Here is a 144,179-nt window from a genome sequence, read left to right as displayed (position 1 = left end):
TTGCACAGATCTGGCACATCACCAAAATTTTGACAAACTTCTGTAGATGCACAGCGAAAAGTATCCCAACTTGTTCTATCACAGCCAGGTATAGAAACACCAATGCCCAGAACTGGGAAAGATTACAGAAAGTGTTAGATACAGCCCAGTTTGTCACGGCCAACCTGTTCCCATCATTGGGAATATTATACTCACATGGAGCATTGCCACAAGAAAGCAACATTCTTCATCCAAGCCGTGCTCTCTTCTCACTCCTGCCATTGGGAAAGAAGCAGAGAAATCTTAGGTCCCACCTCACCAGGTTCAGGAACAGTTATAATCCTTCAACCAACAGGCTCCTGAACCAGTGTGGATAGCTTCATCACCACAACTCTAACTGATTCTACAACCTACTTTCAAGGACTCTTTACAACTACTGCTCTTATTTTTTCATTTTTGCAATTTGTTTGCTTTTGCACTTTGGTTATTAGTTTTAGTTTATGCAGTTTTTCTTAAATTCCACTGTATTTCTTTATTTTCCTGTAAATGCCTACAAGAAAATGAATCTCAGTATAGTATATGGTTACATGTATGTACTTTGATAATAAATTTTAGTTTGACTTTGATTTTCTTGCTCCATGTATTTGAAATTTAATCTCTCCTTATAAAGTGTTGAAATCAATAAGTTTGTCACATAATCACTCCTGACTTCCATTCAATCACAGAGCTCCTTTTTGCTCTTTCCTTACCTTCCCAAATTCACTTCTCCTGTCCCCATTCTTACTTAAAACTTGTCACATCTTCAATCCTTAGTATTTCTGATACAAGGTAATTGATCAGAAACTTTAACTTTTAACTTATTTTGATAGATGCTGCTTGAGTTAATGAATGCTTACAGTACTTTCTTTCCAAATGGATTTCAATTCTGTACACAATGTAAAATAGGTAGTTCCACTATTTTTAAAACCCTGTGCTCTTACTTTAGAGAATCAGAATTAGGTTTATTATCACCGGCATGTGACATGAAATTTGTTAACTAAGCAGCAGCGGTTCAATGCAATACATAATCTAACAGAGAGAAATAAATTAATAAATAAAATAAAACATAATAATAAATAAACAAGTAAATCAATTACATATATTGAATAGATTTTTTTTAAATGTGCAAAAACAGACATACTGCACATCTGAACTAATGTTATATTGATTATAATTTCATGACAATAAGCTTTTACACATGGAAATTAACAGTGGATTCCGGCTAATTGGGACACACAGGGACCAGTGCATTTTGGCCCAATTAAGCTGCTGCCCCAAAGAGCTGAAGTTTCATGGAAACAGTTAAAAAGGAATAAAAAAGACAATCTGAGTAACAAATTATGTATTTAAATGAAATACAAAACATATTAGAACACTACCACTGGTACTACAGGACTATAAAATTGTGGTTCCTTAAGGTTATGTTCAGGGGTTGGAGTGGGAATAAGTCCCCACTGCCTATTAAATGCTCCTAATAGCATGCATCTCAGATAGACTCTGACATCCACGTCCAGTTCCTGGCCATGTGTGGCTCATCTACTAATCCCAGCTGACAGTTTCTGCTGACAGAAGGAACAAATGTGGCGCCTTAAAACCAGCCGCTTCGGGTAGATGGAGCTCGTCAGCCGTGGTTGGCAGCTCAACTAGGAGAAGGAAAACTCTGATCTCAACTCTCCGCTGCCTATACCCACTCATGGGAAAGGATTGGGGAGTAAGCCCCGAGGAAACATCCGGAGTTGGAGTCCCTAAGGCAGTCCTACGTTTAGATCAGTGCTGACTGGTAACTCCTGCAGCGCTGCTGATGCCGAACTATATCACTGCCTGCCATTCCTTTGGATTCATCAGCTGCGTGGAAAGGGGAAGCCTGCTACAAGGGCAACAGGTGGCTCTTCATACCGCACTGCCCTGGTGAGGGGACTAGCTTGCTTATCACATAGACAGCTGGGACTCAACATCCATGGTTGACCCTGACCAACGGAGGGCTTTACTCACCCTCATTATAAAACTTTGTATTCAATCCTAATAGTTATCGACAGAGGAATTCATCCAGCACACACAATGAACAAGATCAGTGCTGACACCTAATGTAGATAATGGATTGGCTTCATATAATGCTTTCGGTCATTGATTCCTCCAAATCTTCATTTTCATTGTAACATTCAAGATGATTGTCAATACCTTCATAATTCCTAACTTGTTGAGGTAGTGAAATCGTTTCACTTTCACTCCCAGCTATTTCTGGCATCTCCAGGCCTGAACGTTTGAAACTGCAGTGAGAAAAACAGTTCTGAATTGCCTTACTGCTCATTTCTCACCAGCTAACACTACTTTTTGAACTCAAATGCATGCAGCTGATGCTATTTAAAAAACTGCTTGGTCTAAGCAGAATCTAACAGCAAATGGTGCTAACAAGAACCAGCTTGGCAACAGCCTCCTGCCCCAGTTAAGTGGCATTGTATCCCAACTAAACAAAGGGAATCCCAGCAACTTTTTTGTTTAGTTTTTGTTCTTTAAGAGTTTGCCCAAATAAAGCAGCTTCCCCGATTAATCAGTGGCCCAATTAACTGGAATCCACTAGAATAAAGTGCATGCAATCAATAAATAAAAAAATACCCAATATTGATCTTTGCATTAAATTACAGGTAAATATAATAATTTGGACTAATGTCCAGATACATCACAGGATTTCCTAAATGGGGTTACCATAACGTGCTTTCTACAGAATATTGATTGTATTGTTTGTGTAGATCCTGGAGTCAATCATAAAGATTTACCTGTAACAAAACTACATCAAATAAGAGCAAAAGGACACACATCATTCACAAATCCCTATGTGGAAACCTCAGATACAGCAAAGTGTCGCTCTCAGTTTTGTTGTCAAAAGGTGACTAGAGAACACATCATTTCCGCTGTGGACATGACTGAAGAGGCACCTCCTGTGCTGTAAACTATTTCCATGAAAACCTATGAGGATCTTATATTTCAATGGTGCACTTGTTCATATAAATGATTCTAATGTAGCTATTTCGAACCAGTAACACAATTCCTATGCAATTGTGGTTGCATTGGCTTTTGTTTCTCAGGCACATAATGAAAGGAATCAGTTATGTTTTATCTGCAGATTGTCATCTTTGCAAAATTAAACTAAACTGAAAGAGAATAATGAAATCTTTCACATTGCAGAGCATGTCAAATCCCATTTCAATATGCTGAAAGCTCTGAATATTCAACTCCAGCATTATGTTCTGCCCTCACTAAATATTCTGAATAAAGTATATTAGATGTAGTATCTTCCTGCATATTTTATTAATCTGCAAATCTAAAATGATGTGATCAGCAATCCACAGCATTATCCTTTTAGGAGTTTGATGTGACTGCATTGGTGAAGCGCACATTGATTCAGAAGGTTGACTTTACAAATATCTTGACTTACATTCTAGTGCAGGGCTGAGGGAATACTGATTCAAATAAAAACTTAAACTAAGGCTCAGTCTGCTCTCCCAGGTGAGCATAAAAGAAAACATTGTTTGCATTGAGGAAAAGTAAGACAGTTATGCTTCAAGTCCTGCCAATTCTAATACATCAGGCAGCATCACTAAAGCAGATTCTGGGACATCTCGCTTTGATTGAGAATGACTCAGATCAGTTCATTTCATTCCATCTCCACAGATGCTGCCTCACATGTTGGGCATGTCCAAACTATTTTATTTTCCAAACAAGATTATCCACTTGCAGTCACATTTCAAGGTAAATCCAATAGGATAAGTTAACATCAGGGGTTCCCAATAAAGTTTATGCTATGGACCCCTACCATTAACTGGGGGATCTGTGGACCCCAAGTTGGGAACCCGTGTTTTATAATGCACTCACGTTTTATGATGGCCTCTGAAGAGTATCATCCTAAACACAATGTAAACCTTCTATTGCTGATGGCGTTGGGGGGGGGTGGGGTGGAATCCAGTGAACCAACTGTGCATTCATTACTTGGCCAAAACCCACAAAGTCATCATCAGCAATTATCTTATATATAGTATATCTCATCATGCAGTTTAGCAATAGCTCCCGTTATGTTCATGAATAGCCAACATACAATATTGTCTTTAGGGGAGATCTATTGTGATCTACTGACAAAGATCAAACAGGCTAAGAAAAAAATATATTCCTCTCAATTTACCAAAACTCATCAAATCTAACTTAACCCCTTCCATTCAAAGTAAGGACACATGATACGCCAAAAAATTATATTGCAGCTGGTGTCCATGAAGCATACAAGATACACCATTAAAGTGATATACTCAACCACAGAATAAACCACAGTAAACACGAAATACTCTGCTGATGCTGGGGTCAAAGCAACACTCAAAACATGCTGGAGGAACTCAGCAGGTCGGGCAGTATTCGTGGAAACGATCAGTCAACATTTCAAGCCAGAATCCTTCGTCAGGACTGAAGAGGGAAGGGGCAGAGGCCCTATAAAGAAGGTGGGGGGAGGGTGGGAAGGAGAAGGCTGGTAGGTTCCAGGTAAAAAACCAGTAAGGGGAAAGATAAAGTGGTGAGGGAGGGGAAGCAGGGAGGGTATAGGCAGGAAAGGTGAAGAAGGAATAGGGGAAAGCACAATGGGTAGTAGAAGGAGGTGGAACCATGAGGGAGGTAGTAGGCAGCTGGGGGAGGGGGCAGAGTGAAATTGGGATAGGGGAAGGGAGGGGGGAGGGAATTACCAGAAGTTGGAGAATTCAATGTTCATACCAAGGGGCTGGAGACTACCTAGACGGTATACCAATGCTGCCCAACCTGCTGAGATCCTCCAGCGTGTTTTGGGTGTTGAATAAAACAGTAATTTTCAACATACTACTTCTTAGTAGATTTGGGTCACTTTCAATCACTGTTCAAATTACTGCAAGCTTACACAAGAAGGCAAATTAGAGGAGAAGAACAAATGGCCCCCAGGCCTCCCCTATCATTCAACTTAATTGTGGCTGATTATCCTGGGCCTCATCCCTTCCGTGCAAGTTCTCTGATATTTCAATAATTTTTATACTTCCACTTTAAACACCTCTATTGATCTAGCTTCTGAAATCTTCTGGGGGTAATATTTTCAGAAGTTCACCACTCTCTTCAACTTCTGCAAGAACTTCCTATGCAGCTCAATTTTAAACAACTCCACCACCCCTAATCCTGTAACTGTATCTCCTTGTCAAGATTCTTTAGATGAAGTTTCACTTCATGTATACAAATTAGCACTAAAAAGAGCTAATCTATTCTCTAATCCTCTTCTTCAATTTCCCACTCTGACCTCTTACCTCTTCTCACCTCCCTATCACTTCCCCCTGGTGCCCCTCCTTCTTCCCTTTCCCCATGGTCCATTCTCCTCTTCAATCAGATTCCTTCATCTCCAGCCCTTTACCTTTCCCACCCACCTGAGCTATCACCTTCCAGCTATCCTCTTCCCCACCTCCCCAAACTTTTTATTTCAGCATCTTCCTTCTTCCTTCCCTATCCTGAAGAGCCTCGGCCCAAAACATCAAGTGTTTATTCATTTCCATAGATGCTGCCTGACCTGCTGAGTTCCAATAGCATTTTGTGTGTGTTGCTCAGTACTTTAATACCAAGTGCTATTAAACTACAGATTTTCAGAGCTTGCAAATTTGGGGAACTTCAGGAATTCAATGTTTTAAGATCACAATATCACAAGATCACAAGACAAAGGAGCAGAAGTAGGCCATTCGGCCCATCGAGTCTGCTCCGCAGCTCCCCCATGAGCTAAACTATTCACCCATCTAGTTCCAATTTCCGGCTTTTTCCCCATATCCCTTGATACCCTGACTAATTAGATACCTGTCAATCTCCTCCTTAAACACCCTCAATGATTGGGCCTCCACAGCCATATGTGGCAATGAATTCCACAAATCCACGACCCTCTGGCTAAAAAAAATTCTCCTCATCTCTGTTTTAACTGGGTACCCTCTAATTCTAAGACTATGGCCTCTTGTCCTGGACTCACCCACCAAGGGAAACAACCTTTCCACATCTACTCTGCCAAACCCTTTCAACATTCGAAATGTTTCTAAGAGATCCCCTCTCATTCTTCCATACTCTAATGAATACAATCCAAGGGCCGACAGACGCTCCTCATATGTTAGCCCCTGCATTCCAGGAATCATCCTCGTAAATCTTCTCTGAACTCTCTCCAACATCAGTATATCCTTTCTAAGATAGAGGGCCCAAAACTGCACACAGTATTCCAAATGAGGTCTCACTAATGCCCCATAGAGCCTCATCAACACCTCCTTACTCTTATACACTATTCCTTTTGAAATGAATGCCAACATAGCATTCACTTTCCTTACCGCCAATCCAACTTGGTGGTTAACCTTTAGGGTATCCTGCACAAGGACCCCCAAGTCCCTTTGCACTTCCGATTTTTGAGTTTTCTCCCCATCTAAATAATAATCTGCCCGATTATTTCTTCTTCCGAAATATACAACTGTACATTTGTCAAAGTTATATCTCATCTGCCATTTCTTTGTCCACTCTCCTAAACTGACTAAGTCTCTCTGCAACCTTTCCGTTTCTTCAACATTTCCTGCTCCTCCACCTATCTTGGTGCCATTTGCAAACTTGGCCACAAAGCCATTTAATCCATAATCCAAATCATCGATATACATCGTAAAAAGAAGCGGCCCCAACACCGACCCCTGCAGAACACCACTAGTAACCGGCAACCAATCAGAATAGGATCCCTTTATTCCCACCCTTTGCTTTCTGCCTATCAGCCAATGCTCCACCCAGTTCAATATCTTTCCTATAATTCCATGGGCTCTCATCTTATTAAGCAGCCTCATATGCGGCACCTTATTGAAGGCCTTTTGAAAATCCAAATACACGACATCCACAGCCTCTCCCTTGTCAATCTTATTCGAGATTACCTCAAAAAATTCCAATGAGTTGGTAAGGCAGGATCTTCCCTTCATGAAACCATGCTGGCTTCGGCCTATCTTGTCATACACCTCGAGATACTTCATAACCTCATCCTTGAGGATTGACTCCAATATCTTTCCAACAACCGATGTCAGACTAATAGGTCTGTAATTTTCTTTTTGCTGCCTCCTTCCTTTCTTAAATAGCGGAACTACATTTGCGACCTTCCAGTCCTCCGGAACCATGCCAGAGTCTATTGATTCCTGAAAAATCATTTCCAAAGCTTCCACAATCTCCAAAGCCACCTCCTTCAGAACCCTTGGGTGCACCTCATCCGGGCTGGGAGACTTATCTATTCTTAGTCCACTTAGCTTCCCAAGCACTTTCTCTCTAGTCATCTTGACTGTACCTAATTCTATTCCCTGATACCTCTGGCTATCAGGTATATTGCTCATGTCTTCCACTGTGAAGACTGATGCAAAATACTCATTCAGTTCCTCCACCATCTCTTTCTTATCCATTATAATTACTCCAGCATCATTTTCAATCGGTCCCATATCTACCTTTGTCACTCTTTTACTCTTCATATATTTAAAAAAACTCTTAGTATCCTTTTTTATGTTAATCGCCAACTTCCTTTCATAATTCATCTTTTCTTTCCTAATGACTTTCTTAGTTTCTTTCTGTAAGTTTTTAAAGGTCTTCCAGTCCTCATTTTTCCCACTAATTTTTGCTTCCTTGTACGCCATTTCTTTTGCTTTTATTTTTGCCTTAACCTCTCTCGTTAGACACATTTGTGCCATTTTTCCATTCATGATTTTCTTTTTTCTTGGAATATATTTTTCCTGCATTTTCCTTATTTCTTGTAGGAATTTCATCCAATTCTGCTCTGCCATCCCTCCATTTAGTTTACTTTTCCAATCGACTTGGGCCAGTTCCTCTCTCATACCACTGTAATTTCCCCTGTTCCACTGAAATATTGATACACCTGATACCAGCTTCTCCTTTTCAAATTTGAAACTGAACTCAATCATATTATGATCACTACTTCCAAGAGGTTCCTTTACCTCCAGCTCCCTAATCGCCTCAGGTTCGTTACACAGCACCCAATCCAAAACAGCTGGTCCCCTGGTGGGCTTCTGGACAAGTTGCTCCAAAAAGCCATCCTGTAGGCATTCTACAAAAATAGTTCATTATACTTGCAAATATACTATTACAATTTTGCATAACCAACCCGACAATTGTTAGAACTTGTTGTGTTATGCAAATTAGCACTTAAAACGTAGCTGGTCAACATAAAAAATAAACCTAAAAAACAAAACAAACTAAATCGTGTCAATTTCCTATTTTGTTTCATTGGAATTCCAGAAAAAAAATCAGAACTTTCACTTGTACAGAGTGTCACGTGACCAGCAACAATGAATTATCAATTGAGTCAGGTTTTATAAAAACAAACAAACATTTATTAAACTTTGCTCAACAATAGAGAAAAGTTTTCCAACAACTAACTTAACCGAAAGTTAACTGCTATACGGCCACTCTGGAACAGTTCTTAAAAGGGTAAATTCAAAAACAGTTCTTAAAATGGTAAATTTGAAAGTCTAAGTGATTTACACAGTCAATAAGGAGAGACTTCTCTGGAAACGGATTTCTTCGAAGACGTGATGTTACTGTTGATTCTCCAAAGGATTCACGACGAAGGAAATAAAACGGCTTAAAGGAACTGACCTTTTCCTGGCAAGTGAAAACTCCGCAAACTTCCCTGCTCTTGCAGGAGTTATCTCAGATACAGGTCACTATTTCTGAATGAATACTAATAAGGTCGATCCTTTATTAAACTGCCAAAAGACTCCAACTTTATTCGATCCTTCAAGGTTCCTGTACTTTAGTAAGGTCTTCGCTCTCCACTACTATTGTAAAGGTAAATCCTAGGTACACTGAACAAAGCTGGCAGCGATAGGTGAAACTGCCAGCACAACGATTTTACCTTACAATGGAAAGTAGAACTCCACTTTAAAACGAAGCTGCGTCATGAGACGAATACGCAGCATAACGGAGTAACTGACGAACTAAACTGAAAACCAAACTGAAAACTAACTGCATCATAACAGGGTTCCCCTTTATACCTGTTGGGAACATGTCATCACGTGACCTCACACTGGTGGGAAAATTACATCATGTGATCTCCACAAGACTATTACATCATGCTCATAAGACAGTCAATTACATCATGGTCATAAGACAGTCACAAGATACCCACAAAGTATGTAGCAAGAGCTTTGCATAACAATGGTTCATAGGAATTTCCTAAATGAAATACAAACGCAAAAAATTCTGCAGGTGCTGGAAATCCAGTGTAACACACACAAAATGCTGGTGGAACTCAGCTGGTCAGGCGGCATCTATGGAGAGGAATAAGCAGTTGACCTTTCAGGCCGGGACCCTTCATCAGAACTGGAAAAGATGAGCGAAGCAGTCGGAATAAAATATGATACTTTGGCAGAAAAGCTTGGTCGGAGGTGAAAATTTTTTTTAAATTGCTGGAAAAGCTCCAGTTAGACGAGATCTACAAAAGAGGTAAACAAGATTAATATTTCAGATCAACATTCTTTCATCAAAACCATGCAGTACCAGAAATCAAAGATGATTAAAATGCAAGAAGGGGGAAGGGTACAGAGAACAAAAGGCAATATTTGTGGTAGAGTGGATCGCAAGAGCATCTACTTGTCAGCCAGGAGAGGATAAATGTTTGTAGATTATCCAGGTTCAATAGCAATGGCGTACTTTTATTACACCCATAGTATTCCATCAGTATGAACTTTTATTTATTAGTCCAAAAAGAATCTGTCAGAAATTTAGGTGGTCCTCTGTAACACAGGAGCCCTGTCCATCCTTGGAGATCCTTGAAATATTGTTATTAAAATTGATAAAGACTGCTTACATTTTCCTGCTCACACCTTAGAACAACATCAACAAGAGATCAAATGTTTCATTTGCTACCCTGTGACCAGATGCTGAAGACACCACACCTCTACATCTCAGGTGTTATCAGCCCAAGGCCTTTTCACCTGACAGATTCTGACTATTTGAAATCGAAATGCAGAAAGAGCTAATTCTGTAACCCTGGACTTGTAAAGCAACACCTGTGGAATTCAGCCAGCATCACTGACACAGTGCATTGATTCATTTCAAACATATGCCAAGATCTGCAAATATTACATTTATCAAAACATGCTGCCTGAGACATATTACACAAATTGATATAATCTTTAAAACCTAACATTAGCCCTGTGGGCTAAAGCCTACATACAGAAAGTTATTGTGCCAAGTTATCTTCGCTGAAGATCACTGTTATCAATTAAAGCATGCTGCTCAAACTTCCATTTCTTTCTATATGGACAAGTATTTTTTAGATTAATTCTGCCTATTCATTAGGTCTAAAATTACAATGTGCAGAAGATTAGATTTCTTAAGACTGTCTTGTCTAACGTCTCAGGATAAATTGACTGCATTTTACTTGATAAGCAAGATCATAACATAATAAATTGTTTGCTAAGCAAAGTGCTTTCAAATAATTGAAAATAATTTGATTTACAGTTTATATATTGTTGCTTTAATGCTCCACTCTCCTTTCCAATGTTATCTGCCTCTCTTGCTTTGAAGTACAATAATGTTCAATGGAAAGTGGAGATTATTAATTTTAAGTCAGAGATCCTGTGATATGGACTGAAATTTCTCGTTGATTTTTCCCATTATTAAATTACATGTTCTTCAAATAAATGGGCATTGAATCAAGATAAATAACCTTCCCCTGGATACAAGGATGATAGACTACAGCTTCATTTAGGAAAAAAAACAATTCACTGAGGTTAAATTGAGAACTTTATATTCCAGGAAGAGCATAAGTGATAAAAACATATTGCTTTGGTCATATTCTATTTATCAGGAATTAATAGCAACTGGGGTGAAAATATTTTAGTGGTTGTCATAGGGAACGTTGAAGAGGAGATGTGAGAACTGAAGCGATACTTCAGAGTAATATGACAAGACTATGACATCTGCAATAAGCCTAGGAACCTTCTTGACCAAGCTCCCATGTGGGGCCTTATCAAGTGCCTTTCCAAAGTCCCCGTAGACATCAGCACTGCCTTACTTTCATCAATTTTCCTGGTGGCTTCCTTGGAATACTCTATAAAATTAGTTAGACACAACCTACCATGCACAAAACTATACAGACTATCCCTAATCAGTCCATGTCTATCCAAATACTCATATATGCCCCTTAGAATACCTTCCAATAACTTTTCCAATACTGATGTCAGGCTAACTCGCCTATAATTTCCTGGTTTATTTTTAGAGCCTTTCTTAAACAGTGGAAAAACGTTAGCTATCCTCCAATCCTCCAATACCACCCATTTTGCTAAGGATAATTTAAATATCTCTGCTAGGGCCCCTGCAATTTCTGCATTAGCCTCCTACAGGGTCTGAAAGAACACCTTGTCAGGCCTGTGAGTAGCAAACACCTCCTCCACTATCATCTGTACAGGGTCCATGAAGTTGATGCCACTTTGCCTCACTTCTATAAACTCTTGTTTCCATCGTCTGAGTAAATACAGATGCAAAACATTCATTTACGATCTCCCCCAAGTCTTCTGGCTCCACACATGGATTACCATTCTGATCTTGCGGAGAACCAATTCTGTCCCTTAGAAATCTGTAGAACCCCTTAAGGTTCTCCTTTACCTTGTCTGCTAGGGGAACCTCATGCCTTCTTTTAGCCCTCCTGATTTCTTTCTCTTGAATCTCTCATACTCCATAAGCATCCCATTTGTTCCTACCTGCCTGCTATGTACTTTTTTTTTCTTAACCAGGGCTTCAACATCTCTTGAGAACCAAGGCTCCCTGAACCTGATATCCTTACCTTTCATTCTGACAGGCACATATAAGCTTTGTACTCTCAAAATTTCACTTTTGAAGGCCTCCCACTTACCAAGTACACTTTTGCTCGAGAACAACCTATACCAATCCACTTTTGCCAAATCCTTGTTGATACTATTAAAATTGGCATTTCTCTAATTTTGAATCTCAACCCGTGGACCAAACCTATCTTGTTCCATGTTTATTTTGAAACTAAAGTTGCAGTAGGTGCTACAGGACAACGTAATTCAAGGGAATAGCAGCTTCTGTATAACAATGGCATTGGCGTTAAAGATACAATTAAATGTATCTCGAAGTTAGAGGATTGACTGAGGAACTAGAAGGGAAGCAGCACACACAAGATGCTGGAGGAGCTCAGCAGGTTGGGCAGCACTTATGGAGGGGAATAAACAGTCAGTGTTTCAAGCCAAGACCCTTCATCAAGACTGGGAAGGAAAGGGGAAGAAGCCAGAATAAAAAGGTGGAGGGAGGGAAGGGAGTACAAACTGGCAGGTGATAATTGAAGGCAGGTCAGGTGGAAGGTGGGTGGGTGGGGAAGGGGGGGGTGAGGAGTTGGGAAGTGTTAGATGGAAAAGGTAAAGGGCTGAAGAAGAAGGAATCTGATAGGAGAGGGTGGTGATCAATGAGAGAAAGCGAAGGAGGAGGGGTGCCAGAGGGAGGTGATGAGCATGTGAGGAGAAGAAAAGGGGTAAGAGGGGAGCCAGAATATGTAATTAAAAAAAGAGAAAGGCAAAGGGGGAGAAATTGTCAGGTTGAAGGCAGACTGGAAGATATTTGTATTAACATGGATTACAGATGATAAATTGAAGACTCCAAAGAATACAATGCTAAAAATGCAAAATAATCAGGTTCCACCCTGGCAAAGGAAGGACAAAATCGTCATAGCCAACAAATAATGGGAGGCATATGCAGAGAAAGTAACTTCCCTTCAGTGTAATCTAAAAACAAATTTAGTGCCTGTGGAAACACGAAGATAAAGATCATGAGGAAGATAAACCAGTGGCTATATACTTCATTAAGAACCTGAGGAGACTTAGTACATCACCAGAGACTCCAGCAAATTTCTGCAGAGAACATAAAGAACCTTCTGCCTGGTTGCATCATCACCTGGTATGGAGGCTCCAGTGCACAGAATCAAAAGAGGCTGGAAGAGGTTTGTAAGCTCAGCCAACTCCATCAAGGACATCTTCAAAGGTCTGTGCCTCAAGAAGTTAGCTTCCATCATAAAGCACCCTCACCACCTTCACCATCTAGGACATGCCCTCTTCTCATAACAACCATCAACCATTGTTCTTCCATGGAGAAGTTACAGGAGCCTGAAGACCCATACTCAATGTTTTAGGAACAGTCCATGAAAACTACCTTGCTACTTCTCTTTTGCATTATTTATTTATTCTATTTATTTTTGCAACTGATGGTCATCTTCTACATCTTGCTGCCACAAATAAACAAATTTTACTACATACATCTGTGATAATAAACCTGATTCTGAATTCATTAGAACGAATGCAAAGAATGCTAAGAATGTTAAGGCAGAATGCAAATGATTTCCAGCAAATGTATCTACTCCTATAATTCAAAACTGTGTATTCCATAAAAAGAGTTGGAAAGGTGTGATTGCAGAAATAAACAATATTTAATAGAACAGAGAAAGGTACTTTTTACAACCACTTGATGGTTTAATTATCGCAAGGTCCAATGAATAGGTCCCACAGCAAGTGATAATAGAAGTCCAAAGCCACAATTTCTACAATTTTTATGTGCTACTTTTCCATTACTGCAATGATTTTCCCAGAAATCTGCAAGAAAATATTGAAATATAATAGAAATTGAAGTCAGCAACTCACTAGAGACATATTCAGCCCCAATCCCTGCTGCAGCATATGTGAAGACTGCCCATTCTCCATGACCGCAAGAGCTTCCTTCCTCCCATATACCAAATGCATCCTCCAAAAATCAACAAGCTCCAAAACCTCGGCCTCTGTACCTCCCTCTGCAAATGGATCTCATCGGAAAACCACAATCGGAGCAGATCACAAATAACATCGTTGCCTCATTGAAAATCAACACTAGCACACCTCAAGGATGTGTGCTTAGCCCACTGCACTGTTTTCTCTACACTCACGATTCTGTGGCTAGGCACAGCTCAAATGCCATCTATAAATTTACTGATAACATAATTATTGTTGGCAGAATTTCAGATGGTGACAGGGAGGTGTACAGGAGTGAGATAGATCAGCTGGTTGAGTGGTGATGCAACAATCTTGTATTCAACGTCAGTAAGACCAAGGGATTGATTGTAGAGTTCAGGAAGGGGAAGTCAAGAGAACATTCATCAGTCCTCATCGAGGGATCAGCAGTGGAAAGGGTGAGCAGTTTCAAGTTCCTGATTTTAGATCTCTGTTTATTTTCTGATCCTTAGGGTTCTTCCATGAGTCAAGAATAATGACCAGTCGTAATTCTAATGATCATTTATTTGAAAGTATAAAAAACATAAAAATACAAAGCAAACTCAATAAAAAGCTGAGAAATGATGTTACGAAATAAATGAACGGCAAAGAATATGAAGACAAAAAGATGGTGCCTCTGAAAAATCCATCACTTTTATATTTAAGATAAGGAAAACTCCTTAGATAGAAATAAACTAGTTAAAAGGATACATAATTAAAAAAATTACATCACATGTGTAATGTGCAAATACTTAACCAATGAAAAATGAGCAAAGTGATAAATGGTTAGTTTAACTGCTATACTATATTCTGCCAGTAGTTGGGAATGAACCATCACATACTGTGAAGCATATTGATGCAATCACAAAGAAGTCATGATGGCAGCTAGGAGTTTGAGGAGACTTAGTATGACACCAAAGTCTCTCGTAAATTTCTACAGATGTATCATGCAGAGCATTCTAACTGATTGCATCACCATCTGGAATAGAGGGGCAACTGTACAGAATCAGAAAAAGCTGCAAAAAGTTGTGAACTCAGCCAGTTCCATCATAGGCACTCGCCTCTCCAGCATGGAGGACATCTTCAAAAGATGATACCTCAGAATTGTGGCATCCATCATTAAGGACCCCCCATCACACAGCACTTGCCCTCTTCTTATTGCTACCATCAAGGAAGAAGTGCAAGAGCCTGAAGACAAGCACTCAACGTTTTAGGAATAGCTTCTTTCCCTCTGCCATCAGATTACTGAATGAACAATGAACCAAATCAAGATATTACTTGTCTTTATTTTGCTTTCTTGTTGCACAACTTGTTTAATTTAATGTTTTAAATATATTTCTTAATGTAATTTATAGTTTTTAAATAAAATTAGGTATTGCAATGTACTGCTGCTACAAAAAAACTAATTTCACAACATATGTAAGTGATATTAAATCTGATTCTAACTCTAAATGCATCTTTGGTACATCTTATGTCCAGCAATTTTACTTGAATCCTGCCACTTGAACATCCAGAGAAGAGTGGAAGGTTAAGAATACTGACAATAATTCAGCATTTCAGACAACATATTCCTCTCCTTTATAAGCAAGATTGCTCAAGAAAAATATGCCGTGCTAAACCCTCAGCCACCACATACATGAACTGTTATGGTTTGTAACTCCAGAAATTAATCGGAAGAAAAACACTGCAGCAGGGATACTTGTCTACCTAGTTTTCTTTCAGTGAGACACTCATATATGTTGCAGTGGCATAATGATGCATGCTATTCACATGGTTCTTACATATAACCCATTCTGAATTATCTGAATGAACAAAGAATGTTTAATCAAACAATATATTTACAATATTACTCAAATACAGTATTACTGAAATATTAACACACTCCTCTCTGCTTAGCTATAAACTCAACTCAATATAGAATCCATCTCAACTCAAACATGTATTGTATTGCTCTCTAGTCATTCTATATATGCACAGTATACTATATTACACAACTACTATATATTGCAGGTATCCACAGCACAGTAAATTTTAAATTGTCCCATTCAGGCCTAAGATTTAATAGCCCTGGAGGATTTCTTACTTTGTGGGATGATGCCTTTCTTGAGGAGGAGAAATCACTCTGCTTGGCAGGTGAGATTGTGGCTGTAAAGCAATCTCAGGCTCTGAGGCCTCCTCCATGTTAGTTGTAGGAGTTGACTCTGGGACTGCAGGAACTGGTTCCGAGAGCTCTCGACACCTTTCTTCTCTAACGGCTGACTCTGCTCTCAATTGATCGATGTCTCGTCTCCAGACGATATCAGACGCAATCTCCACTGTGTAGGAGAGTGGTCCAGTTCTGTCCTTAATCTTTCCAAGTGCTCACTTTTGATCACCTGCCTTGCCAGGACTGCTTGTCCAGGAGTGAATCATCGAATCTCCTTTGTTTGATGAGCCCTCTATTTGTGTTAGCTGTTTCTTCTGCATATTCTTTCTGAGATTGGGTGGTGGAGATCCAAGCATGAGCACAAGAGATGACCCAGGGACAGCATAGCTGGGGTGAATTGTTTGTTATGAATGTGCTGCATTGCAATAAGCAAAGAGAATGTTGGTGAACTTCTGATTTAGTGTAGTGTGTTCTACCGACGGTGCTTGCAGTGTATTCTGTACACTCTGGACAAACTTTTCAGCTAAGCTGTTGGTAGCTGTGTGATTGGGTGCAGGTGTACTATGTCATATTCCATTCATTTTCAAGAATGACTGAAAATGTTCCACAACAAAATAATTCCATTATAACTGTACCAGTCTTTGAGAAGAGGCTTCTCAACACATCAAGTGTGTGAAGCTCAAATCAAGGCTCTTGGGAAAACTTCTGGTAACTTTGTAGCTGCAATCCACTACTACCATGAATTTGTGGCCATGAATGTTCCAGCAAAATCCACATGAATCCTCTGCCGGGGCAACACAGGCCATTCCCTTGGTTGGAGAGGTGCTGCTTTAGGAATCTTCTGAATGTGTTGTCATCTTGAAAAGTGAATAGCAAGCTTCTCAATCTAGTGATCTATCCCAGGCCACACAAAAGAGCTTTGAGCCAACATTTTCATTTTGACTGTGCCTAGATGACCTCTGCCAACATTCTAGCTCTCAGCTTGGATGGTACAACTCTCAATCCCCACATAAGGCAACTTCTGTCAAGGGCAAATTCATCCCGTCACTGGTAAAGATGGTGGAACTTGAATTTCTGCTGCACATTCCAGCTATTTTAGTTTGTCATGTAGACCTGAGATAGTGTTTTCTCTTGTTTTCCTTTGGAGCATCTCTGCCATAATAGGAGGACTTGATTTGCATTAGGGAGAATACATCAAAGGAGTGTCCTCTTTTATAAATTTTTCATGTATTTCTTTTTCCAAGTGCAAATAGGACAATCCATAAGCATTTCCATTGGTTGCCCTCCTGACTTCGATCTTGTAATTGTATCCTCCAAGAAACAAAGCCCATCTCTGCATTTATGCTGCTGCTGTTACTTGGCAAAATCTTCTGTGGATTGATAATGGACACTGGTGGTTGATAAATCAGTAATGAGGGCAAACTCTCTCCAATACAGGTACTGGCTAAAATGTTTACACCCTAAGTTAGATACAATTGTGTCAATCTGTGCACAATTTTTCTCTGCAGCAAAAAGGCAACATGATTCAAAGGCTATGAGGCATTCACTTCCATCATTCATAATATACGACATGACTGTACCTAAAATGAGGTGTCGCAGGCAATCTTCACTGACGATGTGGATTATAATGTGTGCATACAGTGTCTGTTGTTACAATTTCTTTTGCTTTCTTGAAAACCACTTCACTCTACTTTGTCCATTGCAATTTCTTACTGATCTGCACTAACGAGTTCAAAGGATGAAGCATAGTAGCCAGGTTTGGCAGGAAGCTATTATAGTAATTAACAAATCCTATAAAGAACTACAACTGTGGCACATCCTTTGGCCTTGGATATCCACGACTGCTTGAACCTCAGCGCACTTGTGTAATCCTATGCATCAATGATGTGACCACAGTAAGTGATGGATGGTTTAAAGATTTCACACTTATGGCGTCATGCTCTGAGCCCATAATCTTATAATCTTTTTAACACTGTCATGAGATTTTGGAGATGATCCTTGTCATTCTCAACAGTAACAGTGATATCATCCAGGTAACACTGAGTACCTGGATAACCTTGCAGCACCTGGTCCATAGCTTTCTGCCAGAGTGCAGATGCTACTCTAAAATAAGCCTATTATAGCAATAAAGCCCTTTGTGACTGTTTATGATGAGATGCACTTTGGACTCTTCTTCCATCTCCGCTAAATGTAGGCCTCAGCTAAGTCTACTTTGCTAAAGTGTTTTTCTCCAGAAAGGTTTGCAAAGATATCTTTTATGCTGGGCAGAGGGTATTGATCTACTTTCAGTACTAGGTTGGTGGTGACCTTAAGATTACCACAGATCCAGGCAGACCCATTTTTCTTGGTGACTGGGACCACTGAGCTGCCCGTGAGCTCCACTCAACCATGGAAAGATGCTTTAAGCCTCCATGCGGTCTAGCTCACAGCCTTTTTTATGGATGGTATAAGGAACCAACCAGACAGGCTTTGTAAATCTTGGGTATGGAATTTTCAGTTAACACTACTTTATCCTTGATATGTTTAAGTCATCCTTGACCATTGCTGTGGTTTTCTTAATTCACTTTCGGTTGACACTGTTGCAGGGGATGTGAGTTACAAGTGTAGAATGGATCTCCAATCAAGTTGCAGTTGCCTCAGCCAATCACAGCCCCACATGCTGGCCCTCCTGTTTTTACCACAGACAAGTCCAATGTGGCTTGTTGGTTGTTGTATTTCATTGTTATGAATGTCAGTCCCACAGGAGTTATCTTTTCTCCAGTATAGGTTCTTAGTTGGCTATCTACAGGCTTCAATTCAGTATCTTTGAATTGCCATTCAAACTCATTTTATGGAATGACTGAAACAGTTGAAGCGGTGTCCAATTCCATTTTTCATTAATTAATTTTATGATGTAAGCCATATTGTTTGTCTCTTGTTACTTTTCACATTGTAAATCTCATGCTTATGCTGTTGTGTGTCATGATTATCAGCATCATTAGATTAGATTAGATTCAACTTTATTATCATTGTGCCGAATACAGATACAAAACCAATGAAATGCAGTTAGCATCTGACCAGAGGTGCAAAAGAATAGTGTTGCTTACAAAATAACTGTGAATAAAAAGTAAGTGCTACAGCATACAAATATAAAAGTACTGAGACAGTCCAATATGGGTGCAATACTGCTTAGTGCTGTGATGTGAGGTTCAGCAGAATCACAGCCTCAGGGAAGAAGCTCTTCCTGAGCCTGCTGGTGCAGGAGCAGAGGCTCCTGTAGCACCTACCAGATGGGAGGAGAGTAAAAAGTCCATGGCTGGGGTGAGATGCATCCTTGATAATGCTTTTTGCCCTGCCCAGGCAGCGTTTATGGTAGATGTTCTCAATGGTGAGCAATTGGGTGCCGATAATCCGCTGGGCAGTTTTCACCACACGCTGGAGTGCTTTGCGGTCCGATACAGGACAATTGCCATACCGCACTGAGGTGCAGTTGGTGAGTATGCTGTCAATGGTACAGTGGTAAAAGTCCGTCAGTATCCTGGGACAGAGGTGAGCTTTCTTGATGCTCCGCAGGAAATAAAGGCACTGTTGTGCCTTTTTGATCAGGATGGAGGAGTTTAAGGACCAGGTGAGATCCTCAGAAATGTGGACACCAAGGAATTTGAAGCTTGATTCACACTCCACTACAGCTCCGTTGATGTAGATGGGTACATGAGTGTGGCTCCTAGCATACCTGAAGTCCACAATGATCTCCTTGGTCTTCTGGATTTTAAGTAGCATGCAGTTTAGTGCTCTTTTTGAAAATGCAACTTGACTTTTTATCTTTTTCTCTTCCCTGTGAGTCCATTTATTTATGTCTGCCCAACATTTTCTTTGTAGTGTCCTACATTGTTGCATTTTCTGCAAGTTTTGCCTTTAAACATGCATTGGTCTTCTGTATGTGAGCCTCTGCCACAGGGGTAACACAATTTATTTGGCCAAGCAGGTTACTGTTTAGACATTGCTATTTTGTTCAAGCTTGCCTTCATTCCTGAATGCAACTCAATTGTGTCTCCTGCTGGCTGTTCCCATTCATACAGCAATTTCAACTGCTCTTTTAAATGTGTGTTGTACTTCAGTTAGGAGCCATTTTTGAATGCCTTCTTGTAAGATTTCACAAACTAAATGATCTCTCAGTGCATTATTATTCTCATCACTGAACTGATAATGCTCAGATAATTTCTTCAATTCAGCCACGTAAGCCCCTTCCTTTTCATTCTGCTCATGAAACCTAAAGCATTCCGCAATCAACAATGGCTTTGGTCTAAATGTTCCTGTATTACATTCACAATATCGCCAAAGCTCATTACTTCTGGCTTGGTTGGAGTAATTAAACTTCTAAACAAGCTTTATGTTTTTCCACCCATTGTACTCAGCAACATGGGCACTTGTTTTCATCGACAATTTCATTTGCTTCAAAATACTACTTAATTTGTTCAGTACACATCATCTACACATGCAATCGAATGTGTCTATTCTTCTGATGTAGTCAAGCATTTCTGCTTTTTATTTTACTTATTATTCTTATTATCACCCAGTACTCACTATTTATGAACCTGTGGCCATACTCATTGTTTGTTACTTTCATCCGTTTTCTACCTTTATCTTTTAACTCGAACACCTCTCAACCCTCCTGAAGAAAAGCATGCTGCACTTCAACTGGTAGGTAGTCATCTCAGGTTTATTTTAAATCTTCCTATTGCCACTGTTAAGTTTTGTAACTCCAAAAACTAATCAAAAGAAAAAAACACAGGAGCCGGGATACATGTCTACTCTGTTTTTTTCTTACTGATGTGCTCACATATGATGTGGTGTTGTAATAACGTATGCCATTCACATAGTTCTTACATATGACTCAGAATGAATGATGTAAACAAAGAAAGGATGCTTAATCAAACAATATATTTACAATATTATTGAAATATTAAATACACAACATGAACCACACTAATTTTCCTGGGAGTGTTGGAGGAAGCTCATTATGCCTCTGCTTTAAAAGAGAGGCAGTCATGGGACTTCAGCATTTACTTCATGATAACTTACAAATAGCTGGAACAACGACAGCTTCTCATATCAAAGGAGTACCAAACACAACATGTAGCTTTCATGCTGAAGCTAGATAAGGTGCACAGCTTTCATTTAGCAAAGGTTTGCTCGAGAGCCATGGATATTAAATTCAGCCTCCAAACAGACATTAGCACTCATGTTATATGACCAAACAATATTCAATGCATGATAAAAAAAAAATGTTATCCATGTACTTTACTGAGATGTTGAGAAAGCTCATAGCTTGATCTACCCCTTGCTGGTTGCTAACAACTCCCACCACAGAAACAGGCCCTTCAGCCCAACTAAAGCATGCCGATCAAGATTCCCACCTAAGCTAGTCTCATTTGCCTGAGTTCCCATATCCCTTCCAACCTTTCCTAGCTGTTTACCCATCCAAGTGCCTTTTAAATGCTGTTTATGTATTGTGTCTGCTTCAACCAGTTCCTCTGGCAAGTCATTCAATATACTGACCACTGTCAGAGTGGTGCCCCCCCCCCACACCACCCCCCAAGTTCCTAGAAAAGATCTCCCTTTTCACTTTAAATTATGCCCTCTAGTGATTCACTTACCCTGGGGAAAAGACTGTGTGCATTCATCCTATCTATATTATTCATAATTTTATATACCTCTGGAAGATCGCCTCTCAGTCTCCTACACTCCAATGAAAAAAATTCCCGACCTGCTCAACCTCTCCGTAACTCGATCCTTTGAGTCCCAGCAACATCCTTATAAATCTCCTCTGCATTTTTTCCAGTTTAAGGGCATCTTTCCTATAGCATGGCGATTAAAACTGAGCACAATATTCCAGATGAACTGGGAGTCGACGTGCCTGATCCACTTTGTTCGGTTTTTGAGCTGGAGGAGGGATATGGGGGCTGGTGTGCCTGATCCTTTTTGCTCGATTTTTGTGGGGGAGGAGGGATTTGGGGGGGGTTGATGTACCTGCTCTGTTTTTGTTCTTTTTTTTTGCGGGAATGTGGGATTTGGAGGTTAATGATCATGCTGCCTTTCTTATCTTTCTTGGTTTCATGGCTACCCAGAGAACTGAAGAATTTCAGAGTTGTATACTTTGAAAATAAATGAATTTTTGAACCTTCGAAATTCAACTTCACCAACGTCTTGTACAGCTACAGCATAACATCCTAACTTTACACAATAACACGTTCAACTAGAAATGCCAATGAAGTCTGTACACGATAGTTGGACACAGATAAGCTGAAACTGTATTTTGTTTCTCAAATTCTCTATTGATTGCATCTGTTATCTACAAGTGTTTTACTTTATGCAGGAATGTAAGTCAACAATTTGATTTTACATCAAAATTTGATTGCACCAGGGAATACATGGTGAGAGATCTAATATATTCATCATTCCAACTAATTTATTATAATTGATCTAGAGACAATTACCTCACAAGTTTCAGAAAGTAAGCAAAGAATAAATAATAGAGCAAGTAAATACCAGGGTGAAAGGAGATACCAGCGTAGACTAACCAGTCCATGGAGCCCAGGTAAACAATGAACGCAAAAATAAGACAGATACAAACTTGTGAAGCCTGCTCAAATAAGAGTCAAATCCGAGTATTGCTGCTGTGACTGTTAATAAAATGCATCATCACCAAGTCAAAGTAAAGTTTATAAACAAAGTACATGCATGTGACCATATACTACCTTAAAATTCATTTTCTTGCAGATATTTCCAGGAAAATAAAGAAATACAATATAATATTTACCAACTATACATAAACAAAGACTGCCTAACAACCAATGGGCAAAAGACTACTAATTGGGCAAATAAAGACAAAATATCCAGAGCATAAGCTGTAAAGTTCTTGAAAGTGAGGTGGTAGGTTGTAGAATCAGTTCAAGTTGTGGTGATTGAAGTTATCCATGGCGGTTCAGGAGCCTGGTGGTTGTAGGGTAGTAACAGTTCCTGAATCCGGTGGTGTGGAACCCAAGTCTTCAGTGCCTCCTACCTAATGGTAGTAATGAAAAGAAAGCATGGCTTGGATGATGTGTGTTATTGATGAGAAATGCTATTTCCCCAGTTAAACATGACTTACTTCCAGAAATACACAGAATGCTGGAGAAACTCAGCAGGTCAGGCACTAGCTATGGAGGGGAATAAACAGTCAAAGCTGCTTTTGTGTGGCAGTGCTCCACTGTAAACATACCAAATGGTGGGGAGACCTTGTAAAATATTGAAGTGCATCAGGAGGGTCTGCACATAGGTTAAATTTTAATATGCTAACCATGGGTGGACCATTGTAAAAATTTCATTTAATTAAATACTTCACCTTTCTCATTTGCTCTCATTTCTATGTGACTCAATTACAGAGGAAGCAATCAAGAACCATTAATACATCCAAAGAAAATTAAACAGTATAAAGAAAAATAAATCAAAATGTACAGTACTGTGTAAATGTCTTGGACACATATACTGTATATAGCTAGGGTGCCTGAGAATTTTGCACAGTACTGTATTTGTCAATGTGGAGCGGAGAGTGAGGTTGTAAATCTGGCGGGAACAAAGGATGCTGGGAATGAGGAGCGCGGAGCACCGCAGGAAAGCTGTGGAACAAGTGGCAGAGAAGGAGTGTTGGGGGGGTGGGGGAGTGGCACAGGTGCAGGCACACCCAGCCCTGAGTCACCAGGGGGCAAGGTCATTTAATTCCAAGCAATTAATTTGTCAATCATAACAGATCTCTCTGGTGCTTCCCACTCCCTCTCCTTTAACATACTCTTTACCAACCATAATTCCCCTCTTCCTGCCCCCTTCCCATTCTCTGTCTACCTGTATCAGAATCAGATTTATCATCACTCACGTACGTCATGGATTTTTTTTTTGCGGCAGGAGTACAATGCAGTATGTAAAATTACTACAGTACTGTGCAAATATTTTAGGCACTCTAGCTAATAGAATCGAAAATACACTTGGACTAAGATGTTAGCTGTCCTGTGCTATCACTAGTGGGATCATGTCTTCAGGAGTTTCGGCCCACTTATGATCAAGACTCCCTCGAGGTGGTGGGCCAGCAGTGCTAAAGCACCACCTCCCACTGGTGAGCTTAAAAACTTGGCATCTGCCGCTGTCAGAGTTGTTGGTCACTTCCATCCAACAGATAGTCTACTCTTCAGGTGTCTATGCAACTACTGAAGATTTTGCAAAAGATGGATACACTGTCCAACTATCTGCCCCTCTGGACGTACTTGGTCCACACCCATGATGATCCTGTCTCTGCTGCCTCAGCTACAGCCCTGCTGGTTAACTTGACCTCTCTTCTAGTGAAGCCAAGGTCATGCAGCCACTTCTGGAAAGTGAACGCAATAAAGCCACGGCAACCTACTTCGACTGGATAGCATGAGACCTTCCACCCTCTGTCTCTGCACTCCGATCTTAATTCTGCATCCTTGGTTAACTTGCGCTCATGGGCTTCATTGATGTTGTCTTCCCAGGGGACTGTGAGTTCACCAATAACCACTTCTCTACTGGTGTCAGACCATACGATTATATCTGGACGCAATGTGGTGAAAGCTAATTGCTCTGGGAAACTGCCTTTCCCATCCAGATCGGCCTTGACACACCAATCATTGGCTGAAGAAAGTATGCTTGATTGTGAGCCTGCACTGTACACCCTTGACTTGGAGCCTTCTTTCACAAATGATATGTGATGTTCTGTTCAGCATGGGGCATGAGATAAGTTGTGCTGCAGTACTCTCTGCTCAACCGCTTCTGTTACAATTTTGAGAACATTGTTATGTCTCCAAGTGTACATGCTGCTGGGAAGATCGACTCTGCATGCACTCAAGATATGTTGAAGTGTTCCCTTCTCGCCACAAGCAGCACACCTGTCTGTCTTATCTTCATACCAGGTGCTGAGGTTGGCAGGGGTTGGGAGCAGGTCGTACGCTGCTCTGCATAGAAAAGAAATGCGGGCGGTTCCACCTGCCACAGAACATTCCAAGATAGATGTTGTTGTTCAACACTTTCCCACGAGGTCCAAGCCCCTTACTTGGCCAGGCTAGCTGTTTTAGCTAACCTCTTCTCCTTTTCTATACCTCGTATTTCTTGCGTTACAAGCTCACGGCGCTCCTTACCTGTAGAAGATGTGGGTTGTCCATCCAAGTCCCTGGTGGCCTAGCTGGGTAGCCCCAACCTCCTTGTGCTTCAATCTAGACTCTGCCTCATCAACATGGGCTGACCACTTCCTGCCTGATCTCACATCCGGCTGCCTGTGCTTGATGACAGGGCCTTTTGAGTCTCAAAGCATCAAGAATGATCTTACCTTGGCTACCTTGACCTCTTCAACAAGGGATTGCACAGGGATGGTAAGCTTCGTCTGGCTACTGTGGATTGCAACATTGGTGAGGCTGCTCGGTACTCCAAGCCACTTCTTCACATACTTGTTGGTTTTCCGTTCCATTGTCTCAACATGGGACATTGACACTTCATAGACAGTTAGTGGCCACATTATCCGTGGTATCAGTCCGTACTTCAAGCACCACAACCACACTTGTTGACAGACATCAGACCTCTGCTGATCTGTTCTCCTGTCTCTTGAACCCTCTTGGTGTCTCTCAGCTACTCTGTGTACCATCGCCCGAGGCTCTTAACCGGTTGGCCCTGAATGGATGGAATCTCCTCTCCACAAAGGGTGAAATGAAAGTCAACCAGCTTTCCTCTCCTAAGAACAAGGCTCCTTGACTTCTTGGTCTTGAACTTCATTCTTCCCCAATCCATTAGCTCCTCGAGTCTAGATAGTACACTTTCCACTGCCTCCGTGCTCGGACCCAAAAGGGTGAAATCGTCCATGAACGCTTGTATTGGTTGTAACTCCCCTCCGCCATCCAGTGCAACACCTGGTCCCACTGATTCTGCAGCCCTCACAATGACCTCCATGGCTAACCCAAAAAGGTTGGGTGAAATCGCACATCCCATTGGGATTCTAACATCCAACCTCTGCCACCTAGTTGTAAACTGCTGAGTGGAAAACCTCATCCAGAAATCATTGTAGTACTGCATAACAAAGCTCCTCACCTTAGCAGGAATCCATAGGAATTCCATCACAAACTCAATCAGGACATGGGGAGCAGAACCATACGCATTTGCAATATGAAGCCAAACTACAGCCAAATTTCTTCTCAGCCTTTTCGACTCCTGGATAGTATGCCATATCATACTAGTATGTTCAAGGCATCCCGGGAAGCCTGGTATTCCTGCCTTCTGCACAGATGTATTTACCAATCCATTCTCTATCACAAATGAAGATATTCTTTCTGCTAGAATCTTCCCCTCTTCATTCAGGAGTGAAATTGGTCAGAACTGATACAATGTAGTAGAATTCTCTTCCTTCGGGATGTATACTCTTCAGCCTCACTCCATGACAAAAGAACAACACCTTGTCTCCACACCACCTTTAACAATCCCCACAAGTATTTCCTCAGCTCTTTACACTTCTTGAATGCCTTATATGGCACTTAATTAGGTCCTGGCACTGAACCTGACCTTGCCTTTCTGATGAACCATTCGACTTCTGCCAGTTTGGGTTCTGACAGATCGAACTTCACGTCTGGCTCGGTAGGCTTCACAAGTCCTGAAATCTCAAGCAAAGGAGCCTCCCGCTGTTCGTTAGAGTAAGTGCTTGCCAGGTGATCCTCAAGTTCTTGTTGCCCGCTCTTACTTTGTTCAATTTCTTTGTGAACTGGTGAGGGTTCTCAAAGAACAACTTTCTTGCCTTCTCTCTCTTCTTTCTCTTTTTACATTTTGACTCTGTACAAGAGTGATGCTAACTTTAATTGAAAATGCTCTTGGAGATCAGCAAGCCCTGGCTTGTCACCCTCACTTGCTACCTTCCATCTCTGTCTGAACAATCTAAGCTCTCTCCCCAATCTACTAATCTCCTTCTGGCGCCTGCTTGGTGTCTGCGTAGGCTTTGCTTTCTTCAACTCAACCAAACCAAACTGGTACTTTTCAACATTGTAAATCATATCGCCCATCACTTTCAACTTTCTCTTTGATATTCCCATGAAAGTGTTCTCCAACATCATATTGATATCCTCATCAAACACACGCCAAGCCTTCTCATCTCCCATTGCTGGCCACTTGACCTTCCTCTTCTTCTCTACCTCACCACCACCACCATCATGTGAAGGATCTACCTGGGTACTGTGGTCTGAAACCCGACCTGGAGTATGATGACACTCTCCCGAGCGAATCGCTGTGGCTTGTGAATCAGTGGTTGAAAAGACCACATCATCTGTGCTTCGTGAAGTAATTTCATCTTCATCCACTGGGATGGAATAGCACTTCAACTTATATTTGTGTCGAAGACTTTTGCGCAGTAATTAATCTAAATGTGAAAAGTTTATCATCCCTTGCTCATTTTCCCCACAAGGGGAAAGCTATAGCAATAATCCATTTAAGGTAATACTTCCAGTGCACAATGAATTCAAAAGTACAAGTCTGCTAGACTACAAATCAATTTCTGATTAATGCTGTGTGCCAAATTTGCAGTCTCAGCCAGGATTACAGATGGATGCTCAAATTGGTCAAAATGAATAATGCAGAAGAGATAATGTGATTCAATTGTTTAGAAAGAACTTCCAAAGCTGAGATCCAAATTACCAGTACTACTAGAAAGTAAGTGGCTATATCATAGCTGTAAACACCTCCTAGTGATATTGCCATCGATGGAAGGTGAAATGTTTGAAAAATTCTTTGCACCAAGAATAAAACTGGATGGAAAAAGCTGACTCAATTTTGAGAAGCCAAGGGACAAATTTTTGAAGTGAATCTAATTGATGATTTCAATTATGAACCTTTCAAAATAAACAAAAATTCCATTAAATATATCAATGTGATTAGAGACTTAAATGTACTAGACTCAAGAAAATGTTAATTGAATTAGAGAGGGACAATACTGAAAAAGACAGATGGAAATGTTCCCGTTAATCACTGAAGAATAATACGATAGCTAATATAATTTAAAATAATCCAGATGGGTAATAAAACTTAATATAAGATAGATAATATAATTTAAATAATCCACACAGTATTTGTTGGTGCTTTGTCATTACTTATGGAGAATCAGCTCAAGTGTCAATTAACTTATTGGAAAAGAATGCAAAGCTCAGAAGTTTGGACTGGTGTGCTTTGTTTAAAGGAAGAACAATCTTTAGTATTCATCACAAGTGATCCATTACTGGAACTCAAAATTAGTTCCAGGTTTCAGATTTGATTTGTTTGTAGTGAAAAACAATTTTATGCTGAGTTAGCATAAATGCTGGAAAATGAAAATGTTACTTAAAGTAATCAAAGTAAATACTGCTGAAAAAAGAAAGGTTGATACTTGAAGACAAAAGACATTTACAAGAGACCCCAAAAAGAGAATTTAATATAGATAAAATAATGAAAGATGGGTAAATTCAAATGTGGGAAAAAGTTAAATTTTTTTCACTACACATTATGATGGCACAGTAGTGTAGTGGTTAGCACAATGTCTTACAGTACAGGCGTTCCGGGTTCAATTCCCGCCACTGCCTGCAAGGAGGTGGTACATTCTCCCTGACTGCATGGGTTTCCTTTCCTCCTGTTTCCTCCCACAGTTCAAAGACATACCAGTTTGTAGGTTAATCAATCATTGTAAATTGTCCAGTGATTAGGCTAGGATTAAAACGGAAGATTGCTGGGTAACATGACTTGGAGGGCTGGAAAAGCCTATTCCTCATTGTATCTCAGTAAATATAGATTTTGATCATCGCTTACAGGCCACAATATACAAGAAAAATCAAAATCATAAAACAATTTACTTGGACTGATTACAAGCCATATCATGGAGATAAATTAATTACCTACTTTAATTACAATCTTGCCATATCCCATCTATCTCTGTTGAAATAGATTGCACTTCTGACCCAAGTGTATTTTGAAAATCTATGGTATTGTCATTCTCAAATTGTCCACATGGAGAGCAGCACCAAGTAGAAACATATGGAAGGTACAAAATCTTACACCTGCAAATTCATGTTGCAAGTAAAATTGTTTGAAAAACACCTTAAGGATCAGATAGTGTGATTAATAGCGTGCCAAATGTTCCACCAGCAGGATGACAGAGTCTGGAGAAGGCAGCTGAAAAAGGAAGCATTTCTTCTTGGGCAGGTCAGTGGAATCGTATGACTTCCAGCAACACACCCAAAATGCTGGAAGAACTCAGCAGGTCAGGCAGCATCAGACAGTTTGGGCTCAGGATTGGAAAGGAAGGGGGCAGAAACCAAAATAAAATGGTGAGGGGAGGAGAAGTGGTACAAGCTGAAAGGTGATAGGTGAAACTAGGTGAGGAAAGGTGGTTGGGTAGTGGAGAGGGAAATGAAGTAAGAAGCTGGAAGGTGAAAAGGGGAAGATATCTTGATAGACATGGACTGATTAAGCAGTCAGCATGGCTTCGTGCGTGGTAGGTCATGCCTAACCAATCTTATAGAGTTTTTTCATGAAGTTACCAGGAAAGTTGATGAATACAAGGTATCGAATGTTGTCTACATGGACTTCAGTAAGGCACTTTAGTATTGGCTTTATGAGGAAAGCCAGAGAGTGAGAGTAGATGGTTGCCTCTCTGACTAGAGGCTTGTGACCAGTGGAGTGCTGGGTCCAAATGATGTTTGTCATCTATATCAATGACTGGATGATAATGTAGTTAACTGGATCATCAACTTTGCGGATGACACCAAGATTGGGGTTGTAGTAGAGAGGCTATCATGGTTTTCAGTAGCATCTGGTCAAGCTGGAAAAATGGGCTGAAAATGGCAGATGGAATTTAATGCAGACAAGTGTGAGGTGTTGCACTTCGGTAGGGTCACCCAAGGTAGGTCTTAGCTAGTGAACAGTAGGGCATTTTCAAGTGTGGTAGAACAAAATGATCTGGGAATACAGGTCCATAATTCATTGAAAGTGGCATCACAGATAGACAGAGTCGTAAAGAAAGCTTTTGGCACATTGGCCTTCATAAATTAAAGTACAGAGTACAGGAGATGGGATGTTATGTTGAAATTGTATAGAACATTGGTAAGGTCTGATTTGGAGTATTGTATGCAGTTTTGGTCACCTACCAAAGATGTAAATAAGTTGAAAAACTACAGAGAAAATTTACAAGAATGTTGCTGGGTCTGGAGGACCTCCGTTATGAGGAAGGATTGAATAGGCTAGGACTTTATTCCTTGGAATGTAGAAGATTGATTGCGAGGAGATTTGATAGAGGTATACATAATTATGAGGGGGTATAGATGGGTAAATGCAAGCAGGCTTTTTCCACTAAGGTTGTGTCGAATTACAACCAGAGGTCATCGTTTAAGGGTGAAAGGTGAAAAGTTTAAGGGGAACATGAGGGAAAATTTCTGGACTTAGAGTGTGGAATGAACTACCAGCATAGGTGATGTGTGCAAGCTCAATTTCAATGCTTAAGGGAAGTTTGGATAGGTACATGGATGGTAGGGGTATGGAGGGTTCTTGCCTGCGGGTTAGGTCGATGGGAGTAGGCAGTTGAAATGGTTTGGCACAGACTAGATGACCTATTTCTGAAAGAGCTATTCCTATGAAAGACCTATTTCTGTGCTGTGCTTTTCTTTTCTTTGACTATGACTCTATTGGGAACTGAGGTCTTAAAACACAAGTAACCAATGAAAGTAGATTCAAAATCTTCAAGGTATAAAGATACATTTATTTACTAGCTTTTTGTATAGTCAAGTTTTATTTCAACAATTCCACATTTGAAGCAAATTTTGCAATTCACCTATACGTGAAATTCAAATACACTTGAAATTAAATCAGGGCTAAAAGTAAATGACAATCTTGGTATCTTTGATATAATAATCATATTTGGTACTGATTTTCAGTGACCCAAATGTAATAATTTTATTATTCCTTAAAACTATCCCCCTGAATTGATTTCCAGATATGAATACTCACTTGGTTATGTTCCCATTGAACAACACATTTAATGCACCATAAACATTGTTCTCAAGTAGAAATGTATAAACACTGTCCACAGCAAACCAAAACAGTTTTAAAATACTTCCACGCCCATTCCAGGCTTCGGAATAGAATTTTGCAAACACCAAGAGGTCTCTTCACGATTACCAATATTTGAAATACATAACATTTTAGCTGTAAGAATTCATGTAAAAGTTTAATACTGGGGAAAAAAAATCCATGTATGTAGATTAAGAGATTTCATTCAGGAACCTTTGCTTATAAAGTTATACATCAGTACTGATGATTCCTTATCATAGTTCAGAATGTACACTTCCAGCCTTTGGCCCCTCCATAGGCTTCATGAAGATTCCTTCCATCACTTTCCAAGAATTATATTGGTTTGAATACTGCATGCCATGAACTTCACGTTGGCCATTTATTGGTCGCCCATACTGTTCCCCTGTAATGGACAGCAGGACTTCTGTAACAGTATGCTTAAACCTTACTGAACTTTTTCTTTCCCAGTACGTTCCACTACACATGACAGTCCAATTATCCAGGTTATCTCCTTCGCCATCTTCGCCAAATGCACTGACCTCCTTTTTCAAAACATAAGGAAACATTCATGAGTTTACCTTTAACCAAGTGCAAAAAAACCTCAAATACGTAAAGGCTTAAATTACAATGTAATCTGAATACCATTCACTGTTTTCATATTCAAGGCAGTTTCAAATAAGTTGAGCAATAAACAAGTTTACACTTTCAATAATTTTCACAACTAAAGGAAGGCATAAAGTTCTTTTGTGCCAGTGAAATACATCTGAGGTGTAATCATTATTAAAGTCTCAAAAATAAAACAGCCAATATACACTGCAAATTCCCAGTTACGTGATAATGCATTAAGAATATGCATTAATAACACTAAGTTAGTACTTGCGACTTAACAACCCATTATTTAACACCATAAACCTTGAAGAATTTTTTTTAGATATTAAACTTGTTTTTGTTAGACAAAGTTGGCACCATTTTCAGATTTCACTAATTAGCTTTTTTTTAAGCAATATTTCACTAAAACTCATTCAGCACCCAAATTTACTGCATTGCAGTGCACAATTCATCAGCTCTATGGAATCATGCAACTCTCAAATTTAATTTGAGGGGTCACAGCCTCAAAGGGTAGATCATTTTAAATTGAAACATGGTGGAGCATCTTCATCAAGAGCAGTGAATCTTTAGAAATCAGTACCCTATTGAGCTGTGAAGATGCAGTAATTCAGAATGGATCAACGGGTTTCTGGATATAACAGAATCTATGGGACACAAAGTATGTCAGAATCAGAATCAGGTTTGTTATCATCGGCACGTGACATGAAATTTCTTAACTTAGCAGCAGCAGTTCAATGCAATACATAATATAGAAGAGAGACAAAAAATAAAACTTAAAAAATAATAAATAAATACGTAAATCAATTACAGTATACGTATATTGACTAGATTATAAAATGTACAAAAAACAGAAATACTGTATATTAAAAAAAGTGAGGTTGTGTGCAAGGGTTCAATGTCCATTTAGGAATCGGATGGCAGAGGGGAAGAAGCTGTTCCTGAATCGCTGAGTGTGAGCCTTCAGGCTTCTGTCCCTCCTACCTGATGGTAGCAGTGAGAAAAGGGCAGGCCCTGGGTGCTGGGGGTCCTTAACAATGGATGCTGCCTTTCTGAGACACCGCTCCTTGAAGATGTCCTGGGTACATTGTAGGCTAGTACCCAAGATGGAGCTGACTAGATTTACAAACCTCTGCAGCTTCTTTCGGTCCTGTGCAGTAGCCCCCCCACCCCCCATACCAGACAGTGATGCAACCTGTCAGAATGCTCTCCACGGTATATCTATAGAAGTTTTTGATTGTATTTGTTGACATGCCAAATCTCTTCAAACTCCGAATGAAGTATAGCCGTTGTATTGCCTTCTTTGTAACTACATTGATATGTTGGGACCAGGTTAGATCCTCAGAGATCTTGACACCCAGGAACTTGAAACTGCTCACTCTCTCCACTTCTGATCTCTCTATGAGGATCGGTATGTGCTGCTTCGTCTTACCCTTCCTGAAGTCCACAGTCAGCTCTTTCTTCTTACTGATGTTGAGTGCCAAGACTGATGTAAGGTCTAAGACCTGTCTTGATCTTGTTGAATAATGAAACAAATCAAAGTGACCAAATGGCCTACTTCTGCACCTGTTTATCATATCTCATTCCTGTATTTCGTTTCCAAAATATTCTCACAGCAGCCAAGCAGATGATCTGGCAATCAATTAATCATGCATGCTTGCATTTGTCATTTTCTTAAATAACAAGCCAAACTTAAACCAAATTAGTTTACTTGCCAGATTCTTCTGGAAAAAATTAATAGCAGCTTTTAGGTGGACACCCCTGCTGTGGAACATAGAATAATACAGCACAAGAATAGGCCCTTCAGCTCATGTCTACACTGACTATGATACCAATTTAAACCCAACATCATCTGCCTGCCCCTCACACTCCATTCCCTTCCTGTTCATGTACTTGCTTAAATACTTTTCTTTTGCATCTACTTCTACCTCCCCTGAAATCACCCTGGGGAGTTATCCACCTTTATGTTTTTCAAAGAACCAATACCTTCTCCATCTTGACATCAAGATGCCCTAGAATACCTCTCCCTGATCTCACTATCCTCCATATCCTAACATATCTGGGTTTCTGCATTTTTGCGCAGATGAAGTTACTATTATAGCTACTGTTTTATACATTTTCTGAGGATATCCACAGGAAAATGAATCTTAGGGTTGTATATAGTAACATACAGTCGGCCCTCCTTATCTGCGGGTTCAACCAACCGCGGATTGGGAAAACCCGGAAGTTCTCTCTCCAGCACTCGTTTGAGCATGTACAGACCTTTTTTTTCTTGTCATTATTCCCAAAATAATACAGTATCGCAACTATTTACATCGCATTTACATTGTATTAGGTATTATAAGTAATCTAGAGATGATTTAAAGTATACAGGAGGTGGTGCGTAGGTTACTGCGGACCGGGATCGGAAAAAAACCCGAAGTTCTCTCTCCAGCACTCGTTTGAGCATGTACAGACTTTTTTTACATAGCATTTACATTGTATTAGGTAGTATAAGTAATCTAGAGATGATTTAAAGTACAGGCAGTCTTTAAGTCAGATTTGTACGTAAGTCAGAACAGGTACATTCGGTATTATTTAGTGTCAGTTAGTCAAACGTTTGTCTTTGTATATAGTATATAGTCTACCTTTCCATGCATGTAAAACACTTAAGAAATGTATGTATTTCAATAATTAAACCACTGCATTGCTTAGTAATAATTGTAGTTTTCATCAGGGCAGGGCCTTTCACATGCTCCATTATTCTCACTTTATCCTTTAAAATTGTTCCAATCGTTGACCGACTGTAGCCTAACGCTTTTCCAATGACCGATGGCGTTTCACCTCTTTCCAATCGCTTTATTATTTCCACTTTATTTTCAACTGTGATCGTTTTCCATCAACAGAACAGAAACTGCGGATACAGCAGCAGCCGCGGGCGGCGGGTCTGAGCTCCCCCGGGTCCTACCCGCACTGAAACAGGTTAAATAGGGTCCGGAGCTCCCCAGGTCCTAAAGTCCACCTGCACTGAGACAGGTTAAATAAAGGATTTGAGCATCCACACTTTTTTAGTATCCGCGGGGGGTCCCAGAACCAATCCCCCGCAGATAAGGAGGGCCGACTGTATACGTTCTTTGATAATAACATTTCCTTTGAACTTTACTTAATGATTAGCTCTTGGTTTCTTGACTAGTATTCTACATCATTTGCACATCTTTTATCGATGTAGGTTGAGATTAACTTTCAATGTAAGTTAGTTGCATATTTGTCAGCTCGTTGTGTAACTCAATTTCCCTTACATTTATGTTCAGAAAATTTAAACAGCTGTTTCTCCAGCAGTTGCTGGAGACGCCATATTAATTAACAGTGACATAAATAATACAAAGGCCCCCATAAGCAACATTATTCACAGGAAAAATTCTCAGGCCTTCATCGAGTGCTGGATCTCAGCTAGATATCGAGAGGGCAGGAAGTCAGAAGATATTTATGATTAATACTGAACAAGTTCAGAATTGTACATGCATCTTGGCAAGAGATAAAAGTATAACATTAGCTCTGACTAAACAACCCCTTTGATAAAATAGCAGTGCCATCAACCTCTGAAAATTTAGAGCTGCTCTCTCAATAGGTGTTGGTTTGATGAACGTAGATTCCTGACAGGGAATTGTGCACTGATTATGAGAAACTGTGATCACACATCCACACTCAGCAGATCAACACAGCAAGTGAGCAAAGTCCATGCTACTATACAAGGGTATGAAAGGGTAATGAAGATGTGTATCAGAAAAGATATCCAAAATGATTTGCTCTGCAAAAAGTGCAATGGTTTAAAAATATTTTGCTGCTTTTAATAGTTTAAAAGTAACTGGTTTATGAGTTTGATCTTAAAAGTCAAATCAACTTGTGATGTATTTTCAAAATGTATCCAAGTAGACCTGAACCATAACATTAGAATTTCCCTCTATTCCCAAAGAACAAATCCTATACCAAACTAAGAAAGATCACTCCAATTGTGGGGCTTAGGGTAAACAAAAAAAAAGTCGTCAGTTAATTCTTTAAATAAGTTAAAAGAAAGCAGTTGAAGTACCTACTATCTTTAACAGCTGTCAGTCAGTTTACCTTCCCCAGACCACTACTGAACTGATGCTGACACATAAAGAGCTAAAATCTCTCAATAGGTTTTCTGTCAGTCAAGTCACAGATAAAGACCATCTAAACAATTCACATCCTATTGTCTTAGTTTGCAAGTTTACAAATACTAATCGTTGACTTTTGCCAATTGTCCCTCGGTAGCAGGAAGCATATATGATTGAATACTACACCAGTTTGAGGAAGAGGATATGACAAGGGTATAATCATGAGACCCTGCATTGGTTGGGATTGACCATGGATGTTGTATCGCATAAACAGCTGGGATACACAAGCCATGGCAGTACGATATGGAGAGCAAGCTGTCGTCCATGTAGCAGGCTCCCCCTCTCTACACAGCTGATTAATTCAAAGGAATGGCAGAGACCAGTAAAGTTTGGCAACAGCGGCATCGCAGAAGTTGCCTATCAATGCTAAACTCAGCATAGGACTGTCTTAAGGACTCCAGCTCCAGAATTTTCTTTGAGGTTTACTCCCAAAACCCTCCCTGTGAGTGGATATAGCCGCAAGGCAGCAGACAGTTGAGATCAGTTATTCTTCTCCTAGATGAGCTGCCAATCATAGCTGATGAGCTCCATTTGCCCAAAGCGACTTGCTTTAAGGTGCCCGTAACCCCCCCTCTCCTTTGCCCCTTCTCCCGTCAGTAGACGCGGTTCTGCCTGGCTTAATAGCTATGCCACACATGAAGGCCCGGAGCTGGACTTGAGATGCACGCCATTGGGAGCATCTGATAGGTAGCGGGAATTTATCCCCACTACCACTACCAGCTATATTTAACAACCTTAAGGAACCAAGGGTAGAATACTCAACTTGAAAATCAATTATGAGGGCATGAAAGTAGTCTGCTGAAGCAGGCTAGCAAGATTAAGAGATCAGCTCATCAAGAACAGCGGCAGATAAAATTTAAGTTCTTTCAAAATACAAAATAACAGGCCAACATAAAAGAAAAATTTCAAGGGGTAGATAGATCTATCAACTGAGTTGAAGATTGTACCAGACATAATGAAAAGCAAGTGTACAATGGGTGACAGAATTATTAAAAAGCAAAGCCAAAACTGTAAATAAAAATAAGTATACAAGATAAAATTTACCATGAACGTAAAACAATTTCTATAGATAATCAAGACAATAAGCAAAGTGAACACAAGGAAATGGCAAATGAATTTTGTGCACCACACATCACTAAGAGATGTTGGAGTGCATATAATTAGGCACTTACCAAGGTCCAATAAACATGGTAGTTTTAAGCAGAGTGACCATTGTTGGGAGTGGGCCAGCGTTGGATTACAGAGTGCAGGCTTTGGTTCAAATGGTAGGAAGAGTGACAAGGTCCTGTAAAGTGAGTTTAGGGACTTAGGTGCTATGTTAAAGGACAGGACCTTCGGGGTTGTGATCTCAGGATTATTACCTGTACCACGTACCAGTGAGGCCAAAAATAGGAAGATGTGCCTAAGGAGATGGTGCAGGAGGGAATACTCCACACTTTTGGACCATTGTGCTTTCTTCCAGGGAAGATGAGACCTATACGGGTGGTTCAGTTTGCACCTGAACTGGAGGGGAATTAGCAGGAAAGTTTGCTAGTGTTGCACAGGTGAGGGTTAAACTAGAGCTGCAGACAGATGGGGACCAGAGACCCAGAGGAGTTAGTGGAGTGGTTGGGTGGGGGGGGTGGGGTGAAAGGGGGGCAGATATTGTTAAGTCTATACAGAAAATCAAGAATCAAAAGTTTCAGCATGGTGGGATTCAAGTTTTGAATTATATATATTTCAATCCACGGAATATTGTAGGAAAGGTAGATCAGCTTGGGGCATGGATCAGCACGTGGAACTATGACATTGTAGCCATTAGTGAGATTTGATTGCAGGAGGGGCAGGACAGGCAACTCAGAGTTCTAGTGTTCTGTTGTTTAGAGCAGGATGGATTATCGGGGGAAGGGCAGCATTATTAGGCTGGGGAAAATAACACAGCAGTGCTCAGACAAGACAGACAGGAGAGTTCACCCATTGAGGCTATACTGGTGGAACAAAGGAAGAAGAAAAGGATGACCACATTAATGGGATTATATTATAGACCACCCATTTAGCGGAGCAAATTAGTAGAGATTGCAGACTGTTGCAAGAACCACAAGGTTGTGATAGTAGGTGATCTTAACCTTCCATATAGGGGAGGAAGGTGGCATTACTGGTCAGGGATACTATTACAGCCACAGAAAGGGTGGGTAATGTAGCAGGATCCTCTTTTGAGTCAGTATGGGTGGAAGTCAGGAACAGGAAGGGAGCAGTTACTCTATTGGGAGTATTTTATAGGCCCCCTGGTAGCAGCAGAGATAAAGAGGAGCAGATTGGGAGGCAGATTTTGGAAAGGTGCAAAAATAACAGGGTTGTTATCATGGCTGACTTTAACTTCCCTAATATTGATTGGCACCTGATTAGTTCCAAGGGTTTAGATGGGGCAGAGTTTGTTAAGTGTGTCCAGGGCAGATTCCTGTCACAGTATGTGGATAGGCCGATTAGGGGGAATGCCATACTAGATCTAGTACTAGGTAATGAACCGGGTCAGGTCACAGATGTCTCAGTGGGTGAGTATCTGGGGGACAGTGACCACCGCTCCCTGGCCTTTAGCATTATCATGGAAAAGGGCAGAATCAGAGAGGACAGGAGAATTTTTAATTGGGGAAGGGCAAATTATGAGGCAAAAAGTCTAGAACCTGCGGGTGTGAATTGGGATGATGCTTTTGCAGGGAAATGTACTATGGACATGTGGTCGATGTTTAGGGATCTCTTGCAGGATGATAGGGATAAATTTGTCCCGGTGAGGAAGATAAAGAATGGTAGGGTGAAGGAACCATGGGTGACAAGTGAAGTGGAAAATCTAGTCAGGTGGAAGAAGGCAGCATATATGAGGTTTAGGAAGCAAGGATCAAATGGGTCTATTGAGGAATATAGGGAAGCAAGAAAGGAGCTTAAGAAGGGGCTGAGAAGAGCAAGAAGGGGGCATGAGAAGACCTTGGCGAGTAGGGTAAAGGAAAACCCCAAGGCATTCTTCAATTATGTGAAGAAAAAAAGGATGACAGGAGTGAAGGTAGGACCGATTAGAGATAAAGGTGGGAAGATGTGCCTGGAGGCTGTGGAAGTGAGCGAGGTCCTCAATGAATACTTCTCTTCGGTATTCACCAATAAGAGGGAACTTGATGATGGTGAGGACAATATGAGTGAGGTTGATGTTCTGGAGCATATTGATATTAAAGGAGAGAAGGTGTTGGAGTTGTTAAAATACATTAGGACGGATAAGTCCCCAGGGCCTGATGGAATATTCCCCAGGCTGCTCCACGAGGCGAGGGAAGAGATTGCTGAGCCTCTGGCTAGGACCTTTATGTCCTCGTTGTCCACGGGAATGGTACCAGAGGATTGGAGGGAGGCGAATGTTGTCCCCTTGTTCAAAAAAGGTAGTAGGGATAGTCCAGGTAATTATAGACCAGGGAGCCTTACGTCTATGGTGGGAAAGCTGTTGGAAAAGATTCTTAAGAGATAGGGTCTGTGGGCATTTAGAGAATCATGGTCTGATCAGGGACAGTCAGCATGGCTTTGTGAAGGGCAGATCGTGTCTAACAAGCCTGATAGAGTTCTTTGAGGAGGTGACCAGGCATATAGATGAGGGTAGTGCAGTGGATGTGATCTATATGGATTTTAATAAGGCATTTGACAAGGTTCCACATGGTAAGCTTATTCAGAAAGTCAGAAGGCATGGGATCCAGGGAAGTTTGGCCAGGTGGATTCAGAATTGGCTTGCCTGCAGAAGGCAGAGGGTCGTGGTGGAGGGAGTACATTCAGATTGGAGGATTGTGACTAGTGGTGTCCCACAAGGATCTGTTCTGGGACCTCGACTTTTCGTGATTTTTATTAATAACCAGGACGTGGGGGTAGAAGGGTGGGTTGGCAAGTTTGCAGACGACACAAAGGTTAGTGGTGTTGTAGACAGTGTAGAGGATTGTTGAAGATTGCAGAGAGACATTGATAGGATGCAGAAGTGGGCTGAGAAGTGGCAGATGGAGTTCCACCCGGAGAAGTGTGAGGTGGTACACTTTGGAAGGACTAAGTCCAAGGCAGAGTACAAAGTAAATGGCAGGATACTTGGTAGTGTGGCAGAGCAGAGGGATCTGCGGGTACATGTCCATAGATCCCTGAAAGTTGCCTCACAGGTAGATAGGGTAGTTAAGAAAGCTTATGGGATGTTAGCTTTCATAAATCGAAGGATAGAGTTTAAATGTCGCGATGTAATGGTGCAGCTCTATAAAACTTTGGTTAGGCCACACTTGGAGTACTGTGTCCAGTTCTGGTCGCCTCACTATAGGAAGGATGTGGAGGCATTGGAAAGGGTACAGAGGAGATTTACCAGGATGCTGCCTGGTTTAGAGAGTATGCATTATGATCAGAGATTAAAGGAGCTAGGGCTTTACTCTTTGGAGAGAAGGAGGATGAGAGGAGACATGATAGAGGTGTACAAGATAATAAGAGGAATAGATAGAGTGAATAGCCAGTGCCTCTTCCCCTGGGCACCACTGCTCAATACAAGAGGACGTGGCTTTAAGGTCAGGGGTGGGAAGTTCAAGGGGGATATTAGAGGAAGGTTTTTTACTCAGAGAGTGGTTGGTGCGTGGAATGCACTGCCTGAGTCAGTGGTGGAGGCAGATACACTAGTGAAGTTTAAGAGACCACTAGACAGGTATATGGAGGAATTTAAGGTGGGGGGTTATATGGGAGGCAGGATTTGAGGGTCGGCACAACATTGTGGGCCGAAGGGCCTGTAATGTGCTGTACTATTCTATATATGGATTGGGACTCCCATATTGTAAAAGGGCTGGATGGGACAGAGTTTGTTAAATGTGTTCAGGAAAGTTTCCTTAATAAGTACATGGAAGTCCAAACCTGAGGGAGTGTGAAACAAGATCTCTTATTCGGGAATGAGATAGGCTAGATGACAGAAGTTTGTATAGGGGAATACTTTGTATCTAATGATCATAATGCCATTAGTTTCAATATAATTATGGAGAAGGATAGATTCTCAGGTTGAGATTCTAAACTGGACCAATTCTAATTTTGCTGGTATCAGAAATTATCTGACAAATGTGGATTGAGACAGGTTGCTTTCAGACAAAGGTGCGCTTGGTAAGTGGGAGGCCTTCAAAAATGAAATTTTGAGAGTGCAGAGTTCATATGTTCCTGTCAGAGTGAAATGCAAGGATAACAGGTTTAGGGAATCCTGGTTTTTGAGAGATAATGAGGCCCTGGTTAAGGAGAAGGAGGACATAGCAAGTATAGGCAGAAAGGAACATATGAGGTAATTGAGTATAAGAAATGCAAGAGAATAGTTAAGGAGGAAATCAGGAGGGTTAAAAGAAGTTATGAGGTTGCTCTAGCAGATAAGGTGAAGGAGAAGCCTAAGGGATGCTACAGATATGTTAAGAGCAAAAGAATAACAAAGGACAAAATTGACCCTCTTGAAGATCAAAGTGGTCATCTGTACATGGTGCCAAAAGAGATAAGAGGAGGTCTTAAATAGATTTTTCTGCATCTGTATATACTTGGAAGAGGGACACAGAGTCTACAAAAGTGAAGCAAAACAGCAGTGAGGTTGTGGACCATATACAAAATTGAGGAGGAGGTGTTTGCTGTCTTGAGGCAAATCAGGGTGGATAAATCCGCAGGGTCTGACAAGGTGTTCGCTTGGACCCTGTGGGAGGATAGTGAAGAAAGTACAGGGGCCCTAGCAGAGATATTTAAAATATCTTTAGTCATGGGTGAGGTGCCAGTGGATTGGAGGACAGCTAATGCTGTTCCATTGTTTAAAAAAGCTCTAAGAATAAGCCAGGAAATTATAGGCCAGTGAGTCTCACATCAATAGTAGATAAGCTATTAGAAGGTAGTGTAAGGGACTGCATATATAAGTACTTGGATAGACTGGAACTGATTTGGGATACGGGTATCCCCCGCTTTTCAAACGCTCGCTTTACGACACCTCGCTGTTACGAAAGACGTACATTAGTTACCTGTTTTCACTAACAGAAGGTGTTTTCACTGTTACGAAAAAAGGCAGCACGCCCTGAGCAGCCAAGCTCCTCCCTCAGAACTGCATTCTAGCAGGCATTGCTTAAACACGTGCCTGTGAGCATCTGTGCTTTATGTCGATTTATTTTGAGCATCTATTAGCAAGATGAGTTCTAAGGTATCGGAAAAGCCTAAAAGAGCTCATAAGGGTGTTACACTTAGCGTAAAACTAGACATAATTAAGCGTTTCGATCGTGGTGAATGAAGTAAGGACAAAGTGAGTTTGGCTAGTGGAAGTTGACAAAGATGATGTTGAAGAGATTTTGGCATCCCATGACCAAGAACTGATAGATGAAGAGCTGATGCAATTGGAAGAGGAAAGGACAACAATCGAAACCGAATGCAGTAGAGAACGGACCAAAAGTGAAGTCGTCCAGGAACTGAACGTGAAGCAACTGCAAGAGATTTTCGCTGCAAATGACAACACTGCAATGATTGTAGAAAAGTACGACTTTAATTTTGAAAGGGTACGTAGCTTTAGGGCATACTTGCAGTATGGTTTGAGTGCTTACAAAGAACCGTATGATAGAAAAATGCGCGAGGCTAAGCAGTCAAGCATACTGTCGTTTTACAAGCCTTCCACATCAGCCACAGCAGATGACAAACCTCGACCTTCGATATCGAGGCAGGCAGACATAGAAGATTACCTGCCTGCCCTGATGGAAACAGACTACGGTGAGATGATACCCCAGTTTCCCACCACACCAGCCTCCGACGACTCAGCCTAACAGACCTTCATCAGTGTGCTCACTGTCTTCCCGATTCCGGTAAGTGATACTACACTGTACATACATTATTTCTACTTTATGTAGGCTGTGTATTTTTATGTGTTATTTGGTATGATTTGGCAGCTTCATAGCTTAAAGGTTACTGGAGAGAGTGTTCCTGCCGAGAGGCTTGCGCCGAGTGTTCCTGCCGGGGGCGCCTGCGCCGAGTGTTCCTGCCGGGAGCGCTTGCGTGAGATTTTCGCTGCACTAGACAGTGCTCCAATGATTGCAGAAAAGTATTTCTACTTCATATAGACTGTGTATTTATCATATCATTCCCGCTTTTACTATATGTTACTGTTATTTTAGGTTTTATGTCTTATTTGGCATGATTTTGTAGGTTATTTTTTGGGTCTGGGAATGCTCAAAAACTTTTCCCATATGAATAAATGGTAATTGCTTCTTCACTTTACAACATTCCGACTTATGAACCGTTTCACAGGAACACTCTATCTTCAGATAGCGGGGGAAACCTGTAGTTTACATGACTTTATGCATGGTAGGTTATGTCCAAGAAAGTTGAGGCCAGGCATGGACTTTAGCAAGGTCTTTGACAAAGTCCCGCATGGAAGGCTGGTCAGGAAGGTTCGGTCCCTTAGCATTCCGGTGAGGTAGTAAATTGGATTAGAAATTAGCTTCACTGGAGAAGCCATAGGATGGTAATAGATGATTGCCTCTGACTGAAGGCCGGTGACAAGTGGAATGTCACAGGGATTAGTGCTGGGTCCATTATTGTTTGTCATCTACTGTACATCAACGATCTGGATGATAATGTTGCAAACTGGATCAGCAAATTTGCAGGTGGCACCAAAATTGGAGGCATAGTGGACAGCGAGCAATGCTATCAAAGCTTGCAATGGGATCCTGTAAGTTTCTGCAGATTTGGATCCCAATAATGTATTTCCCATTAATGTATTTCGATTTGTTGGTTGTGAGATGAATAGTATCCAGGATACTACAGAACTTCCTGATCCACTTCAACAATTTTATATCTTAACCAAGAGATAAAAAGGCAAAATCCACTTCACTCAAGCCCTGGATTGAGGCTAAACACAAAGTACTCAGAAAGAAAAATGTTACAAATTTTATCTCAATTAATTTGTGTTCATGTGGATTGCTTTGCAGAATAGGTACAAATTAATCCCAATTAATTCACAAGAAATTTACAAGAAAGCAACATAAAAGTGATAATAAAAGAGTTTTACAATAAAGCAGCCACATTAAGGAATAACCGGGCGTCACTTCTCTACTAACGTGGGTTCTGATTGCTTTCATTGATGGGTAATCAAGTCCATGTAACAACATATGCAAAATACTCCACTGGAATAAAAGATACAACTGTCTGAATTCAATATATAACACTGCGCAAAACTATGCTTTTTGCCACATACAGTACTCACAAATTAACAGCTAATATGGTCCTGATGAGTTTCTTATATAGTAAGTAACGCTGTAACAATATGTGAGAAAGTACAACGTCCGAACAAGTTGAGGGAAAAAAGCAGACTTAAACACAAGGCTTGAGTGTTAACCTTACTGAACCCATTATTTCAGATGCAGTAAACTGAAGCAAATTCAAGCATTTGCCAAAAGAACAAAGCTTTAAAACATATACTCCAAATTCCAATGAATTCCAAAACTTGTCTACAAATTGCAAATCCAACGGAACACCAGCATCTAATTTACATAATGTGATACCAAATCTAGTCCCTCAGGAACAAGATTTAAATTCACAGAAGGTACAATGACCTGAAGCTTGTAGGACTTTGTTGTTTCAACTAACAATAGGAAACTACAGCAACAGACAAAATGCTAGAAGAAGTCAGCAGGTCAGGCAGCATCTATGGAAGGAAATGAACAGTCAATATTTCAGGCCGAAATCCTTCAGCAGGACTTGAAAGGAAGAGTGGAAAGCATGCAATTGAGCTGGTCTTCCACTGAATGAACACTGAATGAATGGGCAGCACTAACAGAAGGGGAGATCTCCCAATCCAGCATGGTTGCCGCGCTGCACTGCTTCTGGCGTTTGCTCTCCTGGACTGCTGTAACAGTCAAGCCCGCAGCTTGAGGCCTAGTCCTCACTACAACCGAGGCCACAGAGCTCTGTCACCTGTCTTGCCAATAAACAAGGGAAATGGACTTGCAGTATTTTACATTACCAAAGTCCAACATGGTCTTGTGATCGCAAAAGAAATGTTGAAGACAATCACTCGCTATTAGACTGCACACCACCTTCACACACTGACAAAAGTACATCTGTTGGCCTTGAAGAGGAAAGTAGAGGAAGATAGTTAGGATTGGGGGTAGGGGGAAAGAGGAGTGGTAAGAATGGGAATAATGTGAGAAGCTGGAAGAGTGACAAGTGGAAGAGGAAAAGAATGAACAAGATGGGATCCAATTAGACAACAGACCATGGAATAAATGGAAGAAAATGGGGAACCAAAGGAAGGAAGGTGTGGGTGAAAGGCAGATCATGAGGGTGAGGGAGGGAAGGGGTAATGTAGCTGGAGGGATAAGGGGAAAAAGGGGGGCAGAGCAGAGTGGTTACAGGAAGTTACAGAAATCAATGTTGCTGCCATCAGGTTGGAGACAAGCAATCTGAAATATAAGGTGTTATTCCTTTAATCTGCATCTACCCTGAACTTGGCAGTAAAGGAAGCTTCTTACATCATTCCCACACCCCCATCACCAGGATACATTTATCACCCTTCCCCTTCTCCTCACCCTTTTATTCTGGCTTCTGCCCTTTTTTTTTTCTAGTCCTGATAAAGGGTCATGGCCTGAAACAACCACTGTACATTTCCATCCACAGATGCTGTCTGACCTGCTGAGTTCCTCCAGTATTTTGGGTGCTACTCCAGATTTCCAGTGTCTACAGTCTTTATATTTATATGAAACTACAGAAAATTTAGTACAGTTGCCTTCATCAGATCTCATCAAGGGTCTCAGCCCAAAACATCGACTATTTATTCCTTTCCATAAATACTGCCTTACCTGCTAATAAATAACACACATATACATACAGTAAATTCCAGTTAATTGGGCCATCGGTTAATCAGGGTAGCTGTTTATTTGGAACAACACTTGAAGAATAAAAACTAAATGGAGAAAATAACTGGGACTCCCTTTGTTTATTTAGGACACTATGTCACTTAATTGGGACAGAAAACCGTTGCCAGTTTCAAACTAGTGTTGGTTGCATGCACTTGCATGGTCATTAAATATTACACCATGCTTAGAGCAGTTAGTTTTTAAATAGCGTCAGTTGTGTGTGTTTGTGCTCAAAAAGCACAGGTTTTTGTTACTGATAGTTGGTGATAATTAAGTAGTGTGACAACTTGGAATGGTTTTACTCACTGCAGTTTCAAGCATTCAGGCTTGGAGACGCCAGAAAGAGCTGGGAGTGAAAATGAAATGTTTTCACTACTTCAAAAAGTTATGAATTACAAAGTTATCTTGAGTTATTACCATACAAATCAAGATCTGGAGGATGTAGCCATCTAAAAAATTGCATGAAGGCAGGCTATTATCTGCACTAGGTGTCCGAGCTGATTTTGTTCACTCACAGTCAATCAAAAGTACACGGCAGTTGAGTTCCTCTGTCAATAACTATTAGGAACTAATACAGTTTCACAGTACATTAGAGGTATTGGTAGTGTTCTAATTTGTTCTATATTTCATTTAAATACATAACTGGTTATTCAATTAAACTGTAGTTTGTCTATACCTTTTAACTATTTCCATGAAACTTTGGCTAATTGGGCAGCTGCATAGTTTGGCCAAAACGTACTGCTTCTGATGTGTCCCAATAAACCAAAATCCACTTTATATTATCACAGATTCAAATTCAAATCATCAAGCATGAAAAATTCTCAAGTAAATTCAGATGGTAAACTATTAACCTGAATTACCAAAGAAAAAGGTGGATAGAAGTTTAAAGATAAGTCAGTAGATGAAAAAAATAATGTTATTATAAAACAACAATCTGACACCCTTGGGACTATGGTTCAAGTTCAAGTTTATCATCACTTGACTGTAGATATAGAAGCAAGCAAAACAATGTTCCTCTGGACCATGGTGCACTAACAAAAACATACACCACACACAGAACAAAACATTACCACAAATAAGTTGGTAAAATATAATTCGAAGGTGCATGTAGTCCACAGCACATGTAAACAGTAAATAACTCACTGTCCTAGTATCAAGATCTTGGTGGTGGCAGGATATTCATTAGTCTCATGGCCTGGGGGAAGATGTTATCCAGTCTGGCAGTCTAGTCCTATGCTCTTATACCTCCTTCCTGATGGCAGTGGGTCAAAGAGATTGTGGGATGAGCAGTCTCAACAATGCTTCTGGCCATTCACATACAATGCTCCCAGTAAATGTCACAAATAAGGGGAGATCCCCGTGATCCTCTCAGTAGTTTTTAGGGTTTTGCGGTCCAATACCGTGCAGCTTCCATACCACAAAATGATTCAGCCAGACAGGACATTCTAGATGGTCCTCCTACAGAAAGTTGTATGAATGGGCGGGGGGAGGTCACAAACACCTCACACTCCACAGAAAATGCTGTGCCTTCTTGACTATTGAGGTGGTGTTGTGGGCCCAGGTTAGATCATCCGTTACGTGCACACCAAGAAACTCTGTCCTCTTCTCTCTCTCTACTACAGCAGGGCCAGTGATATGCAATAGAGAGCGGTTGACCTCACCTTCCTGAAGTCCAAAATCATCTCTTTTGTCTTGTCCATTCACTTGAGACTCAGTTTGTTTTTCTCACACCACTTGACAAGTCCACCTACCTCCTCTCTCTATGCCAACTTATCCTTCCTGTCTAAGATGGACTGGTGAAGCACAGCGATGACTTGCTAGCAGCAAACACAACAAACAAAACTATTAATTACAGTATTAATCACACTTTTTCTTGGAAACGATCACTGCAATTAATAGCCTGTAACTTCCCTTTCAGAGCTGAGCTTTTGAACTACCTGTACGACCTGGCATTTTTGCAGTGTGAGTTGAAGTCTCGAAGGTGCAGGATGGTTGCGACGGGGTGGGTACGAGCCGAATTAAGGTGACAGTGCCCAAGCCCAAGACTGGGAAATGAGCCAAAGTTTGGCCATTCACGAAGCAGACTCCAAGGCAATTTGATGTAACCAAATCGAGGCAAAGCAGAGTAGAGACAGCGGGGCCAGGCCTGAGAGCGAAGAACGACCCACTGTTTGGCTGATTTAAGTGTCAAGCCAGATTGGAAAGGTCAGGTATGGGCCGAAATGAGGAGCGGGGCCAGGCCCAAGTGCATATCAAAGCAGCAGGGCCCAGGTTCGAAAGCAAGGAATGACCTAAGGTTTGGCCAATTTAAGTGCCGGGCCAGATTGAAAAAGTCAGGGTGTCGGGACCAAAAGAGAGGTACGGGCCAGTGTTCAGCTTGCTGTTTTTGCGAGGTTTACTCATCTCTGCGTGGAACTGAGGCTGTGGCCTGTAGCTAATGGGTTGAACTGAGGTTGTGGCCTGGATCAGCTGTAATGGTGAATGGCTCCAAGGCTGTGGACTTAACTTTCATGAACTTTAGTTCTGATTGTTATTTGCTTACTTTTATTGCTTGCATGATTTGTTTTTTCCCCTGCAGATTGGGTGTTTGACAGTCTTTTTTTTAAATGGGTTCTATTGGGTTTCTTTGTTTTGTGGCTAGCCGAAAGAGACAAACCTCAAGGTTGTATATTATATATGTAGTCTGATAATAAACGTACTTTGAACATTATTGTTGATGAGGCTAACCACTGTTGAACAATGATGTGGTTTGAACTGGATCTGGCAGTGCAGCTGTGAGTCAGCAGTGTGAACAACAGCAGGCTGAGCACACAGCCTTGGGGGGTGGGGGGGGGGACATGACAGAGCTTGAGATGTTGCTGCCAACTCAGACTGACTGGGGTCTTTCCATCAAGAAAGCCAAAATCCAGTCAGAGAAGGATGTTGAGGCCCAACAAGGACAGTTTACCCACAGCCTCTGAGAGATGATCATGTTAAACACCAAGATGAAGTCGACTAACAACAACCTGGCATATAATGCTTCGTTCTTTATGTGGAACAGAATGGAGTGGCAGGCCAAGGCTATGGCATCATCAGTACACCTAGTATGAGCGGTAGGTGAACTGGAAAAGGTCAAATGATGCAGAAAGTGGGATTTTGTGTGATCCATTACCAGCTATGGTTGTATTACATAAGCATTGACTGACCCAGTGCTGAAGAAGGGTCTCATCCCGAAACAACAACAGTTTATACATTTCCATTGATGCTGCCTGACCTGCTGAGTTCCTCCAGAATGTTGTGTGTTGCTATGATTTTATTACATTTGGTTTTCCAGACTATTCTGTTACTCTTGCTACCCTTCCACACATCAAATCAAAATGAAATGCACGCTACACAATAGTATAATAAATTTTGCAGTGAGCCCAATGAACTTCAACTTGTCAAAACATGCTGAAACAATGAGTATTCCAGACCCTAGCCTGACCCTCATTATCAAACACTGGCATTCCCAACTCTGGCAACATTCCTATTGCACACACTTTGAATAACAAGGACTTGGTGTACCGACTGCTGGGATTTCCAAACACACCGATATGGGGTTAGAGTTTTATTGCATATAGAAGAAAAACTTCACAATTTCTACTGCGTGTGTTACTCTCAAATCACCACTTGGTGGCAGGGACTGAATGCCAGTAAATATGCAAAGACCTAATATAGCTTGACAGAGACTGTAAAAGAAACTAAGTGATTCCTTGATGTAGGTATTTATTATGCCATGTCTAATTGAATATCTTAACTGTGTATCTGAAATGCTAGTAAATTCATGCTTCTGTTTTGCGTAACGTATCAATTTTTCTTCCTGTCCATTTGGATCTAATACAAAGGAAATTGCTCAGTATACAGACCACCTATCAATTTATATTAAAGGTGCACACTGTACACGCAGTGCCTACAATTTATATCACTTTGTACCACAACAAAATGAAAATGTGCTTTCTCTGGAAAGTTTAATAGAATGAAGACAATTGAAATTTGTTAAAAACTATTTACACTAGACGATCAAATTAAACCAGAGATTTAAAGAAATAACTGAGAGTGGCTTCATTAATTCTAGAATTCAAAATGGTCTATTATATTTAGGCAAACTTCAGGTGTCAATAGAAAATTGGTAATAAAGAGATCCAAGTTAGATCTACATTCTGCACACTCCTGTACCCACTCCAGTCCTCTTGGCACAACACATCAATGCTCCCCCCCCCCCCCAGAAACTATGGATATGATTTTAAGAATATGCAGCAGCAGAGATATTACATTACTTTAAAACAGCAATGTTAATATGAACCTCAATGTTAACACTCACTGAAACATAAAAATTGACAGAATGCTGACTTCTTTAGAGTTAGTTCTGGTTTGATTGATTCAAGATTTCCAAACTAATTCTGCAAACAGCTAACTTACAATTTTTCAGTTTGGCAATTAACAAGCAGGTGCCAACATTACCAAATACCAGTTCAGTCAACACACCTGATTTCCTGACAACGGTGAAGTAAAGTAATGGCTGTGCAAGTTACGGCCTGTGTTGACATGGGTCAGTCGAATAGTCTCACCACATTTTATTGGATTTCCACGTTGACAAACAATGTCACTTTTTCCACGTATCCTCCAATAACTATTGCTGTCGTCTGCATCAGTTACTCCAGTGACAGATTGCTGCCCACTTCCTGAAACAAAAGCAAAGTGTGTCTTGGAGCTGCTTTCAATATTAGCTTAAGTGAGGAAACAAAATTGAAGATCAGCTATTCAGCCCATCAAGTCTGCTCCGCATTCAACCATGGCTGATCCTTTTTTCACCTCCTCAGCCCCAATCCCTAGCCTTCTCTCCATAACCTTTAATGTTGTGGCCAATCAAGAACCTATCAATCTCCACCTTAAATACACCCAACAAGGTGGCCTTCACAACTGCCTGTGGTAACAAATTCCACAAATTCACCACCCTCTGGCGAAAGAAATTTCTCTGCATCTCTGTTTTAAATGGACTTCCCTCTATCATGAGGCTGTACCCTCTTGTCCTAGACTTTCCCATCGTGAGAAACATCCTCTACTCTGTCCAGGCCTTTCAACATTCAAAAGGTTTCAAAGAGATTCTCGCCTCCCCCCACTGATCATTCTAAATTCCAGTCAGTACAGGCCCAGAGCCATCAAATGTTCCTCATACGACAACCCTTTCATTCACGAAATCATCCTTGTGAACCTCCTTTGAACACTGTCCAATGCCAGCACATCTTTTCTTAGAAAAGGAGCCCAAAACTGTTCACAATACTCAAGGTGAGGCCTCACCAGTGCCTTATAGAGCCTCAGCATCACATCCCTGCAATTAGATTCTAGACCTCTTGAAATTAATGTCAACATTGCATTTGCCTTCCTTGCCACCGACTCAACCTGCAAGTTAACCTTTAGGCTGTTCTACATAAGGACTCCCTGGTCCCTTTGCATCTCAGATTTTTGGATTTTCTCCCCACTTAGAAAATAGTCTGCACTTTTATTTATTCTACCAAAGTGCATTTTCCAACATTGTATTGCATTCGCCACTTTCTTGCCCTTTCTCCTAATCTGTCCAAGTCCTTCTGCAGCCTTCCTGTTCTCTCAACAGTAACTGCCCCTCCACAAATCTTCATATCATCAGCAAACTTGGCAACAAAGCCATCTAAATCATTGATATACAGAATAAAAAGAAGTTGTCCCAACACTGGACCCTGTGGAACACCACTAGTTACTGGCAACTAACCAGAAAAGGATCCTTTTATTCCCACTCGCTACCTCCTACCCATCAGCCAATGCTCAAACTATGCTAGTAACTTACCTATAATACCATGGGCTCTTAACTTGGTAAGCAGCCTCATGTGTGGCGCCTTGTCAAAGGCTTTCTGAATATATAACATACACTGCATCCCCTTTATCTATCCTACTTATAATCTCCTCAAAGAATTCCAACAGGTTCATCAGGCAAGCTTTTCCCTTAAGGAAACCATGCTATCTTGTCCTGTGTCTCCAAGAACTCCATAACCTCATACTTAACAATTGACTCCAACATCTTCCCAATCACTGAGGTCAGGCTAACTGGTCTATATTTCCTTTCTGCTCCCTTCCTCCTTTCTTAAACAGTGGAGTGGCATTTGCAATTTTTCAGTCCTCTGGCACCATGCCAGAGTCCAATGATTCTTGGAAGGCTGTTACTAATGCCTCCACAATCTCTACCACTACTGCTTTCAGAACCCTAGGGTGCAGTTCATCTGGTCCATGTGACTTATGCACCTTAAGGTCTTCCAGCTTTTTGAGCACCTTCTCCCTTGTAATAGTAACAGCACTCACTTCTCTTCCTTCACACCCTTCAACATCTGGCACACTGCTGGTGTCTTCTGCAGTGAACATTGATGCAATATACTCATTTAGTTCGTCTGCCATCTCCTTGCCCCTCGTTATTATTTCTCTAGCCTCATTTTCTAGTAGTCCTATATCCACTCTCATCTCTTTCTTATATACTTGAAAAAGCTTTTTTATCCACCTTGATATTGTTTGCTAGCTTGCTTTCATGTTTCATCTTTTCCCTCTTAATGATTCTTTTAGTTGATTTCTGTAGGTTTTTAAAAGCTTCTCAATCATCTAACTTCCCGCTAATTTTTGCTTTGTTGCATGCCTTCTCTTTTGCTTTTGCATTAGCTTTGACTTCCCACGTCAGCCGGGGTTGTATTATTTTGCCATTTGAATACATCTATCCTGCACTTTCCTCATTTTTCCCAGAAGGTCAGCTGGTGGCGCAGTGAGATCAGTGTTGGGCTCAAGAACGGAGGTTCCTGAGTTCGATCCAGTGACAGACCGCTCCCAAGCGTGCTCTCCATCCGTGCCGGGTTGATGTCAAGCTCACAACTCGACCTCGTAAGAAAAAACACCTCCAGTTTAAATTCCCATGCGGAATATTGTGGAGGATCAACTACCCAAACCCAAACTCAAGCCATGCTGCTCTGCAGTCATCCCTGCCAGCATCTCCTTCCAATTTACTTTGGCCAACTCCTCTCTCATACCACTGTAATTTCCTTTACTTCACTGAAATGCCGATACGTCAGATTTTACTTTCTCCCTATCAAATTTCAAGTTGAACTCAATCATATTGTGATCACTGTCTCCTCAGGGTTCCTTTACCTTAAACTCCCTAATCGCCTCTAGTTCATTTAGCTGATCCCCTAGTAGGCTCAATGACAAGTTGCAAGTTGCTCTAAAAGCCATCTCAGAGGAGTTTAGCAAATTCATTCTCTTGAAATCTATTACCATCCTGATTTTCCCAATCTACCCACATATTAAAATTTCCCATGACTATCATAACATTGCCCTTTTGAAATGCCTTTTCAATTTCTCGTTGTAATCTGTGGTCCACATCTCAGCTACTGTTTGGAGGCCGGCATATAACTGCCATCACAGTCCTTTACCCTTGCAGTTTCTTAACTCAACTCACAAGGATTCAACATTGTCCAATCCTATGTCACATCTTTCTAATGATTTGATGCCATTCTTTACCAGCAGAGCCATACCACTCCTTCTGTCTACAGTCCTATTCCTCCGATACAATGCGTAATCTTGGACATTCAGCTCCCAACTACAACCAACCTTCAGCCACAATTCAGTGATGGCCACAACATCACACCCGACAACCTGTAAAAGTGCAACAAGATCATCCATCTTATTTCTTATACTCTGTGCATTGAGATATAACACTTTTAGTACCCCTTTTGATTCTGCATTCCTAATGCACTGTTAGTCACCCTGGGGCTACAATTTCATCCTATCCTGACAGTCTGACTGCACGCTCTCTTTGCTTTTTATCCATCCATCCTATCCCGAGTCCCTTCATTCCGGTTCCCATCCCCCTGACAAATTAGTTTAAACCCTCCCCACAGCTCTAACAAATCCGCCTGCAAGAATATTAGTCCCCCTCTGACTCAGGTGTCCCTTTTGTATCTTTTACAAATAAAGATTAGGAATGAACTAAAGATTTCAATCCAAGGACACAGTAACAGAATTCCCACTCCATTCAAACACCTTTTCTGATAAAATAGCACCAAAATGTCCACAATATACAGACTTTCACTCTCGTACAATAGTGAAGGAGCCACAAGTGCCATTTTGCAGCTAAGATAATAAATTGAAGTAGCACTTTTGATTTGGTGCAGAGAGAACAATGACACAATACTCCATGCAGTTAATTTGATTATGATCACATTGTTGTTTATGGAATCATGTAATGCACAAGCTTCCAAAAGTGCTCAGTAAAGTAGCGCTGAAAGGGATGTAATAATGGTGCACGAAGCAGAGATAGAAACAAGCCACTACAGCATACTGGGAAAAGTGACAAAGGCAATCAACACAAATCAGTGAGGTTAGTAATACTATACTAATGTAGTATTAGTACACTAGTTCATCCCCCTTCCCCGGTTTCACCTATCACCCGCCACCTTGTGTTTCTTCCTCCCCTCATCCCACCTTCTTGCTCTGACTTCTCATCATTTTTTCCCAGTCCTAAGGAAGAGCCCCAGCCTGAAATGTTGACTGTTTATTCATTTCCATAGATGCTGCTCGAGTTCCTCCAGCAGTTTATGTGTTTTGCCCCCACTATACTAGAGAGCAGGTTAAGTTACTTCCACCCTCACATAAATGCATAAACTGCACTTTTGTCTTCGAACCCATGACAGGTCTTTGTGCTCTCCACACTCCCTGTTCATCGACATGTTAAAATTGTTTTATCTCTTACTTCTCCCGTTCTAATTAAAGCCTTCAACCAAATAAAAACCATTAATACTAGAAACATTCAGCAAGTCAGGCAGTATCCATAAAAAGAGAAACAGTTAATGTTTCAAGTTTATCTCCAGGCTCCTTCCCTGAACTGGAAGACAGAGCTAAGCAATTTGACTTTCAGCAATAGTTAGGGGATTAAGTAGAACAAAGGAAATATCACTGAAAGAGAGAAATCAGATGAGTTGCCAGAAGCACATTACACAATGATACATAATGTGCTGTTAATAATGAGGCTGTAGGACATACAAGTGAGACTATACTACCAGCAAAGGGCAAAGCTGTAAGACACACAAAACAAGTGAGACTAGTATATGCCCCGCAGCCTCGCCATTAATATAGCTGCTCTGCTAACTGCCCCCATTCTGACTCGCTCTATCTAAGATCCCCCACTTTTTTCTCCTCCAAACTATTACCAAGAAAAATTAGCTTGTTTTTTCTTCCTTGCTATGCAATGGAGTCCCAGATCTGAAAGGCTAACTGATTCTGCTTTCACAGATGCTGCCTGACCTGTTGATAATTCCAGTTTTAATTCAGGATTTCAAGTACCTGCAGATTTTTTAAAAAACTTCTCCAATTCAAAAGTTTTCTTTTTCAGATGACATATAGATTGTTTCCAGTATTATTTGTTTTATTACAGATCTCCAAGTTTATTTTCATATACATACGATCTTAAGGCCAAGGCTGAGCAATGCTGGGGAGTGATGCCACCCGGTCCCTTTAACGACAACAGCACCAATTACCAAGTCCCATCCCACCATATCATCTCAAGCCCACACTCATCGCGTCCTTAGCCCCCTCACATCCCGCACCATGATCCTATCCACAGCCCCGGCCAACGCAACCTCCCCTCTCCCTACCCAGACCCCCATTCTCTCCTCGTCCTCCTCCTCTCCTCAACAGCCCCGACCTCCATCGCGTCCCGTCCCGCCACTCACCCGAGCCGTACTTCACCTCATGCGAGTGCAGCCGGACGTTGTGCTGCGTGTTTAGCAACTTGATAACCGACCCGCAAGTGACATAACTCAGGTCGGACTCGCCCGAAAGAGCGGGGACAGAAAGAAAGGAAAGAACGAGGACGCGGACCAGCAGCAGGAACCGATCTGACCGCCCGTTCATCTTCCCCCCACAACCGAGCCGACCGGTCAACGTCAGCCTAACGGAGCGGGCGGCGCCGTGGAAAGCGAGCCGTAGCGCCACTGGGAGGACCAGAGGCCATCCGGGGAAGTGACAGCGCCGCCGGGAATTTGGGAGGACCTGCTGACCCGGTCAAACTGCTGCGCGCTGGGAGGATGGCAGCCGTCTGGTACAGAGTGTCACAACGCCTTTGTGGGGTTTCAGCAGGAGCTGCTGATAGATAAGCTTAAGTAGGAAGGGAGGTGTAAAGAGTCTCCTGAACGCAGGTGTTGTTACAGGACACAGCTGGAATCGGGAACTTATTAATTGTTCACAAAACTTGCAGGAAGTTCTTAGCATCTTCAGCTCCTCCTGATAGTAACTCCAAGGCTATATAAGGTTTAGGTGCTCTGTAATTCGATTTATTCACTATCTTTAATATTTTAAAAATGTTTGTTTCTCTTTTAACAGATTCCTAATATTAAAATAACTTTTTCATTGCATGAACTGAGGCCACTGTAAAAGGCTTAAATATTAAAATAATTTACAATAATAAAGTTCAAATTACATTTATTATCAAAGAATGTATAAATTATACAACCTTGAGATGTGTTTGCTCACAGGTAGCCGCAAAGCATGAAACCCGAAAGAACCCAATTTTTTTTTAAAAAAACAAAAATAAAAACACCCAATGTGCAAGAGAAAAAAAACACAAATTATGCAAACAATTGCAGGGAACAACAAAAATCCAAACCTAAAATTGTGTACTCAGATTTGAACCCCACACAGATGTACAGCACCCAAACTGGAAGATAATTTCATAATTTTGTAAACACAAATTCTACAAAGTTAAAATTTGTCTTTGTTTTAATGATTTTGAATCAATTGTCCTTACATCATTTATTTATTTTACATTTTTATTGCTTACATTTACTTGACACATTTCACTGTATGTTTCAATGTTTTTTGATGTGCATGTGACAAATAAAGCTAACATTATTTAAATATTTGTAAAAGGGCGTATTCCTTGAGTTGGCCGCTACTCATGTTAATTAACAAATGTAATATGGAGAAAATATTTATCATTGCCTTTGTCTTGTGGATATTGTATTATCTTTCTGATGAAGGCTATAAAACGTTTTTCTAGCATAACTAAATAATTAAAACCATAACATTGACCAATAATCTTAACATACTGAATCAGAATTGTTAGATATGATGGAAGAGAGGCAGCAGTATCGTAAGCACTTAAATTCAGACAGCACACAGAACATGAACTATGCAATAAATTATTCAATACAGTGAAGAAAATGACTCTGCAAAACAAGACTTGATTAAAAAGAAACACGATGAGAGACAAGCCTGTGGTATTGAGGAGGTGGTCTGTAGTTTTCTATTTCTGAGGTAGGGTGAGTGTGAAGATTTGTTCAAGAACTCTACTATAAGAATGGAGCTATTCCTGTATTTATACTGGCTGCGGATTACGCGGTAGAATGAAAGAAAAGCTAAAGCGCAAATTTATTTAAACGCCCATTTATTCTTGGCAGTAGTAAATGGGTGGGTTTGGGTACAGTTGACATGTAGGCGGCGCATGGTTGCTGTGTAGATTCCTTATTCAGTTTTTTTTAATCTACCACTCCCGCATCCGGAACCGTGTGACACCGTCTGAAACTGCGGGGAGGACGGACTGCTGTTGCACACAGTCGGCCATTTTTAAACCAGTCGCTGGTTGGGGTGGCTGGGGAACTTGGTCCATTTGATTTTTTTCCCCCGTCTCGTCGTGTTGATCGAGGTGCGGACGCTGTTATTTCTTCCGGCAAGGGTTGTGGCATTTTAACGCGTGCCGTCGTGTTGGGATTGCGGTTAACATTGTCCTGTAATAGGAGCTGGAAGCTCGCGATTCCGAGCCTAGGCCCCGGGCCTTGAGGTCGAGTAAAGACCCCTAGTCTAAGTCAAGAACCCCGGGAGAGTGGGAGTTGGTGGATGGGAGGGAACCCATTTCAGGACTGAGGTGGAGGAAGGATCACCGTTGGAAATGCGTGGAATTAGTCGCAGCCAGGGGGAGGGAGGGCTGTTGGGGAAGTAGGTGATAAGCTGGACACAGCTCCCCTAGGAAGAGGCCGAGGGTGGCTGTTTAAAAGGTCTCAATGCGAAGCTGAGGAGGAATCTGGGTGTAGATCCTGGCAAGAAGCCGTGACCGGGTATGTAGGGAGCGAATGGAGTGGGCAGAGGCTTGTACAATGCCATCCATGGGGTTGTTTTTTAAATTCTCTCTTTACCCCCGCTTCTCCGATGCGTGTACTTTATTAAAGTTCTGATTGACTTTTAGTTCCCACCATCTGCATTAGGGTGACGCCCGATAAGCATCGTTTAAGCAAGCAAACTGTTTAATATGTGCGCATCTTTCCTCTTCTACACCTTCAGTTCTGTCTCAAAATATCAAAAATGACGAAAGCGCTTTCCTATTTAACATTATAACTAAGATGGTGCTTGCCTCATGATTTTTATTATTGAAAATAAAGGTATTTATTAAAATTCGTTCAGTGGGGGCTTTGGTTAAAGTAAGCAGCTATTTATTTTATTTCTTAGTGTTAGTGTGGGTGTGAGGTAGACTGTTACATTGCATATGTTCCTTTTTCTGTAGAGCTTGCAGACATGTCTGACTTTGTGGAGAGTGAAGCTGAGGAGTCTGAGGAAGAATATGATGAAGGAGGATCAGTGGTGCAGAAAAAGCCCAAGAAGTTCATAGAAGATGATGATGGTACGTGCACCCAAGATGCAGCATTAGTTTTGTTGTTGTAAGGTCTTGGCTGATGTTTTTTAAAAAAAAACTTGAGAGGCAGCCGTTTCAATTAATTTGTATAGGTTGGAATTTAAGAAACTAAAAATAAAAGTTCATCTACTGCAGGGTTAAAGTTATTAGTTCCTCTGGAGCAACTAATAAAATGGCACCTTGGTTTATTAAGTATTACGTTTTTAATACTGGATATCAGAAATCGATGGAAGACTGATAATTTCCTTGTATGTGTGTACTTTATAATCTAATGATCTATAAAGAAAGGATTTGTAAATACATATGCTTAGAATTTTCCTGTTTGAGCCAATGTAAAGAAGCAGTAGTACATGTCTGTCAAATGTAGGTCATTTTCTCATATATGCAGCCTGGTAGTTTTAACATGATTGGCTTTGAAGGCCAATTCTGGATTCAGTGTAAACCTGAAGTGAAATAGCTTGCTGTATGGGAATAGGAGAAAAAAGAGATTCCACCCATCATTCAATTCTGATACGCAAACACGAGGAATTCTCCAGATGCTGGAAATTCAAGCAACACACATCAAAGTTGCTGGTGAATGCAGCAGGCCAGGCAGCATCTCTAGGAAGAGGTATAGTCGACGTTTTGGGCCGAGACCCTTCGTCAGGACTAACTGAAGGAAGAGCTAGTAAGAGATTTGAAAATGGGAGGGGGAGGGGGAGATCCAAAATGATAGGAGAAGCCAGGAGGGGGAGGGATGGAGCCAAGAGCTGGACAGGTGATAGGCAAAGGATCATGGGACAGGAGGCCCAAGGAGAAGGAAAGGGGGGGGGACCCAGAGCATGGGCAAGGGGTATAGTCAGAGGGACAGAGGGAGGAGAAGGAGAGAGAGAGAGAAAGAATGTGTGTGTATATGAATAAATAACGGATGGGGTACAAGGGGGAGGTGGGGCATTATTAACGGAAATTAGAGAAGTCAATGTTCATGCCATCAAGTTGGAGGCTACCCAGATGGAATATAAGGTGTTGTTCCTCCAACCTGAGTGTGGCTTCATCTTTACAGTAGAGGAGGCTGTGGATAGACATATCAGAATGGGAATGGGATGTGGAATTAAAATGTGTGGCTACTGGGAGATCCTGCTTTCTCTGGCGGACAGAGCGTAGGTGTTCAGCAAAACGATCTCCCAGTCTGCATCAGGTCTGGCCAATATATAAAAGGCCACATCAGGAGCACCGCAGGCAGTATATCACCCCAGCCAACTCACAGGTGAAGTGTTGCCTCAGCTGGAAGGACTGTCTGGGGCCCTGAATGGTGGTAAGGCAGGAAGTGTAAGGGCATGTGTAGCACTTGTTCCGCTTACAAGGATAAGTGCCAGGAGGAAGATCGGTGGGGAGGGATGGGGGGGATGAATGGACAAAGGAGTTGCGTAGGGAGCGATCCCTGCGGAAAGCAGGGAGAGGGCCTTGGACTAATCCAAAGATACATATTTAAAATCTCACCTCAGGAGCTGGAGAATTTAATTGTGGTGACTGGAGAACCTGGAGCTACATTGGTGACCATAGAAGCCACACGTGGGCTTGTCCTGTTCTATGAAAAAAAATGTCATCCTTACTTAGAATTGCATCATTGATTCTAGACATTTAGCAATGTGAAAGGTAGTTGCCCTGTGAAGTGGTGTTAGAAAGCATCAGTTACATCTTTATGCCAAAACATAAACCAGTAGGGTCACATCAGTAATCTTGGACCAGTTCTGAGCAGTATGAAAACGCTCAACCTGGTTAACTCTGCAAACTCGCTGATATCAGCATAAATGGGGTTTAATTGGAAGTTGCCCCACAGAACATCTTTTGGCATTCTCAGTGTTGCAGGTTCATCCATCGCTGTATCTGGTTGCGGCCTCTGTCTCAGCAGAACAGTTCCATTATAAGTCATAGCTTGGTGGTATACATTTGAGAGGGAGAAGTCATGAGTATTGACATAACACCCTAGAAAATGTTCTGAAGCCTAATGGCATCCCCCTTTAGCAAATGACAGTGATGGTGATACTGAGTCCTATCTGCACCTTGAAGCTGAGGCCTATCAGCTGCAGGAGGGAGATTTCTACCACAATCTGTTACAGGCATGGCCTAATATAACTTTGATGCTACCTTCTGCAGTCCATTCATTGATAAACTTCCTTCAGTCATAAAGAGAGGATGTTCATTGATGATTACACAGTGATATGTATTATTCCAGTCATGCATGTCGGCAAAGCTGGACGATATACTAGCGAAGTCTGATAAATTGCAAGTAATATTTCCTAGCGCACAGTACTGGCGATGACCATTTCCAATAAGAAGTTCAGGGTTCACTCCTTGACTTTTAAGTCTATGGCCTTCAGTAACCAGCTTAACCAAGAGGGGCATACATTAATAAGAAACTTAACTGGTTTGTCATATTCAGTTTGAACACGTTTTCCCGAAATAATGAACATTGGGTTCAGCAATACTGTTGGTTTTGCATTTTAGTGAATTTGCAAAAAAGTCATTTTAAGTGGTCGCCCCAGAATGACAAATCACCAGATTGATCTCTGGAACTGCACTATGTCAACTGTACAGCCTTTTTTAAAGATATGGGCAAAATAAAATTCATTTTCTCTAATAGGGATTTTCAACAGTAAAAGAAGATAACCATTGAAATACTTGTGGATTTTATAGTGTATCAGTTACATACATTAGCTTCTAATTGAGCTAGTAATGTTGCAGAAGTTCATAAGTGGTCCTGTAGGGAAAAACTCCCAGAAGTAGCATATTATATGAAGTGATGTGCTTTCCTCATTTAATATTTCCCCTGACTTAATCTATAGTTCCCATGGCAGTCCAGATAAATTATACCTTTTCTGGGAGAGGTAATATTTGCATTTGCACTGTGGTCTTTTATTACTGATATAAAATTTGCTGAGTAAGTTCCTATGTGTTTTAATAGCATGAGGCTTCTACACTGTGAGAATGGAAATGACATATTGTGGCACTCCAGGGGTGCGGTCGACAGCCCACCCCAGCGCTATTCCTTGTGGCCAGCGCTATTTACTGTTCTTATTTTGAAATGCGTTTGTGGGATTATGGTGGGTGTTCAAGTTCATTTATTGTTACATCTTAGCTTGGGTTATACATTTATTTACTTGTGTGTTTGTGGGTCACCATGACTGTACCCGGGGTGTGTATTAATCACCTCCCCCATCTGTATGTGACTGAGTGGGATCTCTCCCTGGGTCATAGTGCCCGGTCTGTTTTTGTGCTTAGCTCAATAAAACATGAAGCTGAGCTAAACAAGCTTCTGTCATCATGAAGCAAATGCTTGCCACATTGGTGTCGGGAGTGTGATTAGAGATTGATGGCTGCGATGTTGGGTGAAGCGATTTAAGACCCTGGGAATAAGTTGAGGAACCAAGCAAAATCTGCTTCCTCTGCATCCCTGGGCAGGGCTCCTGAAGATGGGATGCCAACGTGGAGGGAAACCCTGGGAACCGAGTGCTGTGCCTTTCCAGGGAACTCCAATGGGGCGAGCATAACCAGGCTCTCCAACCCGGGGGGCATGGCAGACTGCATCACCCACCTCCCTTGTGGCAGGTACCATCGATAACCGCCGGAGAAAGAGGAAGACCAGTGGGCCCCAGCAATTAACACCACTAGGTCCACCCTGAAGCTCCCCGGGTACAACAGTACTGGCTGCCTCGAGCCTTACCTGGGGCAAGTCAAACTTGCCACGTGACACAATGGGTGGTGCACCTTGCCTTGGCACTGGAAGGGGGGGGGTGTCCTGTAGGCTTTCCTTGATCTAATGCCAGCTGAGCAGCATGACTTCAGGGCCCTGGTAGTGTCGCTGGAGGGCAGAGGCCATTGGAGGAAGCAATGAGGGAAGAACTGGGCAGCAGACGGCGCCGTGTGGGAGAAAGCCTGGAGGCATTTGCAGCAAATCTCCACCACTGTGCTCTGCATGGCTACCCCCAGTTCCCTCTCACGGTCCAGGAAGAACTTCCCCTCCATGCCTTTGTAAAGGCGCTGATGCCGTAGCGCCTTTGGCATGTGTTCACCTGACATCACCATCATCTCTGAAACAAGTGCTTGCAGAGGCAGAGAGAGCAAAAGCAATTTTAGCCCCCAGAGGTGTTCCAGTGCCGCCCCACATGCCACGAGCTCAGGCTTGTATCAGTGAGACGGAGGACGAAATTGATGAGGAGCAGCCCATGAGAGGGATCTGACCAGCGTCATGCCAGTCCTGCTGTGTGCTATGGAGTGATCTCTGCTACCAGTGTGGCGAGGTAGGCCCGGGAATGCCCACACCGGCACCACACCATAGCCCAGAGCAGCCATCGGGAAATGCGGAGCGGGCGGCAGTGCCTGAAACCTCCAGGAGAATCCCTTCATTGTCACCTCTCCTGGTGATCCGTTTGGTTGAAGAGCAAGACTTAAACAGCCGCGTGGTGGAGGGCATCAGATGCTGTGCGTTGGTGCACACAGGGTCAACCATCACCATCACCTGTCCGGGTGTCCTCCCCAACACAGACCAGCCATCCCTGCCTGGGTGGACAGCAGTGGCGGTCCAGCTGGCTAAGGTCACCAGCGACTGTGTGGCGATGAGAAGGAAGGGGTGGCTGCACACTGCAGTGGGGATAAACACAGTTGACATCCGGCACTCCTGCATCATTGGCCTGGACCTGCTGTCCCAAGGGCAGACTCTACCTCAGCACTGAAGCTGTGGCAGCTTTGGGAAGCAGATCAAGCGGGCTCAGCCGCGACCACCGCCGGTTTCACGGTGGCCCACCGCAGTGCAGCACATCCCACAGTGACCCAACGTGACACAGCGGAACCAGGGCAAGCAGTGGTTGTGGTGTTTCACGTGGCAGCCGGCGGCGAGGCAGGCCTCCCCATCATTGACCAGCAGCCTCGCGGCGAGCAGGTGGGCCATCCTCTGCTGGCCTGGGTGAGGGAATGGCTGAGCATGGGGTGGTGGCCGAAGTGAGCAGAGGTCTCCACCTGGATCCAGAGACCGAAGCCCCATACTCTCAGTGGGACGTGCTGGAGGTGCACACCGGATTGCTGTTCTGGCGGTGGCAGTTTTCTAATGATGGATATCTGCGGCTGGTGGTCCCCTGGGGGCTCTGTGCCCCTGTGCTGCAGTCAGTGCACAGGCTGGTAGGGGCTGGACATTTTGTGGTCACAAAGATGTTGGGCAAGCTGTACAAGTGCTTCTCTTTGCCTGGGTATAGGCAGACACAGAGCTGTTAGTGCACCGCTGTAATGCTTGAGCGTCTCAGTATGGGTCTACTGCCCCACCCAGAAGAAGGGACTATCCCGAGCTTGGAAGCTGCTGGAATGGGTTCAAGAAGGTGCTCGACTGCATCTCTAATGTGGTATACTGGGTGCGGTTGCTTGTGCAGTGCATGGCAGTTGTGCTGCACTGGACCGGCTGGCCTTTGGCCACCACCGACCCCATGAGGCTGAAAAAAGGAAATGACACCTTCAGGTGCCCTGCCTGTAGCCTCACCAAACAGTACCTCCCGGGGAGAGGGGGGTGTTCGCTGCAGACGCCCTACAGTGCTCCAGGCGGCGGCATTGACTACCACTAAGACCTTTGAACTTTGTTGCGGACCCTGGGATTGGGGCAGTGTGGCGCTCCAGGGGCGTGGTCAACAGCACACCCCGGCATTCCTAGTGGCCAGGGCTAATTATTGTTCTTACTTTAAAATGCGTTTGTAGGATTATGGTGAATGTTCAAGTTCATTTATTGTTACATTTTATCGTGGATTATGCAGTTATTTGCTTGTGTGTTTGTAGATCACCCTACTGTAACGGGTGTGTATTAATCACCTTCCCTGTTGTCTGTATGTGACTAAGTGGGCTCTCTCTCTGGGTCATAGTGCCTGGTCTGTTTTTGTGCTTATTGCAATGAAACCGGCAGCTGAGCTAAACTAACTTGTCTGTCATCATGGACCAAGTGCTAGTCGCAGTATCAACGTTGGAAAAGGATTTTAAACTCCAAAAAAAATAATGCTGAACTTGAACAAGCTGTAATTAAGCCTCTTCTGAATCTTTGCATTCACTTTTGAGAACTAAGTCCTTCAAGGAAATTTTGGCCCTGGTAAGTGGCAGTGCAAGTGACTTAAAGGATTTAATTTAGTAAAACCAAAAGGCAGTATGATTGGAATAGTAGAGTCCCAAGATCATTCCTGTGATTTGGCATTCTGAGACATCTATTTTAAATGACTTGTCTTTTTGCATGTCCAAGTTGCAATACCAAGTATCATGGGTAAATCCTTGATGCAACTGTGAAGTGTGTTTGATTCATTAGATTATGAGTAAATTTAACAGAGACGTTTCAATAGATCATTAGATTCTGTACAGTAAATCCCCAGTAGGAAATTTAGCAGGGAGGTACTTGTTCTTGAAGAAATCTGGGAATCATTCCTTAGAGCTCTGGGTGCTAGGTTAATTGAATCAAACTCTGAAATGCTAGTTGTCGTAGGATATGTAATTACATAAGATAGGAGACGCAAGAGACTCGATATATTATCATAGGATATGTAATTACATAAGATAGGAGACGTAAGAGACTCGGTGGGTTGAGCAGCCTCCGTGCTGGGAAGTGGGCAGTCAATGTTTCTGAATAAATAGGTTGAGGTACAGGGCAATTTTATCCAACAAAATGGCAAAGCAGATTTCAGGCTAATATCCTATTCCTGATACCTTTTGGTATTTTTTGTGACATTAAATTCAAATAATTCCCAGGTTGTCTCCATGCCACAGTGTTTCATATTTAGTCCAATATGTATTGAGCTTGATAGACAGGTGTTCTTTATCAGTTTTGGAGTTTGCTGATCACTTGCCCAAAATGATGGTTGATTTTGGCATGATGGAATTGAAATATCAGGTTATGTCTAATAATTACATCAGGTTTATTTGTGGAAGTTTTAAGTGCTGCAAATTCACAGGTGCTAGAAACAGAAAATGCTCAGCAGGTCAGGCAGCATGTGGAGGGAGAAACAGCTGACAATAAGGTGGGTCAGTGACCTACCGTATTTCCTGTTTTTCTTCAATCATACTGCCTGTTCTACCTATGATCATCAACAATTTAATTTACGTTTTTGGGTTTGTGACATCGCCCTCATCGCTTGTCTTCTGCACTGTTTATTTTCGTAACGGAGTAATTTTATGTCTTGCAATAAACTGCTGCTACAAAACAGCAAATTTCACGGCATATGTAAGTGATAATAAACCTGATTGTGAAACCTCATTTTCAAGATGCTTAACTCTTGTCTTTGCCTCTGCAGAAGAAGAGGAGGAAGAAGACGAAAATGCTGATGATCAAGATGAGCAGGGGAATTTGAAGGACTTCATTAATGATGATGTGGAGGAGGATGATGAAGAGGAAGAGGAGGAGGAAGACGATGATGCAGGGAGTGAAAGATCGGGAGGTTCAGACACTATCATTAAGAAAAGGAAACGCAAATGTTAGTACTAATATCAGATACTTTTACAATAGAAAATCAGACTAAGGCATTTAAACATTCTTTCAATTATTGCTAGAGCTAGGGACAAAGTTATGAAAATTTTCAAAGAAATTTTTTTTAAATGTGACCTGTTTCTGGGAGAAATGTCGGGAACATATGGAATATATGAATTTTTAATGATAGGAAGCAGTCAGCACTCCTGGAGGGCTCACAACAGTATATAATGCAATCTTGGGTGGGTGGAGGGTGATAATGCCATCCAGGCTTCAGTAATTCTTGTGTTGAAATAACTTTTTAAAACCAATATCTTTAGAGACAGTGTTATTTTAGATATGTAGTGTTGTGTATTAATTGTTATTTATTATGTGCAGCTTACGATGACAGGCTGGAAGACGACGATTTTGACCTAATTGAGGAAAACTTGGGTGTCAAAGTCAAAAGGGTAACTAATTATTTTGCTATGGCCAATTACTTTGATCATTCAGAATTGAGAGGTAGTAGAGCTTTCCTCAGGTGGAAAATAACTTGCTATTATTTCCAATATACGATGTTGTTTAAAAAAAGGAATATTAAATTAATTTTGTCATCAGAACTCTGCCAAAGTGCCATTAGTACTGCCTAGCATAGTTGCAGATTTTTGTATGTTGCGTTTTATTTTCAAGAGCTTTTCACAGGAATACCAGTGTTACAAGTCGGTCCCATTCATACTTGGAATAGTTTGAGGTGATAAGTTAAGAATTGGCAGAAAAGCAAAAAATAGATTAATTTGGGACAATTGCTTTCTGTGAGTAAATTTATGGGTACACTGTTAACTGAAGCAGTTTTTTTCCCACAACTTGCTGAAAGTAAATTTCAGAGACTTTCATTTGAGACTATGAAAGGGTAATTCAATAGAGCAATGATTGCTTGGTTTTGATCAAGCTGGTATGGATAAATGCTAGATTTCTGTTCTCTAACCATTTTAACAAAGATAAAACATTCCAACTTCACAGGAATGTTACGAACAAAATCTGAGATTGGACTATAAATGGAGATAGTAGGGAGGATAATTAAAAGCTTCATAATGTAAGTTTTGTGATAGAGGAATATGGTCATGGTAGAAAAAAAATTTAATTATGTGATTCCAGAGCTGAGGTCCTTGGCAGCTGATAGAATGGACACCAGTTGTGAGCAGTTACATTTGGAATTGATCTGGAAGCTAGAATTTGGAAGAACACAGATAAGATTAAATGGAATAAAATCTTGAAAGCCATAACAATGACATACTGTAATTAAAATGTGAGATTTGGATGCTGTCTGATAAGTGTAAAGTGAAAGAGTGGGGGAAGGGTGGTGGTGGATAAAGTTTAAATATGAATTTAGTAATCTTTCAATTATAACTTGGCATAAAACTCTCAAGGCCAGACTGTGGCACTGCTCTGCAGCTGTCTTTTGTCCATCTTCCATCCAGCTGTTCTCTTGTTCAGCTTTGGACTCTTTTATCCATGGGCAAGTTTGGCTTTGAGCACTGTGTTATCGGCAACATCAGTTTAATCGTTTAGCTTTGAGTATGCTCTATAGAGCTGTCACACAAGACGGAAAGTGACATCTATTTAGGGTCTTTAGTTCTATATGATTACCTTTGGAAATTTGATCAGTACTTTGGGTGTTTATGGTTTAAAAAAAACTTTTGCAAGTATTTATAATAAGGATTGTGCATATGTATAAATGATTAACAGCAAAAATCTATCAAACCTTATACATAGTTTCTACACCAATGTAGCTCCCAACCTATCAGACAAGAAACAAAATACCCATTTAGAAACTAGAACGCTGATTCTGAAAAATACCTCTTCATTTCCTTTAATGTTTGTATGGTTAATAACTAGTCTTGGAGATTGCTTTGGCCAAATTCGTATTAATCACATCTTTAAGGAGAGGATCACTGAAGATGATGTAAACTTTTAAAAGACATTTGATGTGACTTTACAATACAGATTTTTAGTCAGAATTAGAGCCCACCGTGTTAAAATTGGCTGCACGACAAAAAGTAGGCATAGTGATAAACAGTTAGTTGTTTTTCAGCCTGGAAAAGTACACAGTAGTGTTCTCCAGGAGACAGTATTAAGATTATTGCATCTAATGCCCATCAGTGATATGAATTTTGGATTTTCAGAGCAGTTTAAAGTCTGAAGGAGTCAAGAAGCTGTGAATGCAGTGACCAGAATGGTAATTTCAGGAGAATATAGATAGGCTAGTAAAAATTAGCAAATGCATGGTGAATGAAACTTAAATATCATTTGATGAAGTCAGAGAAGGCAATATATATTTATTGGTCAATCTTTTAAGCTGTATATTGGAATGACTTGTAGAAATAGTCCACAAATCCTTCATGGTGACAAGCTAAGTTGAGAAAATAAAAATGTCTATGGACCATTGGCTTTATGGCTTTAGTAGATAAATACCCTACGAAAATCATGCATATAAAACTTATCTAAATCATATTGTAGGAAAGATGTTAATTTCTTAAGGTACAGAAGAGTTACAGATGCAGAACTCCATTCCTATTATCAAGAAACCAAAGCATCTGAGGTTCTTTACAGCAGGGAAGGTTTAGAGGAGATTTTATAGAAATATTCAAAATAGTTGATGGTTTTTATGGGATAAACATGGAGAACCTTTTCCTGATGGAGAATGATTATTACCCAAAGGACAAAGGTATGATTGGCTGAAAATCAGATATGAAAGCAGAGCTCCGAGAGTACATTTTTGAGATTTGAAAAGCACTATCTGATGGGATTATGGAAACATGCTCAACAGATTTCAATGATGATTTGACAGGAATTAAGATAATGGGGCTTTAGAGAAAGAACAAACGAGAAAGAATAATGGTATAGTTCTGTAGAAGATCTAGGTGTAACCTGCTCACCGAGTTTGTATGCCTACTTGGCTCATTAGCTGGCTCTGCTAACAGCCACGGGACTTAGTGATGAGAAGGGCATCTTTCATAAACAACATACGTCTAGGGTCGGTATGACTTGGGATCAACCAAACAGAAAAGTTATGATGTTTTGATTAACATGACCCCGATTTGAGCGGACGCTGTGTAAATACTACCCATACACAATTATCATTTGGCAAGAAATAACAGATCGTACACTGCATACAATTATAAAGAAAATGTATTTACTAATTTCAGCTTTATCAAGCAGTTATTGATAGAAAGAAAAGAGAAAAGAAAAAAAAAGTAAAAAGGCCTATTACAATTAATCTAGTCTGTGCACATACATTAGAGCTTGTATTGTACAAAAGCTGGGTATGACTATCATTCAAAGCACTAAATTCTCATCACCAATCACCGGTAGAAATTCCCAATTTGGATTCCTTCATCTCGCAAGCACTCCTTGCAATTTGCCTAATCCCGTCGAATTAAATCCTGCTGCCATCTCCCCTGATCTCATCTCTGCCCAGCTCTGTTGAACCTTCTCCCAATTTCACAATCCTGATTGGCTGACATGACATTCTAAAGTTGAACGTCATAGCCCCTGATCTTTAGCTGAACCCAAAACATTCTACCGGCTGGGCACATTGTTTTTACAGAAAGCTACTAATTGAAATATTCTACAGCATTAGTAGTAAAAATCTTAACCAGGGCATTACATAGGATATTCACAATGATGCATTTGGCCAACTTGAGTGTCATTTCATTCTATGAATCCATCAACTCAGGTCTGAAATAGTCAGGATTTCTTTTGGACAAATTAGAGCAGTCATTCCACAAAGTTGAAAATTGTTTTAATATCTTAATGTTTTACAAGCAAAAAGAAACTCATAACAGTGAACCTAGCTTTTGATTTTTGATTTTCCTCAATTTTATTAAAGAGAAAGAATTTTTGGAAGAAATTCAATTTAAGCCCATAGTGACCTTTTTTTGGAAAATGTTTTGTTTTCCTGAAACTGAGGAATAGCAAGGTGAATGGGCTCACCATTCTAAGCCTCTCGAGTTTTCACTGTGGGAATCATTTCTCGTGATCCTCATTTGAACTTTTCCATAGTTTCTTTGTGATAAATGAGTTAAGTTAAAGATTCAACTACAACCTGACCAAGGTTTTTTTTTTAAAAAAACACCAAATTAAACCCGTACTCACAGAAAGAAAATTCTAAGCTTATAGTAATGAAAGTTTAGAGGAATCTAAGGCAAGTTTTAGATGCGTTTTCCCTCATTTTAAACTGAGAGCTAATAATTATGATTCTAATCACATTTATCAACAGCCTCATGTTTTTGAACTCCTCCATCTAATGGTCTTTATCCAACAATGTGAGATATGTACAGAATCCATTCAGGCTGCTGTTAATTTTCTACTTGGAGAACTTAATTTACTGAATACATTTAGTATGATTTTTACAATAGAAAATACAGCTAAAAGTTACTTCCTTGACAGTTGATGATCTTTAAGTATTCTTCATATGTTAGGTAGCATTTGTTGGGCATCAAATTAGCCATGCAATATAAAAAATACGATTTTTTAAATTTCTTATAGCGTGTGTTTAGTGGGGATATCAATGCATTCATCAGCTGCTAATGTCTGATTACATCTTCAATGCAGCCCTCTGATTTAAAGTATTGTTAATAATTAATTAGTTTATAGTTTTTCATGTTTAAAATTTGATGAATAACTCTTTATAGCAAAAATTCCGACGTGTGAAAAAAGTATCTGATGATGAAGATGAAGAGGAAGAAGAAACCACCAAGAAAGGACATGAAAAGGAGGCTATTGCTGATGAACTTTTCCCAGAGTTTGAAGGGGAAGAAGGAGAGCAGGCAGAACCACCAGTAGTAGCCCCTGAGGAAGAGGAGGAGGAAGAAGAGGAAGAATCAGGTATGTTTGAGTTATCACCACAATCATAATTGGTGGACACCAAGAATAGAGGCCTCTTGATTTGAGGGAGCAAGATCATTGTGGAATCCATGAGGTGATACTTTTGTTTGTAATCAGTGCTAACCAGCATGCTGTTCTGTTAACCTGTGCAGTTGCTTTGTTCTATGTGACAGTAAGTTATTCCTGTTCAGCAAATAACATCACTTTTAGAATCGTACCTCATTTATTACGAAGATAGAATTTATGTTAAAATGGAATTTAGAGTACATTTAACATGAATGTTCCAGTTAGGAAACACAAGTTTGTAGAATTTAAGTATGAAGTATGGTTTAGTTGTAAGTATTTTTATGTCTGGGTTCAAAACTATTCCAGTTAATTGAACATAAAATATAAATTGTCACCCCCTCCAATACCAAATGAATCCATTTAAAATGGATCTTTCCAATAAGACATGAGGAATTTGGGAACATAATATATGCTGGACCTCTCCAGTTGTAGAAGGGACCTAGTATACTGTTGGTTACTGATGCATTCTAGTTTACAGCATTTGTTGCAGGTACTGTGGTGGGGGGGGGGGGGCGGAGAGAGGAGTGCAAGTTAGTTGGTGGTTGAGCCATTTACTGAAGGGGAGCTGATTGTGACTTGTGTTTTATTTCCTTAGTCACTTCAACCAGTTCCTATTGGTCAGATTTTGTATTCTGCTGCAGCAGGTTTTACATTTGTCTCAATGGGCCGAATGGTTGAATTGAGAGTTAAAGGGCAAAAGTTTAGGGGTAACATGAGGGGGAACTTCCTTACTCAGAATGGTAACTGTGTGGAACGAGCTTCCAGCAGAAGTGGTTGAGGCAGGTTCGATATTGTCATTTAAAGTTAAATTGGATTGCTATATGGACAGGAAAGGAATGGAGGGTTATGGGCTGAGTGCAGGTTGGGGGGACTAGGTTAGAGTAAACGTTCGGCATGGACTAGAAGGGCCGAGATGGCCTGTTTCTGTGCTGTAATTGTTATATGGTTATATTATGGTCTAATTTTGCTCCTAGATCTAATGGTCATATGGTCTAAATTTGTTAAATGGATGTTTGATGGTTAGTGTGGACTCTAACTTTGAAGGCCTGTTTCAGTGCTGAATGGCTTCATGACTGATTCACAAAAATTACAGAACAGCATTTTGCTTTACTTTTAAATCGATTATGCAAATATCAATTTTATTAAATATAATCAAATACATGTAGATATCGATGATTTCATTGTTGATGATGATGGGCAACCAATCAAGAAACCAAAGTGGAAGAGAAAATTTTCGGGGTACACAGATGCGTAAGTAGCATTCTATTACAGAAAATTATCTCTTTGCTACCCAGAATTATGCTGGTATAATCAAGACCCACTAGAAAAGCACTTCTGAAGGAATGTTAATAATTCTTTTGTTATACAAGTTTAAAGATCAGCATATGTGACAAAGAAAATTTGCTACAATCAAACCTTTTCCACGATGCTACTTTACGTAGTGCTGAAATCTTTGCTTAAGAGAAAATAGTAAATGCGTATTTTACATTTCCTACGTATCTAAGTGAGATGATGCCACAATCAAGATTGTCTCCTATTACATTGTGAAATTATGTAAATTGGTTTCATGGTGGTGGCAATGTATGGATAACCTTCAAAGATGATTATCTTTCAGACATATTTTCTGATTTGTGACCATCCGTGTGTATGCTATTCAACAGAGTATTAAAAACTACTAAATGTTGTGTGATTGGTAATTTTTAATCTTAATTACAGTGCTCTTCAAGAAGCTCAGGAAATCTTCGGAGTAGATTTTGATTACGATGAATTTGAAAAATATAATGAATATGACGAGGAGCTAGAGGAGGAATATGAGTTTGAAGATGAGGAATTGGGAGAAGGTGAAACAAGAGTTCGCCCAAAGAAAACCACCAAAAAACGTGTCAGCCGACGTAGCATCTTTGAGATCTATGAACCCAGTGAACTGGAGAGCAGCCATCTCACAGACCAGGACAACGAGATCAGAGTTACAGACATGCCAGAAAGATTCCAGGTTGGTTCACTGTCTTCAAGGAAATGGGTCACGTGCTTTAACTTTGGTTTGACCTTTTATTATAATGATTAGCAGAGGCAATACTTTGAAAACTACAACTTCTAGTCTTGATCAAGTTCATGTGCTTAGTGCCACAGAGTAACACAGCATGAAAACAGGCCCTGTGGCACAACTGGTCTAAGTCAACCACAGCATCTTCACTGCTCATTCCGTATACACATTACCCTCCATGAAAAGAAGTTTCCGCTTAGGATTACAAGGTTGGGGGCAGGTGGGAGCTTGGATAGTTTAATAGAATGTATGGAGAAAGGGATTAAGAGATGATTAGTGTATATGGGTGTTTGTTACTTGGCATGGATTGTTGGATTATTTCATGGCAGCCTTGTATAAAGTTGAAAGTTACAATTATTTCGTGCTGATCCTAAATTACTTGCAGTGTAATTTTAATCCTGGTTAACTATGGTTTATGTGGACATTTCAGGAATTTGCATTTTTCCTTCCCTGTCTATTTTCAATTAACTCACTAAATCCTCTTAAGTGTATGTCAGCAAGTTTAACTGAGGATTTGATAACTGTTCCTTAACTCCCAATAAAATTCTGATACCAATGTTCATATCACCAGAGCCACAGGTCCACTCTTAATTTTTTACGCAGTTGCAAATTTACTAATTGTTTTATAAAACAAAATATTACATTGTTACATTATATAATAGTGGGCAACCGGATAGTCCATTGACAATTTACCAAGGAATGCCACCACATTTTTAATCAACTGATTCTTAAATTCTCTGTCATTTGAAGTAGCTGCTGAAGATGATAAAGCCCTTCAGTAGATCAAAGTTCAGAGTAAATTTATTATCAAAATACATGTCATTATGTACAACCTGAGTTTCATTTTCTTGTGGGCATACTCAATAAATCTGAAATAGAATAATAGGCATAACAATCAATTAAGACCACATCAGTAGATAGGTCAAATGGAGTTGATTTTAAGAATTCTATTAACTAATCCCATCTTCTTGGCTATTACATTACCTTTATCAAATTCTGCATATTATGGTTGGAGTTGTGCCTCAGGGAGCATTACATGGTAATAGATACCATTATTTAATCCTTGAAAAATGAGTATTTAATTTTTTTCCTTAACATCATTGCAGTAGTTTTAAAGAGAAGGTTTGTCACCAGCTCAAGGAGCATTAGGAGACAATAAGTAAATGCAGTGTTTCTAACTCTACATCCTGAGAATAGCTTTTCAGGATTCATATTTCAGTAATTCTGTTGCATTTAATCCACTCCACTAAATATTTAACTTGGGTTAATAAAACTAAATACCAACAATGGTTAAAATTAAATTCTCCTTCAACAGCTTCGTGCAATTCCAGTCAAGCCATGTGAAGATGATGAGCTTGAGGAGGAGTCTGAGTGGATTTACAGAAATGCCTTCTCAACACCTACTGTTTCATTGCAGGTTGGAGTCCATATCTATTTTCTGTTGAAAAATGTTTCCTTGTGGTTTCTAAAAATACGGGTCTAAGTGGTAGTTTCTGTGCTGCTGGTTTCTTTGCAATTTATGTTCAGTTTTTGAGAATGCTGTCAACATTAGGATTCAACTGATAAAGTACATTAAGTATAAAGGTGCTCTTTTCCCAGGTGAAGTAAGACAGAAGTTACAGAAGAGGTGTTTTCCAAGTCTGTTGTCTCAAAACTGTCGAAGTATCTTAAGTCACTGAAGGGCCAGGACTTGTGCTCCTCTGGGATTATTTTACACTGCTTCCAATAAGATTTTTTTTTAAAAGAGTGGCAGCTGCAAAGGGTAACACATCAGATTTAGAGTGCCTGCATTCAATTTTAGGAAAAAATTGATCAGTCACTATCTCCAGTGAATACAAGTAACACACATCAAAGTTGCTGGTGAACGCAGCAGGCCAGGCAGCATCTCTAGGAAGAGGTACAGTCGACGTTTCAGGCTGAGACCCTTCGTCAGGACTAAATGAAGAAAGAGCTAGTAAGAGATTTAAAAATGGGAGGGGGGGGAGATCTAAAATGATAGGAGAAGACAGGAGGGAGAGGGATGGAGCCAAGAACTGGACAGTTGATTGGCAAAAGGGATATGAGAGGATCATGGGACAGGAGGCCCTGGGAGAAGTGGGGGGGGAACCCAGAGGATGGGCAAGGGGATAAGTCAGAGGGACAGAGGGAGAAAAAGGAGAGTGAGAGAAAGAATGTGTGTATATAAATAACAGATGGGGTACGAGGGGGAGGTGGGGCATTAGCAGAAGTTAGAGAAGTCAATGTTCATGCCATCAGGTTGGAGGCTACCCAGACGGAATATAAGGTGTTGTTCCTCCAACCTGAGTGTGGCTTCATCTTTACAGTAGAGGAGGCCGTGGATAGACATGTCAGAATGGGAATGGGATGTGGAATTAAAATGTGTGGCCACTGGGAGATCCTGCTTTCTCTGGCGGACAGAGCGTAGGTGTTCAGCAAAACGATCTCCCAGTCTACGTCGGGTCTCACCAATATATAGAAAGCCACATCGGGAGCACCAGACGCAGTATATCACCCCAGCCGACTCACAGGTGAAGTGTTGCCTCACCTGGAAGGACTGTCTGGGGCCCTGAATGGTGGTAAGGGAGGAAGTGTAAGGGCATGTGTAGCACTTGTTCCGCTACAAGGATAAGTGCCAGGAGGGAGATCAGTGGGGAGGGATGGGGGGGGGGGGGAACGAATGGACAAGGGAGCCATGTAGGGAGCGATCCTTGCGGAAAGTGGGCGGGGGGGGAGATGTGCTTAGTGGTGGGATCCCGTTGGAGGTGGCGGAAGCTACGGAGAATAATGTGTTGGACCCGGAGGCTGGTGGGGTGGTAGGTGAGGACCAGGAGAACCCTATTCCTAGTGGGGTGGCAGGAGGATGGATTGAGAGCAGATGTGTGTGAAATGGGGGAGATTCGTTTGAGAGCAGAATTGCTGGTGGAGGAAGGGAAGCCCCTTTCTTTAAAAAAGGAGGACATCTCCCTCATCCTGGAATGAAAAGCCTCATCCTGAGAGCAGATGCGGCAAAGACGGAGGAATTGCGAGAAGGGGATGGCATTTTTGCAAGAGACGGTGAGGAGAGGAATAGTCCAGATAGCTGTGAGAGTCAGTAGGCTTATAGTAGACCTCAGTAGATAAGCTGTCTCCAGAGATAGACAGAGAGATCTAGAAAGGGGAGGGAGGTGTTGGAAATGGACCAGGTAAACTTGAGGGCAGGGTGAAAGCTGGAGGCAAAGTTAATAAAGTCAACGAGCTCAGCATGCGTGCAGGAAGCGTTCGCCATGACGCGGAACTGTTCTTCCGCCATTTCCGTCTCCGAGCCTACTTCTTCAGCAAGGACTCTTCCACCCCCACCGATGACCTCTTCTCCCGTCTTCAACCCTCCTCCTCTCATGGACACCCGGTTCTGGTCTTCTGCCTGCTCTGGATCTCTTTATTGCTAACTGCCGACGGGACATCAACTGTCTCGACTTCCACCGCACCTTGTTCCCATTCCAACCTTACTCCTTCGGAACCCTCTGCTCTCCACTCCCTCCGCACTAATCCTAACCTTATTATTAAACCCGCTGATAAGGGGGGTGCTGTTGTAGTCTGGCGTACTGACCTCTACCTTGCCGAGGCACAGCGATAACTCACGGATACCTCCTCTTATTTACCCCTCGATCGTGACCCCACCAAGGAGCACCAGGCCATTGTCTCCCACACCATCACTGACTTTATCCACTCAGGATCTCCCATCCACTGCTACCAACCTTATAGTTCCCACACCTCGCACTTCCCATTTCTACCTCCTACCCAAGATCCACAAACCTGCCTGTCCTGGCAGACCTATTGTTTCAGCGTTCTTCTGCCCCACCGAACTCGTTTCTGCATACCTCGACACGGTTTTATCCCCCCTTGTTCAATCCCTTCCTACCTATGTTCGTGACACTTCTCACGCTCTTAAACTTTTCGATGATTTTAAGTTTCCTGGCCCCCACCGCTTTATTTTCACTGTGGATGTCCAGTCCCTATATACTTACATCCCCCATCAGGAAGGTCTCAAAGCTCTCCGCTTCTTTTTGGATTCCAGACCTAATCAGTTCACCTCTACCACCACTCTGCTCTGTCTAGCGGAATTAGTCCTTACTCTTAATAATTTCTCCTTTGGCTGCTCCCACTTCCTCCAAGCTAAAGGTGTAGCTATGGGCACCCGCATGGGTCCGAGCTATGCCTGCCTTTTTGTTGGCTTTGTGGAACAATCTATGTTCCGTGCCTATTCTGGTATCTGTCCCCCACTTTTCCTTCGCTACATCGACGACAGCATTCTCTTACTAGCTCTTTCTTCAGTTAGTCCTGACGAAGGGTCTCGGCCTGAAACGGCGACTGTACCTCTTCCTAGAGATGCTGCCTGACCTGCTGCGTTCACCAGCAACTTTGATGCGTGTTGCTTGAATTTCCAGCATCTGCAGAATTCCCCGTGCTTCCAGTGAATACAGTTTACTTTCTCTACACTTGACCTTCCTAGTTCAGAAGACATCAGTACAAAATTTGTTGAGGTTATCTACTACATTGTTCAGGCTAAAAGTATGAAGGATTTACCAGAGTTACAAATAGACTACATGCACAAAAAGGGTAATGCTAAACTTGTGTAAATCAATACTGAAGCCTCAATTTGACTATTATATCCATTTTTAGAAACCACAAAGATCTTGAAGAGGCTATATGATACCATGGATGAGGAGAATCAATAATGTGATTAAGGTTGAGAAGTTTACCCACTGGTCGTAGGGTCAGTAATCATGGGGTGCATATTTGTGATAATCGATGAAAGAAACAGATGCGAGAACACTTTAGCAAACAAATTAAATTATAATTTGGAATGCACTGGTGAAAGAATGGTGGAAGATTACTGCTACCACAGCTTGTTTCTGACAGCATCTGTTACCAAAATATTTGTTTACAGGAAAGCTCTAAGTACCAGTAATATAGCGGGGAAATCAACAACTTAAGCCAGATTTAGAAACTAAAGAAAACTCTGTTTTAAAGAGCTTGGAATGGAATCTGTGGGATTTGGAGAAGGAGCATAGTTAGTGAGTGACTGGATGGCCTTACCAACAGGGCCAAATTGGCAGTCTTGTGTGACTTGATAGTTTTGCTGGCATAGATTTGAAAGTCTGCAATTTTTATTATGAGTAAGTACAACTGTTGAAAATACTAAAAATTAGCTTGGGGAAACTAGTTTCTAGCATTAGAAAACAAAACACCCATTTACATTGATCGAGCTGCCAGAAAAACTCAAATACACCTAGATATTTGAGAACTAAATTGTACTGCTTTTGTCTGTCTGTTTTATCCAGTTCTTATATCAACTTTTTAAACAAATTACTGAAGGATATTGTTGTAGAACAGAGGTGATGGTGAATCTGTGGAATTCATTGCCAGAGATGGCTGTGAAGGCCAAGTCATTGGGTATATTTAAAGTGTAGGTTGATAGTTTCTTGATTAGTAAGGACATCAAAAGTTACAGGGAGAAGGAAGGCAAGTAGGGTTGAGAGGGATAATAAATGAGTCATAATGGACTGCTGGAGCAGACTTAATGAGCCATATGGTCTAATTCTGCATCTGATGTGGTTATGATCTTATCAATGGTTTGTTTTTTGGATTAAACTCCTTTTGCCAGAATATTTGTTTTTCCATTATAGGAGAGTTCGGAGTACCTGGAACGTGGGCAGGGTATCAGCAATTTTAGCCGAAAAGGTCCTGCAACTATCCAGAAGATAAAAGAAGCACTCAATTTTATGAGGAATCAGCATTTTGAGGTATTTCTGTTTTCTACTATTTGCCGTGTCAGTGAATTGTATTCTATGAACTTTTCTTTGTAATACTTTACAAACAGAGAGAACTAGTTAAGTGCAAAGTCATTAAAAGGAATTTGGAGTAAAAAGTGCAAATTTTGACATACTTTAGTTCTCATTCTGGAGGTTTGTCCACTATTAGGCACAGAGCAGGTTTTGGGAAGAGAACTCTGGTATCCTGGCAAAGTGCGCTATGATCCTTGTGACAGATCTCATCTTCCGTTGTGGTTTTCTGACAGAATTGATTGCACCAGTAGCAAGGTGTAAGCATTGGAATGCCATCACTGAGGTCTTTCCTCAAGACATTTTTGAAGCTGAAATTGGGTTCCATCCACCTTGATGCTCTTATCCCAATTGAACATTGTGGACATACTATGTTGACACTGGAATGTGTGGCAACACTTACATTTCACTGAGTGTTTTGAAATGCAGTACAGTTTGAATCTGAAACCATTTTATTTTCCTCAAGAAATCTTGGTATGGCTCTCATCTCAGTTCCACTTGAATTGAATTCTAGCTTTTCATCCCATGTCCTGATATTTCCCCTGTGGCTCAGTGCTAACTGTTCATTATTGATGCTGGTAAACATTGTGCATTCATATTGTAAAGCTATTGTACAATTGTATATGTTGTTTACAAACAATTTATTTACTTTTACTTTTCATATAAGTAAAACATTGGTATTAGTTGAACATGCATAAAAATGTATATATTAAATGAAATCATGGTTGTGGAAAGATGCTGCATATATTGTTTATTTGTAGTGGTACTAATGTTATCAAAGTTCAAAGTAAATTTATTAAAGTGCATATATGTCACCATATATAACCCAGGGAGTCATTTTTTGTGCAGGCATGCTCAATAAATCCTTAGAATAATAACCGTAATAGTAACAAGGAAAGGCTGCACCAACTTGGGTGCTCAACTAGTTTGCAGAAGACAACAAGCTGTACAAATACAAAAAGATAGAAATATTAATAATAAATTAACTATCGAGAGCATGCACCGAAGGGTCCTTGAAAGTGAGTCACACACATCAAAGTTGCTGGTGAACGCAGCAGGCCAGGCAGCATCTCTAGGAAGAGGTACAGTCGACGTTTTGGGCCAAGACCCTTCGTCAGGACTAACTGAAGGAAGAGCTAGTAAGAAATTTGAGAGGGGGAGGGGGAGATCCAAAATGATAGAAGGCAGGAGGGGGAGGGATGGAACCAAGAGCTGGACAGGTGATTGGCAAAAGGGATATGAGATGATCATGGAACAGGAGGCCCAGGGAGAAGGAAAAGGGGGGGGGGGGGAACCCAGAGGATGGGCAAGGAGTATAGTCAGAGGGACAGAGGGAGAAAAAGGAGAGAGAGAAAGAATGTGTGTGTATATAAATAAATAACAAGGGGTGCGAGGGGGAGGTGGGACATTAGCGGAAGTTAGAGAAATCAATGTTCATGCCATCAGGTTGGAGGCTACCCAGACGGAATATAAGGTGATGTTCCTCCAACCTGAGTGTGGCTTCATCTTTACAGTAGAGGAGGCCGTGAATAGACATATCGGAATGGGATGTGGAATTAAAATGTGTGGCCACTGGAAGATCCTGCTTTCTCTGGTGAACAGAGCGTAGGCGTTCAGCAAAATTTCTCCCAGTCTGCGTCGGGTCTTGCCAATATATAGATGGCCACATCGGGAGCACCGGACGCAGTATATCACCCCAGCTGACTCACAGGTGAAGTGTCGCCTGTGAAAGTGAGTCCATAGGTTATGGGAACATTTCAGTGATCCGGCAAGAGAAATTGAGTGAAGTTATCCCTTTTGGTTCAAAAGACTGATGTTTGAGAGGTTATAACTGTTTCTGAATCTGGTGGTGAGGGACCTGAGGCTCCTGTATCACCTTCCTGATGGCAGCAGTGAGAAGAGAGCATAGCCTAGGTGGTGGGGGGGGGGGGGGGGTCTTTGATAATGGATGCTGCTTTCCTGCAACAGTGTTTTGTGTGTATGTGCTCAATGATGGGAGGGCATTATCCATGATGGACTGGGCTGTATCCACTACTACTTGTGGGATTTTCCATTCAAGGGGATTGCTGTTTCCATACCAGGCCATGATGTAACTTGTCAATATATCCTCCGCCACACATCTGCAGAAGTTTTTCAAAGTTTTAGATGCCATCTGGAATCTTTGCAAACTCCTAAGGAAGTAGAGACGTTGCTGTGCTTTCTTCATAATTGGACTTAAATTGCTAGGACCAGAACAGATGCCTCAAAATAATAACACCAAGGAATTTAAGTTTGCTGACCCTCTCCATCTCTGATTCTGCAATGAGGATTGACTCATAGACCTCTGGTTTCCTTCTCCTGAAGTCAATAATTAGTTCCTTGGTCTTGGTGACATTGTGTAAAAAGTTGTTCTTATGGCACTACTCAGCCAGATTTTCTATCTCCTTCCTATATGCTGATTCATTACCACCTTTGATTCAGTCTATGATGCTGTAGCTGATTATAATTTCCTACTTTCCAAAAATATTATACTAAAATCTACTTTGTTTACTAGGTGCCTTTCATTGCCTTCTACAGAAAGGAGTATGTAGAGCCAGAACTGAACATCAATGATCTGTGGAAGGTCTGGCAGTGGGATGAGAAGGTATGGGTTGGTGGATAATGTTTGAAGTAAAATTTGTTAAGTAATAAAATATTTGGAACATAACTTTTCATTAAAGGAAAGTCAGTTGTGATAACAACTAACATACATTTTAAATCTAACCAACTTTGGTCCAAAGGAACAGCTGGAGACATCCAGAGGGAGTACAGTTCTATGGAGTTGCAAAGTTTCCTTTTCTGAATTAATGATGTTGTAAGGCAGCTGTCACAATCCACATAGTACGGCCTTGCACAATGTAATGTCGGTGCATGCAATGTGATGGGGTGGAAGTTGAACAAGCCCAGCCAGTGAAACTACTGAAGGACTTTGGCAACTAGATAATACCCCAGATTTTACTGGTTGTCAGACTTCTCAAAGTATAAATGTTAAAGTGATTAAATGACTTAAACCTAATATTTTGAATTTAAAACATTAAAGTTAATACATAAAATGTTGCTTATTGTCTCAAAGCTTTCATTGACCACTCAAGCTATTGAACTAATAGTCCAAAATTGATTATGGTCAGGAAAACTGACCAGCAAGTTTGAGCATTCATATGCACACAGAAATTCTGAATTTGGTGGAACTTGCTCTGAGAATCTGAACAGCTGGCATGTCCCCAAGAGTTCCAGCCCATTGTTTCCTGGATACATCTCTTAATAGGCATATCAGTTTGCCAAGGTCAGGCAAATGTCTTTTTTTTTCAAATCGAAATGAGGTTTTGCTACCCTCTGGATGAAGAAATTTCTGCTTTTATCTGTCCTGAGTTGTTGGTCCTCTAATTCTGGAATTGTGACCATACCACCTCAACTTTTAACCAATGCTGTTAAGCCACTTAAGAATTTTTTACATGCACATGCGTACTAATGTTTATTGCTTCATGCATAAGCACCTTTGAGGTTCTCACCATTTCAAAGTACTCTAGCTTTTTTTGTAATGAAAATTATTAACTTTGCATTTTTCACAATATTTTGTATCCGCCTTCCCATTCTTTTCAACTATTTATCTCCTGAAAGCTCTCTGTATCCTCCTCACAGTCCTCATTGCCAGCGAACTTGGTGTCTTGGATATGTTACGCCTAATTCCCTCATTCACCTATATTATGAAGAACTGTGTCCCCAGTATTGATCTTTGCTGTGATTCACTAATCACAGCCTCCAAAAATTGACTAGTTTATTCCCCTCTGTTTTCTGTCCTTCGATAAGTCACTAATCCAGATGGTATATTATCCTCAATACTGTCCATTCAAATTTTGTTTAAAAATGTGAATATGCCTTTCAGAAGACTTATGAAACTACAGAGACACCACATTGCTGGTTCACAAACATCCCTATTGTTTGATATAACCATTAAAAAAAAACAATAGTCTTGTCAATTGTAATTTTCCTTTTATAAGTTGATTTTGCCTGATCCTTTTATTATTTTTCTTGTCCTTTGCCACTTCATTAATAATTAATTCTAGCATTTTCCTTAATGTTGATGCCATGTTAGATGTGGTAGATAGTATTCTGTCCTCAAATCAATAGAATTTTGGAAAATTGTAACCAGTGCATCACTGTCTCAGTTCTTATCGCCTTTCAGTTCCGTTAATTTCTCCCATATTAGTTTTTATTAATGTTTCTTCTGTACTCTAAGTTTATAGTATCTATTATTTTGAAGAAATGCTCTGATTCCTCTGCCATGAAGATAGACACAAAATATTTGTTTAACTTTGCTGACATTTCTTTATCTGGATCTACTCTTGATCTCATAATAGTCTTTGGTGTCTATGTAAGACCCACACCAACCTTTGATAATCGTTATTTTATATTTGGAAAGACTTTTGATAAGGTTCCCCATGCAAGGCTCCTTCAGGAAGTAAAGAAGCATGGGCTCCAAGGAGACCTTGCTTTGTGGATGCGGAATTGGCTTGCCAGCAGAAGGCAAATGGTCTGCATGGAGGTCGGTGACCAGTGGTGTTCCGCAGGGATCTGTTCTGGGATCCCTCCTCTTTGTAATTTTTATAAGTGATCTGGATGAAGAAGTGGAAGGGTGGGTTAGTAAGTTTGCTGATGACACAAAGGTTTGGGGTGTTGTGAATGGTCTGGAGGGTTGTCAGAGGTTACAGCAAGACATCGATAGGATGCAGTACTGGGCTGAGAAGTGGTAGATGGGCTTTAACCCAGGTAAGTGAAGTGATTCATTTTGGTGGGTACAATTTGAAGACAGAATGTAATATAAATGGTAAGACTCTTGGCAGTGAGGAGAATCTGAGAGATCTTGGGGTTCATGTTGACAGGATTCTCAAAGCTGCTGCGCAGGTTGACAGTGTTGTTAAGAAGGCATATGGTGTGTTGGCATTCATCAACCATGGGATTGAATTCAAGAGCCTTGAGGTAATGTTGCAACTATATAGGACCTTGGTAGACCCCACTTGGAGTACTGTGTTCAGTGCTGGTCACCTCACTACAGGAGAGAGTGCAGAGGAGATTTACAAGGATGTTGCCTGGATTGGAGGGCATACCTTATGAGAATAGGTTGAGTGTATTTGGCCTTTTCTCCTTGGAGTGATGGAGGATGAGAAGTGACCTGATAGACATGTATAAGATGATAAGGGGTAATGATCGTGTGGCTAGCCAGAGGCTTTTTTCCCCCAGGGCTGAAATGGTTTTTACGAGGGGGCATTGTTTTAAGGTACTTGGAAATGGGTACAAAGGGGATGTCAGGGGGAAGTTTTTCACACCGAGATTGGTGGGTGCATGGAATGCACTGCCAGCTGCAGAAGTGGATACAATAGGGTCTTTTAAGAGTCTTAGATAGATACATGAAGCTTAGAAAAATGGAGGGCTATGCATTAGGGGAATGCTAGGCAGTTTCTGGAGTAGGTCAAATGGTCAGCACAACATTGTGGGCCGAAGGGCCTGTAATGTGCTGTAAATTTCTATGTTCTTGTGTCCTATGACTTGCAGACTGTTTCTGTTTCTCACCGGCCTACTCAAAACTGAGTAATAAGGTTTTCTCTGCCATGACATTTTTATGAATAGGGTGTTAAGGGAGATGAATGTAATGAATGTTTTAATTCTGCTTACACAGCAAAAGACTTTTGTTCTCTTGTGATTTCAAGTTCAAGTTCCTATTTCGTATTGAGTTGTTACCAAGATATGTTTAAAGCACAAAGCATAGAGTGCATTGTAAATTTATTTAGAAGTATGAATGAAATAAAAGCTAGTCATCATATTTTTCCTCCCACTTATTGGGTCTGTTGGAATCTCTTTTTGTTTACTAATGAATATTCTGCAGTTCTGCTTGAGTCACCTTTTGCAATGGTCCATTACAGTGGACACAGCTGAAGACTCGAAAAGAAAACCTTACCCGACTATTCCAGAAGATGCAAGCATACCAGTATGAACAAATCTCTGCAGATCCAGACAAACCCCTGGCCGATGGTGTTAGGGCACTGGACACTGCAGATATTGAAAGGTAACCTTCTGATTTTATCAAGTAGTGTGCTAGACATTCCTGGAAAGTCATTAGCAGTTTATAATATATCTTTGCTAGCTCTTCTAGTGTTGCATGATGTGGTCATTGCAGTTGCAAAGCAAATGCTTTGAAACTGATGGAACCAAATAACAAAAATGAAATTTGCAACAGTATTTGAGAATGAGAAATTACAGTCTGTGATCCACAATCTGACATGCTGTAAATTACTGACATGTTATGCAGTCGACCTTCACCAATCCAACTACCTGTAATCCGGTTCCTTCGATAATCCGGCACTCCTCCGGTCCTAATGGTGCCGGATTAGTGAAGGTCGACCTGTATATACTACATAGTATATGTATTCTGAGCATTTATTTTATTTGTTGAGATACAGAAAAGAAAACAAGTCAGAAAATCAAACACATTTACCACCTTTTGCTCTTTATCTGTTGGTATCCTTGTGTAGAAGTATCAATGGCTTCAACTAATCTAGAATCCACTATGTTGGAAATGTTTTCCAGATTTTTTTTTGTAACTCCTTGTTTAAAGAAATGTTCCCTGAATGGCCTGAACCTAATTTTAAAATTATGCTCTTATCTGGATTCTCAGCTAGAGGAAATAATTTATCTTTGCTATACAAAAGTCCATCCATCCATCAAATGAAGTCATGATTTCTACAGTTGTTCCTTTTAATTTACCCCTGAAGAGTTCCTGTTACTCTGGTACAACTACACGAAATTTCTACCAAGTGCCTTTGAAATACAGCACCCAGAACATGGGGCAGTAGTCCATGCTTGGTGTAACCAAGGCATTCATTCAAGTGAAATGTAACTTCAATACATTTGTATGCTAACTCCCTTGAGATTAAGGTCTGGTAGTCATTTTTTTTTTCTGTACCTGTCCATTATCTTTATGGAACTGCATGCTATTTCTCTTTCAAAACATTTTAAAACAAATTTGCATTTCCTGCATTTGTTTCTGTAAATTTTGTATTACAGTTTATTTGTTCTGATAGCCTTTTTGGATTTTTATAGATTAAAGGATGTGCAGTCAACTGATGAGCTGCGAGATGTGTATAATCATTTCTTGTTGTATTATGGTCGTGATATTCCAAAAATGCAAAATGCCTTAAAACCAAGTAAGAAGAAATACAAAAAGAATCAGCAAGGTGGAGAGGATGAGGAGGAAGGTTGGTATGTCTCCATTTTCACAGGAAAAAATCTGCTCTCTTTTTCTTCCCCATATCAGCACATGAAACTAAATTTAATGAGGAATATTACTTTTGATGTTACTAGACCAGAGTGGTGTCAGAATAAAATAATTTGTTTTTGTTTTATGGAGTTGATCACTAATGCAGTTACTTAGCCTGATGGGAACAAGCTAGAAATGGCAATCAGCTGCACTGATAATGCAGTGAAAAAATTAGCACATCTACTTTCAGGTTCCATTGCCAGCACAACTCGTGTTATGAATGGCTTTTCGTATTTTATCACATAGATATAGCCCGAAAGGATCAAAATTATGACAAAAAGTACAAAGTAATTTCAATTTCTCATTCTTATCTGTAGATAAATGAATCTTTCATGTAGTTACACATGTCAGTGTAAATGCCCCCAATTTCTAGCCCTGACGAAGGGTCTCGGCTCGAAACGTTGACTGTACCTCTTCCAGTAGATGCTGCCTGGCCTGCTGCGTTCACCAGCAACTTTTGTGTGTGTTGCTCGAAATTCCAGCATCTGCTGATTTCCTCGTGTTTGCGTTTTTCAATTCCTAGCCTGTTCATTTAAAAATGCTTCTGAGTGTAAATGGTTTTAAACACTGAAAGGTTAATTGGTGATTGCTTTTAAGTCTAGATTAACAAGTTGCTGGTTATGACATTGATTTCTTCAGGTATTTGCAGTTACTTTTAAAAGCTTTGACAAATGTTTGGGTTTTTGGCCATTCAAAATTCTGTAAATTTCTATTGTACAATGCGTTGGGATGTGAACAAAGAAATAAAAGCAGGAGTGGGCCATTTTATCTTAATATACAATTGTAAGGAATTTTTTTTAGGAAAATATGTTTAAGATTTCATTTATGTTCCTTTGCTATGAAGGTAGATCAGATATGCTGGGCTTGCTTCTCCCTGGAGATTGAGTGGTAACCTGATAGAAATATATAAAATTGAGGCATGAATAGGGTAGACTGTCAGAATCTTTCTCCCATGGTAGGGGGTATCATAAACAAGAAGGACAATGATAAAGGTGACAAGAAAAAGTTGTAAAGGGGATTTAAGGGGTAAGAGTTATTTTTTTTAACAGACATTTATATTGAACATGCTGCAAGAGAAAGTGGTGAAATCAGATTCAATTTTGCATTTAAAAACTAATTAAACACAAAGGTAGGCAAGCAATAGAAGGATAATGTCCCAGTGCAAACAGCTGGGATTATAGATGGTCTAGAAGGTTGGCATTGGACGTTGTTGACCGATGGGCCCATTTCTGTGCTTTATGACTCTGATAACATTCTCATATTGCCCATAATTTAGTTAATGATAACTTCAGTAAAGTTGACTTTTATTGAAACGTTAATTGAAAGATATTTTGATTGTACATTTCTCAGGAGAGCGTGATGAAGAAGTTGAAGATGATGAACATCATGGACCAGAGCTTAAGCAGGCTTCTCGCAGAGATATGTACACCATTTGCCAGAATGCTGGTCTAGGTAAAGTATTGGAACTTGTTAAACTGGATCTTTGCCTGGAATTGCTTTTTTTAAAAAAATATATTTAAATTGTAATATTAATATTTATATTTTTATTGCATAAAATGGCATTTGTGAGAAACATCTGGATTAAAATAAGAATGTCTGTTGGGCCAATTTTTTGCGTGAATATGAAAATGACATGTTTTCTGTGTGATTGAGTAATGTCACTAAATCCAAAGTGACTTCAAATTACCAGACAGTGGGGAGCAAATTTTCCACTGAATTGAAGGGTTACCCTGAAATAAACTCAAACTGAAATTTACCGTTTGAGTACAGCAATGCTGTGGTTAGTCTTATTTTGGCACTATTCTACTATTGTATGAATGTAACTTTTAAAAGTATATTCATCCTTTACGTAATTGGAACTATATATAGCAATAAATCGAAATGTACCACTTGTTAACACATCCATCTATTTTATAGATGGGCTTGCAAAGAAATTTGGTCTGACCCCTGAACAGTTTGGTGAAAATCTGAGAGACAGTTACCAGCGTCATGAGACTGAGCAATTTCCAGCAGAACCATTGGAACTGGCAAAAGATTATGTCTGCAGGTTCGTAGTAAAAATTGCTGCTTGATGTTTATATTGGTTTTTGGATATTTGTAGACTCATTTTTGCATTGAAGTAAACTGTGCTTAGATACCTTCTCACTGAATCTGGAAAAAAATAAATTAACTCAGAGAATTTTGAACATAATAAAGTTTGCAATTGTGAAGCTAATGGATATCTACCTGATAATATTTGCATCTTTCAGTCAATTTCCATCACCTGAGGCTGTATTAGAAGGTTCTCGATACATGGTGGCCATGCAGATTGCCAGAGAACCGTTGGTCAAACAAGTTCTAAGACAAACTTTTCAAGAGAGAGCCAAGATTAATATTACTCCCACAAAGAAAGGCAGAAAGGTAATATGAAATTGATGGGTCTTTGTATAGAAATCAGGGTGATCAAAATTGAAGTATTTATTTTGTCTTCACTTGTATCATATTAAATTCAGGAAGCAAAGGTATGCATTTTTGTTGTGATGCTGTGCATTATCTTTGGATACAAGTCTTACGAGCCATATACTAAGCCCAGCACTGAAACTGAGTAACTGATAATAGTGCAGAGTAAATTTAATCCAAAGTTAAAGGTTGCCTGGAATAAAATAGGTAAACTTAAGTATTTTAATCAAATCATCCCTTATTTTACTTGCAAGGAGCAAAATTATCTAAGGTTTGAAAAAAAAACAGAATGCTAGAACATTCGTTAGGTAAAGCAATAGTTTTGGAGAGAAAAATATTTGACCCGTCAAATGAGATTCTTCCCCAAATAGTAAAAACCTTGGCCCTGAAACAGAAACTTTTGTCCACCACAGACACTGCCAGATCTGCTGAGTGTTTTAAATCTCAACTACTGCAAAAGTTTTGTCCCTTATGGAAGCATGTGGATAGTTGTCTGTTCTTAAGATTTTTCGTGCACAGTTAAACTCTTAATCATTTTAAACTCTAAACAATTAAACTCTTATAATGCCAGTGGAAGTGGAGGATGTGGAATCAATTTCAACATTTGAAAGAAATTTGGAGAGGTACATGGATGGGAGAGTTATGGAAGGTTATGGTCCAGGTGCAGGTCAATGGGACTAGGCAGATTGATAATTTGGCATGGACTAAATGGGCCGAAGGGCTTGTTTCTGTGCTGTAGTATTCTGTGACCAATGTAAATTGGAGTTATGAATACTTTGTTATGATGTGTACTTGTACATTTAAAAACGAAGTATCTGTTTAAGAATCTGATACTTCTGAAAAGATTAGAGAGGGTAGTATATCAGAATTCTGATGTGTAAAGGTTAGCACTTAAATACAGTTCTAGGCAAATGAGGGGATGATTAAGTAATTGAAAAATATCAGTAATGTATCTAATAAATGCATGTCTAAAGCACATAAATTTCAGTATTGTAAAACTTGTTCTTATGGTTCCAGGATATTGACGAAGCGCACTTTGCTTATTCTTTCAAATATGTAAAGAATAAGCCTGTCAAAGAATTAAGAGATGATCAGTTCTTGAAGATGTGCCTTGCAGAGGATGATAACTTATTAACTGTGGATATCTGCATTGATATGAAAGGACTAGATGGGTGAGTTGGAATATGATGAGAAAGATACGCACTTGATTCATGATGCGGCTGTGAGATTGATGTAAGTTTTATGATCACATATTTCAACTCCCAAATAACATGAAAGCAATAATTCCAATTTAAAAGCAATAGGCACAAAATGCTGGAGGAAATCAGCAGGCTGGGCAGCATCAAGGGAAATGAACAAACAATTGAGGTTTCAGGCCAGGTCCTGATGAATGGCCCAAAATGTCATCTATTTACTTGTTTCCACAGATGCTGCCTGACCTGCTGAGACCCTCCAGCATTTTGTGTGTGTTGCTATGAATTTTCAGCATCGGCAAAATCTCTTGTGGTTATGATTCTAGTTCAAGACATTTCTAAAAACCAGTTATATTATCCAACAAAGTGTCACATTTTCAGACTATTTCAGTGTAAATACCTGAAGTGTTCATCAGTTTATTGACATTATTTGAAGGCTGTAAATTCCTTTTTCAATATTGAAGAAGAATGTCAATGAACGCTGCTTCTGAGGTAAATTTAACAGTACATGCGCTTCAGAAGTTACCATCGGTTTTGAGTTATTATGATAGCGAGTGCTGATAGTTTCTTCATCATTACAACTGGAAAATTGATTGTCCCTTGATATTTAAGCAGATGAAGTAGTGTATTCAGAATGTAACCTCTTATCTTATTAGATAATGAATTTGATTTATGGTTATATTTCCCACCTTTTAGATATGGAAATGACCAGACTTATTTTGATGAAATCAAGCAATTTTATTACCGTGATGAATTCAGCCACCAAGTGCAAGAGTGGAATAGACAACGCAGCATGGCAATTGAACGAGCATTGAATCAATTCTTGTACCCACAGATGGGCAAGGAGCTGAAGAACAAACTGCTGAATGAGGCACGAGACTACATTTGCAAGGTATTTAATGAATACTTAACTTCTGCTTTGGGCATTAAACTTTTTGTTTCGTAGTATAGGGTCATGTCTATGATTCATACTTGTGATGTTTTTAATTCCCTCTGTAATCTGATGCATGTAACTTTCTATCTGGCAAATTAATAGTAATGGACACTTAGTCGCAAAGTGGTAAATGTTCTATTCACAGAAAGAGGCAGGATGCAGAAAAAGTGGGTTCAAATGTCACTTATTTTGAACCTGTGAAATGTATTAATTAAAACCATTGTTAAAAAACTTTTGATGCTTTAAAAGTTGGTCCTTTCCTGAAAATGCCTATTGTTACAAATGCAGGCACTTCTAAAGTGCTTTTCAATTCTATCATGGTTTATTCAGGCACCACTTTTCTAAGTGCCATCCCAAAAGAAAATTTTTTTCATCTTAATATTTGTAATTTGAAGCCTGCAGTTCCTTGTAAAATGTGCTTAGCCAAAATCAACCTACTTATAAATAAAAATGCGAACTTCCTGCTCAAGACCACTTATAATATAAATTGTTAGTAAATATACTTTTGCTCGAAGTGTGGAGTGGAAAATTATAAGGTTATCAATGTATTACTAGGTTTTAATATGTTAACTAATAACTCTGATGCTTGAATGTAATTGATGCCAGCTAGAAGTCTTGTGACCAGCTTGTCAGTCATAAACACCTGATTATTTTTTCTTTGCTCTTGACTGTTTACTTGAAATCAAATCTCCTCTTAACAAAAGATGTTATCTTCTGTGAATCGTCTCTGTTAGTGTTGCAGTCGCAAACTTTACAATTGGTTGAAGGTCGCACCATATCGACCTGACCAACAAAATGAAGAAGATGATGACGATTTTATGGAGGAAAATCAGAGTAAAGGTGTTCGAGTGTTGGGTCTGGCATTTGCAAGTGAAAGGTATGTGTGCAAGAAAAGACTTGTATACGTGAACAATTGTTCAGAGATAGAGAAAATTTTGGTTTCCAAAGTAGGATGTTGCTTATGTTTTGAAAAGTGGTTGCAGTAAAGATTGGTTTAAATTACTTCCACTGTGGTACAGTATATAAATAATTTAGTGGTTCAACAGAACTATGTATATTTAAGTCTTTTAGTTGATTGTTAAGCTGGGCAAATTTACAGAATTTCCTTAAATATTTCAGAAAGATTCGAAGTATATTTATTGTCAAGAAATGTATTAGTTATACAACCTTGAGACTTGTTTGCTGACAGGCAGTCACAAAGCAAGAAACCCAAAATCACTCAATTTAAAAATACCAATCCTCAGTGCTCACAGAGAAAGAGAAAAATACACAAAGCATGCAAACAGTAGAAGTAAGCAACAACAGCATTTTGAACCAAATTGAGACCTTCTATCCAAATTATTGAATCCATACTGCTTCATAAAATACAGTGTAATGCAGAGCAGACACAGTACATGGTGTGGAGTTTTAAGAAGAGTGTGTCCTAGTTTTGTACTTTACCTTGTGTACTTTAGTGAAGTGCAAGGACTGGTGACGCACTTAATGATTTGACTGTCGAATCAGTATTATCTGAAAAAGGGAAACTTTGCTTAAAACATTGATTGAACTTTGCTTTTGAGTGTAATCTCAACCTTGCATTGTATCTCCATATTGTTTAGCGAATCTTGTCAAAATTTCTGTTTCTCTTTAAAAGTAATTAAAGTTGAGAATTTCCTGTGCACACAAGGCTACTACAGGTCCACAGTCCCTTATCCGAAATCCTCGGGGCCAGTTGCGTTTTGGAATTAAGAATTTTTCGGATTTCAGACCTCCCGACACCAAAAAAACAAGTATGCTCAAGTCCCTTATTTAACCTAGCTCAGTGCGGTGGACTTTAAGACCCAGTGGCGCACCAAACCTAGGCACATCCTCCCGTATACTTTAAATCATCTCTAGATTACTTATAATACCTAATACAATGTAAATGCTATATAAATAATTATACTATATTGCTTAGGGAATAATGACAAGAAGAAATTTTATTTCCAACAAAAACTTTCAATAGAACATAAAAATATACAGCTTCAAACGAACCGAATCAAACACATGGTAAATGACTTATTGGAATAAATGTAGAACGTCACTGTCACTATAAAACTTCAGTAACTTGTCCTTCTGTTTATTTAAATCATATACTGAAGTAGTTTCGACACTATTTTCTTCAGTAAGACGCCACACAGACACACCATGATCAAGCTTCTGCAATAACTCCACTTTGTGCGTTATTGATAGAGAAGATTCCTTTTTTTTTCCTCATTGTTACTCTTGGGGGTATCTGCAGCTCTTTTTGACATTTTCACAGTGAAATTAAACACAAAGTCAACAGTGAACACAAAATATCAGCGAACAGTAAATGTACGTGTAACCAGTACGAGTGCTGAGCCACAACTGACATCTGGCAGCCTCTGCTAGTGCTGCCACATCACACCTGAGTGACATCAACTGTTGGTGAAAAAAAACTTCGGTTTTCGGAGCTTTTTGGATTTCAGAATTTGGGATAAAGGAATGTGCAGCTGTACTTTGTATGAGGTGGAATCAATATTACTAATTTGCTTTACAGTCTCATTTATCGTGTGCTTTGAAATTGAAATCTATAAAGGCAGAACAGTTGAAATTCATCTATTTGAAGAACAGTCAGCCAGCAAACAATCAAGGCTACTTAGGATTTCTAGTAGCCGCCTTTTTTTGTGCTTTAGCCAAAACTATGTTGCACATTCAACTAATTTAGGCCACATTGTAAAGTCTGGAAATCTTTGCACATTCAACTAATTAGGCCACATTGTAAAGTCTGGAAATCTTTTTTATTGAATCATTATAGCCCCACCTTGTAATGCTGAATAGGTTTGCAGGGCTGGCAAGAGAGACAGAAAACATTGCGGATAAGAATATTAATCATTTATTTACAAACAGTAAAATTTCAACCAAACGTTCACGTTCCCCAAGTTAGACACTACAAAGCTGAATCTTCAGCAACATACATACATTCAACAAACATACTTAGATAAAGGGCACAGAGAGTATACTTCCCAGTGGTCTTGCGCACACGCTTGCCTTAAACAAAGGAAGAGAGGTAGAACCTTCCACACGTACTCAGGATATATATCAGGCAGCTGGCCAATGGGAAAAACAGCTGCAGTTTCTAAGCTAACCAAGTGCGACAAAGTGACTTTTAACAATTAAAATAAGCCACGCTCCACAAGACACACTTCTATCTTGACTTCTGATACTTGTTTCAGTACTATCAGAAATTATTGATGGGGGAGGTGTGCTCTGTAACCATCATGCTGGTTGTGTTGAGGCCCTGGATTTCAATTGGCTTGCTTTCTTCATGAACACTGATTTTTGCATTAAATACATCAGACTTGTTTAATCTACAAGATGAGGTGGTTAAATTCCAAATAGGATGCATATATGAGAATTGACTGATCTTGCAACTCAATGTTCTTGTAGACTGTTTTAAATAAACCACTTGGATTTGTTATTTGCAGGCTCATGGACCCATGAAAACTTGTTTTTGTGTGTTTTTTACTAGGGATACACCAGCCTTCTGTTCTCTTGTCAATGGAGAAGAAGTGACAGACTTCCTCCGTCTGCCATATTTCTTAAAACGTAGGAATGCTTGGCGAGAGGAAGAACGAGAAAGGAAGGTAAAATTATTGTTTCAGTGCTTTGAAGCACAGACTTGATTGATGCTAAACAGGTTGTACCCAGTCTGAAGCCAAGGGTCTAATGGATGAGAGACAGTGGTGTTACATGCTTGGATTGAGACTAACAGTGTCGGCATTTATTCTCCCTCCTTAATTTCTCTTGGATAGATGACAAATGCTCCGTTCACTAAAAGTTGTGCCCTGCTTTAGCAAGGCCGTTTTAAATTAAAGGCAAATTAAAAATGAGGATTTGTTCCTGAGAGAGAGAAATAAAAAGTAGGGAAGTTTTGTACTAAGTCTATATAGAGCTGCCTTTGTCACTGGAGAGAGTGGAGGAAAATTTACAATAGTGAATTATAAGGATGTGACTATATTCACAAGGTTGTTGCAACACACATCAAAGTTGCTGGTGAACGCAGCAGGCCAGGCAGCATCTCTAGGAAGAGGTACAGTCGACGTTTTCAGGCTGAGACCCTTCGTCAGGACTAACTGAAGGAAGAGCTAGTAAGAGATTTGAAAGTGGGAGGGGGAGGAGAGATCCAAAATGATAGGAGAAGATGGGGGGGGGGGATGAGCCAAGAGCTGACAGGTGATTGGCAAAAGGGATATGAGAGGATCATGGGACAGGAGGCCCTGGGAAAGTGAGGGGGGGAAATCCAGAGGATGGGCAAGGGTATAGTCAGAGGGAGAAACAGGAGAGAGAGAGTGAGAGAAAGAATGTGTATATATAAATAATGGATGGGGTACGAGGGGAGGTGGGGCATTAGCGGAAGTCAATTGTTCATGCCATCAGGTTGGAGGCTACCCAGACCGAATATAAGGTGTTGTTCCTCCAACCTGAGTGTGGCTTCATCTTTACAGTAGAGGAGGCCGTGGATAGACATGTCAGAATGGGATGTGGAATTAAAATGTGTGGCCACTGGAGATCCTGCTTTCTCTGGCGGACAGAGTGTAGATGTTCAGCCAAAGCAGTCTTCCAGTCTGCGTCGGGTCTCGCCAATATATAGAAGGCCACATCGGGAGCACCGGACGCAGATACATCACCCCAGCCGACTCATGGTGGTAAGTGAGGAAGTGTAAGGGCATGTGTAGCACTTGTTCCGCTTACAAGGATAAGTGCCAGGAGGGAGATCAGTGGGACCCACTGATCTCCCTCCTGGCACTTATCCTTGTAAGCGGAACAAGTGCTACACATGCCCTTACACTTCCTCCCTCACCACCATCAGGGCCCCAGACAGTCTTCCAGGTGAGGCGACACTTCACCTGTGAGTCGGCTGGGGTGATATACTGCGTCCAGTGCTCCCGATTGCGGCCTTCTATATATTGGCCAGACCCGACGCAGACTGGGAGATTGTTTTGCTGAACACCTACGCTCTGTCCGCCAGAGAAGCAGGATCTCCAGTGGCCACACATTTTAATTCACATCCCATTCCCATTCTGACATGTCTATCCATGGCCTCCCTCTACTGTGAAGATGAAGCCACACTCAGGTTGGAGGAACAACACCTTATATTCCGTCTGGGTAGCCTCAACCTGATGGCATGAACATTGACTTCTCTAACTTCCGCTAATGCCCCACCTCCCCCTCGTACCCCATCCGTTATTTATATACACACACATTCTTCCTCATTTTCCTTTTTCTCCCTCTGTCCCTCTGACTATACCCCTTGCCCATCCTCTGGGTCCCCCCACCGCCCTTTCCTTCTCCCGAGCCTCTGTCCCATGATCCTCTCATATCCCTTTTGCCAATCACCTGTCTAGCTCTTGGCTCCATCTTTCCCTCTCCTGTCTTCTCCTATCATTTTGGATCTCCCCCTCCCCTCCCCCTCCCACTTTCAAATCTCTTACTAGCTCTTCTTTCAGTAGTCCTGACGAAGGGTCTCGGCCTGAAACGCCGACTGTACCTCTTCCTAGAGATGCTGCCTGGCCTGCTGCGATCACCAGCAACTTTGTGTGTTGCTTGAATTTCCAGCATCTGCAGAATTCCTCGTGTTCACAGGTTGTTGCTGGGATTGAAAAAACCTTCTGACTTTTCCCTGAAGTGGGAGGTTGAGTGGTGATCGTATAGAGGTTTATAAAATCAAAGCTTAAATGATTCCAGGAATTTTTTTATCTTAGCTAGATACGCCTAAAACTAGATGATAGGTTTAAGATGAGAAGGAAGACTGAAAGAAGATTTTGGGTGAAAAATTTTCCATGAAAGGATGTGGGAGTATGGATTGAGCTGTTAGAGGAAGTGGAGAGCTGGGTGCATTTACAATGTTAAACAAACATTGACATATATGGGTCAAATGAAGGCAAAAGGATAGGAATAGGATAAGCATTATGATCAGCGTGGACGAGTTGGATCAAGGGGCTTGTTTCCATGTTTATAACTCTGGTAATAGAAATGTTAGAGAATGAAGCATTGTGGAAAAGGTGATCAGTTTGGATATCATTTCTCGTAAGAAATGTTTGCTGAAGGATGATTTGTAAAAGTCTTTAAAATAATGAAGGCTTTTGATAGTGAATTCAAGGAGATTTTTCCTCTTCTGGGAATATGTATATAGAAAACCTACAGCACAATACAGAGCCTTCAGCCCACAATGCTGTGCCGAACATGTACGTACTTTAGAAGTTACCTCATTACCCATAGCCCTCTATTTTTCTAAGCTCCATGTGCCTATCCAGGATCTTCTCAAAAGACCCTATCATATCCGCTGGCAGCCCATTCCACACCACTCACCACTTTCTGTGATTTTAAAAAGAACTTACCCCAACATGTCCTCTGTATCTACTTCAAGCACCTCAAAACTATGTCCTCTTGTGTTAGTCATAAATGGCCATTAATCTAAGATAATCATGAACTCCAACAGGAAATTACAACTTTCATTTCCTTTGAGTATTGAACTGGATGTAGCTAAAGTGTGGTTGATAGCAAGTGACCAATGAAGGTGAGCTACTGGAGATACTTTTCATATTGGAATTGTATCCAGATGGTTTAAGAGCAGGAATAAATAATAATTGCATATAGTTTCAGAAGTATTAACGTGTGCAACAGGTGGCAAAGTTAATTTGGTATAGAGAATGGAAGGTAATTTATTAGGCAGAGCTACATTTTGTGCTAGGTTGGAGATATTCAAGGCATTCAAGCAGATTTCTGATTCAAAAAAAAACAAAGTTTACCCTTTCCTCTTAAAAAGCAGCCAGGACCATGTTACATATTCTACTAAGTGGAGGTATGTAAAGGGCTTAGTAACTGTATGCATTATTTTCTTGCCCAAGTGGTTATTTCCTTTTAGGCTTCAGCTCAGTTACTATTCTCATCCAGTCAAACTTTTATTAATCCACCGTAAATATCAGAGAAAATATACAGAGCTCAGAATGTAGAAGCTTGTAATATAAAATAGCTAGCTTTCGTAAAGACTGTGTATTCTGCATCTTTTTGTGATAGCTTTCAATATTTCCTGCTTTATTTGTGCAAGTTATTTTATTAGACTCTAGTTTGTCTTTTAATATTTATGTCCCTTTGTCATCAATAGAATAGTAACTGCATGCAGAATCAAAAGAAACAAATTCTAATCCTTAAAGTAAATTAAGTTGGAGTCCAGCAACTCAGTTCTGTATATCCCTATCCACAGGCACATGATATTGAAACCTTGAAGAAGTTTCTGTTGAGTAAGAAGCCTCATGTTGTGGCTGTTGGTGGAGAAAATAGGTGAGAATTAATTTTGTTGAGTTAGTATTTAGACAAGGAATGATTTTTTTATCTCAAGCAAAATTCAAATTGTTTTGCATTTGTCAATTCTTTCATTGAACTGTTTAGAACCTTGATTCACTCAAAAGTGTTATTTTTTAAAATAAAATTGACATTTTTCAATAGAAAAGACACAAATTTGCATCTACAATACTATACCAAAGTCTTAGCACATGCATTTAGTTATTTATTGTGTAACCACTATGTCAGTAGTAGAAGTGTACAGTTTGGTACAGTGTTTCCCAATGTGCTAAATCTATTTGGGGTCTCGGAGAGGCTAGTCATTTTCTTTGTAAAAGAATAAAACTATAGCTTGTTTAACATACACACAAAAGATTCTGAAGTTGTTGGAAAACGCATACGAAATGCTGGAGGAACTCAGCAGGTCAGAGAGCATCAATGGAAAAGGATAAACAGCCGGTGTTTCAGGTTCTGATGAAGGGTCTCAGCCCGAAACATCGCCTTTTTATTCCTTTCGGTATGTGCTGCCTGACCAGTGAGTTCCTCCAGCATTTTGTATATATAGCCAGTTTAACCAACCCATCTCAAAAGCAATAGATTCAATTTGGTAATAATTCCTTTGACTTTCTTTTAAATACTTGCATTGGTTGTTTTGTTCTTATGAATATTAGCATAAAAGTGTTCTCTTTTGCATAGCTGACGTACATTACTCATAAGAAATAAAAGTTATGATTGCTTCTCCGCCTAGAGATGCACTTATGGTTGTAGAGGACATAAAGCGAATAGTGAACGAACTGGAGCAGGAGCATCAAATGTCGCCTATCGGAGTGCATTTAGTAGACAATGAGCTAGCTCTCCTCTACATGAACAGCAAAAAGTCCGAGGTAAGAAATGGATAACTAGAAGCAACCTGAAAATGAACTGGCTACAAGTGGAAAATGAAAGAAAGCCAACCTACAAAGATGAGCAGTATATTGTACATTATAGAAATTGTACTATGACATGGTATATTGTTCAAATTTGTGTATTAATATACAGATCACCTTAAAATCATTTAGTGGCATTTTCATGTGTGTGCCATTTGGTGGAAATCTGAAGTGTGGTTTTATTAGCTTCTTTCTATCCATTCTCCATATCAACAGTGTTAGAGATGCCAGACTGAGGATTACAGTCATAAAGAGGCTGGGTAAATTGGGATTGTTTTCCCTGGAATGAAGAAGGCTGAGAGGTGATTTTAGATATATAAAAGTTATATAAAATTATAAGAGGTATAGATACAGTAGATAGTCAGAATCTTTTTAACGTGAGAGAATTGAATTTAAAGAGTATCTGAGGTTTGTTTTTCTCACAATGGCTACCTGTAACACTGCTAGAGTACGTGGTGGAATGACATACAATTAATACATTTGAGAGGCATTTAGACAAGATGTAGAAAAATACAAACCTAATCTAGGAAAATTATATTAGTGTAGATAAGCATAGGGTTAGCCTGAAGTGGTCGTCAAAGGGTCAAGTTTCTCTGCTATATGACTTGACTCTTCAAAAAAAAAAATCAGTTGTTCTCCTTATTTTACAATCTACGGAGTCTCACAGTTATCTTGAATATACCTATCTTCCTACCTTGTCACTTGTAAAACTGCTATTTCCTTCTCACAGTTCCTCCTCTTCTGCTGCATCTGTTCTCAGATGAGGATTGCCCTTCCACCACTATTAATGCTGACCTCATTCACACCTCCATTTTCCCACGCATCTTACCTCATCCTACAACTGTTATAACAGAGATATGGTTCTCTTGTCCTTGCCTATTACCCCGAGCCTCCATATCAAGCACATAATTCTCCGTAGCTTCTGCCTTGTCCAAAGGATCCTATCAATTAAGCAGATCTTCCTTCCTCCACACTCCACATCCCTCTGCTTTCCTTAAGGATTACTTCCCTGTCCACTCGTCTGTCCCCATTGATCTCCCTCCTGCCAGTTATCTCTGCAATTATGTTAATTTCTACCTTCCCCTATTCCTCCTCCCTCACTGCCACTTGGGGCCCAAAGCAGTCCTTCCAAGTGAGGCAATACTTCACCTGTGGGTCTGTAGTCATCTATTGCATCTGGTGTTCTTGATGCATCCTCCTCTGCAACATTGAGACACCGAAACAGAAGGGACCACTTTGTTGAACACCTTTACTCTGTCCACCTCAAAAGGCAGGATCTCCCAGTGGCTACCCATTTTGGTTAGAGAAGCAACCCTTCATTCCATCTGGGTAGCTTCCAGTCTGATAGCATGAACATCGATTTCTCCAACTTCTGGTAATTTTTTTCTCCCTTCCTCCTCTTTTTCCACTCCCCATCCTGGTTACCTTCTCACCTGCTCATCATCTTCCTCTGGTTCACTTGCTCCTCCTGTTTTCTCCCCATAGTCCAATATTTCTTATTAGATTCCTCCTTTAGCCCTTTACTACTTCTACCTATCCTTTCTCAGCTTGTCACTTCATTTCCTGCAGCCCCTTCCCCACTCACTTTCCCCCTTACCTGCTCGCATCTATCACCTGCAAGCTTGAACTATTTCCCCTGCCCGCCCCATTTTCTTATTCTGGCTTCTGCCCTCTTCCTTTCCAGGCTTGATGAAGGGTCTCAGCCTGAAACATTGGCTGTTCCCCTCCATAGATGCTGCCTGACGGGTTGAGTCCCTCCAGCATTTTGTGTCTGTTGCTCAAAATTTCTAGCATCTGTAAAATATCTTAAGTTTATAGTTGTACATTTTTGATGCTAATCATCCAGCAAGTTAGAGATGAAAGATACTGGCAGAAGACTGGAAGCATTTTTGCAAATACAATTTAGTGAGAGGGGGGTATCAAGGAAAGAAGACAGGACCTTTCATTTTCTTCCCTTGTCTACTAGAATGACTTCAGGGATTATCCACCACTATTACGTCAGGCAGTATCGCTCGCTCGCCGGGTGCAGGATCCACTTGTCGAGTTTGCTCAAGTTTGTGGGACAGATGATGACATTGTTTGTCTCAAATTTCATCCTTTGCAGGTAATTTGTTATTTCAAGCTTTCAAGCATTTTTTTTAAAGGAAAATGCTGAAAATTAATTTTTTTTTCTATTACAACTGTAAGGAAGTGAATTTTGATTGATTTGTGTGCTATGTATGGTAAGTTTGGGTGAGCTCCCAACAATTTAATTGATAATTGTCAGTGATGTATAGATGACTGTTGTGTACTTAATTTTGTATCATCATGCTTTTAGAACACAAAGTGAATGTTAAAAAGATGCTGTTGACCTTCTTAAAGCTAGTTTCCGACAGTAATTTAATCCTAGTCTGTAGTATTAAGGATGTGTTATTAGTAGGATAAAGTTAATTCTCTTTCTTATTGTACTCCAAGAGAAATATTGGCTGAATCACATAACCAGTACTACTTTCCCTCTGTCAATTCACTGAATTAAGAGGTTTAAACCACTTTCTTGGTATTTTCTTGCCTCACCTGCCCCCCCCACACCCAAATCTCAGGAACAAGTAATAAAAGAAGAATTGCTGAATGCACTTTACTGTGAGTTCATTAACCGAGTGAATGAAGTAGGTGTGGATGTAAACAGAGCAATAACTCATCCACATACTCAAGCACTAGTTCAGTATGTTTGTGGTTTAGGACCTCGTAAAGGATCGCACCTACAGAAGGTAAGAAAGTAAACTACTTGTACACTGTTAAGAATGTGTTAACAATGTATTAAAGGGAAGCATTTAGAAGATAATGCAACAACACAGTACCCATTTATCCATTACATGGCCACCTTCCCCTATGTCTTTAATATCCAGTAACATTTTGATTGCTGACCCTTTTTGATTTTCAGTCCTTTGATTTTGCCTGTCAGGGATATACTTAGTGGCTGAGCTTATATAGCCCTCCTTTATGGGGAATTCCATACATTTACTACCTTCTGGATATAGAAGTTTCTTCTCACTTTAGTTGTTTGGAGCCGAATCCCTTATGTTCTATGAATTGTAATGAGTTGCATAGAACTTAAAATAACAAAAATGCATGCCTTCTCAGTCAAGCCTTCCACTCAGTAAATCCAATTTGTTTAAAATGTTTTCTGAAGCAGAAAATTTAATGGGCATTTTGGAAGGGAGTGGGGAACAATGGGGTCAAATGCATTGAGGGGAAAGAGTGGCACCAGATTGCTATTTTTACAAGTTTTATTTTTAGAGTAAACTTGATTACAGGAAAGATTTTAAATAAAGATTAAGCATTCTCAATCAGTCATTTGCAATGTTGGCAATGTTATTAGTTACCCAACAAATATATAATTATTTGGTTGCATTTTTACAGAAATATAAAATGACTTCATTTTAATTGCTAGTTACTTAATACTGATATGTTCTACAACCATATCTGAAAAATTAAAGCTGATATGTATAGTTTTGTGAACTACTGTTGCAGTATAATTGTGTATATTTGACTTTTATGTACTCATCACACTAACGGATAGTTATTTTGTACAGATCCTCAAACAGAATAATACTCGCTTGGAAAATAGGACACAGCTGGTTACGATGTGTCATATGGGTCCAAAGGTCTTCATCAATTGTGCAGGATTTATTAAAATAGATACTGCGTCGTTAGGGGACAGGTTAGTCTTAAGAGTACTGGTGTACACTTTCTGAAGCTGGACAGCATTAATCATATCCCCAATCATTTTCCTAAGAATTTGTAAATGAAAATTGTCTAAATATATGATTACCATGGCAAATCAACTGTATGCCACTGCAATTATTACAGTGTGTACAGCCTCTGAGTGCAGGGTTTCATGATGGTTTCTTTGTAAATACAGTGCTAATTCTTTTAAAGATTAAGTTTTATTAACTATGTAAGCATTCCATAACAACTTCCAAGTGTCTATTTAGTAGTTAAACTTGTAATTTTGTACTTGTATTTGAAAGGTTTTGGCAGCAGATTTCCAAATCATTAATTATCCTAATTTTGTAAAATATCTGTCCTCATTTAATTGTTGAGTATGTCTTTTTGTTGTAATATAAAGTAATGCAGAACTTGTGTGGTAAGTTCGATAAAAAACGAATTCAAAAGTTAAGAATTTTTATCTTGTAACCAAACACAATTAACATTTATTAAAATGAGAAGTAAATTGTTGTGTAGAAAAAAATCATATATTCATTAAAAATGATTCATTTCTTTAGCCAGTCAAGTTGTGAGGAATCAGAAAGCAAGAATTATTCAATTAGTTGTCAATTTTGAATGATATTAACGGAACTAAAGTATAGTCCTATTTCTGTTGAAGAAATCTCCTTCAACTCATTCAAAATTCTTCCATTTCACTAGTGTAAGAAAAACTTATGTTCTGTACATTGGAAAAAACTATATACAGTTGTATACCACATTTAACAAGTAAGATTTATTTTATCTCCTTGGGAAATAATGTTTATCTTTTTATACTGGCAGCACTGATTCCTACATTGAGGTTCTGGATGGCTCAAGAGTTCATCCTGAAACTTACGAGTGGGCCAGAAAAATGGCTGTGGATGCTCTTGAATATGATGAATCAGCAGAGGATGCCAACCCAGCTGGAGCACTTGAAGAAATTTTGGAAAATCCTGAACGACTAAAGGATCTTGACCTTGATGCATTTGCAGAAGAACTGGAAAGGCAGGTTGGTATTTCCCTTGGTGGCTTTTCAATAGAATATGTAGTTTAGAATTGTTTGGCATAAGCAATTTACTTCAAATCTTTAGCAACACGCAAAATGCTGAGTTCCTCCAGAATGTGCATGTTACCCTCGCTTTACAGCATCTGCAGAATCATTAATGTTTATGGTTTCCTGTAAATTTTTTGTCTGATTTGCTACAGTAAACCTAGTCTGTAATTGGCATCTCGTGTTACATTGTTTACTGATTTTGCTAGACAGATTGCTGTATGGTATGCTTGAATGGTATAATTTATAACAAGCTTTTTTTTTGTGTTTGGTACATTAGTAATTCCTGTTTTCAATTACTTCAGCTTTTGAAGTACTTATACCAAACCTTAATATTGTTTGATGGGATTTATTTTAATGATAATGTACAGTACTCAAGCTTCAGAAAAATATTGTATGCCGAGAACATTCAGTGAATTAGAAGTGCATGCTGTTCTTGGAAATATTTGTTTGTCACCATAGATAAAATTCACTTATAAGATTTTAATTGTTTAATAAGTGATCGGCACAAACATTTCTTACAGTGTGTACTAATTAATTAAAACAAGAAACAGTTTTAGATGTCTGTATTGGAGTGATCAGTTCTAATTTAACCATTTCACAGGGCTATGGTAACAAAGGTATCACATTGTATGACATTCGAGCTGAACTGAGCTGCAGATACAAGGATTTGCGTGTACCATGCCGTGCACCAAACTCTGAGGAGATTTTCAACATGCTTACAAAAGAAACGCCAGAAACATTTTATATTGGTATGGCTTTCTCATTGTTCCTTAAATGGAAAAGTAGTGTTAAACATTTTCTTAATTCTGTGTACTTACTAGATTTCCTAAATTTTAACTTTTTTATTGTTTAGGTAAATTAATAACGTGCAATGTCACGGGAATTGCTCACAGGAGGCCTCAGGGTGAGAGTTATGATCAGGCTATCAGGAATGATGAAACTGGTCTTTGGCAATGTCCTTTCTGCCAGCAGGACAATTTTCCAGAGCTTAGTGAGGTATAATTCTTTAACATTTTCTACAGTTGCTTCATGTTGCAGCATTTTTATCAATTTTAAAATTGAATCTGCTTAAAAATGATTGATTATTTTATGAAACACTGTTATCCTGACGGTATCTGAATAACACATTTGACTGAGCCATAGACTGTAGTTCAGTTCCAGTCTAGAAACCTGAACAGGCACTGCCTAATTCTGGTGTACTGTATTGTCTGGGGTATAAATTTTCTAATTGCACAGGTAATTATAAAGTAACCCACAACACATTTTGAGGAGGAACCAGTAGTTCTCCCCAGGATTCTTACTAAGTTTATCCTTGAATTAGTGTAATTAGAAAACAGAAAGATTCAATCATTGCAAGTATTGTTGGACTTTGCTGCACACAAATTGTACATGAAATCCCTGTCATGTGTTCTGTAAAGGTGACTATAATTCTGAGCTATTGCCTCACGATTCTTTGAGTCACAGGTCAAGAAATGTAGTGCTGTGTCTAAGCCTGTCTGCTCGGAGAACTATTTCCAGTAAAGGACTGAAGGAATGTGTTGGGTGGATTCTCCAGTCAGGTGTGAGTCACTTTTGTCAGTCCATTAGGTAGGAATTTCCAGAGTAAAAGAACGCAGAGAGGAAGTGTCGTGCTAAACGTACCTCACCCACCAAAGGAAGGAAACTGACAGTCATTTAGGTTGTGCCCACAGTTCTAACCAACCCAGTCAGAATTTTAATCTATCAAAATAACCTGGTTTTCAAATGCTTTCATTTATTTTAAACCTCCAAAGCATTCAAACACCTTTTCGAAAAGAAAACTTGATTAATGGGTTATTAATGGTTTTTGTACAAGTCTTTAGAAGTATTTAAGCATTCCTGAGCTCATGTTTCTGAAACCCTTTCTAAGTGACCAGACTTGTTTCTGGGATTCCTGCAGCTGTTTCTTTTCAGTAAAATCAATAGGAGAACGTCCTTTTTACCGCACACACACAGACACATGGAGGGGCACGCACAGACACATGGAGGGACATGCACACAGACAGACAGATCTCTGCTAGGTTCATAAACTAGATTTTAGAGAAATTAGTCCACCTTTCCTCTCCTTCACTTAATTCAATAATTATAATCCACTGAGGAAAAAGTTCCAAAGTACAGGCCATTGAGAGTTTTTTTAAAACACCAGTCAATCTCTAATACTTTAAAAGAAGTGTTAGGAGTGGATGTACATGTAGAAGCTACCCTCTTTCCCACATTGTTGCTCCAAATGTTCTTTAAGTAAAATCCTCAACAGTTAAGTAATTTAAAACAGAAAATTGTCCAAATGCTGCACAGATTGGGTCAGCAATGGTGTAAGTGAAACGTTTTCAACCTTAAGTTAATTCTGCAGTCCCGCCAAAGAGTTTCAGCTGGAAACATCAATTGTACCCTTTTCCATAGATGCTGCCTGGCCTGCTGAGTTCCTCCAGCATTGTGTGTGTGTGTGTGTGTGTGTGTGTGTGTGTGTGTGTGTGTGTGTGTGTTGCTTAAGTTAATTCTGTTTTCTTTCCACAAATATTGCCTGTCTTCAGAATATTTCCAGTGTTTCCTGTTTTAATTTCAGGTGTCCAACATCTGCAGTTTTTTTTAACTATACCAAATTTTTAAGTTAATCTTAAAACCTTATTTGTACTCTCCCTGCACCCCCCCCCCCCCCAACCTTCCAGGTTTGGAATCATTTTGACAGTGGTGCATGTCCTGGCCAGGCTATAGGAGTGAAGACAAGGCTGGACAACAATGTTACAGGTTTTATTCCAACAAAGTTCCTCAGTGATAAAAATGTTAAACATCCTGAAGAAAGGGTCAAGGTAGATATAATTCTATTGAAATAATTTCTAGTATTGCTAGATATCTGATGGGTGTCTAATTGACCATTGCTGTTCTCTTATAGATTGGCATGACTGTACATTGCCGCATTATGAAAATAGACATTGAAAAGTTTAGTGTAGACCTTACTTGTCGAACATCTGATCTGATGGATAAGAACAATGAGTGGAAGTTACCCAAGGATACCTATTATGATTTTGACTCTGAGGCTGCAGATCATAAAGTTGAAGAGGATGCAAAGAAAAAACAACAACGCACAAGTAAGTAAGCTTGGCAGACACTGTTTAGAAAACTACAGTTTACTTTTTTTAATATTTCATTTTTCAAAGTCTTAAGTTCCCATTTGCTCCTTGAATATGCCGCAACCTCTGACTGCGCAGGTTCATCATCATACTGTGTAAGTATTCAAAATGTCACTGAGAGATTCTCATGATTCAGAAGGGACAGAGAGGGAGGTAAAAGGGGTGGGGGAGTGGCATTGCTAATCAGAGATAGTATCATGGCTGTAGAAAGTGAGGACGGTGGAGAGATTCTCTACTGAGTCAGCGTGGGTAGAAGGGAGCAGTTACTTTATTGGAGGTATTCTGTACAGTACCCCAGCAATAGAGCAGTGGTCCCCAACCACCAGGCGGCAAAGCATGTGCTACCGGGCCGTGAGGAAACGATATGAGTCAGCTGCACCTTTCCTCATTCCCTGTCACGCACTGTTGAACTTGAACATAGGGTTGCCAACTGTCCCGTATTTGCCGGGACATCCCATATATTGGGCTAAATTGGTTTGTCCCGTATTTCCCCCGCTAAGGTAGAGCGTTCCTGTGAAACCTTTCATGCCGAAATGGTGTAAAGCGAAGAAGCAATTACCATTAATTTATGTGAGAAGAATTTTTGAGCGTTCCCAGACCCAAAAAAATAACCTGACAAATCATACCAAATAACACATAAAACCAAAAATAAGTAACACTAACATATAGTAAAAGCGGGAATGATATGATAAATACACAGCCTATATAAAGTAGAAATAATGTATGTACAGTATAGTCGGGAAGATGAAGGCAAAACCGACTTGTGGGGGAAAAAATCGGCATGTACACGCATGCACACACAGGTGCCTGCGCAAGGCTTCATGGTCATGGTAGTCTTTCCTGGGGCAAAGTGTCCCGGGATTTGACTGCTACTTTTGTCTCTTATTTGGGAGTGAGAAAGTTGGCAACCCTAACTGTAAAAGACATGTTAAGGTGAGTTTAACCCTACTTGAACACCACCCCCCCAGTCGGCCGGTCAGTAAGAATATTGTCAATATTAAACCGATCCACGGTGCAAAAAAGGTTGGGGCCCCTGCAATAGAGGACTGAGGAAAAGATCAAGAGGCAGTTTTGGAAAGGTGCAAAAATAACGAAAGTGGTGTCGTAGGTGACTTCAACTTCCCTCATGTTGATTGGCACCTCCTTAGTGCAAAAGATGTAGATGGGGCAGAATTTGATAGGAAGGAGGGATTCCTAACATAGTATGTAAACAGGCCGACTAGGAAAGAGGCTATACTGGATCTGGTACTAATCAATGAAATTAGTCAGGTGACAGATCTCTTCATGGTGAGCATTTTGGAGACAGTGACCTTTAGCATAGCCTTGGAGAGGATAGGAGCTGAGAGTATGAGTAAGTATTTAATTGGGGGAGGGTGAATTATAGTGCTAATTCGCAGGAACTTGGAAGTGTAACTGGGGAATAGGTGTGTGTATTCAGGGAAATGTACAATGGAAATGTGGAGATTGTTTAGGGAGCAGTTGCATGGGATTCTGGATAGGTTTGTCCCATTGAGTTAAGAGAAAGTACAGCACATTCTAATGCTACAAGGCAGGAACTTGGGAGCATAAATTGGAGTAGATATACTTAGGGAAATGTCCGGTGGAAATATCAAGATTGTTTAGGAAACACCTGCATGGGGTTCGAGATAGGTTTGTCCCATTGAGGCAGAGAAGGGATAGATAGTAGGGTAAAGAAATCAAGAATGATAAGAGAAAGGAAAAAGCTTACTTAAAGTTTAGATGGAAGGATCAAACAGATTCTTAGAGTTACAAGATAGGAATCAGCCTAAGAATAGATTTAGCAGAGCGAAAAGAAGATATGGGAAGACCTTGGTTAATGGGATTAAGGAAAACCCCAAGATTTTTCACACATACACGAAGAACAGGAGGATGAAGGTAGAGCAGTGGATGTGGTGAATACGGATTGTAGTCAGGGGTTTGATAAGGTTCCTCATGAGAATCTCATTTAGCAAATCGGGAAGTATGGAATACAGGGAAACTTGGCTGTGTGGATTCAGAATTGGCTTGCCAGCAGAAAGTAGAGCGTGTTAGTAGGTGGAGACTATTCTGCTTAGAGACTAGTATTCTTCAGGGATCTCTGCTCTGAGATTTTTATAAATGACTTGGATGAGGAAGTGGAAGGATAGGAAAAAAGTCCTAATTTATTCAACCTATTCTCTTAAGATGTGCTCTCTCATCCAGACAGCAACCTGGTAAATCTCCTTTGCATCCTTTCTAAAACCTCTACACCCTACCTGTAATATAGTGACCAGAACTGGACACAATGCTCCCAAGTGTGGTCTAATCAGAATTTTGACAGAGCTACAATATTACCCCACAACTCCACCATGGATGGTGCCGAGCCAGGCTGCAAAAGGAGGTTTGGGCATGGGGCTAGCAGCCCTATCCTGTAAAAACTCAGCTACAGAAGTTCGAAAATCTGCATCTTGAGAGAGAGGAAGGATCTTCGCCTAGAAGAGTTATGAAAATCATGTAGGGCAAATGGAAACCACAGGGCTGATCATCCTTTGGCCCAGGACAGAGGATTCTGGCGTGCTGCTATTGGCGGCCTATGCCCCAGCAGGGGTGTTGGAATGAAGAAGAAGAACAGTACCTCACAACTTGTGAACTCAATCCTTCGAGTAATGAAGCCCTACACACCATAGGCATTCTCAACCATCCTATCAACTTCCTGGCAATTTTGAGGGATTTGTGAATGTGGACTCCAAGATCCCTCTGTTCCTCCATATTTCTTCTTTCAAGTTTATCACTTCACGCCTTTCCAGATTGAATTCCATCTGCATCCTATCAATGTCCCATTGTAATCTATGACAACCTTTTGCACTATCCAAAATATCACCAACCTTCATGTCATCTGCAAACTTAATAACCCATCGTGGACTCAATGTTCCCTCTTATTTGTGGATGACCAACATGCACAAAAATCTTCTGCTGTGCATTGTGACAACAAACGTGCACACTGAATAATTTCTTCAATAAAAAGTGTTAATAAGCCAGCTCTAAAATCTGCAGACAAGTCATGTGGATTCCATGTTATCAGCACTGTCTGCATCAGAAACTGGAAAAAGAAATGTGATTGTGTACAATCATGAAATATACAACATGCTAACTAGGTAGTGGGTGACAACCTTTTGTACGCAATTTAAATTCCCTTGTGCGCGAGTAAGCAAATGATGTGTGCACCTTAGAGGGAGCATTATCTGTACTATGCTGTGTTGTTCTAAGATATTTATTTGAAAACTTATTTCCATCTAATATGAGGTTTTCAACTTGAAAACTTTTTAGCACAGCACTTAACAGTACTGGCTTTTAATTCCCGCCGTTGCCTATAACAGGGGTCCCCAACCTTTTTCATACTGCGGACCGGTTTCATATTGACAATATTTTTGCGGACCGGCCAACCGGGGAGGGGTGGAGGAGGTAGGATTGCCAACATACAAGAGTAGCAGTCAAATACGTTGGGTTTACCCCGAGAAAGACTACAATGACCATGAAGCCTTCCGCGGGCACCAGTGCGCATGCGTAACTTGCGCATGCGTTTATGTGCCGATTTCTTAAAAATTGTTTTTGCCGATTCTGTTGGCGGCAGCAGCTGGTGGGGTGTGTTAATCACGACCGGAGTATAGGTGATAAGTGGCTAATACACTCAATTTCATTTCTAAAAGGGTTTATCTAACGAAATTAATATTAAACACACAGCGCATATTTTCCTCGCATGAATATAGCGATAAAACAATTATCGGGAGGACAGGGGAGCTTGAAGTGTTGAACGAACTTCCAGTAGAAGTGGTAGAGGCAGGTTCAATATTATCATTTAAAGAAAAATTGGATGGGTACATGGACAGGAAAGGAATGGAGGGTTATGGGCTGAGTGCAGGTCGGTAAAATCATTGCAACGCACCAATATCGCTGAATCAGTGGGAGCCCTGGGCTTGTTTTCCTGCAACAGGACGGTCCTATCGAGGGATGATGGGAGACAGCGATACTCGAAGGGGGTTCCTTATGTCTAGTCTATTCCGCAATTTAGTTTTCGTTGCATTCATCGCAGAGATATGTTGGAAATGGAAGCAACGTTTTCAGTGCTTTCCTGACTATCTCAGGATATCTAGCCTTGACTTTGATCCGGAATGCCGGCAGAGATGTTATGTCAAACATGCTTTTCAGCCCGCCGTCATTTGCAAGCTCGAGGAGTTGATCTCCTTCCCGCGCTGATATGGATGACGCGCGGGTAATGACCTCACGTGTGTTCAAGCTCAACAGCGCATGACAGGGAATGAGGAAAGGTGCAGCTGACTCATAACGCCAAATCATATCGTTTCCTCGCGGCCCGGTAGCGCATGCCTTGCGGCCCGGTACTGGTCCACGGCCCGGTGGTTGGGGACTGCTGGCCTATAAAGAGTTTGTATGTTCTCCCTGTGACCACGTGGGTTTCCTCCGGGTTCTTCGGTTTCCTCCCACAGTGCAAAGACATACTGGTTGGTAAGTTAATTGGTCAATGTAATTTGTCCCATGACTAGGCTGGGATTGAATCAGGAGATTTCTGGGCAGCATGGCTCAAAGGGCTTATTCCACACTGGTGCTCAATAAGTAAATAAAATCACTGTTGTGTTGACGGAAATGAAAGCTTTGTCCATATTCAAACCAATTCAGTTTTATTAATTATTTACTCTGTGACTCTTTCTTAGCATATATCAAACGAGTAATAGTGCATCCATCATTCCACAATATCAACTTCAAGCAGGCTGAGAAGATGATGGAAACTATGGACCAAGGAGATGTCATTATCAGACCCAGCAGCAAAGGAGCTAATCATCTCACTGTAACCTGGAAAGTGACAGATGGGATCTATCAACACATAGATGTGAGAGAAGAAGGCAAGGAGAATGCCTTCAGTTTGGGACAATCTCTTTGGATCAACAATGAGGCAAGGAAAATGAGGTTTATTCTAATTTATTAGTGATTTATTAATTTACTCCATGTGGAATTTCTGTTGCTCATAGATCATGCTACACAGCACGTTACCAAAATTTTTGCTTTTACTTGCAAATGTAGTGTAAAATTGGTAGCTGTTACTACTGTCAAACTTGGAGTAAGTTGTTTCACATATTACACTTTAAACCTTCAAATCTACGTGGACAAATTTCCTATATTCATATCTATTGGTATATTTTTCATCTGAGATCAAATACTGTTTGAAAATATCTTGATGTAGAATCCCTTTGTAATCAGTACTTGATTCAGTTTGTCTTTAGTGTGATTCTGCTGTTGTGTATATGTAATAGTGACATAGAGTATGTTTGTTTATTTAAATAAGAATCTTAATCTGCATTTTCATCATCCAGGAATTTGAAGACCTTGATGAAATTACTGCTCGATATGTACAGCCAATGGCATCTTTTGCTCGTGACCTGCTCTATCATAAATATTACCAGGATTGCAATGGTGGAGACCGTAAGGTACTAGTATGAAAGTTAAACTTAGCTAGCTTAGTAACAGTTACGTGGTGAACAATTCTAATGTGTTTTTTAATGTTGGTAAGTGAGGAATAAAAATATTCATCTTTGCATTAATTTTAAATCTTTTACTCAGCCGTTTTGCATTTTGTCTCAATAGACTGGGCACTTTACAGTAAGCCACCTCAGTGCCTACCTAACGTGGATAGTGCAATAAAGTAATTTGTACCCTATTGAGAAGTGTATCAATTAGTAGAGAGATGCTGTTTATGATCAGACACTACTGCCTCCACGTTTCATAGTAACTGGTTAAATTTCTGATGCTGATGAGGGGTCTCAGCTTTTGACCAGTTTCCATGAAAGAATGCAGAATAAGAGGTGCTTTTAACTTTAAGGAATCTTAAAAGCATTTGAATACTATATAGGATTTCCCCTCTGAATCATTTTTGAGAGTAGATGCCTGAAATCAATATCCAGTGGTGGGGGGAGATAATTAAGTATGCAGTCACCCTTTAGACAGATTAAGGCACACATATGTTATGTTTGCTATTTTAGTTTATTCTAAATTCTGTGTAGTATTGACCTGATGATGATCTGTCAGAAGGCAAATAGAGAAATATCCACATTGCATAAGGATACTTAAGTCGCTGTTGTGCAGGGTAGGGAGTCAACCAAAAGATAAACTAGAATAGTTTACAAAAGGCACTACCTTCACTGAACCAAATGTTATCTATGGAAAACCAGAATTAACTAGCATTAACTGTAGCCTAGAAGCAAATTTTGTGAAATAAGGGGATAAAATTACAGAAATAAGAGAATTTGCGTACTTGGACTCAGCTTGCAATTATCAGTTAACTGCAGATAATACATTGGATGGAAGCAAATGAGTGAGAGTCCTGCAACAGGCGGTAGATTTGCACAAGCAGTTCATAAATGTTTGTGGACAGATGAATGAGACATTGAGCCCCTCAAGCCCATTCAATTATTCATTGGATCATATTGATCTACTGCAACTCATTTACCAGTCTTTGATCCGCATGATGCCATTATCTACTAAAAATCTCTGCATTAGCTTTGGAAAATGGCAGTCTGCAGCCTTTAAATGGAAAGAATTTCAGATTTCCACCTCTTTTGTGTCAAAAGTGAGTCTTGAGTTCTTGTGAAGTGGCTTTTGTTTAATGTTGAAGTTATGTCACTTTGAGCTGGATTACCAGAATCCCCCAGCAGAGAGAGTAGGTGTCTTGTAAAAAGCTGTCAATCAAAACATTTCATTTAGGCCACCTTTGACCCTTCAAATTCTAAGGAGCATACCCACTTTTATGTAACTTGTTATCATACAAATGTTTAGACCCAGTAGTTATTCATGGCCAATGCATTCTTCCTGAAGGGCACAGTGCAAGATTTGCATAGTTCTTTAGATGGGCAGAATGAAGAGTAGGTTGAACTGAAATGCAATTTTGTTCCCACTATGCGTCAGTTTTCTCGAGGTAAAAGCCAATGTTTTTGTGTGTGGTGCATTTTAGAATGAAGAGCAAGGAAAGCCAGTATGAATGGATGCTGCTGTTCTAAAGCAAATTTGTCAAAACTAAAGCTTTTAAGTTTATAAATATACAAATCATTGAATGCAGTCACTAAATGTTTTTAGAATTAGGATCGGAACTCAAGTGGAAGATTGATATAGTTTCGCAACATATAAATAAGTTTGACCATTGAGACAGATAAAGAAAAACATTGCGAGCAGTGAGTGACTTGGAATTGCTGACATTAGAAGTAAAGGTCAGTTCAGCTGAGATGTTTTGGTAGTTATTCCAGAGAATCTCTTTGCTGAAATGTTGATCAAAGAGCACACAATGAAGTAATAAGGGAAAAAAATTGACTTTTTTTGCATTGTTATGGTTTGAAATGCAGTGCTTAAAAGGATAATGGAATCATATTTTGGTTAACTAATAAAGCTGATGAATGCCAGGAGGAGAAAAAGCACAGAAATGGGATTACTACAGCAGCAGTTTATGGGACAATAAGCTGAACATTCTCTTTAAATGAGTCCTGTATGTTTGTTTTCATAGAAATTAAGCAGAATATGCTGGCAATGCTTCAGACATCTGTGGAGAGGGAGGGAGAAAAGAAATTAATTTTTCAGGCCATTGATTTTCAGATTGTCTAAATTGGAGTATACTCAGCATAACAGCTACACTTTTTCTATTTATTGCTATAAATTTACAATTGCTATAACCATCAGGAGTTTTTAATTATCTGTAATCCTACCCATCCAAGTCCTTTTGGCCATGTACCATTACTGTTTTGAATGACAAGAATTTGTCATTCTTGGATCTGATAACTGATACTTTGTGGATGAAATACCATCTGCCACATTCCTGGCCATTTGCCTAATTTGCCTTTGCCCCTTTCCCAGCTGTGTGACCTACAGATTTAAACATGCATTTGCGCTGTAAATTATCCAAGATATTGATATATATGGGGAAAACCTTGAGGTCTATACCACAGCACATTCTATCAATCAAATCTTTCTTGCAGAAAATTGTATTTATGAAAATCTTACTTTACGTTGACTAATTATGCTGTACAGTTTTACATCTAGTAATACTTAAATTTTCCTCATATAGTTCAACTGCCATCAATGTTCTTCCTCTACCATAAAAAAATTCTGTCCTTTACATCAGCTGCAAAAAACTGCCAATATGTATACAACATGTATTCCAAATTTTTATTTTAAAACTTTTTGTAGTTTCTGATAGTGCAGTTTCTGGCAAGTTGCAAGTAAGGTCAATCTAAATTAAGACTCACGTACAATAGCTAAAGGTGAACCCTCTGAAATTTACTCTTTCCACATGCACATTTATCTTCAGTGTGAATGACTTGTTACCCTCCTCATGGCAGTAATGTTTCACAACCTGAAGTGAATGCAAGTCTTACTTGAGTAGTTTATGTGGTGCACTCTGTTTATTTCATTGCCAATGGTGTTTGTTGATCTTATGGCCTTGGGTCTGGCAATGTGAGTTATAGAGTATCAGCTCCAGCAGATATTGATAACAAGAATATGCACAAAATAATTGTGTTGGCACGTGACCAAGTGGCTAAGGCATCAGTCTAGTGATCTGAAGGTCGCTAATTCAAGCCTCAGCTGAGGCAACGTGTTGTGTCCTTGAGCAAGGCACTTAACCACGCATTGCTCTGTGACGACACCAGTGCCAAGCTGTATCGGCCCTAGTGCCCTTCCCTTGGACAACATCGGTGGCGTGGAGAGGGGAGACCTGCGACATGGGCAACTGCCAGTCTTCCATACAACCTTGCTCAGGCCTGCGCCCTGGAAACCTTCCAAGGCGCAAATCCATGGTCTCATGAGACTAACGGATGCCTATTTCTATTTAATTATTTGGTCTCAGTAAGTATTGTATTAAGTTTTGAAAAGATGCAAAACTTCTAATGTGTATTTAAAAAGTATGAAAATAAAATTGACTACCTTCTGATAGCTAATATAATAGCAGCCATAGATTCAAATGTAAGATGCGTGTCAGATGAATTTTGAACAACGCTTTTTATTAATTGAAACATTGGTCAAGTGTACTGTGCCACCATCCTTTAGTCATTGGAGAAGGTCCAGATAGTACTAAGATTAGGTCAATCTTAGTTATCCACCAGAAGTTTAAATAGTTAATGTTTGGAATTGTACTGTACCCTCATTTCCCATGTGACCTAAGAAAAATATTAAATGTAGCATTGTTACTCTTTCTAGAAAATGGAAGAGATCCTATCAAAATCCAAAAGGGAAAAGCCTTCTTTTATTCCCTATTTCATTTCAGCATCAAAGGAACTGCCGGGAAAGTTTTTGTTAGGCTACCAACCTCGTGCCAAGCCCAGGTTAGTATCTACAAAGTGTCTTTATGTTCAGTAGATAAACTTAAGTAATTATCACCTTGTTAACCTTGATGAAAATAGTTGTCACTCTGAATAAGTCTATGTGATTGCTTCTAACTCTACCTTGAATTTATTATGAACATAATTCTGATTATCATACACAATGTAAACTAATTAAAGCCAGTTCTGTTGCTCATTGGATTTGATAATGATTAGCAATAACAGTTTTAATCTGAAAAGGCCTGTGAATCTGTAGTACAAGTTATCAATCATTTCCCCCTTAATATCAATTTTAAAAGAAAAATCTAATATTTTTGTACTATTTTGATCATAAAGGTATAAATTGATTTGAGAATTTTAAGGAATTTTCAGATGACAACACAGCTGCTGTAGAAGATGAGTGACTTTATGGTTGAGGGTTAGGTTTTAAGGAACAGAGGTACAGAGGCGATATCGGCTAAGTTTTTTGCAGAGAGTGGCAAGTGTGTGGAATGGGTTGCCAGCAATGGTGGAGACGGATGCAATAGGGTCTTTTAAGAGACACTTCGATAGGTACATGGAACTTAGAAAAGTAGAGGGCTATGGTAACCCTAGGTAATTTCTATAGGAAGTACATGTTTGGTACAGCATTGTGGGCCGAAGGGCCTGTATTGTGCTGTAGGTTTTCTATGAATAAAACTCAGGCTGTCAGTAGAAAGTTGAGAAAATTTTCAATGAGATTGTAGCACATTTTCTAACGCTGAGGCTTTGGCTTAAGTTCTTCGGAAAGGAGATACATGTGAGTAATAGGTAAAAACAGGTAGGGTTTCTTTTAATGTAGAGTAGTTAAATTAAAAAGTTACCAAATTGCAACAAACTAAATAAAGATGTGGGATCAGATATGGTAGCTACATGATGTAGAAAATGATGGATCCCACTGTGGTTCCGGATGACCATATTTGCAGCAAAGTGTTGATTGCTCGAGGAACTCAGGCGTAAAGTTGATGGTCTGGAAGCTGAGCTTCAAAAACTCCCATGCTTCAAGGATTCGGAGAGTTGTCTGAACCTGGACGCTGTTTCGAGGTAGTCACACCCATTAGATTATCTACGTCAAATTCAGTCATTGCCCGGCGACAAGGTGTGATTGCGAGTGAGGCAAGTAGGGGTAACCAAGAGTTAGTGCCTAATACGTCTGAGATTGGTGCTGGCTATGAGGATGGGAATGGGAGCTGTAGAAAGAATGAGCAACCAAGCTATGGCACTGTGGTTTAGGGACCCATCCAAGAGGGGAGAGAGAAGAGCAGTGTAGTTGTAATTGGAATCGTGTCATTAGAGGAAGGATTGAGAGTTGCAAAGGCTGCATTGCCTGCTTGGTGCCTGGGTTCATGACATCACATCCTGTCTGCAGAGGAGTTTGAAGTGAGAGAGGAACGATTCAGTTGTCCTGGTCCTTGTGGGTACCAATAAAAAGGAAAAGTTCTAATGAGGAAATTTGAGCAGCTAGGGACTAAATTTAAATACGCAGAACCAAAAAGGTAATAATCTCTGAATTTTTACTTGAGCCACATGCAAATTGGTACAGGGTTAATAAGATCAGAGAGTTAAATATGTGGCGTAAAGCCTGATGTGGGAGAAATGGGTCTGAATTCTTGGGACGTGGGCATCTTATTGGGGAAGGAGAGAATGGGCTGCACCTAAACCATGCTGGGACCAGGGTGCTGTGAATAGAGCTTTAAATTAAATAGTATGGGGATAGGTTCAATAGCTTGGGAAAGTGTGGATAAAGTAAAAGGAAGGGAGAGCACAGGAATGATTAGTAAAGTGTCTAGAACAAAGGAAAAGGACAGAAGTTTATAAAGGGATAAGAATTTTTTAAGTTCAGGCAATATGGAAACAAAATTGAAAAGGTAGTGAATACAGGACTCAAGGTATTTTACTTGAATGCACACAATATACAAAGTAAGATAAATGATCTTGTAGTACAGTTAAAAACCGGCAGGCATGATGTGGGCATCACTGAGTTGTGACTGGAAGAAGACCACAGCTAACAGCATTTCATCCAAGATTACACATTATAATGAAAAGATGGGCAGTTGAGGGTGAGATGGCTTTGGTTAAAAAAACTGATTCAAGTTCTTAGAAAGAAGTGACATTGGTTCAGAATATGTAAAATCCTTGTGCGTAGAGTTACAAAAACGTAAGTATAACAGGATCCTGATGGGAATTAAATACCAGTGTCCAGACAGTAGTCAGGATGTGGAGTATAAATTACAATGGTAGATAGAAAAGGCATGTAAAAAGGGCAGTGTTACAGTGGTTAAGGGGGATTTCGTTATTCAGATAGACTCAGAAATTAGGTCGCTGCTGGAACTCGAGAAGAAACTTGTAAAGTGCCTACACGATGGCTTTTTAGAGCAACTTTTGGTCAGGCCCTTTAGAGGAAAGGGCAACTTGGATTGGGTGCTGCATAATAAAGCATATCCGATTAGGGAGCTCAAAGAAAAGAAACCCTCAGGAGGCAGTGATCATAATGGTAGAGTATATCCTGCAGTTTGGGAGGGAGAAACTAAAATCGGATGTATTAGTATTACAGTTCAGTGAAGGTAACTATAGAAGTTTGAGAGATGAACTGGCTAAAGTTGATTGGAAGGTAATGATGGGTGGAGTTTATGGGAGTATTTTGGAAGACACAGGATTGGTTCATCTCAAGGAAAAAAGGCATTCTAATAGGAGGATTAGGCCACGGTGGCTGACAAGGAAAGTCAAAAACGGTATAAAAGCAAAGGAGTGGACGTTCAATAGAACAAAAATTAGTGGGAAACATTTTTTTTAAAAAACAGTACAAGGCTACTAAAAAAAAAGCAGTAAGGTGAAGAAATGAAATATAAAGGTACAGTTCCAAGAAAAAGTTTGTGAACCTTTTCCAATTACCTGTTTTTCAGCATTAATTACTCATAAAATGTGGTCTGAACTTCATTTAAGTAACAATAATAGACAAACACAATCTGCCTAAACTAATAACACACAAACAATTGTACTTTTCATGTCTTTACTGAACGCATTGTTTAAACATCCACAGTCCCGGCTGAAAAAAGTATGTGAAACCTTGTATTTAATAATGGGTAGAACCTCCTTTAACAGCAATAACCTCCACCAGACATTTCCTGTATCTGCGGATCAGACTTGCACAATGGCGAGGAGAAATATGAGACCATTCCTCCATACAGAACCGTTTCAGTTCATCAATATTTCTGGGATACCTTGAATGAACACCCCTCTTTAGGTCATGCCTCAGCATCTCTATTCGGTTAAGGTCTGGACTCTGACTTGGCCATTCCAGAACACACATTTTCTTCTTTTTGAACCATTCTGTTGTGTTTCGGATCATTGTCTTGTTGCATCGTCCAACTTCTAATAAGCTATAGGTGCTGGACTGCTACCCTGACATTCTCCTGTAAAATGTCTTGATACAATTTTGAATTCATTGTTCCCTCAATGAGTGCAAGCTGTCCAAGCCCTGAGGCAGCAAAGTAGCCCCAAACCATGATGCTCCTTGCTTCACAGTTGGGATGACATTTTGGTGTTGGTGCGCAGTGCCCTTTTTCTCCTAGATATAGTGGTGTGCATTTCTGCCAAGAAGTTCAACTTTTGGCTCATCTGTCCACAGAACATTGTCCCAGAAGCATTATGGAACATCCAGGTGGTCTTTTGCAAACTTGAGACATAGTTTTTATTTGGAAGAGCAGTCGTTTCCTCTCTTAGTGATCTCTGCAGGTCTCTTGCTGTTATCCTTGGGTTCTTTTTTTTTAAACCTCCTTCAGCATTGCCCTAGGATGCCCACTCCTAGGGAGAATAGCAACAGTAGTGAATTTCCTCCATTAGTGTGTAAACAATTTTTCTTACTGTGGACTGATGAGCACTCGGGTCTTTAGAAATGCTTTTGTAGCCTTTTCCAGCTGCATGTATCTCTTCAATTCTTCTAAGGTCCTCTGAAATTTGTTTTGATCAAGGCTTGGTGCAGATAAACAAATCTTTCTTGAGAAGAACAGGCTCTGTCAGTAACCTGACTTTGTTTTTTTTTTATAGGACAGGGCACTGCTATAACCCATACCTCCAATCTCAACTCATTGATTGGAACACTTGACTCCAAATAGCTTTTGTAGAAAGCATTGCCCCAGAGGTTTACATACTTTTTTTGAACCTAGACTGTGATTATTTAAATGGTGTATTCAATATTGACCAGAAGTCATCCAATTGTTTGTGTGTTATTAGTTTAAGCCGATTTTCTTTGTCTACTCTTGTGACTTAGAAAAAGATCTAGCCACATTTTATGTAGAAAACCAAGTAATTGCAAAGGGTTCACAAGCTTTTTCTTGCAACTGTAAGATGGCTGATAATTTTTTTTAAAAGATAGCAAGACTTTTTTTTTAGGTATGTAAGAGTAATAGAGAGGTGAGAGTAGACATCGAACCGCTGGAAAATGCTGGAGAAATGGTAAGTAGGAACAAATGAAGGATGGTCTAACTGAATAAGTACTTTGCATCTGTCTGCACTGTGGAAGACACCAGCAGCATGCCAGAAATTTGAGAGTCAGGAGCAGAAGTGAGTGTTGTTGATATTACTAAGAAGAGGGTGCTTGGGAAGCTGGAAAGTGTGGGGTAGATAAGTCTTCTGAACCAGATGGACCACACTCCAGGCTTCTGAAAGATATAGCTGAAGAGATTGCAGAGGCATTAATAGTGATCTTTCAAAACTTACTAGATTCTGGAATGGTTTCAGAGGGCTGAAAAATTGTAGATGTCACTCTGGAGTGGAGTGTATGTTTCCAGTAGTGGAAAAGTCTAGAACCAGAGGGTATAGCCTCTGAATAGAAGAATGTCCCTTCAGAACAGAGACAAAGTTAAATTTCTTTAGCAATAGTGTGGTGAATCTGTGGAATTCATTGCCACAGACTGCTGTGGAAGCCAAGTCATTGGAGATAGCTAAAGCGGAGATTTATAGGTTCTTGATTAGTAAGGGTGTCAAAAGTTGCAGGGAGAAAGCAGGGGAATGGGGTTGAGAGGGAAAATAGAAATAAATTGAATGGTGGAGCAGACTCGATAGGCCAAATGGCCTATATCTGCTCCTATGTACTACAGTCTTATTTTGTAGGCAAGGCATACAGTATGTTATTAGAGGGAATCTTATGTGAAACAAAGTTTATGAAAGGTATGCATAAAACATTAGTTGAAGTGGCAGTTGTAAGAGTTCATCAAATGAAATAATAGTTTACAGTTAACGCTATTTTGTTTTGCAGGGTAGAGTTTGTCACAGTGACACCAGAAGGATATCGGTATAGAGGGCAAGTTTTCCCAACTGTGAATGGTTTATTTAGATGGTTTAAAGATCACTTCCAGGACCCAGTGCCAGGTAAGATGGGTCTAAATACAGACATCAGTGAAAATAATTCGTATGTAAAACATAAATGCTTTAAAATGGGCTGGAATTAAATGGTAAGAAAACTAAAAAAGTTTAATAGGTAAGATGTTCTACTTAAATCCACTTGGATCTTTTGACCTTAGCCTACTAAACTGGATAGAAGCTCAAGAATGTCAATGTAACCTGACATTAGAGCCTTGCGCTTACCATCTCTTATGATAAAGTCCAATATGAAGGGTCTTGGCCAGGAATGTCAACTATTTTTTAATTTCCATAGATGCTGCCTGACCTGCTGAGTTCCTCCATTCTGTGTGGTGCGTCTGTTATGACCATTGTACTGTGTTGTTGGATTCCTTGAACTTTTGCAGATCTTCCCATTTGAAGTCTGGGAAATCTGCCTGATATTCCAGCAGCAAATTCCTTTCAATGGAATAAAGTAGCTGTAAAGTGATCGATAATTCAATTTAATTGATTTTTTTAATGCTCGTTTGCTTTAAATTTGTTTTTAATGGTCTTGAGTGATTCTGAGTGTTAAAGATATTCTCTAAGAAAGAGGGCTCTGAGGACAAACATAATTCAATATATTTTAAGACAAGATGTACATTGCCATTTGATTTTTGTTTTAGTGGTTAACATTGTGTAAACATTCATTGAATGTACTAACAAATGTGGATCCCTTTTCCTAGGTATAACACCTTCAAGTACAAGTAGGTCCAGTAGAACCCCTGCCTCGATGGATGCAACACCAGCTAACATTAATTTGGCAGGTACATGTGTGAAAATGCTTGAATTTGTGTTCAAAGTATCCATCACTTAACATTCCTGATTTTATGCTAATCTCGCTGTCTTCCTGGGCTGATGGGTTTTTGTTTTATTTTCACCTTTAAATAAAGTTACATGGCACTGATTGTAGAGATGCCATTGAATAGATGTGATGTAATATACAATGATCTCAGTAGATAGTATGCAATTTTTACACAAACCCTTCGCTTACTATTGCCTTTCTAAACACTATCATAGGATCACCTTGAATTTACAATTTAAAGTAGTTCAATAATTAGCATGAGTGCAACATAAAAAGTTGTTTGAAGTTTCACCAATGGGATTTTAGTCGATTAGTAATTGAGAAGTTAATGTAACTGTTTCTTCTCTTCCCAACATCTTATCTTCCACAGTAATAGTATGTGACCTAATTGGACACCTTCGTAATTCTGTTAAGTTTGTGAATAAGTATAACAGAGCATTTAAATGGAGATTCTTGTCTTGGGCATCAAATTTCTACCAAAGAAGTTAAAATGAAGTTCGAGTCTCCAAGGCTAAGAGCCTCAGTATGAAGTTTGATGTGTTTTCAAATGCATGTTGATGGGGGAAAATTGTATAATATAGTTTTTGTTTATACTGTTGAAATTTATCAGTTGCATTTTGAACAATCACATTAAGTCATGGGATTTTTTGAAACCTGTTAAAATTGTGTGTACTTGTGCTCTAATAAATTACTTACTACACAGAAACCTCAAACAAATTCATGTCTTTATAGGAATGAATTTACTCGGCTGTGCTAGTGAAGGTAGATTTTTAGTCTCAATTAAAATGATGGGTGTTCACTGTTATTCATAAAGTAAATATGTTCTCTCCTGACATAGATCTTACCCGAGCAGTTAATGCTCTCCCACAGAACATGACAACGCAGATGTTCAATGCAATAGCAGCTGTTACTGGACAGGGTCAGAATCCAAATGCCACACCAGCACAGTGGGGATCCAGTCAGTATGGCTATGGAGGAAGCAGTGCCTATCATGTAAGTTTGTCACTATTTCTGTCAGGATTTCTTATCAGCTTTTTAAACCCTAGGATATTTTGGTGCTTAGTTCTAAATGATGTGATGTTCCAGATGTTATTGTATCTTTGATTCAACTTCACTATTTCCAGACTGGATATGCCCATTAAGTAAACATCCATCACGACTAATACATAAAATGCTAAGGATAATTAACAACCAAATTTTAACAGTACACAATGACATTTTCTCATTTTGTTATGAAATTTTACAACAGGTAACGTGTTACTTTTGTAGAAGAATTATTATAATAAAATTAAGAAGGAACTCCCCTGTTGCCTCTACCACATACAATGCATAAAAGCAACAGCCTGATACTCTAAGGTCCCTCATCCACTGGATCTATATTATAAATTAATCCAGATTGTGGGAAAGATCTCTAGACTTTTGCATATTCTCTCTAATGAAGTAGTGGCTTCAAAGCAAGTTTAAGTCTTTACATGAATGAAGTACTTATTCAGCAGTTACACATGCCTGAACTTTTCTGGTAAGGACCAACTCAGCCAATGATTTACCAAATCCAAGTCCAAGTTCAAACACTGTTACTCAAATGGAAACCTGTATTTTCATTCTGTATTCCCCTCATGCCATAGCCGATTTGAATACTCAAAACAAAACTGCAAGTGCTAGAAATACAAAATGGGGCAATTTCTATGGAAATTGAATTGGCATGTTAGGTCAACAACCTTTTTTCAAAATTGATAAAGCTAAAAGTGAAACAAGATTTAAGTAGCAGACAACTATTCTATGATTGATTATTTGTATACACATTGGCATGTCCCTTACTATAGTAAATCAATACTATATGTATTCTGTCCAAATGAAGTTAGAATCTTCAATGATAATATAATATTTTCTGTGATTGGATTTTTAGCCACCACCTTAAGAGTAAAATACATAAATAGATACAGAAAACAGGCTGTGGTCCTAAATGTTCGATCAGTTTATGTTTACCCATGATTGAAATATTGTGCAATGGCTGTGGTTTTTTTTTTCTCTCTAAATCGCTATTTTCAGACTTTAGTGTAGTGGAACCTGACTTAGTGGTTTTATTCTTTTCCAGGTTTTTGCAACCCCTGCACAACAACCAGTAGCAACGCCATTAATGACTCCAAGCTATTCGTATACAACACCTAGTCAGCAACCGATTACAACGCCACAATACCACGGCAGTGCTACTCCACAGACTCCTGCCACAACCCGACAAAGGTCACAGCCAAAGTACGTGTCTCTGGAAAGCTGATTGACATTACATTAAAAGGGGCAGTAAATTGTGCGTGTAGGTTCTGAAATGGTGCATGGAAAGTAAATCCAGTGATTTAATTTTGGTGAATATGTGAGATCATCAACTCTTGAACCAGGGAGGATAAAGAAGAATAATTTAAAAGCTGGGAATTACAAAATTTCTGAGAACATGGTGTCCAAATGCACAAGTTATTTAAAAATTATTAGATTCATTTCAATTTGGATGTATTAGGGTCAAGTGTAAGATTTTTAATCTGAATTAATCTGAAGTTCTGTGTTTAATTCTTGGTTACGTACTTAAGGATGCTATAGCCTTGGAGGTGGTACAGCACGGTTGCCTAGACTGGAACTTAAGAGTTTGAATTTCTTTTGAATGCCACAAATTAAAAGGTGATGTGAGGATTTGATTTGGTAGTTGCTGAGACGTTTACAGTGAGGAATGAAAATCAGGGGAAAGTAATATTAGAGGATATATTAAGCTGGAGCACAATTAATAAATGCACAAAGGATAGTAGAAATCCTTAAGAGGCTTCTCCTTTAAAAAGCTGTGAGTACTACATCATTTGGGTCTGTGGCAGTATCAGAGGATAGGGATCAATTGTAACGCAATGGAGTTGAAACGGATCTGCCATAATGCATTTAAATTCAGAATATGCTTTGAGAAGTGAATATACCAATATCTGTATACCATGTAAAATTGAAATACAGTTTCTATAATCCCAATGAAAATCTTGTGCTTCAGGAATTTGTTAGATTGTGCATGAAGGATAAAAATATGCAAGTGACAAAAGTGCATTTACCAGCTTCCTATTGTATACTCCTGATCTACCGAAGTATGCTCTAGAATTACCAGGGTGCCTTATTGAAGATTTGAAATTGACAGGGATATCTATATATGGGAACATTATTCCTGAATCTCAGGGCAAGCTTCAAGTTTGCATCTGTTGATGGATACAATACTATACCAACTTCAGAGATGCAGGCAAGAAGTGAGTAGAAGTCGAGATGCACTTTGGGTTAATGTGACATTATTATGAGTTCAAGATTCCTAACATTGTTTCTGGTCTTTTGACTTAGGACTTCAACTGCCCATACTGCTGTTGACTGGGGCAAAATAGCAGAACAGTGGCTGCAGGAGAAGGAACAAGAGAGGCGAAAACAGAAAGCCAAGATGACTCCTAGACCTTCACCCAGTCCCATGATTGAAGGCACCCCAATGTCTATTGCCGGTGATGCCACACCATTGTTAGATGAAATGGATCGATAGGGGAGGGCAGCGTGAACATCATTTGAACTTTGACCCCTGCCCTTTCCCTTGGGTCTGCTAATTTCAGTGTTTCCTGATACCCAAAACTACTGATTGGCTAAGGATTTGTTTTCTAAGCTATATATTGGTTACTTTCAGGTTGTCTTTGACTCTCATTTAACAAGAAGTGTGAAACCTTCAGGAGGCCAAGGGAAGTCACTGGAATGCTGAAATGAATAGGTCGCTGGGCTTGGATACAATGCCTAATGGCTGAAACAGAATGCATATCCATAATCCTATTGTGATTTGCACATGTGCAAAAAAAAAGTCAGTTTACAGCCAGTCTAATTTTAATTTCAACAGAGTTGGGAGTTTGGACATTTGTAACTGTTAAGTAAGGGATGGCCCTGTAAAGCATACCGGTTATCAGCTTCTTGACAAATGCAAATGTTTCCATCATATAATGGTGTACATAAGTAGGTATATGCAAACTTGTTTTTTATGCTTGAGGTGAAACTTGACAAACACAGAAACAGTCACCAACATGTGGTACTTATGTTCTGGTGGGAAGAGAGAAATTGTACCTGATTTAATAAGCTTCCCCGCCCTCCCCCCCCAAATAAGAGCATTTACTTTTCAAGACACTTTCTCACATTCTGCTTCTTCTGTAACTTAAATCAGAACAATTTTATTATCAAAACTCCTTTAGATACTAAATGATTCAAACACAACTAGCTATACTTCTGTGTTTGTATTCCAAAGCCATTCAGTGTATGAAGGGAAGAGATTGTGCAGTGAGGGATTTAAATAACCTCAGTTTATCAGTATCTGAACTCCAGTGGCATGCATCTTGTATGCCTGTGTTCATGCAATTTTCAGGTTTTCTTGGTAGCAATAGCAGCTCGATGTTATCACAGCTGGAAGGCAGACACCAACAATTATACACCCTCATATGAGCTGGAAGGCCATTGTGCAATGTCATTTCATCTGCAACAGTTTGTTGCAGAAGTACGTCACAGGGTCTGCTGTTTCCCAGCAGCATCCGGTGAAATGTAATATTTTTGCTGCTGTAGTCATGATGTGATGGTGTTTTCCGCTCAGCTTGCTTCATTCAGACATAAAGTCTACCCTGCAGCTTCTGCTAACTGGCAGAAAATTATCCCACACATTCCATTCATAAGGGATGATGCAGGAAAATGGAATACTGTAGATCTACCATTTTTGGTAGAGGTATTAAGTTCCATTTTTTTCAGGTGAAAGACTCAAATATTGAGTTATGGCAAAATAGTAACCCCTATATATATATTGCAGTTCTTTCCAATCACATCAGTCAATGAATATAATACCCTTTGGCTCAGAAATAGTTGAAGGCCTTCAAGACCCATATTTTTGGTTATTTATTTTTTGAAAATAGTCACTATAATGGAGTTTGTAACTACGTTGTTTTAAAGGTTTGTGTAGCTTATGGAAAAATATTAGTGAGTATTGAGAGTTGCTGTAGTGCTTCCTACAGTACCTTTATTTTGTTGCTGAAATTAGAAACGTTTTTGAAATGCCCTGTACCTGGATTACAAATGCCTAACCCACAGCTAAAAAACCAATACAGAATAACAAAACTTTTCTGATGTATTTCTCAAATATGCGGTTTCAACCAAATTTTGAGGTGATAATTCTGGTTTTGATTTACTCATAAGACAAATTTTAAAATGTATCGTTTGGCTGTAGTCAATGATACAGTGCAGTGTTCCATTTATCCAGATAACTTTAAACAAAACTTCTCTAATCATTAAATTTATAGAAGCACAATCACTAAAATAGGTTGGATTTGCATGAGCCTGTAAAACTGAGTCCCAAGTTGTATCCAAAGGCATTGAAATGCCGTAGTTACATGGATGGGAACAATTCTGATCAGTTAGTGAAATTATATGCGGTATGTGAAATGATAGATCCAGAATAGTTTAAACTGAATTGTTTTGCATTGCAGAATAATTTTATGCAACCTTAAATGATGTCATTTTGAAGAGAAATATTTTCAATTTCATTCACATTGTAAATTTCCTACAGCTTTTGCTCTGAATAAAAGTACAGTACTGTGAATTCAAATCTTGCTTATTGAAGCAGGCATTTTGTAACTACTGCAAACAGTTGCAAGTGTAACCATATGCAAGTTGAGTAAATCTGCCATGACAAAGTTACCTTATTTGCAAAAGCATCTTATTTTAAGGAGTTGTAATTCAATTTGAGTAAGCAAGCTTGTGCTGTGCATTGAAGGCAGCTTTATGCACACTGGGGACTGTAGTATTTTTTTGAAATAATGTAATTATATTCCATTTTACACAAGAAAAATCTTTAAACCCATATAGTTACTAGTTTATGCTAGTATAATCTATTTCTTTTTTTTATTGGTGAGTGCCTCTTCCCACTTATGTATTGTTGGGAAGTATATTACATGAAAAATAATGGGGTTCTCCTTGTGCTCTGTTATTTAAATAATTTAAAAGTTTTATGGCTTCAGAGTTGCATTAAATTGTATTTTCAAAACAAGGAATCTTAATCCAGATTATCATGCTTTCCATTCTCTATCTTGTATCTTTCCATGAATAAAGCAAATACACCAAACCATTCGTGTTTCAATGCTTCAGTGGCAAGTTCCCATAGTGATTCAAAGTTTACCATGGTATCTGGGTTTTGTAAGCTGACATTTTGTATACAGAATGAGGTTCTTCCTCCTGGTACATTTTCTAAAATGCAGGTTCTAATTTTAACTAAAAGAAATATAACCACTGGATTCAAATCACTTCTATTTTAACATTTTTTTTCTTGGGGGGGGAACTAAAAGGTTGAATTTCCAAGTTACTGCAGATCATTTGGTGGGTGAGGAGGGAAGTTTTTAAACTTACCAAATTTAAAACTTGCAGCCTCAAAGGGAAAACACATTTCTTGGAGGTAATGTTTTTTCCATTTCAGTGTAAGTACCTCTTAAGAGTAAGTGCTGCTAGTCAATCTGATACTGAAAATTAACTGTTGTAATCTTGTTCCATTCTTTAAGTTTGGTAAGTTCAGTTGCTGATGAGAGTACTGTGTTTACAGCAAGCTTCCAGAGAAGGTGATAGAGGCAGCTACAATTATGACATTTAAAAGACATTCAGGCAGATACATGGATAAAGAAATGCTTAAACGCAGGGGTTCGTAAACTTTTTAATGCTATGGAGTATTACCATAAACCAAGGGGTCTGTGGACCCCAGTTTAGGAATCCCTGTGGGGATATGGCCAAACAAGGGTAAATGAAACTAATTCAGTTAAGCAACCTGGTCAACATGGACAAGTTAGGTTGAAATGCCTAGTTTGTGATGCTTTTCACTGAGCTCTTAAAACAAAACTTAGTCTGCATTTCCTTCTATCTCAGTCGAATCCTGTGTCATAACACTTCATTTAAATGACGCCAGAACAAGCAAGGAATGGTCTTTATCCAGGCAGATAGATGAGTTTGGCATCATGGTTGATTCAGACATGGTAGTTGAAGGGCTGTCATTCAATGTTCTATTTGTGTTCCTGCACATAATGATGTTGAACTTTTATTTCCTTTCTCAGTCTGAATGCTGTCTAATTATTCTTTGCATTTTCAGCAGCTTGTGTGAATATGCAAATAAGCATGTGAATACTCTGCTAGAGTGAAATATGGAACATTGTGCAAATTATCTTGGTGGGGTGGGGGGTATCTTTCACTTAACCTAACTTTAGGATGTTTATGTCTGTTGTTTTGCAAATATGTGGTTGAGCAGCTCTTTTTTTCTCAGTTGAATTCAGAATAAATACAACATGTGCAGTCAGCATCATTCACTCCCATTCCCTTCATCCATAGAAAGGCATAGTTGAGATTAGATAAATGCATTTACAATATTCAAATCAAAGGTTAGAATTACTTTGCAAGTTATAATTTCTGAGGAATTTTCTCCCCTCTTGTGCTGGCTCTTATGTACATTTGATATCTTTCAGCCTGTACTCAATGGAGGTTACAAGAATGAGGGGGATCTCATTGAAACCCATCAAATATTGAAAGGCCTAGGTAGAGTGAACATGGAGAGGGTGTTTCCTATAATGGGTGAGCCCAGGAACAGAGGGCACAGCCTCAGGACAACCATTTAGAACAGAGGTGAGGAGGAATTTCTTTTGCCAGAAGGTGGTGAATCTCTGTAATTAATTTCCACAGACTGCTGTGGAGGCCAAGTTAATGGGTATAGTTAAAACATTCGTTGATAGGTTCTTGATTAGTAAAGGTCAAAAGGTATGGGCAGAAGGCAGGAGAATCATGATGAAATGGCAGAGCAGACGTAATGGGCCAAAGCCCCAATTCTGCACCTGTCTTGTCACTTTATAAATGACACATGCCAGAAGATTTCTCCACTAACCTACCAATGGCATAACCTAATAATGTATAGGGCAAATAAGAGGTGAATCTGTCTTAAGCCTAGTCTATGTTGGATTGAAATGTCAATTAGAGCAACAGCATAAAGAGTGGATCAACTGTGTCGCTTTTGAGGGGAAAGCGAAATCATGAGGTTCTATACAAAAATGAAGGCCGTTTGAATAATGTACTGAAAAGGCACTGGATGTTGTAGAATAAAGTGTTACTGTTTACAGAAGAGAATATAAAAATAAATGAGAAATTAAGTGGGGAAACAAAACAATAAATGCAAAGCAGGTACCCGTTCCATAAAATGTATCTATATTGTTAACTGGATAAACTTATTGTGAATTAATAATTCATGGCTTTAATTGTGTAAAATATTAATAAATGTACTTAACAATTAGAGAATATTTGATTCAGTACAGCATTTTAGATTTTTTCTTCCAATAAAACAGGATTATGCCTCACTTATGAGAGTCTTAATAAATACACTACAGTTCATTTTGCTCTAACAGCTTGCAACTAATGAGTAATAAATGCCCACAAGCTATGAGTGAATTCAAAAATAACCATGATCAAACAGCATGATCCACCATTTAAAGCATTATTTCACTGCTGTGTGTAGAATATGGGATTTCAAAAGGCTGCAGCAACTCTTTAAATTATCGGTTACATAGTTTATTTTTTCACATAAGAGCTTTTTTTCTGTATCCAAAATATTTTGGTAGTGATTTGTTATTTTGTAAAGGCAGATTTACATTTATCTGAAATGCTGTAACATGGAGGTGCACTATAAATAAACTTTAACCTTGAGAAAGCTGGAAACTATGCTCTTTTGTGGTGATTGATTCTTAAAGTGAAGTGTGTAGGTCAGGCCAGTTCATTGTACCATTTGAGAAGTTACATTTCACTTATGGAAAACTTGTGTATCCTAAATATCCTTTGAATATTTTTGTTAAACTAATATTTTTGTGTCTTCATTTTCTACCAATATACACACACGCACAGAAACATACACCCACAAGTACATGCACAAACAACAAATCACTCAGTAGGCACTCTTCGGTCTAGGAAGTACCTAATAAAGTGGCCACTCAGTGTATTTCCATATATTGTGGTCTTCAGCTGTAGTAGTCCATCCACTTCAATGTTCAATGTGTTGTGTATTCAGAGATGCTCTTCTGCACACCTCTGTTAAACACGTGGGTATTTGAGTTACTGTCTCCTCCCTGTCAGTTTGAACCAGTCTGGCCTCTGGCCTCCATTGTCTTCTCTCATTTAAAGGGTGTTTCTGCCCACAGAACTGCTGCTCACTGGATGTTTTTTTTTGTTTCTTGCACCATTCTCCATAAACTCCATGTGCATGAAAATTCCAGATCAGTTTCTGAGATACTCAAACCACCCTGTCTGGCACCAACCATCATTCCACGGTCAGTCACTTAGATCACATTTCTTCCCCATTCTGATGTTTGGTCTGAACAACAACTGAATTTTTTGACTATGTCTGTATGCTTTTATGCGTTGAGTTTCTGCTACGTGACCAGCTAGTTAAATAATTGCATTTATGAGCAAGTGTACCTAATAAAGTGGCCACTGGGTGCATATGCACACAAACGTTTGTAGCTTTTAGAAATTGCCCTTTCTTCATCTAGTTGTAGTGTTTGCATCTTGCATAGATGATGCCACAGAATCCAATCACTCTGTAATTCACCCACAGCAACTCATTATGTGGCACTCAGTATTTCTAGCAGATTGGGCTGCAGCTTCATTGTTGATGAGTCCAATCCTGCCTTCACAGAGCATTCCCCAGCATGTTTCCTCTCATAAATTATTACACTGAGATGTGCTTCAAACAGTAAGCAAGGACACAGACTGACTCCACCAACCCCTTTCTGTGGTTAGACATACATTTTAAGTATGGGTGTGTCATGTTCTGTAAGGTCATTAAAAGCCCAGTCTCAAGTGTTGGAAGCATTTCAGAACAGATCAACAAAATAAATTATCAAAAACACTTTGGTATATGTGGACCCAACAGTTCAAAATGGTTCTATTCCAGAAAGGTTGTAATGATGATGCTCAGAAGGTTTAAGGTTATGAGATGATCTCTTGATTATAGAAGTGCTTTATCATTTCTAGGATAAATGTTTTTTGAAACAACCAGGGGAATCAAATGATTGATTTGATATGGACATGGTGAAGGTAGAAAGGATTAGCGTTTGGGTGTTCTTGATTGGATTTTGTTCTGAATGGCCTGTTCCTGTGTTGTAATCCATGTTCTGTTATTTTTATTTTAGTATGTATTGAAAGAGGAAGTGGCAGTGACTGTAAATTACTGCTCCTACAACTAATCAATCTATCTACATACAAGACATTTCAAACAAGCTGTATCATTCATAATTAAACGCTACCTTTATAAACTTTACTCTGGCCAATGGTGCCACTTGTTGAAATTGCCTTGTCGGGAAAAGGGTGAATTATGATAAATATGCAAATTTAGCTCAATAGAACATGGCAGCTTGATATATACAAGTAAGCTTAAAGTAAATGTGCACAGCAAGATGATTAAAAGGTGTTAAATTTATTAAATTTTATAAAGGTTCCTTTCTATGATGCAGTTAAGTCCATCTGTACAAATGTAAAGCAATAAAGAATCAAAACTTATCACAAGGAATATCTGTGTACTGTATATTTCTAGTCTATCTCTGTGTTGTCCACTAATCAGCTGTAAAGTCATGCATTATTTCACCATTTGCAAAATGTTAATGCATTACAGTACAATTTTGATTTGGTATATACATACACTGTTATGAGGTCAATGGGAATTTTTCTGCAACACTACGTTTCAACATCTCCACCAATAACCTTGCTAGGTGCTGTTGGTATAGTCATCTTTCCGTTTTGCCGAGATTTTAAATTGTGTCTTCTCCTGCCCTTTTTACGCCGTGGTTTCTTGATTACATTGCCAATTGGGGGAACTAAGTGGTTTGGTTTCAACGTAGAATTTATTGCCACCTGTCTGGGCACTGTGTGGGTAACTGATGGAGTTGTTGTCTCCTCTTGTCGAGGTGTAATCACTGTTAAAACAGAAATTTCTTTTTTGAAGGAGTGGGAATTGGGGTTTTGTTCAGTAGGCGCCAAGGTGAATGTTCCTTCTGTGTAGGACTGATGCCCATCAACTGGCTCGTGTGATAATTTGGCAGTCAGATTTTCTCTATAGAATTCAGCTGAAGGATTCTGTGTCACCGAGAGAGGAGTATCATCTTCCATTCTGTGATGCTGAAATCTCTGATTAGGTTTGGGCACTGTCTCAGTAGATGTCTTGTGCAGTTGTGTGTAGCTATCTACTCTGTGGGATTCATCATTCATCATGTTATTAAATATATCTCTACTTATCATTGAATCCAAAGAATTATCAAATAGATGTCGGTCAAGTTCATTACTGCTTCCTGTCTTCTCAATCTCAATGAAATATTCCTTGTTCTGAATTTTCTTTTCAATAGCATTTGTTGCCTTGCTGCCTTTGTGACCAAGTTTCCCTTTACGGTTCTTCTTCTTCCCTTTCCCCTTTCTTCTCTTTTTGCCTTTCCTTCTTTTCTTCTTCTTCTGCTTGGCTTTGTCCAACAAAATGTCAGTCTTCTCATTTGCAGAACTGCTTGCAGTCCCAGGCACATTGCTGTGGACTGAGCTCTGAGTGACAGTTGCCATGACTTTAAGGAGGTCTTCTGCCGCATTGAGTACTTGGCCGAGGGTTGATTGTTGACTTGTAGCTTCTGGTTTAGCGGCGCCTGGAGTGGCTGTAACTGATGGACCGCTGCTCGTCCAAGGCAAGGTTGCTGGGAAAAAGGAATTGGATTTCGGCTCCATTGTTGGCTTATCTATCAGATCTCCTCCGTAATCAAACAGCACAGACTTTCTAGGTACAGCAACAAGAATATGATCGTACCTCTTGCACCTTTCAAACATGAATGGAAACAATTAAAACCCTCCTTACACCCAAATGGTTGTATTCGTTATAAAGAAATCTTGTATGGCATTGCCACGCTAGATAATTTAATCAACATCTGAACCAAACATTTGAAAATTGTTAGCTGAAAAATTAATCTACTAGGATGTAACATTTGAGAAAGTTCTTCTGTCTGTAGCCACTCACTAGGATTGGTGATTTAGTTGAAGACCCAAACTCAATGTTTTAAAAACAGTTCTTCCCCAAATCCAACAGAGTTCTGACCTGCCCATGAACCTCTGAACACTATCTCATCACTCGTCTTTTGCACTTCATTTTGTCAATGATAATAAACCTGGTTCTGATTCTGAATTAATAAAGTGTCATATTACTTTGCAAAGGTCTAAATGAACCATGTTTCTTCCGCTTATTTATTATGTAGACATTAATTCTGAAACTCTGTTTGATCATGTTTGACCAGCAACAATGGGGATTTCAAAGTTAACCTCTACACAAGATTTTACAAAGTAACCACTAAATCAACAGAGACACAAGAGACCACAAGTACTGGAATCTGCAGGCAAATACAAAAGCTGCTGGATGAATTCAGCAGATCAGGCAGCATCTACACAGGAAAAGGAATTGTCCATGCTTCAAGTTGAGACCCTGCGCCAGGACTAGAGGATGTTTCCTATGGTGGGGGAGTCTTAACCTCAGGATAGAGGGACGTCCACTTAGAATGGAGAGGAGGAGGAATTTCTTCAGCCAGAGAGTGGTGAGTCTGTGGAATTCATTGACACAGGTGGCTGCGGAGGCCAGGTCATTGGGTGTTTGCAGAGGTTAATAAGTTCTTGATTGGTCAGGGCATGAAGGATTATGGGGAGAAGGCAGCAGAATGGGGCTGAGAGGGAAGTGGACTCTGCTCTTATATCTTATGGTCTTGTGGACTAAGAATGGAGAGGAATGATAGTTGGTGTAAGGAAGAGAGGGAGAGGGGTTCAACAGATGATTAATAGTTGAACCTTGGAGGGGTGAGGGCTGATGAGCAGAAGGATCCAAGTGGATGAAGGGGAAGGGTGGAGCTGGGGGACGGAGGCAGGTAGGCGATGGATGGAAGCAGACAAGGAAAAAGGGCAGGTGGACCCATGTGGGGGAGGGGAAGGTGAAGGTGGAGAGATGCAATGGAAGAAGATAGGCTACAAATCCTGGAATCTGATATGTTAGGAGGTCCTCATCGCAACCATTTAGAGAGAGGTAACCAGACAGGGCAGTAGGGGAGTCTATCAGTGGATGAATAGGTGGATGGAACTGAGGAGGGGGGAAGAGGACAAAAAATGGATGGTACTGGAGAGGTTGTATGAGACAGGAAATGAAAATAGAAGGAATGTAGATGGATTGGAAGGGAGAGGGAACACAGGGAAGTCAGAATTATGTGAAATTGGAGAATAAATGATATGGGCATATAGTTTCCTTAAGCATTGTAGATGTGTAATAATGATAAGAAACTTACTTTGCTTTCATTAAAAAAATTAATTTGATGTGAATAAGGGAAGATGTAGGAACAGCAATCAGTCATACCATCACTTTCAACCTTCTCTCCATTCAATATAACTGCAGCTGATCCTCTCATAAGCTATAACTTGAATATTAGAAGTCACACTGTATCAAAATGTGGTGTGTTCATGTCCCTCTCTTTGTATGTGTACAAAAATCCAGACTAGCATGCAATACATTCAATAACTTTGTTTTTTGATGAAACGTTAAACTGGGGTCTTTGAAGAGGAGAAGGGAACCATCCAAACTAACATCAACATCACGGAAAACTTTGCGATGGTAGACAGTCATAGAATGAAGGTGATAGGTAAAGGTTCCAAAAGTTGAGGTTCAAATTCAAGTTCAAGGTCATTCAGCCTTGTCTGTTTCCATCCATCGCCTACCTGCCTCCATCCCCCAGCTCTACCCTTCCCCTTCATCCACCTGACTCCTTCTGCTCATCATCCCTCACCCCTCCAAGGTTCAATTATTACCTATCTGTTGAACTCCTCTACCTCTGTTTTTTATACCAACTACATGTATACAACAAAATGAAACATCATTCCTATGGGGTCAAGTGAAATGAAGACGGTCTTTCTTACCCTTCCTCTATTCCCCACTCTGACCTTTTACTTCTTTTCACCTGCCTATTACTTCCCCCTGGATCCTCTTCTCCTTCCCTTTCTCTTCTGGTCCACCCTCCTCTCCTACCAGATTCTTTCTTCTCCAGCCCTTGACCTTCCCCACCCACCTGGCTTCACCTATCACCTTCCAGCTAGTCTCCTCCCCCCCCCCCCCCGCCGATCTTTTTATTCTGGCACGTTCCCCCTTCCTTCTCAGTCCTGAAGGGAGGTCTTGGCCCAAAATGTCAACTATCTGTTCATTTCCATAGATGCTGCCTGACCTGCAGAGTTCCTCCAGCAGGTTGTTTTGGATTTTCAGCATCTGCCAGACTTTCTTGTGTTTCTTAGGCAATGGTTGTTTGGATCTTGATTGCACTGCTGTGGAGAGTAGCGAAGGCAAATATAGTCAAGGAGTTCAAAAAGGGAAAGGAAAAGAAATGCAAGTCTCTGGCTGTGGAGAAACAGAGGCAATGAGGCTAGTTGGATTGATCTGCTATAGAACCGATATAGACTTAAGGAGTAAAAATGGATTCCTCCATTGTCAGACCCATTAAGTCCATATGATTGTATTGCAGAGCACATGGTCATAATGCTCTTTGTAGGAGCGTGCTGTCATTATCAGCCACAGTCCTTACACTGCGACAATGACTACAATCAAAACTTATTTCATTGGATATCAAAAACCTTGAGGTGCACAGAAAGGGAAGTGAGTGACACATGAATGTATATCTACCTTATCCATTATCCCAACTGATCCTTAATCCCTTGTTCCCTGGTGACTTGTCGTTCCATCCCAGTTTTAACTGCATTTTGAATGTGTGACCTGGTTTATTATACGTCAACATAAATGAAGCTATTTACAAATGACTTACATTCACCAGAGAGTCTTAAGGATGTAAATTCATGTCGAACAAATAAATTCACACTTTGAGGAGAATTCCTCTGTTTCAACGTGGGACAAATTCTTTAGCGTGTTTGCATGTTTAGGGTGATAATTAGGATATACATACCGTATAGCAGAAATCTGCCTTCATGATTTAATTATCTTTATTTACAAAAACCACTTATCAAATGAAGGGCTCTTGTGCCATAAGATCATAAGACATAGGAGCAGAATTAGGCCATTTAACCCATCAAGTCTGCTCCACCATTCCATCATGGCTGATTTACTATCCCTCTCAACCCCATTCCCCTGCCTTCTCCCTGTAACTTTTGACACTCTTGCTAATTAAGAACTGCTTTAAACACATCCATTGACCTGGCTTCCACACCCATCTAAGGCAATGAATACCACAGATTCACCCCCCTCTAGCTGAAGCAATTCCTCCCCATCCCTGTTTTAAAGGAATATTTGTCTCTGACAAAGCAAAGATACACTGGGGTGTGAAAATCAGAAATTTTAAAAATAAAATGCTAAAAACACTAGAAAGGGCAGAGGGGAGTACATCTTTCCTGTGGCCTGGTTTCCTCCCTCACAGTTGTTTTCTGTGCTGCTCTTCCGAGCAGTCTCCACCTCTGTGAAGCACATTTTTTGGCTTTGAAGGCTCCTGATGCAGCTGGGAGGAATGCTTCTGCTGGGAGAAGGCTCATAACAGTAATTTCTAACGAGTAACCTCCACAGCTTCACTTAGTGTCATCATTAAACGTGAACTCACCAGCCATACCAATACCGTTCCACACACTGCTCCTTGTAGGCCAAGTCAAAGCAAGGTACCTCTAACACATTGAAGAAGGCCTGACCTACAATCCGGGATGATGTGTCATTGACTCTTCTCAAGCACTTCTTTAACCTACGTGGAGAAGCCATTTGGAGAGTGAGAGAGGGGAGGGAAGGCAAATAGACATCAACAAATTTAACATGCTTCCTTACAGTGTTCATTTTCCCTCTTACATTACTGACTCCCGTCCCCACTGTAACATCCCAATTATGGTTGCAATCTTTCTCCACTTTCCCATTAAGTTCTCTCCCCAGGTAACACCCTTCAGAAGAACGGTAAGGGTCAAATGGCACTACGTACTTACTCAGTATCGCAGTCACAATGGCTCATGGTGTGCAGCCTGAAGTTCCTGTGACCGTAGGAATAAGAGAAAGGGTATATCACGTGAGAACAGTGGTCATGGTCCCGGCAGCACTTGTCCGTCTCAGAAAACTGGCCTGAGAGAGGGAGAGAGGGAGAGGGGGGGGGGGGGAGAGAGAGACAGAGAGAGACAGAGAGAGAAAAGAGCAGTCAGTAAAATCCCGCCACACGGCTGAACCCCCAAGCACGATTAAATCCAAAGCACCACACACAGAATGACGGAGGAACCCAGCAGGCCAGGCAGCGTCTGTGGAAAAGAGTGAACAGTCGACGTTTCAGGCCGAGACCCTTCATCGGGACTGAAGGAGGACACGGAACCCAATTGTTACCGACCTGACGGTGGAATCAGGAAACAGCAGGCGGCAACGACGACAATCACTCTGAAGCTGCAGATGCTGCAAACGTGAACCAAAAGCAGAAAATGCTGGAAACCCACAGCAAGACAGGCAGCAAACAGGAACACTGCCCTCTTCCACGGGTGCAGCCAGACTTGCTGCGCTTTGCTACCATTTTCTGGTTTTGTTTCACAGCTACGATTTCAAACACAAATTTCCAACCGGACGGAATTTACACGTAGTTATGCCAAGGCTGTTCCGTTCTGGCAACACAAATGACGGCAGATACTAGCATCTGGAGCAACGAATAATCTGCTGGGGGAAACTCAGCGGGTAAAGCGACATAGGTGTGGTGTGTGTGTGTGTGTGTGTGTGTGTGTGTGTGTGTGTGTGTGTGTGTGTGTGTGTGTGTGTGTGTGTGTGTGTGTGTGTGTGTGTGTGTGTGTGTGTGTGTGTGTGTGTAAGGGGGAGGAATTGTTAATATTTCGGGTCAAAATCTGGCATCAGGATTTCACCCCGAAACGTTGACAATTCCGTGACTGTTTCTCGGTTCGTTAAATTCCTCCAGCAGGTTGTTGCTGGAGATTCCAGCATCTGTCCTCTCTCGTGTCTCCGTTTTAAACGTGAGTTACGGCCAGAACTACTCCACGCCGGCAACATGGGGCACGGCACTTAATCGCTCCAAGTCTGTAGTTGCAAACTTTTGCGTTGAAGTGTCGGTTTTAAGACTCTTAAATCCAGCCAAACAATCCTACTATTGAGCGCCCGGTGGGATTAAGACGCTTTAATGAAACGGCAAAACGATAAAGATATTTTTGTTCAGTGCAGTTACCCAGATGGTCATAGCTCTTAGCATTATTGCCTGCCCCACACCACAGGGTCCCGGGATAAGTGAAACCTCTTTTCCTCCTGCGGAGAACGGCTTCCTCATTGGATCGAGCCTCCCGAGGCAACCGGCGTGGAACGACGTCTCCTTGGGAATGACCCAAGTTCGCGGCTCTTTTCAGCTGCAGCAGCCTCAGGCACTCGGCTCTACCGGTCGCCCACTGCTGGTTCAGGAGAATCCGCCCAGTTAAGGGGGAGTCCGCCGCCCGCAGCGTGCAGTCGTTCAGAAAGGAACGGACTGCAACCTGATCTCCTGTGACAGAGCACTCCAGGACCCGGCCGTTGCTCTGCAACATGGATTTAACCATCTCGGCACCGTCGCTGATCTGGGTAAACCTCAACTGCTTTGCAACGCTCGGGGCAGCGGACCACTTCGCACAGTAGGGGCCGTCCGTCAGGTAGTAAGCCTCCCGCCGTCCTGCCCCCTCCCAGGCGCCCCGATGGCAGCTGGCCAAGTGATGAGCCGAGGGCCAGAGCAGAGCCAGGAGAAGCGGCCACATTGCCGTTAATTGCCAATTTCAGCACCGCCGCTCAGTGTGACAGCGCTGCCGCCGCGCTAAAGCCTAGCAGCCAGCGAGCGCTCCATCGGCAGCCACCGCTCTGACCGCCAGTTACCTTGGAGAACCCCCTTTTAAAGTCGCCAAGTAGCAGAATTTTTTTCCCCGATGGAAGGGAGGAGTGGTACGGAGAGATTTCCTTGGCGGCCAGAGATCGGATGATTTGTAAGGACCGATCAGCTTCAGTTTCCTGTGGGATTTAGCGAGCGCCCCCCCCCCACCCCGCTAGCGCCCCATTCTGACTTGGCTTCTGATTTCTTTTGTGTTTTGTTTTTGTTTTCCCGCGAAAAGACACATCGGAGAGAACGTGGGAACAAACGTGACTCAGCTCACTTTCAAATGCGTAAAAGGGTTTTTGTTTAAAATTAAACCCACTGAAAATGAATAGGGCTATTTTGTAAAAAGATCAACAAGAGGCTGGGGAATCTTCTGCCGCCAGACCTGCGCAGTATTTCTGACATTAACATTTTTAAAGATAGACTCAATCAAATCGATTTAGGGGATCTAGTCAAAAAAGATTACTTTACAATTTAACTCCCGCGCCGTTCACACCGACTGCGCGTTATAACAGCCGTCCGGCAGTGCTTGCGCAGTACTAAGCAGAAGAAGTAAGTGATTGTTCTGTAAGAGCGGGGGGGTCTGTAGTTGTCAAGCTTACCTCTAAAACTTACATCATAATTACTCTAGTGCTTTCTCTTTATAATAATTAGTATAAATGTGCTCTTTTGCTTAGTGTACGTACCCTAAAAGGAATACTTGACGGTAAAGAGACTGCGGAACATCTTGCTGTAGGGTAATTTAAGTTTCTTTGAAATGTTAAGCTTAAAAACGTTTTACACCAGACATTGGATGGGCTATGTTATAAAAGCAAAATGTGACAGGTTTTTCCAAATTTCACAGACCAACCATCAATTCCTCATTAGCCCCCTTTACTGAGGGGGCTCACTCACTACCTTCCTCACATATCCCACCTCCTAAAACCTCATTATCTCTCAGAGGAGCACTGGTTCTGCTTTGCCATTCATAGATCATAAACAGTACGGCATATATGGGAAGAGGCTCATGATGTTGTTCTGAACTAATAAACCTCGTCATTAAAAACCTAATTAAACACAACCCTTCTTAAACACTTCTATCACATTGCTTCTATTACCACCCAGGAGAGCACATTCAAGGTACCCATCCCACTCTCAGTGTGGCAGGAGTGATACCTCTCTCTCCCTGTGGCATGTCGAACCGTTGGGTGGGCAATGGTTTTTGATGGACTCTCAATCCTGGCCCCTTTGGGGGCTTTGCTATTGCTTGCCTGCCGGGTGATGGGGATACTGATGCCTTTGCTGGGGCAGGTGAGGAGAGGGTCGCTGCTTTGTGGCTGCTTCTGCATGGGAGGGGAATGGGGACTTTGGGGTTCTAACATTTTCCTGTCATTCATTCTTTGGGGTTTTTCTTCTGTTTCATGGATGTCTGCAGTGAGTAAGAATTTCAGACTGTATATTGTACACATTCACTGCTATTAAATTGAACTCTCTGTGCAAATAAAGAACTTGTCCTGCACATCTCCTTTGAACTTATCCCCTACCCCCACCTTAAATGAATGCCCTCTAACATTAGACATTTCCACCCTGAGAAAAGATACTGACTGTCTAACTCTTTCACTGCTTCTCATAATCTCATACACTTCTATTCAGAAGATATAAAATATGCCCACAGTATTTTCATCTGACAGTCTTTAATATTATCTTGAAGTTGGAATTGTGTTACTTAAATCCAAGTTTCTTTAACCCCTGTCCTCTTGAGAAAGACTCTTTTCATTGAGTTCACCCTTATCTCCAGGATGCTCCCATTTCATAAAGAACCCTTTCTAATCTTGGTGACTTACCTATCATGGCAACTGTTACTTAGTGTTGTTGCTTTGTTAAATGATACCTTTTAGGGCCAAGTGAAGCCACAAGATTTCCCTGTGGTCTGCAACAGAGTCTGGTCACAGTTCACATACATTTTGAATTATGTTTTATTAACTTATTGGTGGTAATATTTAGTTTTATGCACTTTGTGTGATATATTATTGTGGGTGCACTGTGGTCTAGAGGAACATTGTTTCATTTGGTTGTATATATGTACAGTGAGATGATAATACACTTGAACTTGAACAATAAAGCTTCAGTTTAGACCAGCAATGAAAAGAACACCAGGCAGGGAAGTGGCTATTCTTTTCCAGCCAGATTTCATGGATGCATTGTGCGATTACCCATTGTCACCTTAATGGGTATGAGCTATGCAGCCCTGCACACAGCGTGTGTATGTGTCAGGTTTTGGCTAATCACATTCTCTAAACCATACATCATATCCAAAAGACATGTAAGGAGCAATGCATTCCCATCATTTCTACAATGCTACCTTGCTGTAGTCAATATCAGTTGCACCTGCTCATTATCCAGCTCCCTTTCGTCTTGATTTACCCTACTACATTCTAGCTGCAACACTTCTGGTTCTCTTACCATATTGCATCTTTGGCAAGAGCCTCATGGCTTTTGTATGAAATCCAGCCAGAGTGTCATTCTAATACACAGAAGTTGCAAAAAAAAACTTGACAGAGAAAAAAAAACAGAGGACATGGGTTAAGGGTGAGGGGGGAAAAGTTTAAAGGGAACATTAGGGGGGGCTTCTTCACTCAGAGAGTGGTGGGAGTATGGAATGAGCTGTCAGACGAGGTGGTAAATGCGGGTTCTTTTTTAACATTTAAGAATAAATTGGACAGATACATGGATGGGAGGTGTATGGAGGGATATGGTCCGTGTGCAGGTCAGTGGGACTAGGCAGAAAATGGTTCGGCACAGCCAAGAAGGGCCAAAAGGCCTGTTTCTGTGCTGTAGTTTTTCTATGGTTTCTAGTTCAATCTGGAAAAGAGTGAAGTGCTACACTTTTGAAGGTCCAACTTTAAGGTCGAGTGCAGAGTTAGTAGCAGGATCCTTAACACTGCAGAAGAATAGAAGGAGCTATGGGGTCCATGCTCATAGATCCTTTAAAGGTGCTGCACAATTTGTTAGAGTGGTTAAGAATGTGTATGGTTTGTTGGCATTCAGTAGCCAGGGGATTGAGTTCAAGAGCTGTGAGATAGTGCTGCAGCTCTACAAAGCACTGGTTAGAACACAATTGGACCATTGTGTTTGTTTCGAGTCTCCTCATTATAGGGAGGATGTTGAAGGTTTTGAGAGGTTGCAGAGGAGATGTACCAGGATGTTGCCTGAATTACAGAGCATGCCTTATGAGGAAAGGTTGAGTGAACTAGGGCTTTTGCCTTTGGAGAGAAGGGGGATGAGGAGTTGCTTGACAAAGGTGTACAGGATAAGAGGCATTGACAGAGTGAACAGCCTGTACCATTTTCCCAGAGCAGAAGTGGGTAATACGAGAGAGAATAATTTTAAAGTGATTGAAGCAAAGTATAGGGTAATGTCAGAGGTAGTTATTTTTACACAGAGAGTGGTGGAATGCATTGGCAGTGGTCATGGTAGAGGCATCTACGTTGGAGACTCTTAGATGGATGAAAGAAAAATGAGGGCCACATGGGAGTGAAGCATTAGTTTGATGTTAGAGTAGGTTAACAGTAGGTCAAGAGCTTGTACTGTGCTATACTGCTCTATGTTCCATGTTCCATGCCTTTTTTCTCTAGAGACAGTCAACCAAAATTCCTTAATTGTTGTCAGGTAAGCCACCCTCTGCTGGGGTTTAGAGTGGCTGTATTTACCCTCCATCAAAATAGCTCGGATTGAAGAAACACACTCAATGTGGTTGTCATCTGTTGGTTGTCTTGGTGTTAAGATTTGTCAAAACCATGGGTGCACAAGCACCATGAGCTGAGGCACTCTCTGCCCCGTTGTTGTAAAGGACAGGCCTGGCCATGTTGCTGGAAAATATACCATTCAATTTGTTCACGGTGAACCACCGATGCCTCATGGAAAATTTATGCAGGAGAACATCTTTGACCACAA

The 144,179-nt window shown here is 40.3% G+C and overlaps 3 protein-coding genes across 3 annotated transcripts; 1 reads left to right on the top strand and 2 right to left on the bottom strand.

Annotated features, from left to right (window-relative positions):
• Positions 1-30,711: 30,711 nt before the first annotated feature.
• On the bottom strand, positions 30,712-55,715 carry LOC140187528 (stromal cell-derived factor 2-like). The gene is made up of 3 exons (XM_072242888.1): positions 55,471-55,715; positions 50,216-50,412; positions 30,712-31,598 (listed from the first exon to the last, which is right to left on the bottom strand). The coding sequence occupies exons 1-3, from the start codon at positions 55,649-55,651 to the stop codon at positions 31,311-31,313; spliced, it is 666 nt and encodes a 221-aa protein (XP_072098989.1). The 5' UTR covers positions 55,652-55,715; the 3' UTR covers positions 30,712-31,310.
• A 1,621-nt stretch (positions 55,716-57,336) lies between these two features.
• On the top strand, positions 57,337-131,061 carry supt6h (SPT6 homolog, histone chaperone and transcription elongation factor). Its single transcript, XM_072243703.1, has 37 exons — positions 57,337-57,440; positions 58,293-58,409; positions 65,711-65,890; positions 66,262-66,332; positions 70,557-70,749; positions 71,982-72,066; positions 72,532-72,808; positions 74,175-74,276; positions 78,526-78,642; positions 81,215-81,304; positions 84,618-84,760; positions 85,795-85,949; positions 87,362-87,463; positions 87,929-88,058; positions 88,261-88,411; positions 89,468-89,622; positions 90,340-90,535; positions 91,312-91,454; positions 94,089-94,203; positions 97,824-97,900; positions 98,649-98,784; positions 100,793-100,930; positions 101,406-101,573; positions 102,399-102,526; positions 103,354-103,561; positions 104,208-104,355; positions 104,460-104,602; positions 106,291-106,431; positions 106,515-106,710; positions 111,459-111,697; positions 112,116-112,229; positions 115,981-116,105; positions 121,378-121,490; positions 122,186-122,266; positions 123,143-123,297; positions 124,400-124,557; positions 125,659-131,061. The coding sequence occupies exons 2-37, from the start codon at positions 58,304-58,306 to the stop codon at positions 125,846-125,848; spliced, it is 5,169 nt and encodes a 1,722-aa protein (XP_072099804.1). The 5' UTR covers positions 57,337-57,440; positions 58,293-58,303; the 3' UTR covers positions 125,849-131,061.
• A 1,752-nt stretch (positions 131,062-132,813) lies between these two features.
• proca1 (protein interacting with cyclin A1) lies at positions 132,814-140,256 on the bottom strand. The gene is made up of 4 exons (XM_072243106.1): positions 139,581-140,256; positions 138,358-138,490; positions 137,991-138,125; positions 132,814-134,188 (listed from the first exon to the last, which is right to left on the bottom strand). Exons 1-4 carry the CDS (start codon positions 140,131-140,133, stop codon positions 133,072-133,074), a joined length of 1,938 nt encoding a protein of 645 aa, XP_072099207.1. The 5' UTR covers positions 140,134-140,256; the 3' UTR covers positions 132,814-133,071.
• Positions 140,257-144,179: the final 3,923 nt, after the last annotated feature.

Source organism: Mobula birostris, chromosome 25 (genome assembly GCF_030028105.1).
Source record: "Mobula birostris isolate sMobBir1 chromosome 25, sMobBir1.hap1, whole genome shotgun sequence".
Classification (NCBI taxonomy): domain Eukaryota; kingdom Metazoa; phylum Chordata; class Chondrichthyes; order Myliobatiformes; family Myliobatidae; genus Mobula; species Mobula birostris.
This window is presented reverse-complemented; position numbering and strand designations above follow the sequence as displayed.

What these genes read in the sequence shown, in the direction of transcription:
- LOC140187528 (XM_072242888.1), bottom strand. Translation starts at nt 55,651, where the DNA reads ATGAACGGGCGGTCAGATCGGTTCCTGCTGCTGGTCCGCGTCCTCGTT. An exon ending in TGAGGTGAAGTACGGCTCGG is followed by an intron (nt 50,413 to 55,470) that starts GTGAGTGGCGGG and finishes CTTTTGTTTCAG; the next exon opens with GAAGTGGGCAGCAATCTGTC. An exon ending in CACCGTTGTCAGGAAATCAG is followed by an intron (nt 31,599 to 50,215) that starts GTGTGTTGACTG and finishes GTTTTGAAAAAG; the next exon opens with GAGGTCAGTGCATTTGGCGA.
- proca1 (XM_072243106.1), bottom strand. Translation starts at nt 140,133, where the DNA reads ATGTGGCCGCTTCTCCTGGCTCTGCTCTGGCCCTCGGCTCATCACTTG. An exon ending in TAAGAGCTATGACCATCTGG is followed by an intron (nt 138,491 to 139,580) that starts GTAACTGCACTG and finishes TCCCTCTCTCAG; the next exon opens with GCCAGTTTTCTGAGACGGAC. An exon ending in CATTGTGACTGCGATACTGA is followed by an intron (nt 138,126 to 138,357) that starts GTAAGTACGTAG and finishes TTCTCCACGTAG; the next exon opens with GTTAAAGAAGTGCTTGAGAA.
- supt6h (XM_072243703.1), top strand. Translation starts at nt 58,304, where the DNA reads ATGTCTGACTTTGTGGAGAGTGAAGCTGAGGAGTCTGAGGAAGAATAT. An exon ending in GTTCATAGAAGATGATGATG is followed by an intron (nt 58,410 to 65,710) that starts GTACGTGCACCC and finishes TTGCCTCTGCAG; the next exon opens with AAGAAGAGGAGGAAGAAGAC. An exon ending in TTTTCGGGGTACACAGATGC is followed by an intron (nt 72,067 to 72,531) that starts GTAAGTAGCATT and finishes TCTTAATTACAG; the next exon opens with TGCTCTTCAAGAAGCTCAGG.